This window comes from Muscardinus avellanarius, assembly GCF_963383645.1.
Source record: "Muscardinus avellanarius genome assembly, chromosome: 1".
NCBI classification, from domain to species: Eukaryota; Metazoa; Chordata; class Mammalia; order Rodentia; family Gliridae; genus Muscardinus; species Muscardinus avellanarius.
Genome location: NC_137786.1, coordinates 121109173 through 121251600, shown reverse-complemented (window position 1 = coordinate 121251600; position 142428 = coordinate 121109173). Strand labels below are relative to the sequence as shown.

The window sequence follows — 142428 nt, the reverse complement described above, 5'->3', positions numbered from 1 at the left end:
GGGGCACACACGGGATGGGGGGGCACACACGGGATGGGGGGGCACACACGGGATGGGGGAGCAGTACGCCCAGCTGCACGGTCCCATCCCCACATAACAGACACCCCCTGGGCACATCTTTACCACATTCACACACTGGACTCCTTACACATCCTCCACACAGGCACACAAACACCCTGGTGCACACACACTCTGAACCACCCACAAGCATGGTGGCCCCACACCTACCCCTACACCTCATCGCTATTGAGATCCCAGGACCCCTCACCCCAGCACCCTCACAGTCCAGACCTTTCCAAGCCAAGGAGCAGGCGCCTGATCAAAGCAGACTAAGTAAAGCCTCAAGAGAAAGTGACACATTAAGGTCCTAGATTGCCCTCTCCTGTTAACCCACCCACCACTTCCACCACCAGGCGGGGCTTCGGGAGTCTCCCTGTTCCACAGCTCCCTTCCCCCACCCTCAAGGCATAGACATAGCTCTTGTTCCAGTGGGTGACCTTGGGGCTCAGCCTGGGTGGCTCTTTGCACTTGAGAAGAGACCCCTGCAGTTTCCCCAGCAAACTCTTACTGAGCAGTTAGCTTCTCTGCACAGGGCGAGCAGGAAGCAGGGCTGAACAAGATTCTTGCACCACCCTGACATTGCTCTCAGCTCAGCAGCAGGGAAGGGACATAGCCTGTGCCTCTCCCTCCAAGCAAAAATGTGCCCCAGGGTCCAGACCAGGAGGCACCACTGAGGCAGGCTTCCTGGAGGAGGTGGCCCATGAGAGGCCTGGACCAGTGGGCAGCAATTTTCCTGGGTAGGTCAGGGGGAAGGAGAAGTATTCAGCCTCACTCCCACCCCACAGAACTCCCTAGGGCATCACCCTGTTCCCTGTTTTATTGTATTCACGCATATCCAAACTTCTCCTGTGTATTTGGGTATCTGTTTTGATCTGTCTCCACCCCTACGGGGTAAGCTAAATGGGAGAAAGGCCTTGTGTGCCTTGTCTGCTGCAGTTAGTGTCTGTCCCCCCCCTCCTAGAACAGGGTCCAGGGTTCGTTAGGTGGTAGGAGGGAGAAAACCTCAGGTACTGGGGCGTGGGAGCATAGAGGTCAGCCTTGACAGTCAGGCAGGGGAGGGGCACTGGGCAGAGGGGAGCCCCGGTGGAGAGGCCCCTGGCCTCACCAGTAAGCGCACAAGGCCACCTTGACCATGCGACACCTGGGTCTCAGATGAAGCCACCTGGGTCTCAGATGAAGCCGGCTGATGTGGATAGTACAAACACGATGCTTGACTTTCAGCACTGAAGGTGCTTACATGAGCGTTGTGGTTTACAGTCTGGGGTAAGAGTCGATAAAACAAATGATGAGATAGACAGGAAAAGTTCAGCCAGGTGTGGTGGCACGTGTCTGTAATACTGGGACTGGGGAGGCTGAGACAGGAGAATCACAGGTTCAAGGCCAGCCTCAAGCAACACAGGAGGACCCTTAGCAACTTAGCAAAACCCTGTTTTGAAATAAAAAATAAAAAGGGGAGGGATGTATCTTGAAAGTTCAGTGGCCCTGGGTTTAATCCCCAGGGCCAATCTTTTCCCCTTAACTCCACCCTTAGACCAGCCACTGGGAAGCAGTCCTTGATGGAATCAAGCTACGATGCAAAAGGACATTCATTGCCTTAAAGTGCTTGTGGGGAATAAGGGTTCAACATAGAAAGGGGCATGGCCTAACCACTCAGCCCTTCCCAGGGGCCCTGCACCCCTGCAGAGCACGGCCAGGCCCAGCTCACCTCTCACCCAGAGAATAGTGCACTTGGTTTTAGGGCTGAAGAGCTGGTGAGCTTAGCAAGTGGCAGGGGCAGGGAAGCGCTAAACCAGAAAGCTTCTGTGAGTTACCTGCTCAAGGCTGGCAGGACGAATGCTAAGGTTTCCTTTAAAACTCTCTCTGAAGGAAGAAGAGCTTTTTTTTTTCTTCTTTTTAATCTCTCTTTTTTTTTTTTTTTTTTTTAACTAGGGATTCAACCCAGTGGCATTCTGCCTCTGAGTTATATAACCTCAGCCCTTTTTATGCTTTTATTTTGAAACAGGGTCTCACTAAGTTGCTGAGGGCCTTGCTAAGTTTTGAGGCTGGCCTCCAACTTGCAATCCTCCTGTCTCAGCTTCCGAAGTACTGGGAATAGCAAACACCATCGGCCAATGGGAAAGGCCAAGAGGAGCTGGTCTGTAGTTGTAGGGACTTTCGTTGGGGTTTCTAGCAGGATCCTCCTGTGTTCTGAACTTGCCATCTCTGCTGGAGCCCTTTGAAGACTGGCTACTCCTTCAGCCCCCGGGCCTAGAGCCCAAAGGGTCTATGGGGAGGCTGCCCTGTCTGCAGAGCCCTGGCTCTGGGCTGGGAGGAGGGATCCTGGGCCCTGTCTTGATCCACAGACATACATCTGGCAGGGTGTCTGGTATCTCTATGGGCACCATGTGGAGTGGGACACCCCAGGAAGAGAAGAGGCAGTGCAGGAGAGGGACCACTTGGAGAGAGTTTTGATACATGTGAAGATAGGCCCTGGACTCCAAGCCCCTGCCCAACTCTGCCACTGGACAGCTCTGCCACCTCGGGCAGCTCCGTGCCACCTCTGCACCACAATTTTCTCTTCTGGAACATGGAGAAATCACGGCCATGCAGCTTGCTTCAGAAATGATCTGGAAGATGGAAGAAGGATGCCATAGACATGGGGACATCCAGGCTGTTCCCTCCTCCTTGTGGCACACAGTGTGGCAGCAGGAGGGCCTGGAAAGGCCCTGTGCTCAGAAGTGTGTGTGTGTGTGTGTGTGTGTGTGTGTGTGTGTTACTGGGGATTGAACCCAGGGGCATTCTACCATGAAGCCACACCCCCAGCCCTATTGTTTAATTTTAATTTTGAAACAGGGTCTTGCTAGGTTGGTGAGAGTCACTACTTACTGGGGCTGTCCTCGAACCTGTGATCCTCCTGTCTCAGCCTCCCAAGTACTAGGATTACAGGCCTGTGCCACCACACCTGGCCCTGTACTCAGAATGAATGAAAAGGTTCTTGCTCTTGATAACAGCCCACTGTTCACCATCAGGGGACCATGAACCAGGCATGTCAGCTCTCAGAGCCTCAGTTTCCCTTGGCTTTGAACTGGGAGGTGAGGGAATTGGTGATCAGTGATGGCTAAGGTGGACTAACACCTGCTACCCGGAGCTCCCCCATCCTCAGACTCCAGGGTTCTGAATCTTGCTTCTGTCCCACACTTACTCCCAGCCACTGGGAGTGGGCACTGGGAGGAGGAACCGGCTCCCAGTGCTGAATATGCTGCTGGCTGGCAGCTGAGGCTGGCTGCAGGTGGAAACAGAGGCTGGGACTGAGCAAATGCCAGGGACAGCAAAGCTCCAAATCGCTCTTAAGGGCTCCCCTCACGAATGGGCAAGAGCCAGAGCCAGTGGGCCCACGGGGCTGCTCCAGGCCCCTGAGCTGCAGGTCCCCGTTCACTCATCTGGAAGAGCCACTGCTGCAAACCAGGCAGGTAGAGAATACAGATGTGTGTGTGCTCACAGCCTCGTGGGAGAGGGTAAGTGAATAGACGGTCCCCACGCAGCACGAGCCGTGCTGGTGCTCTGCCGCAGGTGCGAAGCAAGGCCTGTGCCCAGCCAGGTGGCACTGCCCTCCCCTCGGCCCTCACAGCCAGCTTGCTGAACGATGGGACACAGAAACCGCTCGGTGCCCCACAGCTTAGGGGATGGTAAGAACAAAACACCCGCGAGAATGGCTGCTGGGGGGATAATTAATGTTTTCCTGGGGGGAGGAAAATATTAGTGTGTGTCGCTCAGCATGCAAATACCTCAACTAACAAAACGGCTCAGAGAAAACAAGCGGCACCTCGGGACTTTCTCACAGAGATTAAAAGAGAGAGAGAGAAGAGAAAAAGACGGCGATCACAAACTTGACTCCTCCAACGGCTGGCTGGATAACATCCCCACCAGGTGAGGACCCCAAGGCCTGACTCAGGAGAGTGTCTTTCTGACCCAGGATCACAGGATGGAGAACAGATCCAGGCACAGACTGCTCCTGCCATTCTGGCTTTGTGGCAAAAGAGGAAAAGGATTCTGTACACACTGATCAAGCATTTTATTTTATTTTATTTTATTTTATTATTTTTGTGTGTGTGTGTGTGTGGTACTGGGGGTGGAACCCAGAGTCTTTCTACCTCCAGGCTATACTCCCAGACCTATTTTATATTTTATTTGGAAACAGGGTCTCACTAATTTGCTGAAAGCCTCACTAAGTAGCTGAGGCTGGCTTCAAACCTGCGTGATCCTCCTATCTCAGCCTCCCAAGCCCGGGGATTACAAGCATGCGCCACCACGCCTGGCTTCTGATCAAGCGTTTTAAAGGACAAAGATTTTTTTCTTTTGTTTTTGTTGTGCTGGTGATAGAACCCAGGGCCTTGTGCATGCTAGGAATGTACTAACCAATGAGACACATCCTCAGCCCTGGGATAAGACATTCCTAATTGTCTGGGGCACCTTCAGCAGGTGTTGCTTCTAGACATCTGCCTCCTCCCCCAGTCTCCATGTCATGACCCGGTAGAAGGGCCAGTGTAATTGGTGAGAAAAAAAAGTTGGTTTTCTATTTTTTATAGTACTAGAGATTAAGCCCAGGGGTCCTCCAAGCTATACCCTCAGCCCTTAAAAAAATAAAAAAATAAAAAAACAGGGTCTCACTAGGTTGCAGAGAGTCTTGCTAAGTTGCTGAGACTGGTCTTAAACCTGTGAACCTCTTGTCTCAGCCTCCCAAATACTGGGATTATAGGCATGTGCTACCACACCCAGCTAGTTATTTTGAACCAGTGGTCCATGCCTGTAATCTCAGTACTTGGGAAGCTGAGATAGGAGGATCACAGGTTTGAGATCAGACTCAGCAATTGAGTAGGACACTGTTTCAAAACAAAAACATATAAAGTGCTTAGGGTATAGCTCAAAAATTGAGCAACCTGAGTTCAGGCCCCAGTACCATCTTTAAAAAAAAAGCTATTTTTTTCTATGTATATGAACAGTAAATATGTGTTCAGAATCCCCAAGTGATAGGCCAAACCTGCAAAAGTGATTTTTTGAATTGCATTACCCACGTGGTGCAGACCAGCAACATGTCTCCAACCTGCCGCTCTTCCTCCGCTGCCCCTGGGCCGGAGGACAGGGCGCAGCAGGGTCCCCTCTAGACCTGGGTGCATCAGGGATGGAATTAGCTTGGGGCCTCCAGAGATGACACCTCTGCAAGAGTTCTCCTCTCATCACTGTCCCAGAGTGCTGAGGCTGAGGCCTGAGGGAGAAGCTGTGTGACTGTGGTGGTAGCTGCAGGCCTTGAACTCGCCCTGACTAAGATCAGCCCCAGAGGCCAGGCAGGAGCCAGTCCCCCACTGTGTGTTTGTGAACAGGTCTGGATCAGTCCCAGCTTCACCAGACACTATGTGATCATTTGAGTTGTTTGTCTTGGCAGCACTGGGGATGGAACACAGATATTGGGCAAGGTAAACCCTTTTTATTTCAAAAGTTTACGTTAGTTTCCTGAGTCCCTGGGATTATAGGGGACTACAGGCATGTGTGCCACTACACTTGGCCTACTGTGCGATCTTTACAACTGCTTTGAATTTTCCCTAGCCAAAAAAAAAAAGTTAAGCCGGGTGTGGTGGCGCAAGCTTGTGATCTCAGCATTTGGGAGGCTGAGACCAGAGGATCGTGGTTCAAGGACAGCCTCAGTTACTCAGTGAGGCCCTCTGCAACTCAGTGAGACCTGGTTTCAAAATAAAGAATAAAAAATAGGGCAGGGGGTGTAGCTCGGAGATCGAATACCCCTGGGTTCCATCCCCAGACCTGCAAAAAAAAAAAAAAAGTTTATTTCACAGATTTGTGTTATTAAATGACACCATCTTTAAAACAAACAGCAGGGTATGGCGATGCACAGTTGTAATAATCCTCGTACTTGGGAGCCTGAGACAGGAGGATCTCAGGTTCATGGTTAGCCTCAGCTATTTAGGCCCTTCCCAACTTAGTGAAACCTTGTTTCAAAATAAAGAATAAAAAATAGGGCTGCAGGCGTAGCTCAGATAGTTGTAGAATGCTCCTGATGAAGAGGTAGAAGAGAAGTAGGCAGGTAGGAAAGAGGCCCCAGTAGAAAAGCTTAATTTCCTGAGGGGCAACGAATACTAATTAACTTCCAAGGCTCCTAAAAGAGACCAGCTCTTCCAAGGTTCAGGGATAAGAATGACCAAAACTTCACAAAACCATCTGTTTACTAATCAACAAACCCAGGAGACATCACTGGAGTAAGTCTGACACCTCTACTGAAAGGAGACCCCTCAAAGGACATGCAAATACCCTATGCAAATTTTAAGAACTGCTTCCCAGACTCCAAGTAATAGAAGACATGCAGAGATATATAAACCCCTAGACCAGTCACCAGGATGGTTACCCACTCTGGGAACCCCTCCCCTTTGGGGAGGTTCTCTCCCTCTCTCTCTCTCTCTCTCTCTTGCAGGTCGCATTAGCCTTGAGAGAAGGTGGAGTGCAATTGAAGGCACTTGGCCCGGGCTACACTCGGGTAGTGACCTGAAGGCCTCTGCTGGACATCAAGGCTGACCAGGGCCCCTAGGGTTGACCTGCACTTCCTTTCTGGCAGATTGTATGGACTTTGGTAGAAAGCATCTTGCAACTGAAGGCATTTGGCTTGGGCTACCCTCAAGAATTGTCCTGAAGGCAGCTGCTGAACATCAGAGTTCCGACAGCCCTTAGAGGTGTTTGGCCACATCTCCCTATTCCCAGCTGCTTCCAATAAACCTTTTACTCCCTTCCTGCCATCTGTGGATGTCCCAGACAAGAATCCGGTAAGGAAACACCGAGTTTCTTAAGAAACCCTGTTTCACTGAGTTCAATCCCCAGTATGGCAAAAAAGTAAAAATAAATACAAAGCAGCCTGTGGGGGTTTGTGCCAGTCTCCATCTGTCCCAGGTCAGGCTCTTAGAAAACAGACTTGAAGAGATTTGCGTGCATTTCTTGGGGTGCTCTTGGGGTGAACCCCCACATGGGGAGTGAGGAGCAGGCTTGGGCTGGGGAGATGCTAGACTGCTGTGTAGTTGCAAACAAGGCCTGGGCCCATGGGGAGTTCTGGGGGCCTTTGTCTTCATGTTAGCTCATCAGGATGCAAGCTGTCTCCTCCTAGGAGGGGTAGCTGCCCACCACACCCTGCTATATCTATCTACATAGCTGGGCTGAGCGCCTTCATCCTAAGGCAAGCACCAGATACCCACTGCAGCCTTCCCTCTCCCTCCCTTCACCCCAAACCCAACACCAGTTGCTGAGGAATGAGCTCAACTTCCTGCAGCAGACTGGGATCAAGAAGGCTGATGCTAGTGGGGCGTGGTGGCTCATGCTTGTAATCCCAGCATTCAGGAGGCTGAAACCGGAGGATCGCAGTTTGTGGACAGCCTCAACTACTTAGTGAGGCCCTCCACAACTTAGTGAGACCCTGTTTCAAACTAAAGAATAAAAATAGGGCAGGGGGTGTGGCTCGGAGGTCAAATGCCCCTGGGTTCCATCCTCATACCTGCAAAAAAAAAAAAAAAAAAAAAAGAAGAAGAAGGCTGATGCTCCTGTTTGGGCCCAAACTCTTCCCAGAAGTGTGGGTTTGAACAAGTCTTTGCATTTCTTCTACCTCAGCTTTCTCATTTTTAGATAGGATCTAGTAACTTCTCTGCCATCCTTGATGGGTTGTGGGGAGAGTTTGATGCCTTTAAGCAGATTGTGAGGTGCGGGGAAACCTGTGGCATTATCACAGCTTAGCATTGTGCATGGCAGGGTATCCTAGGTCCTTTCTGTCAGACTGTGTTCATGTATCAGGTGAAGAAGGTCACCCAGCTGGAGTATTCTGCCCGAGGTCTGGGGAGGAAGCTCCAGTGTGCAGAAGGGAGGTGGGTTGGGGTGCACTGGCAGCAGGGGCCTGAGTGGGGGACACTGACCTTTGAAGAAGGGGAGCTATAACTCACAGCTGGCTTTTATTGTTGCTGTTGTTTGGTACTGGGGTTTGAACCCAGGGTCATTCTACCTTTGAGCCACACCCCCAGCCTGATTTTATTTTTTGTTTTGAAACAGGGTCTTACTAAGTTGTTGATGTTGACCTCAAATCTGCAATTTTCCTATCTCATCCTCCCAAGTGCTGGTGAAACGGGGGTTTCTTCTGAGTCCCCCCAGATGAAACGGGGGGTTTCCTGAGAAGAAACCTGGAGTTTCATCATAGACGAAACGGAGTTTCTTGAGAAGAAACTCAGCATCTCCATACAGGGTTCTTGTCTACCATACAGGGTTCTGGTCTATGGTGAGTGAAGAATGACACCCGCAGACCTCAGGAAGGGGAGTAAAAGGTTTATTGGAAGCAGCAGGAAATGAGGAAAGATGGCTGAACACCCCAACGGGGTGGTCGGAACTCTTGGGGTCCAGCAGCTGCCTTCAGGCCAACTGAATTGCCTTCAGTTGCAGACTGCTTTCTTCCAGAGTCCATGCAATCTGCCAGAAGGGAATAGGGAAAAGTGGCCAAACACCCCAAAGCAGCTGTCAGGGCTCTGGCGTCCAGTAGCTGCCTTTAGGTCACTACCCGAGTGTTGCCATCAGTTGCAAACTACTTTCTCCCAGGGTCCATGCAATCAGCCAGAAAAGAGGAGCAGGTCACCCCGAGGGGCCCTAGTCAGCCTTGATGTCCAGCAGAGGCCTTCAGGTCACTAGCTGAGAGCAGCCCAGGCCATGTGCCATCAGTTGCACTCTGCCTTCTCTCAGGGCTAACACAACCTGCGAGAGAGAGAGAACAGCTCCCCAAAAGGGGAGGGGGTCCCGAGAGGGAAAAGCCCCATTTTCTTGCCGACTAGGGGCCTTTGCCCGACCATTTGCGAGTCCTCTTTTGGTTAGGGTGACTTTAGGAATTCTGGGAAGCAGCTCTCAGGATTTGCATAGGGTATTTGCATGTCCTTGACGAATCTCCTTTCAGGAGTGTCAGACTTGAGCTCTGGTGATGGGTCCTGAGTTTGTTGATTAGTAAACAGATGGCTTTTGTGAAGCTCTGGTCCTTCTTATCTCTGAGCCTTTGGAATTTCAGATATTCGTCGCCCCTCAGGAAATTCAGGAAAATCAGAAAATTAACTTTTTCTACCCAGGCCTTTTCCCTATCTGCCTATTTCCTTTCCATCTCCTCACTGGGATCACAGTTGAGAGCCTGTGATGATGGCTCAGACCTGGCTTTTAAAGGAGGTGAAGGGCATTGGGTGCCAGGCTAGGGGCAGATGGGTGCCTGAGTTATTGGTTCACCCTGTCCTGGGGGGAAGCAGGTGGCTTTCCTGGCCTCCCTCCTACCTCACCCCTGCTCCTGCCCTTAGGAAATCTCAGCCGCCTCATGCATCTACTACCATCGCCCCCTTCCCAGGGTGAGGGAAGCCAGAGCATCCTTTAAATGATAGGACTGCTGCTGCCTGCACATGTGTATCTTTTGCCCTCCACAGAGACAAGTGATGTTTTTCTCCACAAGCCCAGCATTCTGGGCGTTATTTCCAGGTGTTTTTTTTTTTTTTTTTTTTTTTTTTTTCCTGCTTTGTTGTATTTTGTACTGACTACTGAACCCAGGGGCGTTCTACCTCCAATCTACACCCACAGCCCTTTTTATATTTTATTTTGAAACAAGGTCTTGCTGAGTTGCTGAGGCTAGCCTCAAGTCAGTGATACTCCAATCTCAGCCTTGTAAGTACTGGGATTACAGGTGTGTGCTACCTTGCCTGGTATGTTCCTGTATGTCTGAGACCTGGTTTTATTACCTTTTCTTTCCATTGATTGTGTCAGACTCTTGTCACATGCACCAGGGAGCAAAGCCCCCAAGTTGATTCCTAGACCACTGCATGCAAATTAATTTCTGCATTCCCCCTCTCCCTCTCCTTCTCTATTCTTTTTGGAGTGAGAGGAGCCCTCAAGGATCCCATGGCAAAGGTTCCCAGACACAACTGTGCACAGGAACCCCATAGGCAGCTTTTTAACCCTACAGATGATCATGCCCCCAACTCATGCTTGCCCAAGGTCTGCCCAGCAGCTCTCCCTGGAGTGATGACCTGGAGGGTCCCAGCTGGCTTGGAAGTCTATGTAGCAGCACGTGAGGTCGGCCTGGGCCAGTGCTTTGCCAGCCTGATAGAGGCGTGTGGGGACAGGATTCTGCTGCGCTCACTCTAAGGCAATGGTTCTCTGAGGCCTACACCCAGCGAGCATCCCAAGGCCTGGGAACTCACCCAGAATCTAGATTCCCAAGCTCTCCTTCTGATCAATCTGCTGAAACAGGGCTCTGGTGGCAGGACCCAGCCATGTGTCACTAAGTCCTCTAATGCACACCAGGCTCCAAGGCTGGCAGGGAGCCACAGGACTTCCCCAGGACCCTCACCTCCTCCACTCACAGCTTCAAGAGATCATGGTCAAGGCTGGGCATGTGGCTCACGCTTGTAATCCTGCACTTGGGAGTCTGAGACAGGAGGATCGCACAGGTTCGAAGCCAGCCTCAGCTACTTAGTTAGTGATGTTCTCAGCAGCTTAGTGAGACTCTGTTTCCAAATAAAATATAAAATAGGTCTGGGAATATAGCCTGGAGGTAGAATGCCCCTGGGTTCTGTCACCAGTACCCCCCCCACACACAAAAGAGATCATGGTCAGCCTTGACCCTTTCTCAGAATGGCCAGAAAGCAAAGTCAGGTGGCCTCCGGGCATGTGTCCAAGGTTCCAGGCATGACCCTGGGGGAAGGTTCTAGAATGCAGCCTGCTCAGGGTTCACAGGGGCTGAGAGACCCAAAGCAAAGAAGCCTTGCCTCTGCTGTATGCAGCACCCTCTGACCAGGGCTCAGCCTCCAACAGCTGCTTCCTTTCCCAGGAAACACACCCAAGGCCCCAGGGAAGTTAGTGCCTTCCCCAAGGTCACTCAGCAATTTGAGACTGACCCCAGACTCCAGCCAAAGGGAGCCGATCTGAAAGAAAACTTCAGCCTGGGCTGGAAGGTCATTTAGTCACTCAACAAATAGCACCTATAGACTGCCAGGCACAGTCTGTGCTTTGGACTTGGGTTTGCACACTGAGCTTGGGTGATAGGGACATCTTTCCAGTTTTCCACAGAAGAAAAACAGGCTTCCAAAGGCACTGCTACTCTGCAAAGTCCCCACGCCAGGGCCCAGGTTTGACCCCAGCTGACCACTCCCAGGAGGCCTAACAAAGCCCCATGGCCAAAATCAACAGCACCAGCCGGGCGTGGTGGCGCATGCTTGTAATCCCCGCAATTGGGAGGCTGAGACAGGAGGATCGCACAGGTTCGAAGCCAGCCTCAGCTACTTAGTGAGGCTCTCAGCAACTTAGTGAGACCCTGTCTCCAAATAAAAAATATAAAATGGGTCTGGGAGTACAGCCCAGAGGTAGAAAGCCTTTGGGTTCCACCCCCAGTGCCACCCAAAAAAAAAAAAAAAAAATCAACAGCACCTTTTATTCCCAGAAAAGCTCAGGACAGCCCCGTAGTAATCCCCAACTATTCACCCAAAGGCACAAGCCTGTCTGTAGACTGTACAAAGGAGTCCTAAAGGGAGGGCTTGTGGTACCCTGGGGCCTGGCTGGGAATACACACACACACACACACACACACACACACACCCCAGGCCCTGACTCCCTCCACCCCAGCTCAGCACAGCCTTGGGTAGGGAGGGCCTACCATTACTTCCAGACACCAGGCCTCCTCTATTTATGGTTTTATATTTTATTTATTTATTTATTTATTTATTTATTTATTTATTTATTTATTTTGCTTCTATGTTTCTCCCTGGATGAATGCCCCCTTTCCCTGGATTTACAGCATCCTCCTGTGGGGTTGATGTCACTTTAATGAGAGTTGCAGCTGCCTTCCACTGTGACTGCATTCCGATTTGCTGCAGGGCCTCCAGGAGCCTCAGGGCTTCTCCCCAGCAGGCAGGGAGGAGGGCTGCCTCCCTGGCCTGGGATCCACAGAGGCTGGGGAGCTGCAGCTCCTTCTCTGCTTCCTGAGATGCCCTGCCCCCAGCTCTGAACTGGGGCTCCTAGGTGGATCCCCAGCAACAGGGGGGCACAGGGAAGGGGACTTTGTGCACAATTAACTCTGCAAGCTTGAGAAAAGAGAGCTCGGCATCTCCCTGCCCCCACCCCAGTCCACGCCTGTGAGAATCAAAGTTCTGAAGTGGAGGACCAGCGCAGAGGAAGGTGGGGGCACTCACAGAAAGCCCGTTGTTCCCCAGTTGAATCCAGATGTGGCAGCGGGAGGGGGAGCTGGGAGAGCACTGGAGACAGCCTGGGGCAGGGGAAGGGGAGGAGGGAGTCGAGGAAAACAGAGCTCTCTGCTGGAGCTGGCGCAAACACCCTGGAAAGCTTTCTGCGGTTCAGTGCCCTCTCCTTGGGATCCCCTAGTGTTACCCCACATCGGCTTCCATGGTCTCGAGTTAATAGATCCCAGGCAATATTGCCAATAGATCGGGCAGGCTCCTAGGAAAAGCTGCTGCCCTCTGTACAGCACTTACCAGAGCCCTCCAGCTGCCCAGCCAAGCCTGTGGCCAGAGGACTTTTCTCTCTGCTACAGGCCCAATTATGGAAGCCACTGTCTGTCTCTGGGCAAAAGATAGAGGTGTAGGGTGGAGAGAACAAGGCTCTGAACACAGCATTTTATTTAAATCTCATAATGACCCGTTGGGATAGGAATAATGACAGCCATTTTACCAACAAAAAATGGAAGCTTCAAGTCTTAGAGGTTATAAGCTAGGAGGCATACCCAAGGCAGTGCGGCTGGAGAGCAGCAGCCACCGCTCAGCCCCACCTGGGGGGCGCCACAGCCCTCTGGAGGCAGTGCACTGGCCTGGCTTTAAGCCAGGCAGAGTTGGGAGGAGGCTGGCTGACCCATCAGTGACCGAGGCCAACTAGTTTCTAGAAATCTCAAGTTTGAGCCAGATGTGGTAGAACACGCCTGTAATCCTAGACAGAAGGACTGTAGGTTCAAAGCCATGCTCAGCAACTTAGTGAGACTGCCAGCAACCTAGAGAGACCCTGTTTCAAACTAAAAGGCTGGAGATGTAGTTCAGAGGTAGAACACCCCTGGGTTCAATCCTCAGTACCACAAAGGAAAAAAAAAAAAAAAAAAAACCTGAAGTTTGCTTAAAGTGGCCCACATTCCTGCTGAAAACAGGCCCTCGGGGGCAAGACCTCCATCTTGTGTTTGTAATGTCATAGACAGCTTCAATCTGTTCCCTGGTGGAGGTGAGAGGAGTCCAGGGTAAAGGAGACCAGCCGGGCCCAGGAAGGTGCAGGGGCAGGTTCTCCCAGCCCTCCTGGGAGCAGTGAGGCAGGATGAAACCCATCACCTGGATTCTTCATGTGGACATGGGGAGGGGAAGGGCCCGTGCCTGCCCTGTTCCACCTCCCCATCGCCTTGCCCTCCCCTGGAACAAGACATCCATGATCAGGTCCAAAGGATTCCAAACTCAGCAGTGTGAGGACTCTGCTGGACCCAACCTGCACACAAACATCTGGCCCTGGGCAAGAGGCTGAGGCCAGGGAGGGCTGCGTGGCTACAGCAGGCCCCGGGACTGGAGCTGGACTCTGGAGTCAGGTGGCCTAGGCGTGGCTCCTTCCGCTCTGTTCAAGCGGGACGGGACATTGGCCTCAAGCCTGGGCCTTACTTTCCTCCTCTGTAAAGGGTGGGAAATGGTAGTCCCCTCCACTGGAGTGAGGTGGGAATCAAGTGTGAGCCTGTATTAAAGCAATCAGTCCAGGCATGGTGGCACACACTTGTAATCTCAGTACTTGGGAGGCTGAGACAAGAGGATGGCCGGTTTGATGACGGTTTCAGCAAGTAGTGAGACTCTCAACAACCTAGTGAGATCCTGTTTCAAAATAAAAATAAGCCAGGCACGGTGATACACAACTATAATCCCAGTACTTGGGAGGCTGAGACGTGAGTATCATAGGTTCAAGGACAGTCTTAGCAAGTAGTGAGACTCTCACCAACCTGGGGAGACCCCATTTCAAAATAAAACCAAAATAGGGCTGGGTGTGTAGTTCAGAGGTAGATGCCCCTAGGTTAAATTCCCAGTACTACAAAAATACATAAATAAAATAAATAAACAAATAAATAAAATAGGGGTTGGGATATAGTTCAGAGGTAGAATAACCCTGGGTTCAATCCCATTCACACACACACACACACACACACACACACACACACACACACACACACTTTTGTGGCCAGTATCTGCTACAGAGAAAATACACAAGAAATGTTAGCAATTGTCCAGCACCCCGCTCCCCACCACCACTGATTCCAGGCCTCAGTCTCTTGTTTACTCTGGTTAGCAAGATCCTTTTAGATGAAACCACTTGGTTTCCCCAGATCTACCCAGCCCTCTCATTCTAGGGACCCAAGGGACCACAGAGGTATTAATTAGCAGAGCCTCAAGACAGGCCCAGGCCGAGAGGGAGCCTCGTTAACGTTAATTGGTACCATCAGCTCTCTGCCCAGTCAGAATGGAGCAATGCATGCTGGGACAGCCTCCCTGCCCTTGGGGTTCACAATCTGCACCCAGAGCAGCTGTGGTGGAGTGGACTGGCAAGCAGGGGCTTCCCTCCCGCACCCCCCAGGAGCAGGGGAGAGGGAAGGACAGGGTTGCCTTCTCCAATGAAAGGCCATACTCTTGGACTGTGTGCCCATGCCAAGGCTGCCCTGGGAGGAGGTGCCAGTCTAGCAACAGCTCCCAAGCCTCTTTAATGAGCCTGGAAGCCTGTTTAAAATGCACGGTCACCAGAGATGCTCTCTGTGGTGGAGGTCCAGGAACCTGTTTGGTTTGGTTTGGTTTGGTATGGCACTGGAGATTGAACCAGGACCTAGCATGGGCTATGCAAGCCCTCTGCCACTGAGCTACACCCCAGTCCTCCAGCCACACTTCAACACAGGAACAATATCTGTATGTCCAGTATTACTTAGAGCAAAACCATGTGCATTGTGGTTCACAGCAAATGCTGACTTACGGAATGCATGCGGTAAAGAAGTTGAATAATGCGGAATCTTTGTGTGTGGGGATGTACCGGGGATTGAACCCAGGGACACTCCACTTCTAAGCTATACCCCAACACTTTTTATTTTTTACTGTGAAACTAGGTCTTGCTCATTTGCTGAGAATCTCGCTACTTGCTGAGGCTGTCCTCGAACCTGGGACCTTGTCCTTGGATCTCAGCCTCCTGAGTACTGGGACTACAGGTGTGTGCCTCCATGCCTGGCTTGGTGAGCACCAGACCTTCCTCTCTCCAGGACTGACCCTCAAGGAGAAGGTGGGCCCTCCATCTCTCATTCTTTCACCTTTTGAGATTGAGATTAGATTTCACCACTGAAGTTGCAAGTTGCTGTCTAATTTGTAAGGGAAGTTCAAGTCCATGCAGAGAAACCTCCCACAGTCACTCTCCCCTTCACATTTATGTGAGAGGTCAATGGTGCCTGAGGATTCTTTTCTTTGGGGGGGAGGTGTGTACTTGGGATTGAACTCAGAGGCATTCTACCTTTGAACCACTTACCTGTGAGCCAGACCATTTTATTTTTTACTTTGAAACAAGGTTGCTAATATGTTAAAGTTCTCACTAAATTACTGAGACTGGCATCCAACCTGTCATCCTCCTTTCTCAGCCTCACAAGTAGGAGGATTACAGGCTTTTGTAGCCCCTGCGGCCGGTATAAGGATTCCATTTATAGAAAAATCCAAATAATCCAAATACACACAAAGGTCTGCCTATAATTCCAGAGTTCTGGGCCCTGAAGCTCTCCTTGACTTGGGATACCTGGAGGGCCATCCTCTGATCTGTGAGTCACTGTTATTAGGGAGCAGGGCAAAGATGAGGGAAGCCCAGAGGGTACTGTGTGAGCAGCTAAAGGCTGCCCCAGCCCTGCCCCTGAGGGAAGGAAGCCAAGGTTTGCCTCACCCAAGCTCTGGGGTTTGAGAGCTTCTTCGGTCCTCTCTAACCTGCTCAAGGGAGACAACTGTAAGTACAGAATGGAACTGTAAGGCCCTCAACTTACAGGAGGAAACAGATATTTTTGTTTTGTTTTGTTTTAATTAAAAAACTAAGCCAGGCATGGTGGCGCACGCTTGTAATCCCAGCATTTGGGAGGCTGAGACCGGAGGATCGCAGTTCGTGGACAGCCTCAGCTACTTAGTGAGGCCCTCTGCAACTTAATGAGACCTTGTTTCAAAATAAAGAATATGAAATAGGGCAGGGAGTGTAGCTAGGAGGTCGAATGCCCCTGGTTTCATCCCCAGACCCACAAAAAATAAAAAATAAAAAATTAGTAAGGTATGGTGGTACATGCCTATAATCCCAGTACTTGGGAGGCTGAAATGGGAAGATCAAAGGTTTAAGGCCAGACTCAAAACTTAGCAAGACCCGGTTTCAAAGTTAAAATATATATGGGCATGTTGGTGCATGCCTGTCATCATAGTACTTGGGAGGCTGAGACAGGAAGATCACAGGAACTAAGCAAGGCTCTCAGCAACTTAGTGAAGCCCTGTTTCAAAATAAAAATAAAATAGGGCTGGGAGTATAGCTCAGAAGCAGAATACCCCTGGACTGAATCTCAAGTATCACACACATACAAAAAAGGGGGGGGGGGGCTAGGAGTATAGTTTGAAGTTAGAATGCCCCTGGGTCTTGGATTCAATCCTAGTCACACACACACACACACACACACACACACACACACACACACACACACACACACACACATTTTAAACTAATCTCTGTATAGATGAGGCAGATACTGGGACATTTGTGGAGCAGGGGGAGCAGCAAGACTTAGGTTAAAGTCTGATGACTTTTCAGTATGACCTTAGACAAGTAGGTTCACTTGTCTAAATTTCAATTTCCTCACCTATCAAATGAGTAGTAATACCTGCCTCCCAGAGACATAAAAATCAAGTAAGAAAATGAATCTAAAGTTTCTAGCTTACAACAAGCCATTGATAATAGTCCAGTAGCCAGGTGTGGTGGCCCCATACTTGAGTGGCTGAGACAGGAATATCACAGGTTTAAGGTCAGCATCAGCAACTTAGTGAGACTTTTAGCAAACGGTTTCAAAACAAATAAATAAAAAAAGGGCTGGAGTGTAGCTTGGAGGTAGAATGTACCTTGGTTCAATTCCCAGCACCATGTACTAACACAAAAGTAACAATGAAGCCAGGTGTGGTAGTGCACACGCTTATAATACCAGCATTTGGGAGACTGAGGCAGGAGGATCACTGCTTGTGGCTAGCCTCAGCTACTTAGTGAGGCCCTCTGCAACTCAGTGAGACCCTGTTTCAAAATAAAGAATAAAAAATAGGCAGGGGGTACCTCTCAGAGGTAGGATGCCCCTGGGTTCCACCCCCAGTATTTATTTATTTATTTATTTATTTATTTATTTATTTATTTATTTTTGGTGGTTCTGGGGTTCCTGGAAGCCCTTCTACCTCCGGGTTGCACTCCCAGACCTATTTTTATATTTTTTATTTGGAAACAGGGTCTCTTAAGCCAGAGAGACTGGCTTTGAACCTGCGCGATCCTCCTGTCTCACCTCCCAAGCGCAGGGATTACAAGAGTGAGCCACCACGCCCGGCCCACACCCAGTATTTAAAAAAAAAGTAACAATGAAAACCAGGCTTGGTTGCTCATGCCTGTAATCTCAGTATTTGGGAGGCTGAGACAGGAGCATCCCAGGTTCATGGCCAGCCTCAACAATTTAGTGAGGACTTTAGAAACTTGTAAGACCCTGTTTCAAAAAAATAAATAAATAGGGCCGGGAATGTAGCTCAGAGATAAAATGTCCCTGGGTTCCATCCCTAGTACCAAAAACAAAACAAAACAAAACAAAAGTAAGAAGATATTTAGGGGAAGTAATTTGATATTCTAAATAAGAGACATATGATGTGATAATCTATTTGATTGATTGATTAATTGATTGATACCAGGGTTTGAACCCAGGAACATTCTACCTCTGAACTATACCCTCAGCTCTATTTTTTTTTTTTTTTTATTGTGATTAGGGTCTCACTAGGTTGATGAGAATCTCACTACTCGCTGAGGCTGTTCTCAAACCTTCAATCCTCCTGTCTCAGCCTCCCACACACATGTGCCACCATGTCTGGTCTTTTTTTTTTTTTTTTTAACAGAGTCTCATTAAATTGCAGAAGGCCTAAGTTCTGAGGTTGGCCATGAACCTACAATCCTCTTGTCTCAGCCTTCTAAGTGTTGGGATTACAAGAATGTACTACCATTCCAGGCTTATAAATAATTTTTAAAAGCTGGACCTGACTGAACCATCTTTTCTCATTTGTAAATTGGAAATTATGGGCCAGGCTTGATGGCCCATGCCTGTAATCCCAGCTACTCAGGAAACTGAGGTAGGAGGATCCCGAGTTCGAGGCCAGATTAAGCACTTTAGGGAGGCTCTCAGAAACTTAGGAAGAATCTCTTTCAGAATAAAATGGTTTAGAGGTATAAGCCAGTGGCAGAATGCCCCTGGTTCAATTGCCAGTTCACCCTTAATACATACACACACACACACACGCACACAGAAAAAAAGAGAGAAGAAAAAAGAAAAGAGATATGTATGTAAACTATATCAATACATCGAAGTACATGTATGAAATAATATAATAATACTGAAAAAGCAGAATGAGAAATATAGAGCATCCAGTGATCATTTCTTAAAAGCCACAAAACTCAGATGATAACTTTGAAATAAATATTGTTTGGTTCTTCTTTTTTCTCAAGTGGCCCACACCCATTATATGCATTTTTTAAAACAATAAATAGGTAGAACATGAGATTTTTATGATAATAAACCAATCTATGTGATACTACAGTGATGTATTTGCCAAAACCCACAGACTGTACACTAAGAGTAGACCCTCATGTACACGGCAAACTCTAAGTGATAAAGATGTGTCAACACAGGTTCATCAACAACAGCAAATGCACTTCTCATGGGGGCTGTTAATGGTGGGGGGTCCATAGATATGGCTGAAGACTCCACATGAAAACTCTGCACTTTTGACTCAATTTTGCTTTGAAGCTAAAGCTACTCTAAAAACGAAATCAATTCCATTAAAAAAAACAACAACAACAACAACTTTCAGTCTAGGCACTGTGGCCCATGCCAATAATCCTAGTACTTTGGAGGTTGAGACAGAAGGGTTGCAGGTTGGAGATCAGTCTCAGTAACTTAGGGAGGCCCTCAGCAACTTAAGGAGACCCTATTTTCAAATAAAAATTATGAAGAACTAGAGATGTAGCTCAGAGGTAGAATGCCCCTGGATTCAAGCCCCAGTACCAAAAAAGAAAAAGTTATTTTGAGATGTTTATTGGAAATGTTCTAAATGCATGTCTATCTTTTTAGCATATTTTTTCCCACCAAGAAACATGACATATTTTTCTACTTATTCAGAAAAATAAAATAAGATAAATCTTTTTTTTTTTTAAAGCAAAGATAGCAGCAGTGGTCATGAGATCCCCAGATGGGGAAAAGAGGGGAGTCTTTTTCTCAATAATGAGGAAGTGAGCCTGGCCCTCCCTCTGGGTAAGGCCAGGCCCTTTCTATGTTCTCTGGTCTCTGCCCTGATGATACATCAGCCAGATAAGAGCCAGAAATTCAGAGATGGGACAGGGACCCACAGCAACTGTGACAGAAGCGGGAGACAAGCTGAGAGTTCTGGCCAACAATGCTCCAACTTGGCCCTCGGGTGAAAGGGTGGGACATCTTGTCCCAAGCTATAGCATGCACATTCGTTTTGCAAGAGCAGTAAAAAAGTGGGCTAAGAAGCCAACTGCTTTTCTTTTTAAGTAATAAATTTCCTCAGGGCTTTACAGAGAGACTGTATTTACCTGCTAAAATCCTTAGCAACACAGGCACAGAGATCTGCCAGGTGTGCCCCTCAGACCTGCGGGTGGCCTAATTTGTGCTGGGGCTGAGGCCAGCCGCTCTGCAGAGCAGCTGACAAGGTCTCTCAGTGCAGTCTCTGAGCATGCGCCCTGGCTTTGAGGGCCGATGTTGGGCACGAGAGATGTTCTCAGAGCAGACACCTGTGTCTCCCAACTCTATACACATTCTGTGTTTCCTAGGGGGCACAGGAACACCAGAATCAGAAAAGAGCCTGAGGTCTTCTTTTCCGTTAGGTGGCCTGCCTGGTGTGGGAGCGCCCTCTTCTCTGGGGCCACATGACCAGACAGATTTTCCACGCAGATACTGTCCCTTAGATCCTGTCCCCTACAGCATAGTGCCAGGCCCACAGGCTGTGGACGGCATCATTCCTGAGCACCCTCTGTTACAGGTCACTATGTTGGCCAGAGCCAGAAGAGCCAGCAACTCCAAGAAAAGAAACGGAGGCCCTGGATGGTGCTGAAGGAGGAGAGGCCCAGCTTCAGAGGCCCCTGATCTCAGGCGCCCCTAGCAGCTGGCCTCTGTTATTTTCTACCCTCAGGTTTCCAACACAAGTGCTACAAAATCATAATAAGAGTGGGAAGTGATCACAGGACTTCTTCCCAGGCTCCCAGCTCTCCACTAACAGTGTCCCAGCCTCCCCAGCAAGAACCAGGAGTCCTCTGTCCCTCCCTCCTATGTGCCCCCAATCCAAACTTCCAATCCTGCTTCCAGATCCTCCTTCCAAAGCCGAAGCCCAAAGCCTCTCTACAGCCTGCTGCCCCCTCCATGGCCCAGTCCAGCAACACCTCCCCGTGTGGAGGGCAGCTGTCCATTTCCAAGCGGTCCCTGATCGTACCACTGCTTAACACCCATCAAAGACTGCCACCGCACTCAGGAAAACCGAACCAAACCCCATGCTGCCATCTCCTCCCAGGCCCTGGGTTTCTTGGCCCCTGCCAAATTCTCCTGAATGATTTCAAATAACTGACCTGCCTCCGCACGTGGTGAAGTTTCTGCCGAGCCTGCCAGGCTCAGGTCCTGCACACAGGTGTCCCCTTTGCCTGGGTGCCTTCCGCTGATAAATTCTGGTTCTTTTCTTTTCTTTCTTTCTTTCTTTTTTTTTTTTCTTGGCAGTACTGGGGATTGAGGCATTTTAATACTGAGTCACATTCCTCAGCTCTTTTAATTAATTTTTTGAGACAGGGTCTCCCTACATTGCCCAGGATGGAGTCAAACTTGTGATCCTCCTGCTTCAGCCTCCTAAGTAGCCTTTTGAGTTGAGGCTGTACCCAGCAAAGTCTTCAAGGAAGGCTACCTGATCTAGGCTTCAGTCTCCTCTTACTCTCCAGCTGTAATGATTTTTGCAGAGGCACTCTACCTCTGAGCTACACCCCCAGTCCTATTTTTTATTCTTTATTTTGAAAGAGGGCCTCACTGAGTTGCAAAGGGCCTCACTAAGTAGCTGAAGCTGGCTGTGAACCCGGATCCTCCTGTCTCAGCCTCCCAAATGCTGGGATTACAAGCGTGTGCCTGGTTTATTTTATTTACTTATTTATCTATGTAGTGATACTGGGATTGAACCCAAAGGCATTCTACCTCCGAGCTATACTCCCAGTCCTATTTTTTTTTAATTTTTATTTTGAAACAGGATCTTGCTAGGTTGATGAAAGTCTCACTACTTGCTGAGGTTGTCCTTGAACCCGTGATCCTCCTGTCCTGGCCTCCCAAGTACTGGGGTTACAGACATGTGTCACCATGCCCAGATAAACTTTAATTTTTGCCATGACTTTTTTTGGTGGTATTGGGGGTGAAACCCAGGGGCCTTTTTACCTCTGGGATATACTTCCAGACCTATTTTATACTTTATTTGGAAACAGGGTCTCACTAAGTTGCTGAAAGCCTCACTAAGTAGCTGAGGCTGGCTTCGAACCCGTGCAATCCTCCTGTCTCAGCCTCCCAAGAGCGGGGATTACAAGCGTGTGCCACCACGCCCGGCCTTTGCCATTACTTTTAAAAAATATATACTGGTGATTGAAGTCAGGATCATCTACCATTGACTCCCTACCTGTACCCCCAGCCTCTTTTAATTTTCTATTTTGAAGCAGAATCTTACCAGGTTGCTGAGGTTCTGACTTATTTGCTGAGGCGGCCTCCAACCTGTCATCCTGTCTGCCTCTCAAATACATGGTGTGCCACTGTGCCTACCTCAGACACAATGTATGAATGAAGCCAGGTGTGGTGGTGGTACACACCTGTAATCCCAGGACTTGGGAGGCTGAGACAGGGGATCTCAGATTTGAGTATAATCTCAATAATTTAGCAAGACTTTCAGCAATTTATCAGGACCCTGTTTCAAAACAGAAAATTAAAAGGGCTGAAGGTGTAGCTTAGAGATAGACTATCCTGGGTTTAATTCCTAGTACCATAAAAGAATAAAATAAAATGGCTGGGGGGTTAGCTTGAAAGTAGAATGCTTCTGAGTTAATCTCAGTACCAACACACACACACACACACACACACACACACACACACACAAAAACTATTTTTTTCATCCCCTGGATGAAACCCAGGGACAGTCTACCTCTGAGCTATATCTCCAGCCCAATTTTTTTATTCTTGTGTGTGTGTGTGTGTGTGTGTGTGTGTGTGTGTTTGTGGGGTTTTTGTTTTGTTTTGTTTGGTTTGGTTTAGTTTGGTTTCGGCAGTACTGGGTGTGGAACCCAGGGGCATTCTACCTCCAAGCTAAATCTCCAGCCCTATTTATTCTTTATTTTGAAACAGGGTCTCACTGAGTTGCAGAGGGTCTCACTAAGTAGCTGAGTCTGACCACGAACCGCAGTCCTCCTGTCTCAGCCTCCCAAATGCTGGGATTACAAGTGTGTACCACCACTACTGGACAAAATAAGTTCCTGACCGAGTGTGTCTGTGCAGATGTGGAGGTATGCATGAGTAGTCAAACAGGAATTTGGTATTTGATACAATGGGAAACAGTAAATAGTATCAAACAATGATAACTATCATTTAGTGTTCCCATAATTGACACATTGTAAAGCGTTTGAAAACATTTGAAAAAATACATTGTATTTTTCAAACAAGCCCAGTGAGATGAGTGTATTATATGCCCATTTTACAGATGAAGACTGAGGCTCTGGGCTGCTCTCCAGAACTCGGATCCTGACATTCTTGCTTGCTCTGAACCATACCAGAAACTGCTTTCCTGAGGGTGAGAAAGGAAAGGAAATTGGTTTGTGGTGCAGCAGAGGGCTTGAGATTAGCTATAAAGAACTCTCTGACAATGAGGGCTGTTTGGTTGTAGTCAGGGTAATTAGGCTTGTTAGAGCTTCCCCTCCGAGGGCCTTTACACTGAAGATGAATGGATGCCTGTATGCCTGGGTGGTTTATGGGAAGCCTCTGTTCCCAGCACGGGCTGGCCTGTTTGAACTAACAGTCTTACTAGGAATACAAGATTGCCACACAAGAGACCGTTAGATAATAGGAAAAGATGGCACAGGATGTTCACCCAGATGGGCCTGGGAGAAAGCAAGGGTTAAAGCCGGGCAGCTGGGACTATGATTAAAAGCAAGGGCTCTGTGGTCAGCCTGACTTACGTGTGAATCTGTGCTGGCTTCACTGCCTTCGTGACCTTGGTTAAAGAGGTTCCTTCACCTCTCTAAGCTTTGGTTTCTTAGTCAGTAAAAAGAGGCTAAGAATAGAACCTACTTTGGAGGGTTGCCATAAAAATTAAACAAGATGATCCATGTAAAATATTTGGCAAAAAACCTAGACATAAGACTAGAATGAGCAGTAGCTGCTGTGATCATAATTATTGTTGTTGGGGTCCAGAGAAAAGAAACAGTGAGGTATTATGGAGCTAGAGGTCAGTACGTCGCTGAACTGAAGAAGTTTTACTGTGAGTTTTGTCCTGGAACTTAAGTACTTGGTTAAGTCAAAAGGAAGGAATAGCCGGGCATGGTGGTATAGGCTTGTAATCCCAGTACTTGAGAGTCTGAGACAGGAGAATTGCAGATTCAAGAACAGCTTCATCAAGTCGTGAGACTCTTACCAACCTAGTGAGACCCTGTTTAAAAACAAAAAGTAGCACTGGAGCTTAGAGGTAGGATGCCTAGTACCTCAAAAATAAATAAGTAAATACAAATAAAAAAGGAAGGAATAGCCGGGCGTGGTGGCGCACGCTTGTAATCCCTGCGCTTGGGAGGCGGAGACAGGAGGATCGCACAGTTTCGAAGCCAGCCGCGCTGGCGTAAGAGACCCTGTTTCAAAAATATAAAATAGGTCTGGGAGTGTAGCCCGGAGGTAGAAGGGCTTCCAAGAACCCCAATACTACCAAAAAAAAAAAAAAAAGAAAGAAAGGAATAGTAACGAAGGCAAATAAGGCTCATGGAATGTAATTTTCATCATTTGCTATCATTTGTTTATTTATTTATTTATTGGCACTGGAGATTGAACCCAGGAGTGCTCTACCACTGAGCCACGCCAGCCCTTTTAAGTTTTTATTTTGAGACAGGGTCTTGATAAGTTAGTTGCTCAGGCCAGCTCAAACTTGCCATCCTCCTGCCTCAGCCTCCTGAGTCACTAGGATTACTGGCACCCAGCCCTCATTCACTAACATTTTAAAAGAAAAATCTGGGTTGATCTGTAGTTGAAGTAGAGAAGCAAGAGGTTGGAGAAGAGCTAAGGTCTTCCATCCTTGTTTCTAAACTCAAAGTTTAAATAGAGACAAAGCCTCAGAGGTCTAAAAAGAAACCAGACATCCAGGGCTCCTTGTTCTGTTCTTCAGTTTTCTTGGTGTGTGTGTGTGTGTGTGTGTGTGTGTGTGTGTGTGTGTGTGTGTGTGTTCTTGGTGTAGGGGTGAGCATCCAGGGTGTAGGGCCTGGGAATATGGCTGGGAGCAGATCTAGTGATGATGGATGATGGGTTTCAGATCCTGAAACAGGGGAAGTTAGGAAATGTGGGTGAGGCATAATGACTGTAGCTGACTCATGGGAAGACCCAGAGCTAAGGCCATAGTGACCTCCAGCATCCCTTCAGGGAGGGGGCCAGTTCTGAACCCTGGCATCTCTGCTTTTCAGTCCTGTTAGCTCAGGGTGGGGACCTCTAGTTATCCTCTGCCATCCTGCCTTATTTTCCCAAGGGGAAGATAAAGTTCTATGGGCCAGGTAGTCCCCCAGGAAAGATACCAGTGTGCACTTTAGATGTGTGTGTGTGTGTGTGTGTGTGTGTGTGTGTGTGTATGTGTGTGTTTACTGGAGATTGAATCCAGGGACATTCTACCTCTGAGCTACACCCCCAGCTCTATTTTATTTCTTATTTTTAATCAGGTTTTGCTAACTTGCTAAATTGCTGAGGCTCACCACAAATCTGCAATCCTCCTATCTCAGCCTCCCAAGTTCCAGGATTACTCTCAGCAGCCCAGAAACACCCTGCTTTAAATTAAAAAGTTAGAAAGGGCTGAGGGTCTAGCTCTGAGGTGGAATGTCCTTGAGTTCAATACACACACACACACACACACACACACACACACACACACACTGTCGAACCTTTGCCATCAAGATCTCAGAGAGAACAGGGAACCCAGAACAGAGGGAACTGAAAATGGACAACAGAGAATAATAGGTTTGAACATCCCCCTGGGGCTTTCTCTTGCAGGGGACTAGCAGAACCACAGGGGAATATTTATTTATTTATTTATTTATTGGTGGTACTGGGGATGGAACCCTGGGGGTTTCTACCTCTGGGCTATACTCCCAGACCTATTATATATATATATATATATATATATATATATATATATATATATATATATATATTTTTTTTTTTTTTTGGAAACAGGGTCTCACTAAGTTGCTGAGAGCCTCACTAAGTAGCTGAGGCTAGCTTCGAACCTGTGCAATCCTCCTGTCTCAGCCTCCCAAGCGCGGGGATTACAGGCTTGTGCCACCACGCCTGGCTTCACAGGGGAATATTTATGCATAAAGAATTTTAAAAAGTACCCAAATGGCAGAGATAATTAGAGGCGGTGGGAATCCAGACCTCCTGGTCTACAGCCAGTTCACTGTTAGGGTGCGGGCAGGGCAGGCTTGTGGCTTGTGGGAAAGTACCAGATGTGGGGCATGGTGTCCCAGGTCCCAAGTGGCTTAGACTCTAACACATCCCTGGAGGTACTCAATCTGTCACCTGGAAGGAGCCTGGCTCTGGGGAGGTGGGCTGGACCCAGAGGCCACCAATCAGGGAGGTGAGGGAGACTGGATCGAAAAAGGAAGGCTGCACAGGGGCGTCTACACCAGGGGCCTGACTTAGCAAGATCTCACACTTGATGGGTCTCCAGGCTGGGCAAGACCCCAGCAGCTCCCCTCTCCGGCGAAGGGCAGCGAGGTGGGGTCTGATTGTGCAGACGCTTTTGAGAAAATTCGCTGTGTCAGAGAAACTAAAAGACCAAACAAAACCCCTAAAAATCCAAGCCCGATTATTTCATCCACGTGGCACAAGAACTGGCCAAAAAGGGGGCGGGGGAAGTCACCCGTCCCGCCCCTGCTGGGAGGAAGGGATTTGCCGGGAGGGCAAACTCTTGACACTGCCCGGGCCGCGGCGGGAGGCAGGGACGCGGAGAAAGCCCTTTACCACAAAGGCGCGGGGCCGCGGTGCCCTCTCCCCGCCCCCTCCGCGGCCGCCGCGGGCCCTTTAAGGGCCGAGAGGTGCGCGGTCTCTTTAAGGCAGGTCCTGGTGGTTTCTGTTTTCTGAAGGAAGTGACGGGGGGGGGGGGGGATTGAATGAAAAGTGCCAAACAGCGTCGGGCCGAGTCGGGGGCGCGGGCGGGGGGCGGCCGGGACGCGGTCGGCCGAGCGCAGCCCACGTGCGTCCGCGCCACGTCGCGGGCCCTGGCCGGAGCCGGGCAGCGGCCCCCGCTCGGCCCGGGATGCGCCCCCGCGACGCCCCCTCGGCGCGGCCCGCGCTGCTGCTGCTGCTGCTGCTGCCGCTGCTGGCGGCCGAGCTGCGGGTCCGCGTGCGGCTGCCCGACGGCCAGGTGACCGAGGAGAGCCTGCAGGCGGACAGCGGCGCCGACAGCGTGGGCCTGGAGCTGCGCAAGCCCGACGGCACCCTGGTCTCCTTCACCGCCGACTTCAGGAAGGTGAGCCCCCCCCCACCCCGACGGCGGACCCCGGCCCGCTCCCCAGGTCGCGCCCACGCCCAGCGCCCGGACCCTCGGACCGCTCGCCCATGCCCTCCTGGGCTGCCTCCTCCAGCCTCTCCCGCCTGCCTCCTCCTCGGCCCCTCTCACCACCGGCCAGCTCTGTCCTGGTCTCCTCCAGCCCCCCCCCCCCACTGACCCTCTTTCCAGAGTTCACGGTGACAACCGCCTGGCTTGTTGGGGGTAATTACCCGGTCCCTAGCGGTGGAAATCCCCGGCCAGGCATCAGGCAGCCGTCCTGGGCTCCCCCTGGGTGACTCCTGTGGTCTAGAGAAACGCTCGTTTGTCTCTGGTCCTGTTTCTCACTCTGAACAGGGAAGTGAGGTGGCTTTGAATCCTCCCAGCCCTGACACTTTAGGGTCCCTGGGCCCCCTCTCCCTGCCTGACTTTCCTGTCCCTCCCAAGCCAAGGAGAAGCTCTCTTCTTTGGCCCTGAAAACGGGAAGCCCACAGCAGGAGGCCCTGGGGAGGGACCCCCAGCTGAGGCCCCCTCCTCCTGGAAGAGCCTGGCCAGCCCCACATTTTGGCCCAGATTGAAGGCAGTATCTGCATGCCTTGTAGGGGAGACCAGAAGGAAGACAGAGGAGGAGCTGGATGTTGATGGGGAATTGGGCCTGGAAGGGCTGTGGTGACTAACAGTGACCCAGCAGTAGGAAACCTGGAGGAAATGGGGGTGGGTGCATTTTAGGTATCCAAAGGGAGTCTGATGATCTCCTATCCAGCCTCTCCCCTGGTTTAAAAGAAAAGAAAAAGAAAAAAAAGGCAGCCCTGGGAAGCCAAGACCAGGGAGGGACCAACCACCCTTCTCTCCTCCCGCTTAGAGTGTGGGAGCTGGCCTCCGACCTTGGGAGAGGAAAGCAGAGTTTGGGAAGTCACTGACAGCAGGGGTCAGGGAGACCTGGAGTGGAGCTAGACTGCCAAGGTGTCACAGTCACGGGCATTAGCTGCTGGGTGGGCAGTCACAGTCGAGGACTTGGTGGCCATTTCCTCCTCTGTGGCCCAAGTTAGGTTTTCAGATGGAGGTAGGGGCTAACGAGTTTGTGTGTGGATGAAGGGAGTTGAGAAGACCACCACATCCCATGTTATCTAGGTCTTTTGTGCCAGAAAAACCCAAATTAGTGGATGGATCCATCAGGCGTCAGGGACCCAATATCCCCTCCAAGCCCTTTGACCTTGAAGGTGAGCCTCAGGTCCCCCCTCCTGCGGTTCACTGCCCATGTGCAGAGGTGGCCCTGGAACTCTGGGGAGAGGCTAGCAGCTGGGCCTCGGGCAGGGCTCTGAAAGACAGTGGGCGGGGCTGAGCTTTTATAGCCTCTAGCTACAGCTGGAAGGTTTTTTTTTATTGCCCTGCCCCAAGGAAGAGGAGGGAGAACCCAGGTGACTGGCCTTGGGGTGGGTGACTGCGAGCTGAGACTGAGCATTTGGGGGACATCTGAGTGCCTAGTTAGCGGGATCGGAGCTGAGGCAAGCACCCCGTTTTCATATCCAGAGAGCCTCTGACCCAGGAGCCACTGGCACTTCACACCCACCCTGACATTTCTGGTTTCATTAGCAAGAGAGGGGCTTGGGAGTGGGAGTCCAGGAAGGGAAGCAGCTTGGGGCCTCCAGCTCCAGGCTTCTCAGCTGGCCTGGCAGCGTGGCTTGGGGTACAGGGGCTAGGGAGGAATGGTCTTTCCCCATCTCCGTCCCCTGCCCCATGGGTGCAGCAGCTCCCGTGCCCCTGCCCTTCCAGTGAGTCCCTTCTCTTGTTGCCCACTCCCGTCTCAAGACCTCCCAGTCTTTGGCAGATTTCCACCAGAAAATTCTGTCTAAAAGTAATGAGTTTTCCTGTAAGAAAAAGGCCTGAAGGTTGTGTTTTTGTGTGTGTGTGTGTTTTCTGTACTAAACCTATTTTGGGGTAGTTTGGAGATAAGTCCTGAGTCCACTTAGGGTCAGTAATGTTTGCTGTTGAACCACCTTTGTGTGAGCCAGAGCAGCTAGGGGGGAGTAAATGAGATAGGCTGGTGACTACCCTCACTGCTGACCCTGGCCTGGCTCTGTGATCTCTCCATTTCTTCATCTGTAAAATGGGGCAAATCATAGTACCTGTCCAATACCTATTGGGAGCGCTGTGATATACTCACTCTGCATCTTGATACTGTGTTGGGTGCTCAGGGGATAGAGACGCCCATAGCTTTGACCGCTGCAGCTCACACAGCCGCTCAGCCAGCACCCTGCCTGCTAAGCTTGGACTCCAGGAGGCTGAAAGAATGTCAGCACTGATCCTGGTGGAGTCTAGAGTCCCTCATATAACCTTCTCCTTGGAGCTGCAAAAATCACTAGCCAGTCCCTCATAGAGCGACCATCCTTGTCGTTACAGCACTCAGGGCTACATCCTTGTCCTTACAACACTCAGGGCTACAGCGAATTGCCCTGTGCTGATACCAGCCCCCAGCCAGCCCCTTCTCTCTGGCTCCTCCTACCTCCCAGGTAGGCTTCCAGCACCATCTGACTGTTCCCCACCATGCCACCCTGGACCTGGGGCCATCAGGTGCTCAGTCATCAATCCACTGAAGCCCGGGTGTGGCTTTCAGACCCTAGGAGCAGCATGGCACTTCAAGTGGCCATTGTGCGTCCCTGTGAGCCCTGGCTTAGTTCACTGAGCCGCAGCTCCAAAAGACCCTGGGGCTCAGTGGCTCTGAATCGACCTCTACTATTTGTTTGATTCTCCCGGGAGCTTTGAACACTGTATGTGTGCCCCATCCCCACTGACTCAGAATGTCCGAAGGTGAGAGCCAGGCAGCAGTGGTTTTTAAAGAATTCCAGGTGATTGCAGGAGGCAGCAAAGTCTGGAAACCTCTGGTATATCTGTTCTGGGGAAGCAGAAGGGACCTGGAGGAGGAAAGGGGGTAGACTGTTAAGTGAATGTAGTGTCCACACTGGGCATGATGGTAAACATTTGTTCTCCCAGTACTTGGGAGGCTGAGACAGGAGGATTGAAGGTTGAAAGCCAGCCTCAGCAGCTCAGCAAGACCTTCCACAACTTAATGAGACCCTATTTCAAAAATATAAAATAAAAAGGGCTGGGGGTATAGCTCAGAGGCAGAAGAGCCCAGGGTTCAATCCCCAGCACGCACACACACACAAACACACACACAAACACATGGTAGTGCCCAAACTTAACCACATATTAGAAACCTGTGTGTGGTTTTGATTTTAGTGCTTGGACTGAACCTAGGGCATATGTGTGCTAAGCATGTGCCCTACCACTTGGCCATACCCCCAAGCCCGTGAGTTTTAGCAGTATATATACCTCAGGCCTAATTCTATATGCCATCAGTACAGGAACTCATTCCTAATACACACTCAGCAGGCAATATTCCTCGTTATAACCCAGATCCTATATACGTACTAGATCTGTAAGTTCATAAGCACTGAGCATGTCTAATCACCGGCATACCATTATCCCCAGTCTCTTGCCCTCTTGGTCCCCCTCCCCAAGCTGGAATCCCTTTCACCAAGTTCTCTTTAGCCTCTGTCCCCAGTCTGAGTCCTGAGGCTGGGAAAGGATGAGTCATGTCTCAGGCAGCCTGGTTTGGGGCTGGCCGGATGGGGAGGGTGGGGCAGAAAGATATGAAGAAAGTCCCATGACAGCTATGGGGGGGGCAGTGGGAGGGGAAGAGGGGACACAGTCCAAAAGTGAAGGTGGGGACTATGGGCTGGAGCCGTGAAAGGGACAACCAAGATCAGGGAGCCACACACACTGCCAGGCTGCTCGGGTCACTCGGAAGGGACAAGGACCCAGGGAGATTGGAAACTTGTACCACGCTCTAGGTACCAATGGGTGAGCAGGAGCCAGAAGAAGGAACTGTCCCTGCCCCGTGGGTTGGAGCAACCCAGGAAGCCAGTGAGATGTAGTCAGTGAAGATGCGTCAGGTGCTCATGGCCAGAGCACTGCCTAAGCGTATTTGCCCCAAGGCGATGTCACATCATACAGCTGTGGGGCAGGAGAATGTAGGGGGCCCAGTGACCCCATACCCTGTCTGTGTGAGGGCCCTACAGCTTGGCATGGGAGCCTGTGATGGATATGAAATCTTATTGGGGATCAGAGGGCAGTGGAAAGTAGAAAGGAAGCCTGAAATTTTCTGGAGCACAGGGCATTTTCATTTATGAGACATCACTGGATAAAGACCAGGCTGGTGTATGTGGGGAGCTCGGGTCTGACTGTTCCTCCTCTGTGTCTGAAGACTTCTTCCTTGACTCGGGGATGATGCTCCCTGGGCCTTAGCCAGCATCTCCCTCCCCTGAATGCATTGTCTCTGTAGGGTCCTGGGGAAAGCCCTGGGGCCAGCTGTGAAGAATGCCCCCTGGAGGCCTGCTAAAGAGATGGCAAGGAGAGGAAGAGGTGGCATTCTTTGATCTCCCAGGCTGCAGACAGGTGGTAGTGGGTGATCTGGGACAGACTCCTATTTTCCCAGGCAGGCAAGCAGGCAGGCAGGGACCCGGTCTGGAGACCAGGGTGGCAGGGTGTTTGGTATCAGCACTGAGCGGTCCCTCAGGTCAGCTTTTACCACCTCACCATGAGACGCAGAGCTCCTCCAGTTCCCAGACGTGCAAACCCAGCTCTGAAGTCACTGGCAGGATCAAACAGCCAGTGATCTTGGATTAGGACTGAGACTCGCCTTTCACTATAGCCTGACTTCTGGGCTACCATGGCCTTGTGTGGCCCTTCCAGAAGGCTGTAGGAGCCTGGGGAAAGAGGAAACTTTTAAACCTTTGGTACAAAGGAACAAGTTCCAGATCCTCCTCCACACTTGGGGTGGGCCGCTCCTCAAGTTCATAACTTTCAGTGAATCCAGTATTGATTGTCTGGCAGTGCCCAGGACTCTTCCTTTGCTCTGTGGGCTCTGGTGAAAGAAGATGGGGCTGAATTTTAAAACTATGTCAGAGCCAGACATGATGGCCCATACCTATACTCCCAGTATTTGAGAGGCTTTGATAGGGGGATGAAAGTTCAAGGCTAGCCTCAGCAACTTGGTGAGGCCCTCAGCAATTTAGTGAGAACTGATTTTAAAATAAAAAACAAAAGCCCGGCATGGTGGCAATCACTTATAATTCCTGTATTTGGGAGACTGAGAAAGGAGGATCACAGATTCAAAGCCAGCCTTGACAGCTTAGCAAAGCTCTTAGCAACCTAATGAGACCCTGTTTCCAAATAAATAAAATCAGGCTGGGGCTATAGCTTGGAGGATTCCATCCCCAGTACCAAAAATTAATTAATGAAAAATGAAATAGGGCTGGAGTATAGATCAGAAGTAGCATGCCCCTGGGTTCCATCCTAGTACCCCTCCACAATATCACAGATACTGTCCGTCAGTCATTGTGTATGTACATCTTCTAGCCATCTGCTGTCGGTGTGACTTCACACATTGACTAACCTCTCTGAACCCCAGGCTTTGTGCCCTTAGCCAGACACTGCGGTTTGACGCTCAGGACTTGCTGTGAAGTGTGGCTGAGAGGCCTGGGCCGAGCAGAGGCCTGCATAGGCAAGGGAGGAGTGGGGTGCAGGTCTCTTGGCCCACTTTCCTCCGGCACCCTGCTCAGCACGCCAACAGTCCTACTCTAGGGACCAAAGTCTCATTCAGAGCTTCTGTTCTTCAAGTTGGCAAGTGCAGAAGCGCCCACTGTTGGGTATTCCACTAAAGGGCAGAGGACAAGAGAAGCCAGTCTGGGGTCTAAGTGGGAGGGAACAGAGAGCCCCATCTCAGGAGCCCTGACTCAGCAGACAGCAGGCACGGTTGATCCACATAAAGCCTCATATTGTCCCCGGGGCACTCGGGACAGTGGTGACCTTTGGGATTTGGCTGACAGAGCATGAGGGGCCTTCAGGGAGGGCTGGTGCCTGGTGGAGGGGGGCACTGGTCCTGCTAATGGTCTATAACAAGAAGTGTCTGTCCAGGGCCTAGCCCTGGGGGTGTGCAGCCTGTCACAATGGGGGCGACTAAGTCCCTGGGTACTGGCCTGACTTTGGGTTGAGCTCATCTGCCCAAGTTTGAGAGAGGCTAGGCAGGGCAGCCAGGTACTCCTGGGTCTGCATGGGGCGGCCAGCATGGGGCTGGGGAGGCGGGAGGCGCTTGTTCCTGGTTCTCCCATACTCCCCAGCCTAGTGAAACCGTCCCCTCTAGCCATAAAGCAGCCCCAGTCAGGAGCAAAGGGATAAATATTTAGATTGGCTCAGGCTGGACCCAGAATCAGACGCTCTGATGACGGGAAGAAGACCAGGATGGCCAGAGACCCTCCCGGGAGATAGCAAATGCCAGCTGTCCAGGAGCAGGGAACTGAGGGGCCCTTCCTGGTGCTGTCTGGGCTGGCACAACATGGACAGTGACGGGCTGGGAGGGGGCCACCTGGGGCCTTAGTTTCCCACTGCTCTGGTGGAGGGTGGACTGGGAGCAGAGTCTGAGGCTAGGAGCCTCACCCCCTCCTGTCCAGAAGGCAGCGTACTGGGAGAGTTCTGGAAGCTCAGGGGATGGGGGGGGGCAGCTGTGTGTTGGGAGGGTGGCGGGAAGGCCAGATAGGGCAGGAGAAGGCCTAGGGTTGGAGCTGAGCAATGGCGTGTTCCTGAGAGCGTGTGTGCGCGCACACGCACACATATGCCCATGTACACACGCAGCAAGTATGTAAGTGGGGCAGCAGGGCTGTGGGTAGGCCAGAGATGCTTGGGATATCGGGGATTCAGAGCAGGCGGGAGGTGTGGGAGAGACTGTGGCTGGGGAAAGGGAAGAGATGCTGGTTTGAGAGAGAGACTGAGGGAGGACTGGAGCTCAGGGGTGCCTACATGAGGGCCAGCTGGAGCCACGGGGGACCAGGGGACAACTGTGCAAGAGAGATGGTTTGAGCAAGTGTGAGTGGCTGGTGAGCGGCAGCGCAGGTGCAAGCCTTTGTGGAGTCTTGGCTGTGCGTGACAGGAGGCTGCATGGCACAGTGGCCAAACCAAGAAAGGGTGTTTACCTTTTTTGGGGACTGACATTCTACCTCTGAGCCAGTCCCCTAGCCCTTTTAATTTTTGTTTTGCAACAGGGTCATGCGAAGTTGGGAAGGCCCTCACTAAGTTGCTAAGGCTGGCCTCAAACCTGTGATCCTCTGTCCTCAGCCTCCAAAAGCACTGGGATTACAGGCATGCACCACCATTTCTGCTCTTCCCAGTCCTTATCTAAGTCTGGAGGACAGCAGTGGAGGATGGGTGTGCAGCTCCCCATTGGGGGCTGGGGCTCCCTCTATGGTACTACTTCCTGCACAGGGAGGCAGTGTGGAGGACCTGGCTCAGTGTCTGCAGTCTTGGGTGCTTTTCCAGGCAACTCTCTGAAACTGTGTGTTATGTGCGGAGCCAGAGCAGGCTTCTCTTTGAGAGACCCCGTGGGCTTCGAGGAGAAGGCATGGCAGGGAGAGGGTGGAGAGAGACCGAGTGTCTGGACAGGGCTGAACAGGGATCTTAGAAGGGGGTGAAGGTCCCCAGACTGAAAGTCGAAAGGTCTGGGCTTCTGGCCCTGAGGCTACATGATTTAGGACTTGTGAAGGTCACTTTCCCAGCTGGAATCTCACTGGATGATCCCCTAAAGCTTCTAGAAGCCAAAATAGCACTGTAGGGCTACCAGCCGAAGGGAGCCCAGCTAAATGCCAGGCCTAAAAGAAACGGGCCTCCACACTTGATGGGAGGCCCTAGAGAATCCATGCACTCTCCCAGCCACCAAGCTGGGAGTCCAGCTCCATGCCAGACCCTGGGATACTGGAGCTGGTGCTCCTGAGTCAGCTGCAGGTCACCACGGCCTGGGTAGAAGCTGTGGAGCGAGGACAGCGGCTCTCCCTGGGCATTTAGACCCAGTGTACACTTGCCTGGACACAGCCTCAGATCGAATCTGACTCAACTCACAGCCACAGATCCATTCTTATCTGCCCCAAACCCACTGATGATTTCCAGCAACCCATAAGATAGAGCTCAGACTCCTTAGCTATGCCCTAGGCTCTGTCCTGCTCCCCTTGCTAGCGGCCTCTTCAGCCACGCTAGCATCCCTCCCCTGCCTCACCCAGCCCTGGTAAATTTCCATTACTTTTTTTCAGACTGCTTCCATGCTTTTGTGTGTTCTTTTGTTAATTCATGATCAGACTTTTATTGAGCACCTGCTAAGTTCTAAGGGGGTGGGGCTGCTCTGCAAATAAAATCCTATTCCAGCCTCCAGGAGCTTGAGTCTGGGACATTCAGGATGCTGATTGGGGACAGGGAGGGCTTTGGCACTGGGATTGGTGATGCAGGGCAGGAGAGTGGTGGTGGTGGTACCCTAGCAGGTGGTATATGCAACCCAGGCCTGAAGGAGGGTGGACAGAAGGGCACTGGACCTCCCAGCAGAGGAGATGCTTCATGGAAAGGCTTGAGGGGTAACATGGCAATTCTGGGAATTGCAAACCCTTAGCTTCAGTGTATGGGAACTGCAGGGCCTGGATGCCACCCTCTGGGGGTACTTTATGGTGAGGCCAAAGGGAGCCCTTGAATGACATTAGGCAGCTCAGATGGAGGGCTCTTCTGTTAATGCCCATCTCTGTACTAGAGAATATTCCATCTTCTGTCAAGGATCACTGGAAAGCCCTTACTCTGAGAGGTCTCTCACTCTCCCTTTGCCCCAGCCTCACCCTCTGTCTCCACAGCACTTAGCATAAACATCAACCTAGGCCTCATCCTGCCGCACAGCTTTGGTTTTCAGAAGCCAGCCTCCCCTGGGAGCCTCTTAAAGACGGTGTGGGGGGACCTCTTAGCCTTGGCCCTTTCTCTATCCATCCTGGTGCTTGTGAAAGCCCTGCCCCAGGCAATGTGAATCAATTCCTTGGCCGATGTGCAGATTATACCAGAGGAGTAATCTGACCTGTCTGGGCCTCAGGTGCATCTGTAGGAGGAAAATGTTTACTAGTTTTCAGGCCTGAAGTAGACTACAGTGCAGGACGGGGCAGGCACTGTGGAGGGATCGCAGCAGCACAGAGAACGTGAGAGCCCAGCCCACTGCCCTCTTCCCTCTGCCCTCTGCCTGTTGAGACCTTTCACTCTCTTCTTCCTCACAGCAATCCCGCAAGGTGGGTTACTGCCGTTTCACTCTTTTTGCAGTTATAGAAACTAAGGTACAGGAAGCCTAAGGTACAGTAACTCCCCTAAGGTTACATGGCTAGTGGTGGTAAGCGGGGATCTGGTGGCAGGGTAGTCCAGGCTCTGGCACCTTTGTTCTGAACTACAGTGCTGTCCTGGAGCCCCTTATTACAACTGTAGACAAGGACCTCGGGGCACGCCTGCCATGCCCTCTGCATGGTTCCCTGGCTGCTCTTGCTCCTGTTCTTCCTGGTGGTCAGAGGGTCCTGGGAGCTCACAGGAGAAGGAACCTTCCGGAGCCCCCCCCCCAATCTTGAGAGTTCCAGCCGGAGCCTGAGGCTGCCCTCTGTGGGTTCTGGTACAGTTTTGCGGTTATACAGTTATGCTATCTCCCTTGAGCTACAGGACACTTTCAGGTGGCTCATCTCAGAGGACTCTGGAGGAGCCAGGTTTCCCTCTAGCCAGATGTTCCCAAAGCTGGGGGCCTGCCCTTCTGTCTGCTGAAGGAAGGAGGGCCCTGGGGCTTTGCTGGTGAGCCAAGTGTAGGGAGTAGGTGGAAGGGATGTGGGTCAGGGTGGTGGAGTCCTGTTGCACAAGAGCCAAATCTAGAGACCAGGGCTGCTCCCAGCCTCCCTGAGGCCAGTGAGGAGAATGTGGTTTTCAGGAGAAACAAGACTAAGAAGACTGGGGTGGGGGTTGGGGTGCCAGGAGGTCTTGGGCAGGGCAGGCGGGCGGGTCAGTCTGCGCCACTCCTCTCATTGGCAGTCACACACAGAGCAGGAGCTGCGGCATCATGGTGGTGATGGGAGGAGGGAACTATGTTCTAACCCTGCCTCTGCTGTTCTCTGCCTCTGCAGGCCTGAGCCTCTGCTTCTTCAACTGGACATCAGAGCAATTGGCCTCCTTGATCTAGGAGGCAGATGGGGTTCTCTAATTGTGCCTCCGAGGAGGCAGTTGTGCATTTTGGTTAGGGCTTTGGAGCCCAGGTAGACCGCCTGGCTGGAATCCTGGCTACCTTTCCTCTGAGCCAATGATCCTGGCAAGTTACCCAGTCCGCACTTAGTCATAGAGTCCTGCCTTCTGCTGTTGCGCGGGTTCTAATTAGGAAAAGTTCTGTTTGACCCATAATAACTATCACTTCTCCCTTCTGGTTATAAACTTCAGTAACTCTTTGTTCTTCACCAACAGACACAGAGGAAATCTATCTCACTGAGAAGTCCTCACGCCCTCTCTCCACCCCAGTCAGCTCCCCACTTTGGTAGCGTTGTTCTGTCATTACTATTACCATTTACTATAGGTTCGGGAAAAGTACACACCATTTTCTTCTGCCCTCTGATCTAAGAAGTTCAGATAAGTTCTGCTAGTGGTAGGCAGGTGATGTCACCAAGCAAGGAGACCCCTCAGAGCACAGGGTGTGCCCCATGCAATGGAGAAGACCAAGATAGGGTTCTTTTTAAAATTTTTATTATTTATTTATTTATATATTTATGTGGTATTGGGGATTGAACCCAGGGGCATCCTATCTTCAAGCTATGCCCCCAGCGCTATTTTATTTCGAAACGAGGTCTTGCCAAGTTGCTGAGTCTGGCCTAGAACCTGTGACTTCCCTCTCAGCCTCCCAAGTGAGATAGTTTTTTTTTAAAGGGTCAGAGCTGAAAATGCCAGGAAGGTAGATTTTGGTTCGCGCCTGGACATCCGCCTGACGCAAGCTGAGAGGGGAAGTCTCGTATCCAGTCTCACCTGGTAGGAATGGAGCCCGGAGTGGAATAGGCACCACTGCCCCTCTTCCCCTGTCCCTCTGGCTGACCTGAGTGAGTAGGAGATCAGATGACCCGGCCTGGCAAGACAAGGAGATGCCAGCCTTGTGACCCGAGAAGGGATTTCCTGTTAAGAGGAAGTGGGGGCCAGGCGTGGTGGCACACATTGTAATTCTAGTACTTGAGAGGCTGAGACAAGAGGATTGCAGGTTCACAGCCAGCCTCAGTGACTTAGTGGGGTCCCCCGCAACTTTATGAGACCCTGTTTCAAAATAAAATAATAAAATAGTGCTAGGGGAATAGCTTGAGATACAATGCCTCTGGGCTCAATACACACACACACACACACACACACACACACACACACACACACACACACAAAGGAAGTAGGGGCTCTGATTCAGCTTCCTCGCGGGTTTCTGGAATCATAAGAACGTGATGGAGCTTTCTCACCAACTGGGCCTCAGTCTCCCTTTCTGGAAGATTAGTGTGTGCGCTCCTACCCCTCATCATTTCAGGAACCATTCAAAGTCAAAGGAAGTAAGAGGAGCCCTTGTTGAGCTTACAGGATGGTGGAGATACAGGACCAAGAGGACAGGCACATGGGCTCAGGTCACTCCAGTGGTGCTGGTGACCAGCTGGCACCTGCTAAGCACGCATCCCAGGAGCCTGCTTAGTCCTGACCATGACCCCCAGCCGGGCACTTTCCCCACTTCACCAGAAAGGCGTGGAGACCTTGGGGAAAGCCCGGGGCACCAGCTCATGTGTTCCAGCCCCTCACGCCCAGAGGGTATGCAGACTCTGTCCTAAAGTGCATGGGCTCCCACAGAGCTCCCTCCCACTCCTGCAGGGAGCTCTGCCTGGCAGTCCCTCCCCAGTGCTACTGCCCAGACAGGCTCCAAGCCAACAGTCCCTGAGGCCAGGGTGCCTTGGTGGACTGCTTCTGCCTGGGACCTGCCGACTTCTCACTGGGAATAAAGTCTGCCGAGGCACAAAGATGGGCCAGGACTTGGCGGGTGTGAGAGTGAGGGTGCAGATGGGCAGAGCAGAGGCTTCCAGCAGCAGCCGGATTCCCACCCTCTGGCTCCGCTCCTGGGCCCTGCACTCCTGCACTCAGTGAATCAGTAACAGGAGGAGCTCTGGGTCTGCTGGCCACGCCATTAGTGCCCCTGGGGGGAGGGGGAGTGGACAGGGAAAGGTGGGCCAGCGCAGCTCCCAGGCCAAAAGGTAGCCACAGCTGTAACCCTTGCCCCTGGGCTGGCTGCTGCCCCAGCCCAGTGCCCCTACAAGGCAGTGGGCGGCCAAGAGCTGGTGATCAGAAGCACCAGGGCTAAAGGAGGCCTCTCCTCACACCTACTGAGTAAGAAGGCCAGCAAGAAGCTCTGGAATCTGTACATGTAAAAAGTACAGCCCTAAACCCAGCAAGTAGCCCATGCCTGTAGTCCTAGTACTTGGGAGGCTGAGACAGGAGGGTCACAGGTTGGAGGGCATTCCTAGCAACTTAGCAAGATCCACAGCAACTTAGCAAGACCCTGTTTCAAAATTAAAAAAAATTTTTTAAAGGGCTGGGTTATGTCTTGGAGGTAGAATGCCCTGGATTCAATCAATAGTACCAAACCAAACCAAACAAAAGCAGGTGTAGTTCCTTTCCCATGATATCTGGTCAGGTGGCCACAGGGTTCCTGACCACCCTGATCAGGATGACACTGTGAGGGGCTCCTTTGGGCCCCTCAAGGGGACATCTCAGCTGTGAACAAACCAACTGTCAAGAGAGGTGCAGTCTTTAAGATCCATCAAAGAGCCGGGCGTGGTGGCGCATGCTTGTAATCCCAGCAGTTGGGAGGCTGAGACTGGAGGATGGCAGTTCGTGGACAGCCTCAGCTACTTAGTGAGGCCCTTCGCAACTCAGACCCTGTTTCAAAATAAAGAATAAAAAATTGGGGCAGGGGGTGTAGCTCGGAGGTCAAATGCCTCTGGTTTCCATCCCCAGACCCGCAAAAAAAAAAATAAATAAATAAATCAAAGGCTTTTTGGTGTGTGTGTGTGGTACTGGGAATTGAACTCAGGGGTGTTCTACCTCCAAGCTAGCCCTATTTTATTTTTTATTTTGAAACAATATCTGACTAGGTTGATAAGAACCTCACTACTTGATGAGACTCTCCTCAAACCTGCAGTCCTCCTGTCTCAGCCTCCAAGTACTGGGATTATAGGTGTGTACCACCATCCCCGGCTCAAAGGGCTTTTTAAAACCCTCCCATAGTAGTTCACATTGTTAGTTTCCAAAAAGCTTTGGGACATTTGGGTGTGATCTTTAAGTCATGCGTTAAACAGAAAAGATAAACAGTCCTTAAGCCGAGGAGGGAGGTGTCCATTGTGGGACAATGTCCAGGCGTCTGTGCTCCCAGGGGCCTGAGCGTCAGGGTGGAGGCAGCTGGCACAAAGCCCCTGCCCCCAGCTGGCCCCTCACTGTCCCACCCTACCCCTGTAGGATGTGAAGATCTTCCGTGCTCTGATCCTGGGAGAGCTGGAAAAGGGGCAGAGTCAGTTCCAGGCCCTCTGCTTTGTCACCCGGCTGCACCACAATGAGATCATCCCCAGTGAGGCCATGGCCAAGCTCCGGCAGGTGAGTGCCTGCCCTGACCCCAGCCCTCGTCCAGTACCCCGCTTGCCCTAGCACCCTGAACCCCTGATTTTCTCCTAGACATGACTGACCCCAGAGCTCCAGATCTTTAATCTGCACTGAACCCCAGCTCCCAGGTTACCCCAACCCCCTGGCCCAGGCCTTCCCAAGTTAGGAGAGAGGTTATGGGGATGTGATGGGCTCTGAAGTCAGTTTAGGCACTGGGTCTCCCTCACGCCTCGTGAGCTGTTCGCCGGTGACATTGGACATGATGCCTCGCCTTCAAGCCTCCATTTTCTTATGAAGAAAATGGGTGTAAAAGAGAATTCAGGGAAGAAACGCTGTCGAGTACTCAGTTGCCCCTTCCCTACCCCGTCCTTCTGCCTGCCTTTCCCGGAGAGGCTCAGCCTCCGTGTGAGGGGAAGCACATGACCAGTGCCCAGAGCTGGAGCCCTGGCTTAGGGGCTTAGCACTTACCTACCATGTGTGAGGTCTGGGTTCCATCCCCAGAAAGTGTGTGCTGGGTGTACAGTGGCACACACCAGTAATCCCAGCACTTGGAAGGTTGAGACAGGAGGATCACAGGTTCAAGGCCAGCCTCAGCAACAGAATCAGACCCTTAGCAACTTAAAGAGGCCCTATTTATTTAGTTTATTTATTTACTTATTTATTTATTTATTTTTGGTGGTACTGGAGGTGGAACCCAGAAGCTTTCTACTTCCGGGCTACACTCCCAGACCTATTTTATACTTTATTTGGAAACAGGGTCTCACTAAGTTGCTGAGAGCCTCACTAAGTAGCTGAGGATGGCTTCAAACCTGCGCGATCCTCCTGTCTCAGCCTCCCAAGTGCAGGGATTACAAGCGTGTGCCACCATGCCCGGCTAAAGAGACCCTATTTAAAAAATAAACAGAAAGGGCTGGTGGTACAACTCGGAGGTAGAACATCTCTGGTTTCAAACCCCAGTACTGGGGAAAAATTAAAAAGTGCGTGATCCAAGGGGCCTTTTGCCCTGTAACCCCTGCCTGGCCAGCTCTCCTCTGCTTTTCAGCTGCAGCTCAGAATTGCCCAGCAGGCCCCACATGTGCACTTGAGGACAGCCTGTTGTGGGAGCCAGCTGCAGGGAGTGGGGCTGGGCCCAGAGGACCAGGGGAAGGATAGACAGGGAGCACTCTGAGGCCACACAGGAGTGACTTCATCCTGCACATGCAGAAAAACCCCCGGGCAGTGCGGCAGGCTGAGGAGGTGCGGGGCCCTGAGCAGCTGCACATGGACATCGCGGTCAACTTCAGCCAAGGGGGCCTGCTGAGCCCCCACCTCCGCAATGTGTGCTCCGAGGCCGCGGATGCCATCTACACCCGCCGGGAGGATGTCCAGTTCTGGCTGGAGCGAGGTGAGCCGGCCACTCAGGGCAGGGTGGAGGGCGCTGTGTTGTCTCCTTCATTGTTCAGATGTTTACTGACCACCAGCAGGGATGGGTCACCTGGGTAGGCACCCTGTTCCTGCTCCCAGGAGCCTCCTGGGGAGTAGATGCACAAGGCTCTAAGTGTGGCAGAGAGCAGCCAGGCGTGGCGGCGCACACTTATAATCCCAGGATCTGGGAGGCTGAGACAGGAGGATCCAGTTTTGCGGACAGCCTCAGCTACTACTTAGTGAGGCCCTTTGCAACTCAGTGAGACCCTGTTTTAAAATAAAGAATAAAAAGTAGGGCTGGGGTGTAGCTCAGAGGTAGAATGCCTCTGGGTTCCATCCCCAGTACCTAAAAAAAAAAAAAGGTGAGACCCCCAAACCAGGCCACTATTGGTCAGAGAAGGCTGCCTGGAGGAAGTGGCACAAGTGTATCTCATCAGTAAGGGAGTCACTCAGGTGAAACGCACCCATTCCAGGAGGGACACAGATTCTACCAGGCCCTGTGGGGCGGAGTCCCCAACATTCCCTTGTATGGCCGCCCTCAGGACACAGCTGGGCCTTTAGTCCTGGGAGGGTGCACAGAAGCGCCTTCCCCTGCCTGCCTCTGCTTTCCCTGGGGCCGGCATCCTTTGGATCCCTTCCCAGCCATGTGATCCCCTTGCAGCTTTGACACTGGCTCAGCTTGTGATGCTTTTCCCAGGACAGGGAAATGTCAGCACTGCAGCCCCAGGCCCTGTCCTTCTACCCAACAGCACTGGAGAAGAGCCCACTGTTCCTGGATGGGGCTGGACTTAGAAACACCCCTTGGAGCTGTGATCCTTTCCTCCACTCACCAGTCCCCAGTCACTGTACCCCAAACTAAGTCACAGGCTGGACAGTAGCATCCCCCAAAAGCTGTTCCTTCCCATGGTTTCCACATGGATCCTAGGCTGGGCCAGTGCTGCCCCCCAGCACACTCATGTGAAGGCTCTCCCGTCCCCCGCCCTTGCAGCACTGTGTGCTATCCCTTCCCTGCTTGGCCCTGCTCAGATTCCCTCAAAGAAGTCCATGTAGCTTGTCAGGTGTGGTGGTACATGGCTGTAATCCCGGTACTTGGGAGGCTGAAACAGGTGGGTCACAGGTTGGAGGTCAGCCTCAGTGACTTAGCAAGATCCTGTTTCAAAGTTAAAAATTAAAAAGGGCTAGAGTTATAGCTCAGAGGTAGAACGCCCATGGGTTCAATCCCCAACATGAAAGAAAGAAAGAAAGAAAGAAAGAAAAAAAGAAAGAAAGAAAGAAAGGAGGAAAGAAAGAAAAGAGGAGCCTAGTGTGGTGGAAGGAGACAGGAGGACCACAGGTTTGAAGACATCCTCAGCAAGTAGTGAGACTTCATCAACCTAGGAAGACCACTTTTCAGAATATAAAAATTTTTAAAAAAGGGCTGTGGGTATAGCTCAGAGGTAGAATCTCCCTGGGTTCAATCCCCAGTTCTACCAAAAAAAAAAAAAAAAAAAAAAAAAAAAGCAAGCAAGCAAGCCAGCCAGCCTCCTGCTTTGGGCTTGGTCTCCCCCCTCCTCCGCTGCAGCACACCAGTACAGCCATGGTCTGGCCTTGGTGGCAGTGTAGCCAAGCATGGGCCTTGAAGTCAGGCAGACAGACCAGGCTCCTATCCTGACTCCCCTCCTACTATATGACCTTGGCCACATTATTAAACTCTGGGCCAGTTTCCTGATCTGTAAAATGGGTGAGAGTGCTCCAGAGGTGAAGGAAAGAGGCTGTGCGCAGAGTCCCTGGCACATGGACTCAGTAGATGAGGCCATTGCTATTTCACCTTTTTCTCCCACAGACCTAGCCTGGTGCCCGGGTCTCACCTCTGCAACACAGGCTGGCTTGGGGAGAGGAGATGCAGCTCCTGGCTAAGGATGCTCCCTCCTTCCTCTCTCATCCTGCCTCTCTCCCCAGGTGTGGACAGCTCTGTCTTCCAGGCCCTGCCCAAGCCCCCCGAGCAGGCGGAGCTGCCTCGCTGCGGGCAGGCGGGGGACCGCGGGAAGCCCTGCACCTGCCGCTACAGCCTGAGCCTGGCCTGGTACCCCTGCATGCTCAAGTACTGCCACAGCCGCGAGCGGCCCGCGCCCTACAAGTGCGGCATCCGTAGCTGCCAGAAGAACTACAGCTTCTACTTCGACGTGCCCGAGCGGCAGCTGTGTCTCTGGGATGAGGACCCTTAGCTGGGCAGCACCAGCAGGACCTGAGGACAGCTGCTCCAGTCCCGCCATCCCTGCCACCTGAGGCTGTTTTCTTTCCCAGGCCTGGCCAGCCCCCTCTTGCCTGACTGTAAAAGTGACCTACAGAACAGGGGTGGCTCCTGAAGGCAGCCCCCTTTACCCCGTGCCTTTTGGGGGACAGACAGGGACAAAAGTGTTTGACAGACTTGCCCCCATCTTTCCTGAAGGATTCACTTTCAAGCAACCCAAATGTGATGGCCTAGAATTCAACTTTTCAAGGGTTTAGACCCTAAAAGGGGTCTCTGCCTGTTCTGCTCACCTCCCTGCAGGCCTACCCACCAGTGAGCCAACTGTTACCCCAAAGTGGGGGCTGTTGGGGACCCAGGCCTCAGCCAGGCCACACGCGCTCTTCCCTCCAGCCCAGGGAAGGCAGCGTGGCCCAGCAGCCCTTTCCACCAACGTGCCTTTCCCCAGCGGGGACTTCGCCTTCCCAGAGGGCCCCAGCTCCTCCCTCTAAGCAGAAATATTTTTGTAAAGTTCTGGAACAGAGAGGGAGCATGAAGTACAAGGAAAACTTGAATTCCAGATTTTTAATACAAAGTATTTATCATTTGTACCAGAAATAAAAGTTCTAAGTTTTTACTTGGTAGCACTAGACCCAGAGTTCTGGGAGAACTTTTGTCCAATGCTGCCACCTGGTGTCTGAAGTGCCCTACCTGATCGCTGGTGAAAGCAGCTTCCGAAACACCTATTGGATGCTCCGGCTGGGTCATTTGGGGAAAAGGAATAGGTGGGGAGGGTGTTTCTACAGGATAAAATATAACAGGCACTCAAGACCAGGGGCTGGGGGTGTGACCCAGTAACAGGATAAAATATAACAGGCACTCAAGACCAGGGGCTGGGGGTGTGACCCAGTAGCAGGTGTTCACCTAGCACATATGAGGAGACCTTGGGTTCTATCTCCACACTGCGTGTACTCACGTACACACACACACACACACACACACACACACACACACACACACACACACACAGTTGAAACTATAGCAAGCCAGAGGTAAGATGGACTGGAACCAAACATCCAGTGTTCAAATCCAGTGCAGTCTTGGGTTGAGGCTCTGGACCTCTATTTTAACATGAGCTTAAGTCAAAAGATTGAAGTGAGTTCATGCATGTCAAGGGCCTGTCACATCGCAGGTGCCCGCCATTGTTATTAATCTGGCTACTCTTAGTCAAGAACTTCATCTATAAACCTGCAACCACCAAGGCAGACAACCGGAAGACTCCTCATTTCCAGAGCATCTTCAGTAGGAAGAGGATTTGCAGGGCAGGACACGGGTAGCTGGGGAAGTAGGGCTGTGGGCTGCATTTACTGGGAAGGCTTCCTGGAAGAGGCGGGTGCGGGTGGAAGCTGAAGGATGATAATGGCTTGGTGAGGTAGAGGCAGGGGCAGAAAGGTCTGCGGGCTTTTGAGAAGAGGCCGGGTGCTCCATCCTTCCTCCAAGGCCCTGAGGGGACCCTTTGACCAGCCTCCCACATTCCTAGAACAGGCTGCACTGCTGGCCAGAGGCCTGGGCAGTGGCCAGGCATGCTAGGCCATGGTCAAGTGGAGAGTCAGCAGGAGGTGGCCTCCTCGGGTGTGTGTACCTGCTTGTAAGCCTGTATCCAAGGGTCTGCTCCAGTGTTGCCAGGCAATGAGGTGGGGAGCAGCAGGCTGCCTTTTGCTCCTTCACCTTCCCACCTAATTCAGGGCCTTGATACCATGCTCCAGGGAGAGGAGGGGAAACCTAGGGAGGCCCATTTGGGTGGAATCTGCAACCCATGGGCCTCTCTACTGAATTTCCACAGACTTTACTTACTGGGGTAAGATGGACTAGGGGCTTCATTACACTCTGAGGCATTTTACCTCCAAACTACACCCCGAGCCCATTTTATTTATTTGAAACAGGGTCTTACTAGGTTCCTGCATCTCTCGCTAAGATGCTGGGGCCAGCTTCAAGTCTTCAACCTTACTGTCTCAGCCTTCCTAGTACTGGGATTACAGGTGTGCACCACCATGCCCCACCAGTTTTTTAAAAATGTTTTCAAGGCCTGGAGTGTGTTATTCTGAGCTTCCTGGATGAACACCTCCTAGCCTACCTGTGGCCTGCATTGAGGGGGCTCTGGACACCAGCACTGTGGACACCTCGCCCTGGACCCTTCCTGGTCTTCCGGGATGGGGATGAGAATTAAAATTCCCCAAGACTTTGAGGCTGGCCTGACGCTCCACAGAGTAGATACCTCCCAGGGGGTCACATTCCAGGGGCAGCAACAGCCCCAACATTGCAAAACTCCCTCCTAGCCCATCCCCACTCTGTCCTGTGACTGCAATTCCATTTGGCAGGGCTCTCCTGGGATTCTCACATGCTCTCGCACATCTTGTTATGAGAACTGGGAACTTGTTAAACCAGGTGTAGGTGGCCAGCCATTTGGGGCACGGGGAGCTATGGCTTTGCTAACCCTTGGGAGGCCTCTGTGGCCCCGAGAAAAGGCCCGAGAGAGGCAACATAATCCATTGTCAGTTTTCTGTGGCTCTTCAGGGTTTGTAAACCCTAAACTTTGTAAAACGTCTTCGTGTACATTGGCCCATTGGTTCCTTGTGGAAATTCTGTATCATTTTCCAGCTGTGGCTCACCTATAAGATTGTGTTATTTAACCAGGCATGGAGGTGCACCTGTGTAATCCCAGTCCTTGGGAGAATAAGACGGGAGGATTACAGGTTTGAGGCCAGCCTCAGCAACATATTCAGATCCTTGGCGATTTAAAACTGTTTCAAAACTAAAAATAAGATAGGGCAGCCAGGGATGGTGGTGCAGTTTTGTAATCACAGCATTTGGGAGGTTGAGACAGAAGGATTTGGGTTCGTGACCAGCCTCGGCTACTAGTGAGGCCCTTTGCGACTCAGTGAGACCCTGTTTCAAAATAAAAAAAATAGGGCTGGGGGTTTAGCTCAGAGGTAGAATGTCGCTGGGTACCATCCCCAGTACCGCAAAAATGTTTTAAAATTTAAAAAATGAGTAAATAAAATTAAGTAGGGCTGGGAGTGTAGTTCAGTGGTAGAGCACCCCTGGGTTCACTCCCCAGTACCAAATAAGTAAACAAAATGGTTGCCATTTAGCCAGTGAGAAACAGTGTGGCGTGGCATTCTAGAGTTTATTCTGAATATCACCTGTGGCTAGGTGAGTTGGGCTGGTTGTTCCCCTGTGCCCCTTGCCTGCTGTGGGCAGCAGGAGGCTGGCCCCTGGATCCTCACCTCTGACTTCAGCCAATTGGAGGAGCTGGCAGCCAAGGAGGCAGAAGGAGAGTGGAGTCTGGGCCTTAAGTGCCCCTCTCTGCTGCTCCCATAACACGAGGGTGGCCTTGGTTCCATTCTTCCCAGGCTCTAGTCTCCTTGGGCTCCCACACTGCTTTCCTCCTCTCACGCCTTCAGCCCTAGCTCCTCCCTAGGAGAACCAGCTCCCCTAAGTCTGCTGTACCCCTGAAAATAAGCCACCTGATCATTAGAGGTATATTAAGTTGATTCTCTTTCATGCAGAGACCCTGCTGATAACATCAGTGGGCCCAGCTGGGGACCTGGAAGGACGGAGGAGGAGGGGGAGAGGACAGAGGTGAAGAGGGCAGAGAGTGAGAGGGCAGAGGTGGAGTGGGGAACAGTCTGTGGACAGGTCTGAGCCTCAGGGCTTCTGCTTCAGCAAAGGAGAGATGGTTAGAACACCTTCTGCACCCCAGTCCGCAAAGCAGGCCTGTGGCGTGGGCCCGTCAGGGGATATCTGTGTGCCTTTGGATGCTAAGCTATGAGCAGGTTCTGGTTCTTAAGCAGGCAGAGGTGGGAGGATGTGACACCCCACCCTTGGCTCCTTCTCCATCACAAAGCAGAACCCAAGACTGCTGGTGCTTGTGACCCCAGTACTTGGGAGGCTGAGACAGGAGATGGTTGAATCCTGGAAGCAGGTGCACCACATCTCCCTGACCTGCATCCACTCCCACCTGTGGGCATCCCTCCTGTAATGGGAGAGGTGCTCCCCAGAGGCTCTAAATCCCACCTCTTCCCCTTCCTCAAGGACCCTCCCCTCTGGGAAAATTGTCCCTTTTCTTCCTCCATCTCTTCTGCTTCTTCCTCATCCACCCTGGGAGCATTCAAGTCTTCCCCACTTAATAATGACCTTAAAAGGCCGCACCCACACCTCCCTGCTCCCTGACACGGGCTCCTCAGAGCATCCTGGCCCAGAATTTCTGGGCCCTGCGCACTCAAGCCTGTGCCACAATGGCTGTGATGCCACCAGGTATCTGGTAGTGAAGCCAGCAGACCAGGCCCAGTGTCCAGGTGGGGGCAGACCCGCTGTACTGCAGGCGGCCTCACCCCACACGTTCATTCAGGCTTTCCCACCTCTTGTTCTTTGCCCCCCGCAAAAAAAACTGCCTGGGGCTCCCTGGCCTTCCACGTGTTCTCCTGGCATACGCCGCCTTTTGTTGTCTTTGCTGGTATCACTCCCAATCCTCTTAGCTGGGACCTCAGCCCTTCCTCGAAGAGGATCTTCCTGATACCTGCCACCAGGGGTACGGGATGCTCTGCTGCAGGACCCCACAGCACCTCTCTTTTTCTGTTAAAGCACACGCACGTGATTTGGGACTTGCTTGCTCACTGGTCCACAAGCATCAACACACTGTGAAAGTCCTGAGGGCAGGGACAGTGTCCAATATGGTCCCAGCTCCCAACCCTGTGCACGGGTCCTGTGGGTACTCCGTATGGCTTTGGATGGATGGATGATCTCCTCTGTGCCTGTGCAGGGCAAGATGCAGCTCAACAGCTCCAGAGGCAGCAGGGAGGTAGGACGTGTTAACCAGCAGAGCTGTCCAGCAACAGGCTGGACGGTTTGGCAAGACTGGGAGCTCTAATCACTGTGTAGTTTAAGCCAAACCAGGCTGGCTGCTGGGGTTCTGTGGTGAGGGACAGCCTTTGAGGGGCAGCAGGACTAGAAGACAAGGCGGAAATATGAAGATAGAAGGCCATATGTCCAGCTTGTCTGAACCTGGCTGTGATTTCCCAACCATAGACTGGCCTTCCTGAAAGGCCTCTCCAGTTTTACAGGTAGAGGAACAAAAGTCAGGGTCATGTGCCCTGAATACCACAAGAGGGCGCGCTGGGCCTAGCCTTGCCCTGAGTGCAGGTGGGTGGGAAGGTAACCTGGTCTGAGGCAGGCAGGAAAGCCAGAAAAAGGGGAACTGGGGATTGAAACCAAGTATATTCTATCTCTGAGATAGACCACCAGCCCTATTTTTTATTTCTTTTCTTTTCTTTTTTGAAACAAGGTCTCACTAAGTTGTATAGGGCCTCACTAAGTAGCTGAGGCTGTCTGCAAAGCTGCATTCCTCCTCTTAGCCTCCCAAGTACTGGAATTACAAGTGTGCCCCATCAGGTTCGGCTGAAAAGGGCTCTGTTGAAGGTCCAGTTCAGACCCAATGCTGGCCTCAAGGTCAAAAAGGTTGGCTGGAAGACAGATTTGTTAAAACGATGCCTTTTTGTGAAATATACATTATTTCCTATTGTTACCTATTATTATTCTATGGGCAACATGGGCAATGAATTTGTGCATAGATGGGGAGGCCTAGGGGAGTCTGGAGAGGGAATTGTTGCTCTGCAGCCTGACTCCCCAAGGCAGTTGCTTCCTCCTGATTCCCAGAGCACCGCCGCCCTCCCCTGCGGCATGGCCTGGCAGTAGTGCTGTCTGCTTTCCTCCAAAGTGTGATTCAAAACAGACCTCTGCCCTTCTTCCGTGTGCTCTCTGGGGAAGCCTGAGCCTGGATTCACTTGCTTGGCTCCCCCAAGGCAGGGAGCGACCCCCGCCCTGCACCCCTACTCTCTGGGCCCCAGGCCTGTCTGGCAGACAGAAGGAGCTAGAAGGGACTTGTTGCTTGGTGGCCTTCCAGGAGCCTCTGTCTCCGCCCTTCTCCCAGCCCTGACAACTCAATTCAGCTGACAGGACAGGAAATGGAGTAGTTGGCCTGCAGCCAAGATGACCACTCTTCTCCTATGTGGGTCATGGGGAGAGGGCGGGGGCCACCTCCATACCCAACACCCTCTCCAGGGCTTTTCTCCATGTGTTGTGAAGAGGAGGCCTGACTCCTAGACTCCTCTGTCCCTGAAGCCAGAGAAGCGGGTGTTATGCTCAAGTAAGTGGATCCTGAGCCAGTTGGCAGCCCAGGGGTCAGATGTCATGTCAGTAGGACCCAGGGAGCCTGGATCACCATTTCAGAGCCACAAAGACCTGGAGTAAGGTTTTGGCTACTCTGAAAAAGTCCTTCAGCTGTTGAAAGAGGGTGGGGTTAGAGAGGAAGAGGTAATTTGCATTATATTTGCATTATATTTGCATATCAGTCTTTTGATGTCCAAAGGCACTGAAATTTCCTGTCCTCGCTTCTTTTTCGATTTCTTCCCTGTGTTTCTTTTTAACTTCCAGGCGGCCTCCAATCTTTCCATTCCCCATAGCTTTTCCCCAGCACTAAGGGACCCATGGTGTTATTAGGTCTGGGGGGAAACTTCCTCTCCAGCCCAGACCTCAAAAAGCTGGTTTCATGGAGACTGTGAGTGCTGGAAACCAGGGGGATAAAGGGGTCTTTTGCATTTTCAATCTGATTCATCTAACTGAATAATTATCAAGCAAATAAGAAGAGGAGGGAGTAGAATTGCCTATCCCTTCCCCTGGCCTCATCCACACATGCTCACCGCCGGGGCTTTAAGACCTGGGGAAGCAGGGGCAGGGAAGAGCAGAAGGTCTCTGCTCAGCCGCCACCAGCTCTGATCTGGGCAAGTCTCTCTTGCTGGGGACCTCGGATTCCACATATGAGGGGCTCAGAATGATATGTCGGTCTCTAGTTATCAAGAACAGACAGAGGGGAGGGAGGAGGAGAACAGAATGGGAGCACTAGTTTTCATGTTCGGCAGTTCTGCTAAATCCCAGCCCTGCAGTCTACGACGGCAACCTTCCCAGACCTCAGTCCCCTCATCTATAAAAGGGGGCTGACGATCGTACTTTCATTCTGAAGTTGTGCCAACTAAAAAAGATGGCATGTGTTTAGCCTGGGACATAGTTCTTGGCATCTAGGAAGCACCTACTCATTGAGTAAAGAGTAACGAGTACTGGATAATCAATACTCATTGAATGACAGTGTGAACGTGCGGTAATACTGCCTCCACAGTTGCCCGCCCTCCCATCTTCCCACCACCCAGCCCATGTCTGGAACCCAATGCTTTGCTCCCCACTGTGAACTCCCACGGTCTGATCTGTTTCTCAGGGTCCTCTTCCCCCAGACTTCATCTCCTCCTACCTGCACCCCCAGAATCTTAGGATGCTGGTGCCCAAAGGCCCTTGGACACCACCAGATACCAGCTTCTCCAGCTTTGGGAAAACTAAGCCCAGAGGGGAAACAATGTGTCTTTGCAACATAGAAAAGTGCAACAAGTCCCAGACACAGTGATCAGAAACCAGACCCTGGGTGCTCATAGCCATGCAAATGAGTATGCAAATCGAGATATGGAAATTTCAAGTACACAGGAGTATATAAACGTCATGCAAGCATTTTTCTAGCATGATGGCAGATGAGTCCCATTGTAGATAAGAAATAGAGCTCAGAAAGGACCAAGCGAGAAGAGGGAAGGGACAGAGGCCAAGGGTATCCTGATGAGAACTTTGGATCAACTGCACGTCTAAGAAGCCTGCCTGTGCTGATCTCTTCCCTGAACCAGGAGGGGAAGGAACTAAAAGAAAATGCCCTCCCTTCTTGCCAAGGGAGAGGTTGTTTGCATGGCCCCCAAAAAGCACTTAGGCATCTCCTTCTGCAGGACCATGGCAGCACCCACTGAACACCTCTCTGTCTGTTGGGTCCCTAGTGCTACTGCTTTAGGCACTGGGGCAGTAATAGAAAGCAGCCAATCAGTGAACAACCAGGAAGTCACAAAGGGCCACACAATTCACCACTGAGGTTACAATTTGCAGGTTGTTATGTGCAGGAAAGGTGGCTTGAAAGTATTGGTCAGCATCATGTCAGGCACACAGTAAAAGTGAATGAGTGTTGGGTATTATAGTGGGAATTACTGGGGTGGGCATTGCAGGTAGAAAAGATGTTGTAATCAAGGCCTGGAGGCAGTAAAGCCCAGGACCTGTTCTGGGAGCAGGAAACAGGCCTTGGCACTAGGCTGAGAGGGCGTCTTGTCTGGAATGGAAGGTGAGGCCAGGGTCTGCACCCAGCTTTCTGGACTTCTGAGCAGGTGGTCCCTCGTCCTTGGAATCACTTCCTGGCACCTGAAAAGAAAGATAAAGGGGGATATGCGGGATCTTTGAAAATGAGTCTACAATGGGTGCGGCAAAGAGCCCTGGAACGGGAGTCCAGCCAGGTTGTCTGTCACTGGGAAATCCTGTCCCTTGGACAAGTCACTCTCCAATTCTGGAAGGTGGCTGCCACCAATCCCCTGGCACTGGCAAATCTCAACATCCATCTCTCAGAGCAACCTGGGGCGGGGGCAAAGGATGGTAGGCAAGAAACAGTGGTCTTCACCTGGAAAATGTGATAACAAGCTGGGAGCATCCAGGTCCCATGAGATCTAGAGGAAGCCATGGGGCTTGGACACCTGCTTACCCCAGGTCCATGCCAGCCTTGAGCACCACCTGCCCTGCTCCACAGATGAGGACGAGGAGCCCAGGGAGGTGACGAAGCCCCACCGGTGCTAGGCAGCTGTGAACCTCAACTCTAAGTGGTTCAGAGGTAGGATTCCAAGACCAGATTCTTTGCAGCACGCCCTCCTGGCTTCCAGGTTCCTAGCAGCCTTCCTCTCTGAGAGCTTGTCCAGACTTAAGCTCAGGCCGCCCAATACCTAGCCAGGGTTCCTAAAAAGGGCCAGGTGGACCTGGAGTGTGGGCAGCTGCGGGCGTGGTGGGGAGGGGCCGCCAGGCCGGCCGACAGGTGTTCTGCAGGGTGGGAGCCTCCTGGGCTGCACCGGACCCCCTCCTCTGGCCCCCTGCTCTCCGTATGCAAATCGCTGCTTTGCATGGGCCCGGGGCCAGGCGCGGGGGCCCTGCCAGGGGCGTGGCCAGCGGCCCCCGCCCCGCGCCGCGTGCTCACCTGGGGAGTGTGGCAATCCTGGCCCGCCGACTGCTGCCGGCCGGGAGCAGCGGAGCGCGAGACAGCGGCGGCGACGGCTCCAGCGGCTCCCGCGGCCGGGCGCGGAAGGGAGACCCTGGCTTCCCCGGGGGCCCGGCTGGGGCAGACGCGAGGGACCTGGGGGAGCGCTGGCTTTGGCCCCAGCTGGGGCAGGATGGTGAATCTGGAGCCCATGCACACAGGTGAGGGGCGTAGAGCGTAGTTCTGACAGTTGTCAATGTGCGGGACAGGGCTGAGGGCGCGGGACGTCGCGGGGTGGCGGGGCTGGGGGCTCATTCCCCAGAGGCCAGGAGAGGGCGGTGTGGATAGCGGGTCGTCCTGGGGCGGGAGCGGGCGGTGTCTGAGGAACTACCGGGAGGGAGTCTGGGACAAGGAACCCTGGAAAGGAGCGGGCGGGGGGCCGGGCTCCTGAAGCCCCAGACGCAGCCCCCGCGGTCCTGGGTGTGTGGAACTGCCTAGTCCCATGAGGTGGCAGGAGGTGGGCGGTTCGCTCCCTCGCCGGGGGCGTGGACCTGGGAGTGCATGTGTGGGGAAAGTACGTGTATCCACACGCTGCGTGTTCAGCGCCCCGGTGCCCATTAGAAATGAAGGCAAAGTGGGCATCTGTGGGGGGGCTGAGGAACAGTGGGGGCACTCAGAGGCACACCTGGGGCAGGTGCCGCGCCCACGTGTACTGATTAGGGCGAGTGTGTCCCTGTGTGTCTGAAGATGTCTCACCCATCTCCCTGTGTGTTGGGGACTGAAGCTACCTGCCCAGCAGTCCAGGTGTGTCTGTACCTGTGGGAGGTGTGCCCACTCACGCTCCGTGGACTTCCCGGTGCTCTAGGCTCAGTGTGTGGTGGGCCTGTGTCCCAGAGGGGGCAGTGACATCACATCATCCGGGTCCATGTCTGTCACCTTTCTTGAGGGCCGGAAGGCGGGAGCGCATGGCCTGAAGCCATGTCTTCTGACAGAATAACCCAGGGACCCTCATCCAGCCCGTCCCTCCTCCCACAGGGGGCTTCTCGGCCACCAGCTGGGCTTGGCGGTGAGGATGAGGTGGGCTGCTTGAGGGCCGGAGCAGAGACCTGACTTGGCCACTTCAAGCCCAGCACCTTGCCTCTCAAAGTGGGCAGGACTGAGTGAGCTTGACTTAGTGTTCCAGAGTTGCTGAGGGAATTAGGTTGCTTGTTCTCCTTCCTGGAAGAGTAGTGGGAGGAGGTGGTGGTGGGGCCAATTCTCCTGGTCCCCCTATGAAATAGCCAGCTGGAGGCTCAGGCCATTCTGGTTTGCCAACCCTGGACTCAAGCAGCAGTGGGTACCCAGGAGACCTGTGGTGTTCTTCCTTAAACATGGAGTGTGCTCCTTAAACATGGCTGGCAGAGAGGTGCTGACACTGAGCGGCTGCTGGGATGTGCCAGGAAGGGCTAGGGGAGGCCGGGGAGGCATCGCGTGGGTGCCCTCCAGTGTCTGGAAAAGTCGGCTTCCAGACTGTGGCACCAACATGGCACTAGGGAACGCAGCCCCTGGACAGGTAGGTGCCCCATTCCTTCACTCCTGTCCAAAAGGTCTGTTCCAATGGGAGCAAGAGGAGGTAGGGAGTTCTTTAAGACCAAGATCAGGGACTTCCTGGGCTTTCTACCTCCATCTGCAGGAAGCTCTAGGGAAGTGGGAATTGTGGGACCGCAGGAACCTGGCAGGGAAGCCACCTGGGCTGAGGGGTCTTGTAGACAGGAGAGGAGGTGAAGTTGGGAAGGGAAAGCCAAGCTCTGTGGCTTCCTCTGGAACCCACTCTGCTCTGAGCTGAAGCTTCTCAGACAAGGTCTTCACCCACACCCGCAGTGGGCAGGGAGGCCAGACACCAAGGGCCTTAGGGCTTGGTAGATACCCAGTTCACCTCTCCGTGTTTACCTGTTGCCTGTTTCTTTTGTGATACTAAGGATTTAACATAGGGACATTCTACCTCTGAGCTACACTCCCAGCCCAATTTTATGTTTTATTTTGAAACATGGTCCTGCTAAGCTGTTGAAGGCCTCACTGAATTGCTGAGGTCTCTAACCTGCAATCCTCCTGTTCCAGCCTCCTAAATACCAGGTTACAACTGGGTGTCTGCCACACCCAGTTAAAAACTTTTTGGTACTGGAAATTAAACCCAGAGACGTTCTACCCCCATACTATACCTCCAGGTCTTTTAAATCTTCTCTCTCTCTCCTCTTTTCTTATACTACTGGGAATTGAACTCAGGGGCATTCTACCTCCAAATTATACCCCCAGCCTTATTTTTATTCTTTTTTTTTTTTTTTTTGGTGTGTGTGGTGCTGGGGCATTCTACCTTTGAGCTATACCTCCAGCCTGATTTTTTATTTATTTATTTAATTTATTATTATTATTATTATTATTATTATTATTATTATTATTATTTTGCGGGTCTCGGGATGGAACCCAGGGTCATTCAACCTCCGAGCTACACTCCCTGCCCTATTTTTTATTCTTTATTTTTTGAAACAGGGTCTCACTTTGTTGTGGAGGGCCTAGTTAGTGAACTAGCTGAGACTGTCCACGAACCGCGATCCTCCGGTCTCAGCCTCCTAAATGCTGTGCCACCACACCTGGCATTTTATTCTTTATTTTGAAACAGCGTCTCACTAAGTTGTGAAGTGCCTCACTTAAGTAGCTGAGGCTGGCCACAAACCCAGATCCTCCTGGCTCAGCGTCCCATGTACTGGGATTATAAACATGCACCACCATGCCTGGCTCTTATTCTTTATTTTGAAACAGAATCTTACTAAGTTGCTGAGGCTGGTCTTGAACCTGCAACCCTTCTGTCTCAGCCTCCAAGTTCTGGGATTGCAGGTGCATGCCACTGAACCTGGCTTCACTGTTTCTTCGGTCACTCTCCCTTCAACTGGGGTTTCTCAGCCGTGGCCCGCTGTGTTGTCATCCCCCTTCAGTGGTACCTCCAAGGGGTCTCTCAGTTCGGAGGCTGTCTTACTGGGTCCTCTCTGTGAGCTCTCCAGCTCAAGGTCTTATTCATAGGGCCTGTCAGGGTGGGCCCTGCTGTGGGAGAGCACCCCTCTTAACCTGGGTGTGGTTTCATATTATGGGCGCCTCTTGGGTCCCTTGCTTTAGGATCCTCTTTGTGGGAACTTGAGAGACCACACAGTAATCCCATATCCTGTTGCTCCTTAACAACCAGTCCCAGGCCACTGAAGATGCCTCATTTGATTTCCTGGGATAATTTGGATGGAGGGAAGGAGGCAAAATAGGAGACACAAAGTAGGGCAGAGTCTTGCTCCCGAGTCCCCTGTGCAGACGGCCTCCTAGCTCTGCGGCCCTGAGTCAGTACCATCTTCCTGTGCTGATACAAGCTGTGAGTCAGGTCCGCCCTGAGCCTCGGCGCTTTGTACTCTGCAGTGTCTCTCACATGGAAGCAAGGCGGCCTGAGCAGGCAGGAGGCTGCCAGACACAGGGAGGGCCCAGATAGCCAGCCAAGGAGGGGCCCCTGCTCTCAGACCAGACACAGGCAGAGGGGACAACACAGTCAGCCAGCTAGCCATGGAAGGGGGAAAGGCCGGGAAACTTGGTACAGCCAGCCAGGGGAAGGACACCTGATTGGCCTCGGGGCACCTCATTCTCTGTACCCTCATATAAGCTGTTCCCCACCTGGGTTGGGAAAGAGGGGGTGGCGTGTCCCATGCCAGTGAAAGCTCAGGACTAGCATTTGGGTTGGAAGGCCTGATTGTGGGAGGGAAAAGAAGAGACAGAGAAGTTTCCCCCAAGGAAGAGCTGGAACCTTGCCTAGCTCAGAAGAGGGTCTGGCAGGTCCCTGATGTTCGGCTGGTAAAAGTGCACCAACATAGAGGGGGGACCTAGGAAGGAAGTCCAGTCCCCTCCAAAACTATGAAGATGGACACTAGAAGAGAAGGAGTGGGACCCGGCTTTCCCTGAGTGGCACAGACCCATAAGGTCCCAGGCACCTCAGCCCCCAGCCCAGGGGAAATGCTACCCCTGCGGCCCTTTCCTCCTGTGTTCACACCTGTTCAAGGAGGGGCTGCTCCTGGGTCCTGCCAAGGCCCTGGGAGGACACAGAAGCCTTGGGCACCATGGTGCCCGTGAGGCAAGGCAGGTAAGGGTCTACACCTGGTATCTGGGCTCTTGGAAGCACAGCTGAGCCTCCCCAGGGAAGGGAGGGATGGCAGGGAGCCTACTCAGTAGGGATGAGATAAGAACACAGAGAAGCCCAGCCCCACCCCACACCTCCATCACTCATGCTGGCAAGTGCTGTTTGACAGGTGAAGGGTTAAGTGTCCAGGCGAGTTTCGGTGTTGGCCCATTTTTAGGCTGAGACCCAAGCGCTCGTCCCACCCATCAGCCTCAGCCTCCTACCTAGCAGGAACAGGTTCTGGGCATCTTAGCATCCCGCAGGACTGAAGATTTCACAGGTCTTCTCGCCCTTTCCCTCCATGCAAGCTCAATATCCCTGTCTCACCTGAAGGGGCATGCTCGGTGTTGCAAGGTTGGACAGTGTGGGGGGTCTTTGATGCCTTTGAAAGTGACCTTTAGCCATAATTAAGAAAAATGGCATGCTAATTGAAAGGATGAAGGAGATGGATTCCAGGCATACTTAAAGGTGATGCAGGGCTGGGTGTTGGAACAAAGTTTGGATGGCAGGCATAAAATTATGGCTTTGCTCAAAGAATTACCCATGTGGTGTGTGTGTGTGTGTGTGTGTGTGTGCTGGGGATTGAACCCAGGGGCACTCTACTTCCAAACTACACCACAGCCCTATTTTATTTTTTATCCTATGAAACAGGGTCTCACTAAGTTGCTGAGGCTGGCTTTGAACCTAGGATCCTCCTATCTCAGCCTTCCAAGTACTGGGAGTTACAGGCATGTACCACCACATCTGGTTTGAGGAATTCTCTTTTTAAACATCAGGAGAGCCGGCAGTGGTGATGCACATATTTGTAATCCCAGTAAGACTGAGACAGGAGGATCCCAGGTTCACAGCCAGCCTCAGCTACTTACTGAGGCCCTCTGCAACTTAGTCAGACCCTGTTTCAAAATAAAGAGTAAAGCCAAGCATGGTGGCTCACACTTGCAATCCCAGCATTTGGGAGGCTGAGAGGATGATCAGGGTTTGTGGACAGCCTCGGTTATTTAGTGAGGCCTTTTGCAACTAAGTGAGATACTGTTTCAAAATAAAAAGAATTTTTAAAAAATCAGGCTAGGGGTATAGCTTGGAGGTAGAATGCCCCTGGGTTCCATCCCCACTACCACAAAATAATAAATAAATAAATAAATAAATAAATAAATAAATAAATAAATAGAGCTGGATGTGTAGCTCAGAGGTAGAATGCCCCTGGGTTCAATCCCCAGTACTATAAAAATAAATAAATTAAATAAACAAACATCAGGAGCTTGAAATTGATTGATTCTGGTCCTCATCCCAGCTTCACAGGACCTTTTCCTGTTCCCATGAGCACTTTTCCTATGAAGGCAGAATCTGGGGAATGCTAATGGATTTCTGTATACAGGAAAAATTGCTATGGGGCTAAGATGGGAAAACAAAGCTGTCCATGGTACTGGGGGTGGGGCAGGGGCTTGGCAAGGAGGCCAAAGGGAGGGTCTAATCTATGCCTGTGTCTAATTGGTTCATTTACTAGTTTTTTTTTTTACTTAGTTCTCATTCATTATTTCATTTAATTCTAACAGCAACCCTGGGAGGATATTTTCATTATTCCCCCTTTTTATCCTTATGCATTTTTGTGGTACTAGGGATTGAACCTTGGACATTCTACCTCTGAGCTACACCTGCAGCCCTTTTTACATTTTATTTTGAAATGAGGTCTTACTAAGTTGCTGAAAGTCTCACTAAGTGTTGAGTCTGGCTTCGAACCTGCAACCTTACTCAGCCTCCCAAGAACTGGGATCACAGGCATGGGCCTCTTTTCTTTTGTTTAGGTGAGAAATGTCATGTTCATGTACGTGGCTAGGGTCTACCAGTCAGTTAGTGATGACACTGGGATTAAACCCAGATTTGTCTAATGCCAACACCTATGTTCTGAATTCTCCTCAGCTCTATTGAAGCAGGTTAAAACCAGCACAGGGAAGAACTTCTGCCCTGTGCCTCCCTACAAGTCTGTGGGGCTTCTCTCAGTATGTTTGAAGAATACCTGGGGTGCAGTATGAGCCAACCACAGGTCTATTAGGTGATGCTGAGCTCCCAGTGTAACTGTTCCTAAGTGGGACTCAGTGAGTCCCATTTCCCTGTCAGAGCAGAAATTGAAGTTGGGCTCAAGAAAAGCCCTGATACAGTGCCCAGGAGGGATGGGTTGTATAGTTGCAGGGAGATTCCTAGAACTTGCACCGTGCACTGGAGAATGGTGGTTCCATAGAGCTCCAGGTGTCTACCAAAGAATCTCCATTTGATCGGCAGTACTCATAAAACTCCTCAAGCCACTGTGACTCCTAGAGTCACATCGCTCCCTCCCCTGCTTCCTGGGCATTCTAAGGGCTCCGAGTTTCTGGGCTCCCCATCTCTCTCCTGCTTGACACCACAATGACAATACCCAGGAGGTGTAAATCCCTGCCAGAGCCATGCACATCAGTGCCCTTAAGGGACGGAGCTTTCTCCCCTCCTTTCCGGGGGCTGAGGCCACTCTTCCCTCATCTTCTTCATCTCCAGACCTCAGGCATCCATGGGGCCAACTGCCTGATTATCTGATGCAAATTGAGGCTGCATCCTTGATTGGGATTGGCTGGGGAACACAGTATGCAAATTGCTCACCAAGAGTTTACCTGGTTTAAAAGAGTTAAAGTGCTGGCCCAGAGAAGAGGATGGGGTGAAGGGGGCAGCCAACATGATTTGAATAAAATATTCTTCTGTCTTTAACAGGTTCAGTATTGGGTGGTTTAATAAGGAGAGAACTGAGGGAGTTGGTTCAACTTGCCTTTCTCCTTCCCTCTGCTGACCCGGGAGGAGACTTAGGGGCCTCGTAGGGGGTACCACCTGTCTGTTATGGGTAAATGTTTAATTTATTGAAAGGAAGCAGGGCAGAGAGTCCAGACCAGCCAGCATGCTGGGGGCTGCCCTGGGGTCCTGTGTGGGGATGCTTTTCACCCTTTTTTCACTGAGCACGTGGAAAGAGTAGGAGAGAAGGTAAGGATTCCCCAAGGAGAGGGTTTCCTGGGAGAGCTACACAGGTTTGCTCCCAGACAGTGCACTGTCCTCTGAGAACCAGAAAGAGAACGGAGGCAGGAACTGGAGAGGAAAGGAGAAAAGGGCCAAGAGAGGGAGGGGAGGAGAGATATTCCTGATGCTACCTTAAAGAAATAAAGCCTCCAAATCCCAGAGCAATCTGAGGCTGGCGATGGGAAGGGCTCCCCCCTCCCCAGCGCCCCACTCCTTGTTAAATGTTTACCATGGAGTCTAGGTGACAGGAGGAAGGAACAATGAATGAGGCAGAAGGTGAGGGACCCTGCAGTAGCAGTGGAGAAAAGGAAAGAAAGCCAGAGAGATGAGGCAGGCCGGGGGAGGGGATCTGGGCCCCCAGGCTTATGAATATTCTAATGGTCGTATGTTCGGGAATCAGGAATTTGAAAGTCTGATGGTTGTTGTAATTACACATTCATCTCTGCTGTTGAGTTAAAGCCACATATGTCACAGGAGGAAAAATTGTGACCTGTTATTAACATCGTGTTTTCCCTGCAGATATCAAGATGAATGGGGATGTGGCAGATCCCACACCCACAGAGGCTCGGGGCACCCTCAGCCAGGTGGAGCCAGGTAAGGGAGGTCTCTCCTCTGGGGGATGGGGATGGAGTGGGAGGACTAGGAACAAGGAGATGACTGGGAACTTCCTGGCAGTGTGGCGTCTGTTCCTGTGCAGCCTTTCCAACAGCTAGACCCAAAAGCCAGGTCTGAGGAGCTGGGAGCATTCTCCGGAAACGAGATCTGACCCTGGAGCTTTGGAATAGTAGATACTGGTCTTGAAGGAAGAAAGCTCTGGAACTGGGCCAGGAAACATTTCTAAGGACAAAAAGTTAGGGAGGTGATTCACTTTTGCAGTGCTGGGGCTCAAACTCAGGGCCTCCCCACTGAGCTACATCCTCAGCCCTGTGAATCACTGGGTACCATTTCAGTACCCCTAGAAGCAGCAGGCTATGTTACAAGCTGCTGCTGACTGACAGGAGGCAGAACCTGATTTTGGTAGCTGGGATCCAAGTCTTTGAGCTCCAGATTTCTCAGCAGTCCTTCTTAAAGAACTAACCCAAAAGGCCATGGCACAAATATTGCCCTTCCAAATCATGTGTGTGTGTGTGTGGGAGGGTGATCAGTAGGCTCAGAGAGGAAGGCTTGGTGCCTAGAGATGACTTTGCTTTGTGAAGAAGAGAAATGAGATGGAAAAGAAGGGAAAAGAAAGTTTCATAGCTCTGTCTTCTCAACTTTATAGCACAAGCCTCAGTTTGAAAACTCCATACAATTGAAAAGGACTTTAAGAAAGATAAATAAAAATTTTAACACTGAATTAATTTTTTGGCAGGGAGAACATTGGAGATTGAACCCAGGCGCATTCTACTTCTGAGCTACGCCCCTTAAAAATATTTTTCTTTTTATTTTGAGACAGGGTCTCACTAAGTTGCTGAGAGTTTTGTTAAGTTGCTAAGGCAAGCCTCAAACCTGCTATCTCTGGTCTCAACCTCCCAAGAACAGGGATGACAGGCATGTGCCACTGCACCTGGCTTACACAATTTTAATAACATCCCAACAAGACTTCAATTAGCCTTTCATCTGGATCATTAGACACATAGAAATTAAAAGCAGAAGAGAATCAATGTCCCCTAGAGCTAAAATATTTTCCATGTCTTCTGCAACACACTAGTTCCATTCTTGAGACTAAAAAGAAAGGGGGCCGAGCGTGGTGGCGCACGCTTGTAATCCCAGCATTTGAGAGGCTGAGACAGGAGGATCACGGTTTGTGGACAACCTCAGCTACTTAGTGAGGCACTCCACAACTTAATGAGACCCTGTTTCAAAATAAAGAATAAAAAATAAGGCAGGGCAGGGGGTGTATATCGGAGGTCGATTGCCCCTGGGTTCCATCCCTAGAACTGCAAAAAAAGGGCGGGGGGCCGGGGACAAGATAGTTGGGAGGCTTGGGAGTTCAGTTGTAGGATGCATTTGTCACAAACGTTTTTGCTCCCCAATTTAATATTGAAACAGTGTCTAGTGCATAGAGCCATAGTCTTTCTATTGTCTACCCATGTGGCTTTATACAGACTGTACCTATAGTCTATATTTTGAGTTTTGGAAGAACAGCTGGATTAAGGAGCGTGTTGGTCAGTTTCATCTAATTTTCAATTGGTTTATTAGCTGAGTACGTTTTATTAAGGCCTATGGAGGAAGGCACTTGTTCTCCCCAGGTGAGGAGAGAAGTGTCTTTCATTGCAAGAACCTGAGATCAGGTTGACCAGAGCATGGAGGGTAAAGTGCCCACACTCAAATTTTTCCCTAGAGAAAACAGAGACCAGGAGCCACAGTCTGGGAGAAGCTGGGTTGGCCTTTCCTGAGAGCAGGCTGGCCAGAGTCAACGCTGTGCCCGGGACACAGCTAAGTGAGGGTCTGTGTGGGGAAGGCCACACTGAATACTGGCATTGGCACGTTGTCCTCGGTTATCCTAAGCGGGCCAGGCGACAGTGCTGGGAGTGAGAATGACCACACAGAACCCCTAGAGGTGAGCCAGGAAAGGCACCCAGCAGGCAATGGGCCTATCCTGGAGGAGGTTACAAAGACTGATGGATTAGACAATCTGAGCAAGTTCCAGCCTCCTGTCTGGGACTGTGGGAGCTATGTGCCGAGCAGGTCATGGGCTGGGACCGTCAGTCATTCAGGGATGCTGCCAGTTTGCCAGCCACCTTGCTTCACTGGGATGGAGGAACAGTGACCTTTGAAGAGTATGGATATTGACTTGGGGCAAAATTAGCAACTCCACCACTTATTGGCTCCACAACCACATCATTTGTGCTCGTCTCTTCCGTAAAGAGAGAAAACTAATGTCTAGAGAGAGGGTTAAGAGTTACTTGAGATGATGTCGGAACCCTGCAGGCAGGGACTGGGGCAGGAGGCCATGGCCGTCCTCACTTCCGATGGCGTCATTAAGGTTCTGAGGATGGGCATGGCTGACCAGTGCTCATGGGCCACAGTGGCCAGGACCTCCTCTCCCTTCACCCAGAACAAGTGATCAGCCCCAGAGGTGGGTGTCACTGTTCAATCAGGTGGGTCCTTCAACTGCAGGAAGACCGCCAGGCGTAGCTCTGTGCTGTCCAGCACTTCCCCTCTTGCTCAGTTGCTGGCTCGTAGCATCAGCGCCTAGGTGATCCTCAAATTACTGCTTGCTTTTAAGGGCAAGAAAAAAGAAGTAGCTAATTAAAGTAACCAAACTTCCTGGAAAGTCATTCTGACTCATTTTTTCTTTTTTTTTAAACAGAGGGGAGCTCATTATGAGTTACAATGGTTACCAACTTGAGTTAATGGCTTCCTTTGAATTTTTAAAAGACACCTTCTCCTTCCCAGTGTGAATTAATAGGTGGTTTGTCTCTGGGTTTTAAAGAAACTATAAACAAAGATGACCTAGAAAGTCCTGGCCCAGAGAGCACCCTTGGTGTTCTGTGAAATCCCTACGGGGCAAGTGGGGTGGGAGCTAGGGAAGGTTGTAGATCCCTACTCCCCACCCCCACACACTGTCCAGAAATGCCAAGGGGCTCATTCCCAAGCCCCACGCAGACCTCCCAGTTGGTGGGGACCTGGCTGGGCAGCCTATCCTTTCATTTCCTCCAAAAGAGAAGAGAAAAAATTGGCTGGGCATGGTGGCACACGTCTATATTCCCAGTACTTGGGAGGCTATATACTAGAGGATCTCAGGTTTGAGGCCCTGTTTCAAAATAAAAGGTCAAATAGGGCCAGAAATGTACCCCAGAGGTAAGAATGCCCCTGAAACCCAAGCCAAGCTCTTTTTTAGTTACTGAACTATGAGCTTTCTGGTCCCTCCTATTTCCTACCCACCTGTAAATAGCCCTTGAGTTTGATAATATTTTTCTGTTCTCCCTTAAGTGCTTGAAAAGAATATAGCCTTGCTCACATTTCAAAAGCCCCCAGGCTGTAATTGATGGCCTCCAAACACCCAGGCAGGTGAGCCTGGGATTTTTCCTCAAACACACAGAGGAAAGCAGAAGGGAAGACCCGTCACCTGAGGGGCCTCCGCTGCATCCAGGCAGGCAGCAGGGCACACTTACAGTTTTGCTCTGAGACAGGGCATGGCATCCTCTGAGGAGGAGACCTGGGCCGAGAGTGAGGAGCGAGGACTGTGTGCAGGACCGCAGCGCCTCGCCAGGAGTCTAGCTGGGGCCACTGCGACTCCGCCAGGTTCTTGGCTCTGCCACAAGTGTCCTGGCTGTTATTTGGCAAGTGATTCCCATGTGGATCTTTCTTTTCTTTCCTATGAAGGAGGGGTTTAGACTTGGTTGCCTGTAAAGGCTGAACTTGTAAAATCCACGTGCAAGGCTCTGTTTTCAGAACTTGCTCTCTCTATTTGCAGGTGTGTGTTCATGTGTGCCTGGCCCTCCCTGTTTATTCCCTTCTTGCAGTTTCCCTCTCAGTATTCCCCCTCCAAGGCCTCCAGCTATGTTGCTCCCGTGGGTGCTGAGCCTCTTCTCTGACTTAGCTTGCAGTCCCAGAGACCTAGCTGAGGCCCTGCAGGTGACACAGGTCTTCCCCTCCTGCCTCCGGGTCTGAAGCACCACTATGCATCAGGGCTCAGAAAAGAAGAGAAAGAGTCCCCTCGATGCAGAAATCCATGGTCACGTGGATAGCTGCAAGGGTATCCTCAGACTCAGCATGCCTATGAGTCCAGGCCTTTGAGTCCAGGAGGTGAGCCCAGGGCTTTGCAGGAGTGGACACTGAGGCTGGCAAGGGGAAAGGGTGGAAGCTGCTTTTTTCCAAGTTCCCTTACCTAGCAGATGACAGACTGGAGCCTGGATCTTTCCAGTGATTTTCTACCTAAGAATGGCAGCAGGAAAGATCCAGGCCCTCTTTATTTTGAAACAGGGTCTAAATTTCTGAGGAGCTCCCTAAGTTACCAGGGCTGGCCCAAGATTCTCTTGTCTCAGCTCCCGAATACTGGGGCTAGAGGTGGCACGGCAGAGCTAGAGGGGAGCACAATGCCTCCCCACATCCCCGTAGACTGACCTAGTCCAAGAAGCACACGTCCTGTGTGGAGCAGGAGCACTTGGGGAGGAGAGGGAAAAGGCTGGCCTCGGTGCCCTCACTTTGGTGCGCTGTGAGGTCTTTTCCCTCCTCTCTCTCCTGAACCAGCTGTCAAGGTCCTGGCCCTGCCCCCATCGCAGGCCCAGGTGGCCATGGAGTAGTGCCTGTGCAGAGATCTGGGAAGAAAGGACTCCAGGAGGGCATTCCAGAAGAAAGGGGACACTGAGGCAAGGGAAGGGTCTGGATTCTGTCACTCATCTCTCCTTAGTGCCCTTTCCTGGCCTCAACTGTCCCATCTGTAAGGTAAAATGACCACCATCAGGCCCCAATCTCACCGCCTAACCTGCAGCTGAACTCCCTCCCCCAGTCAAAGGTCAGTTCATCCTGGGTCTCTATTCTTCCTAGTTCCCAAGAAAATAAACTGAGGATTGCAACCAAGAGGACATCTGTCCAGGCCTCTCTCATCTTTTAGAAACATTCCAAAACCATCCTTGAAGAGTGTGTGTGTGTGTGTGTGTGTGTGTGTGTGTGTGTGTGTTACTGTGGGTGGAACTCAGGGGCCTTCTACCTCTGGGCTACACTCCCAGACCTATTTTATGTTTTATTTGGAAACAGGTCTCACTAAGTTTCTGAGAGCCTCACTAAGCAGCAGAACCTGGCTTTGAACCTGCACAGTCCTCCTGTCTCGGCCTCTCAAGTACTGGGATTACAAGCATGTGCCACCATGCCCGGCTTTCTTTTTAGAGATTGAATTTTCCTCATTTTTCTTCCATTTTTTGTAGTCCTGCTTCAGCCTCCTGAGTTGCTGGGATTACAGGTGTATGCTGAGGGTACTTATTCTTAAAGGATGCTATTCCCCATGCCTGGAAGTCCTTTCTTATCTCTCACCTAAGACTCTCAAGTTTCAGCATAAGTCCATGCCTCTTGTTCTGGCCTGCTAAAATCAGGATGGTTTCCATCTTGCCTTGTGTCCAGTTTCTGTGGCAGGGAAATTAAAGGGCAAAGATTCACCACCCAGGCTCAGACTGTGGCTCTGTGTGTCAGAGTCTCAGGAGAGTGGGCCTCGGACCCAGGAATCATGTCTTCAGTGCTCAGAACTTTAGCTGGGTAGATACACCTGAGCCAGGACTTCCAGCCCCAGGTGCCTTCTCATGCACAGGTTCCTGGCCTGCAGGTCGATGGGAGAAGTTAATACTGTTCTGACAGGCTGTGCTGGCTGGGCTGCCTTGCTCCAAGCCATTCTCTCTTCCTCTCAAGTCTTTCTGTAAACCAGCGGTGGTGGTATACCCCGTAATCCCAATATTTGGGAGTCTGAGATAGGAGGATTGTAGGTTTGCGGCCAGCCTCATCAACTTACTGAGGCCACCTGCAACTTAGTGAGACCCTGTTTCCAAGTAAAAAATAACATATGAGCTGGGCGTGGTGGTGCACACTTGTAATCCCAGCATTCGGGAGGCTGAGACCAGAGGATCACAGTTCACAGACAGCCTCAGCTACTTAGTGAGGCCCTTTGCAACTTAGTGAGAGCCTGTTTCAAAATAAAGAATAAAAAATAGGGCAGGGGTTGTAGCTAGGAGGTTGAATGCCCTTGGTTCCATCCCCAGACCCATAGAAAAATAAAAATAAAATAAAATAAAATATGGCTGTGGCACACGCTTGTAATACCCGCACTTGGGAGGCGGAGACAGGAGGATCTCGTAGGTTCGAAGCCAGGCTTGCTGGCTTAAGAGACCCTGTTTCCAAATAAAAATAGAAAAAAATAGGTCTGGGAGTGTAGCCTGGAGGTAGAAGGGTTTCCAGGAACTTCAGTACCACCAAAATAAATAAATAAATAAATAAATAAATAAAATATGGCTGGGGGTGTAGCTCAGAGATAGAGTGTCCCTTGGTTCCAACCCCAGTAAAACACACACACACACACACACACACACGCACACACGCACGCACACACGCACGCACACACGCACGCACACACGCACGCACACACGCACGCACACACACACACTAAATAAATAAATAAGATAAATTTTAAAAAGAAGTCTCTTTTTATATGTGGTACTAGGGATCGAACCCAGGGGCATTCTGTCTCCAAGCTACACCCCCAGTCCTTCTTTATGTTTTATTTTGAAACAGAATCTCCCTAAATCACTGAGGGTCTTGCTAAGTTACTAAGGCTGGCCTTGTACACGTGGTCCTCCTTTCTCAGCCTCCGGAGTACTGAAATTCTAGGAATGCACCACAGTTCCAGGTCCTCTAGGATATCTCTTTAAAGAAATGGTGCCCACAACCCCAGCTGCCCTCTAGAAGGTGTTGGACTGCCTTTCCCTCCAACCTAAAAGGGAGCAAAAGTAAAGGAGCCATGAGGGAGTCCATGTACCATCCTTGACCACTGGGGTTTCCGTTGCTTCCTCAATGGCCATCCCTGGCTCAGTCTCAGGGAGATAACCAACTGGTTTCATTTCCCAATAATCACAGACCAGCACCCTGTCCTACTGTGTGTGATACGGAGCTCATATCCACCAGGCACTTTACGCAGCATGCAATCCAACAGGAAGACCTCCTGGTTGTGTGATTGGTGCGCCATTCTCACTCGGGTTTGTCTGTATCTGATCCTGGAGCTTAACAAGCAGTTCTTAGACCAGGCCACATTTTTGAGGGCCTGCAGGAGCTTGTCTTTGCATTTTCCTCTGACATCCCATGAACAATGGCTACCTGTGGCACTGGGCACATCTTCTGTGTCTTCTTGGCATTCCTCTCCTGCTCTAGAGATGATATGGGTATGATGGGCCCGGCAGGGAAGGGAGGTTCCAGCAGGTTCTTGGTTGGCATGGTTGAAGATGAGGCACTGAGACTGGGGCCACTGCAGCTTCCTAGGCTCAGGCCCTTCTCGAAGGCACCCCAAATTGCAGCCCCCATTGCTGCTCCAAGCAGTAAATGCTTCTGGGGCTTTGGGTCCACCTCCTCCTCAAGAAACAATTAGCTCCAGGAGCACCTGCTGTGGGGAGGTACTGAGCATGTGCACAAAGAATTTAAAGAGAGGTGAGCGACCAAGCTAGAGTAAGTCTTAGGGGCTTCAGGAGCAGCCCAAAGCCAGGAACTGAAATGCAGTTACAGTCTGTCTGCCACGCTCCAAGGGCTGAACACAGACTCACATTCCCGAAAACCCCACCTCAACCCCTGGGCTAGGGGTATACCTACAGTCTGTCTGTCTGGTGGACAGGACAGGACTCTTTCAAAGGCAGCCTTGGGTCCTCCAGAGAATGTGGAACTACAGAGGCACTGGACAGATAGAAGATGGACTTTCAGATTTCTACCCTTGCCCCATGGAAGGGCATGTCCAGGCTGCCCACTCCAGGCAATACTCAGCTCCCCTCTCATCCCTACCCCCCAGAGCCTTTGGTTTGCTGGGACAGCAGCCTGTTCAGAGCAGAGTGTTTCAAAGGTAGCTGCAGGAGCTCATGCCTTTCTTCCCAGTGAACAGCAGGGCAGAGTTGGAGCCCAGCAGAGCCCTCAAGTGGCTGGATTTCATGTTTAGGCCCCACAGCCTGCCAGCAGTTCAGAGTGTCCGCCAGCGTGCTCTGTGGACCTGGGAGCTCATTGGGGAGAGCTCCTGGGGTAGCAGGGCCCCGGGACACTGGGGTAGGGCAGGCCTGGCCTTTGTGACAAGCTCAGAGCATGGGAAATGGAGCTGCAGGCATCTCCCAAAAAGCACCGTGCTCTTGTTGACTCAAACAATCATAGGAGTTCATTTGCATGGCGTTTTCCATACAGCCTCCTTACAGTGCCTTTTATCTTCTACTGTGGGCACCACCAAGGTCCCCTAGGGTCCCCCTCTCCTGCCACCACCTCTGGGGGCTTCACTGTGCCCCCCCAGACTCCAGAACTACCCCCACTCACAGCCACCGAGCCTCTCCTTCTCTCCTTGGGTTAGCCCAGCCTGGAAAAACCAGTGGTTGGCCTTGCCTGGGTGTGCCCAGTCCAGGTTTGCTGGAGTGGTGGTGCCAGCAAGCGGCTGGCAACCTAGCAGGTCTGGCCCCAATACCCCACCTGCCTGCTGTGGATTCCAGCAAAGCCCCCAGTGGGGGGTTTGTCCACCCCCACCCCTACTCAAGCTGGAAAGAGGAATGAGAAATCTAAGCCAGGGAGCACAGAGAGGGGCCAAAAGGAGAGGAAGCGGGGTGGTTGCTATGACGATGGGGTCTCAGTGCGCCATTTGCATAGGGCGATGATTTCCATACTGCAGGGTGAATTTCCATATCCCTGCCTCAAAGCCTGTTGGGGTGGGGAGGGCTAGAGGGGAGAGGTCATTTGAAATTCAAATGAAGATGATTAAGGTTTTCTTGAGGAGGGAAGCGTGGACAAAAGGGGTTAAGCTGGCTGGCATATGTGGCCTCCAGGGCTCCAAGTTATCAAAGAGAGGTGTGCACAGGCTGGGTCCCCTGCCAGCCCATCTCCCCTGGAGATCAGAGGAGTCCAAGCTGAGACTGGCATGACTTCTGCAGGGAAAAGACCTGGGTTGCGCCCTTCCTACACCTGGGCCCAGCTTAGCCTCCCAGCATCCTGAGCATTTCTGAGCTTAGAGCCTAGGACCAGTAAGTGAGTTTGAGCTCTGGTCTCAGACCTGCCTTCCTCTAGTGATCACAGACTAGTCATCCAGGGTTTTAAATCCGTGTCAGCAGAGAAACTCTTTTTCTTCTTGTTTGACAGAAACAAAGTATGAAGACAGATGGAGTCTAGACTCATCTTACCACCAATCTGCTATCTTAGGTCACTTCCTAGTCAGCCCAAGTTTGTACAGCAGATGGAGTCTGAAGTGGAGGGTCTCTGAGACCACTTCCAACACTAACTTGCCAGGATCCTCTTCACATACCAGTACCATCTGCAAGATAATCTGAATGGTGCCAACCACTGCACCGCTGGTGTGTGTATTGGTGTGTGTGTGTGTGTGTGTGTGTGTGTGTGTGTGTGTGTGTGTAAGAGGGTGGGGGGAAGAGGTACTGAGGATTAAACCCAGGTGCAGTCTACCTCTGAGCTATACCCCCAGGCCTTTTTATTTTGAAACAGGGTCTCACTATGTTGCTGAGTCTCACTATGTTACTGACACTGTCCTTGAACCTGTGATCCTCCTGTCAGCCTCCCAAGTACTAAGATTACAGGTGTGTGATAACATGCCTGGCTCTAAGCTTCTTTACTGAGATAGGAAGAGCTCCCTGTTCTCCCAGTCTGCTCTGACCTTGAGGTAGTTCTTTGAAGGCTCACAGCTCAGTTCTTCATCTATCAAATAATGGTTTCCATCTCACAAGGCTGGCACGAGGATCAGATGAGATGTTTGCGGAGTGCTTAGTACAGGGCCTGCCAAGCAGTAATACTCTTTGTCATTATTTGTCTCTGGAGGACAAGTGTCCCCATGGAGGACGCAGTGACCCAACAGCAAATGCTGGGTGTTCCCATTGGACATACGGATGTCTGCTGAGCAGGCTGGCCTGAGAATTCACTCTTGTTCAGCAGCTGTTGTGTCCACCCCTGTTCAGAGCTCCAGAGTGACGGGCTCTACCACAGCAAAGTATCACCCATAGGGAGCCTTCCCAGAAAGATGCATCTGTCACATCAGCCCCTGTGGGCTCCCATACTGATCCCAGCTTAAGTTTGTCTTTACTTTTTTTCTTTCTTTTTTATTTTCTGTTTTTATTTATTTACTTATATATTTATTTATTTATTTTGCAATGCTTGGAATTGAACCCAAGACCTTGTGCATGCTAGGCAAGTGCTCTAGCCATTGAGCTGCATCCCCAGCACTTTCAAATTTAAAAAAAAATTAAAAATTAAAAAATTAATTAAAAATTAATTTTAAAGAGTTGTTAAAAAAAAAAGCTAGGCATGGTGGTGCACACTTGTAATCCCATCATTTGGGAAGTTGAGACAGGAGGATTATGGTTCACAGACAGCCTCAGCTACTTAGTGAGGTCCTTAGCAACTCAGTGAGACCCTGTTTCAAAATAAAGAATAAAATATAGAGCTGCGAGTGTAGCTCAGTTATAGAATGCCCCCGGGTTTCATCCCCAGTACTGAAAAAAAAAAAAAAAAGAAAAAAGAAAAAAATTGTAGTTAGTACTGAGGATTAAACCCATGGGGTCTTTATTACAGAGCTTAATCCCCCCATCATATTTATTTATTTATTTATTTATTTATTTATTTATTTATTTAGTGGGTCTGGGGATGAAATCCAGGAGTATTCAACCTCTGAGCTACACCCACTGCCCTATTTTTCTTATTTTTTAAATTTTGAAATAGGGTCTCACTAAAGTGCAGAGGGCTTCACTAAGTAGCTGAGGCTGTCTGCGAATCACAATCCTCCTATCTCAGCCACCCGAAAGCTGGGATTACAAGATTGCTTGTGCCTCCATGCCTGCTCCCCATCCTTTTTTAAATAGGGTCTCATTAAATTGCCATGGCTAGCCTTGTACTTAAGAGGTGCTTCTACCTCAGCCTCCTGAGATTCTGGGATGGTAGGCATGCCACTATACCTGCTCCCTACCCCTTTTTAAATTTTTAAGACTGGGACTCGAACTTGTTCATCCTGCCTCAGCCTCCCAGTAGTTGGGAATATAGGACTGTGGCACTGTGCCTGGCTGTCTATAGGCAGGAAGAAGAGGAGAAGCTCGTGGAAAGGCCCCTCCTAGGATCCAGCACAGAGAAATGAGTCAGAGTCAACAAGACTAGGTGAAACTGATAATTCTAGAGAATCTAAAGGTCCTTTTTCCATCTTGCATTTCTACAGCAACTCCCTATGAGGTTTTGCTTAGAGATAACACGGTGTAGTGTGGACATTTGCTTCTCTGGCCACCTGCCTTTCTGGGACTAGGTATCCTCACCTGTAAATGCAGGTCCAGGGCTAGGTGTATCTTTTTTTGGGGGGGACTGAAGATGGAACCCAGGGGCATTCTACCTCCGAACTCCACCCAAAACCCTATTTTTATTCTTTATTTTGAGTTGCAAAGGGCCTCAACTAGTAAGTAGCCGAGGCTGTCTGCAAACAACAATCCTGGCTAGGAGTATCTTGGTTCCATCAGTATAAAAAGCTCTGAAAGAAAAATAACAATGGGGTTCCTCCCAGGGATATGCATGTCAGGTGTGGCCAGAACAGAGCTCTTACATAACAGAGCCTATTTAATGTCTTTGAAATTGGATTTTATTGTTTTCCCAGAGCCAAGGGACCAGGAGTGGAGATTTTGATAGGAAACTTGGGTCTTTGGACCCTACTCCTTGTGACACTGGTCTGAGTCCCCAGACTCCTGAGACGTGGCCATCTGCTCCTCCCACACAGTCCCCAACCCCACTGCCACTTAGGGCTCCTTGCGGACAACTGGACATCAATATGTGGCTCACAGGAGATGCAGGGTGGCACGCATGAGCCCCAGAGAGCCCCATCTCAGCTTAAACAAAGAAAGAACATAAATTCTAGGTCCTAATGAATTAGAAGACCTCTGTGAGGGGTCTTTCTTTTATTGAAGAAGGACGTGAACAACTGCAGTGGAAGCAGGGGGTAGAGGGTTGCTGGGCTTCTTCTTAGCGAAGGCGTGCGACAGTACTTCTCTGCAGCCCACGGTGTGGCCCCAGCTCCTGTTTGATCTCAGGAGTATACATGAGGAGACAACCACAAGGATACTCAATAGGCCATGTCATGAGGAAGCCCCACAGAGGATCCTGTGGACTCTGCTGTTTGCTCCCTTGGGCTAGAGAAGTAGAAGATTAAATCACAGCCCCCCAAATCTATAGACAGTCATAGGCTGGAGGGAAGTGGGGTAGTGAGTACCTTCAGGAGAGCTGATTCTGATCCTTGGTGGTCACATGGCCATTGCATTAATGGAAAGAAAAGGGTGCTGAGAGCTGCCCCGGGCACAGGTTGCACATGCGCAAAGTATGAGACTTTGCATCTACTACCCATACCTGGCTTGACCAGGAATTCTCGCCTAGTTTGGAACTGAAACTCAGACCTTCAACTCCCTAACCAGTGTTCTTCTTACAGCCCATATCCCCCTACCCTACACTGTGGAACTAGGATCCCAGAGCATTCCACACTCTTAGCCCTTTTTCAAATTTTATTTCGAGATAGGGTCTCACTAAGGCTGCCCTTGAACTTGCATTTCTCTTGCCTCTTAGCTGGAGCTACAGGCCTGTGCCAACAGGTTCTGCTCCCGGTCTGTCTTGAGTCCTCCTGTACCAGTATTACAGTCCAAACTGTAACACTCCTGCAGTGTCAAGGGCTCCTCAGGTCCCCCCTGGACATTCCCTTGCTCCTAAGAAAGAAGCAGCAGGAATGGGGCAGAAGTAGGGTGTGTGTGTGTGTGTGTGTGTGTGTGTGTGTGTGTGTGTGTGTTACTGGGGATGAAACCCAGGAGCCTTCTACCTCTAGGCTACACCCCCAGACCTATTTTACTTTTTATTTGGAAAGAAAGTCTCAGTAAGTAGCTGAGGCTGGCCACAAATCTGTGATCCTCCTGTCTCTGCCTCCCAAGTACTGGGATTACAAGCATGCTCCACTACACCTGGCGGGACAGAACCTTTTTGTTTTAATATTTAAGGGAAATTGAAGGCTATAGAGACCAAGCCACTTGCTCTAAGTAGAGCATAAAAAAGCCTTAAAAGTGACCCTAGAGCCTTACTTAACTATGTTTTCTGGACAGAATTCTGATCATTAGACCATACTTGCCACTGCCTTGGAAGAATCTTAAGTACCCCCAAAAAGGTAGACATCCATTATGTCTGTAGTGTGTGTGTGTGTGTGTGTGTGTGTGTGTGTGTGTGTGTGTGTGTGTTTGTGTTTTCCTGGGAAGAACTGCTTTTGACTGGATTAAATGACCACAGGGAGGCTCTGGGTTTTCTCTGATGGCTGGTTGCTCACGATGTTTCCAGGGTCCTGGCACCTTAATAACTGTCCCCCCAGAAGTGACAGCAGGCTGCCAAGAGAGTCGCAAGCGTCACCGGAAGCCTCCTGGGCTAGACTAGAGAGAAGGGCTGTGAGAAGAAACCCGACCAGAAGGGAGAGGTGGAGCCTTGCGGCAGCACTGTTTACCAGGCCAAGTGAAAAATCCTGCTCGCACAGTTCTGGGTTCCACCTCCCTCGCCCAGAGAATTGCTCCCCAGGCAAGCTCACATCCCAGGGCTGCCAAACATATGCAAATCAGCCACTGTGAGGCTGGGCTGTTGGCTCCGCAGAGGTGGGAGAGCGGGCTGCCTTTCTAGGGGCCCACACCTTAGGGAGTCACCCCAGGCAGTACGGGTCACTGCTGATCCAATGTCCACCAGGTGCCAGAGGAGAGATGGCAGCTGCTGTTGATACTGAGCACCTTCTGTATCTTCGATCCTTGGCTTTCTTCTCACTCCATTGGGTATTTGAACCATCCTGGCCTAGGGGTCTACCTAGAATCCTGGGGCTCCCCAAGGACTCGGTATGCCTTTTCTCCTCTTATAAGCACTTACTCTCAAGCTTTGCATGCTGGGAGATTGTCTTCATATTTAACCTAAGTCCCTTCAACAGCAACCATGGCCTCTTTGTTAGGAGCTGGTTGGTAGAGATGAGGAATCCTGGGTACCACGAGGGAACAGGAAGATGCTAAGCTGAGCCTTGGATGAGTTCTCAGACACACTCCAAGTTCAAGAGCTGCTCACAGTGGATTGGAAGTCACACTCCACTGGGGTTGGACGAGTGAGTTCTTTTGTCTTCCCTTGAGGACCATCCCCAACACATGCTACAACTTTTAAAGTATGTGCCACTGTGCACACCTGTAATCCATGTACTTAGAAGCCTGAGACAGGAGGGCCACAGATTTGCTACCAGCCTCAGCAATATAGTAAGGCCCTCAGCAACTTGGTGAGACTCTTTAAAACAAAAAAAGGGCTGGGGGTGTAACTCAGTGATAGAACATACACTTAGGCTCTGGACTCAATCCCCAGTACTAAAAAACAAAACAAAAAACCTAGACGCTAATACAACAAGCCCCATGTACTCGTGGGCTGTTCACCATTACCTCTCTGCCATTCTTGTTGCTGGAATATTTTCCTGGCTTGGAACCTGCTCCTGGCTTCCTACTGTCTCCGCCTCCCAAGCGCGGGGATTACAAGCGTGTGCCACCACGCCCGACGCACCTGAATTTTTAATTGCTATATGTATCAGCTGTGACTCTGTTTTCGGTTTCAGTTTGAAGTTGGTCATTGATATTGCTGAATAAAATCTATCAGCTTTACATTGTACAACGGATGGTCTTAAAAGTAGGGCAATTTTTGTGCCATTTTACTGTAAATCCTTGTGCAATTTTACTATTTTAGCTGTTGATCTGTTATGAATTAGGAAAGCAAAATTCCAGGTTACATTATTCATTAAAATAGAATTCTCTGATAAAAATAAATCTCTGGTTGACCTTTAAACCATTTTATATTGTGGTCAAATATGCATGGTATGAGCTGGATGTCATGGCACACACTTGTAATCCCAGTACTTGGGAGGCTGAGACAGGAGGACCACAGGTTTGAAGCCAGCCTCAGAACTTCAGGAGGCTCTCAGCAACTTAATGAGACTTTGTTTCAAAATAAAAAATAAAGATAGGTCTGGGGATGTAGCTCAGACGTAGAATGCCTCTGGGTTCAATCCTTAGTACCACAGGCACACACAAAAAGTATAGAATGAAATTTACCGACTTCACCATTTCTTGTGTATACAGTTCAGCCTGTTTGATTTAAATGGTTGGTGTTTAACTATAAAAAAAATGCATGCAGAGCTTTCTGTTCATTCCTATTACATTTTATCTGATTGGCTTCGGCCTTCTAGTAGAGCCTACTGAAATATTTTCTAATCCCAATTCTGTCATCCACTTTTTTGTATCACTTTCTGCTTATTGCTTTGATTCATTTCTAAATCCAGTCAGCATCTATCCTGTTTATTTGCCCAAGCTGTTGATCGAAGTCTCAGGCTCTGTTTTTTTATGTCATGGAGGCTGCAGTGGCTTTATGAGAAAAATTGAGTCCAGTTGTTGAAAAATCTGAACTCTTGTCCAGGTTGTGGTTCTCTGGGGCTGTGTGAGCTGATGTTTTCTCTCCTGAGGTTGGACCTCGGTGTAAACTCCGAAAAGAATGCTCCTTGGTCACAAGGATTTGTCTTTTGTTTTTGTTTTTGCTTGTTTACTTGCTTGCTTTTTTTGTCTCTCCCCTTCTCAAGTGGCAGAAGAGACTCCCAAAGAAGGAGCCAGGGCTTGGAAAATAGAATGAGTTGAAGTTTCTGCAGATATGGTGATAGCTGGTTAGATAGCTGGTTAGATAGGTGGATAGATAGGTGGGTTGGTGGGTTGGTTGATTAGTTTTGGTCTTAATAGAAGGTTAATTTCTGCAGCAATTTCTGAATAATTTAGATCAATTAAACACATGGTCACCCAGCACCTACTAGGTGCAAGGCGCTGTGTTAGGCACTCAGGGTACAAAGATGAATAAGATCCTAATAGCCCTGGCCCCTGGGAGATCGCAGCCTCATGAAGGAAGCCAACACGCAGACCACTGACCAAAAAATAGGTTCCGTACTACGAGAGACAAAGATGCAAGACAAGGACACACAGATGAAGACCTCCTCTGTTTGCTTTGGGAAAGCTTCCAGCTACATTTGAGTAGGGTCTTGAAAGATAAGTAGGTATTTTCTGAGTAGAGAAGGGCATTCCACTCAGGGAATAGAATGAGCCAAACCTCTTACAGAACAGGGGCCACCAGGGGCGTGGCCAGCCGTCTGAAGTCAGGGCTTCCCAGCTGACAAAGCACTGTCCTTAGCTTTCTGTCACTGGAGCATCACCGTGTATTGAAAATGGCAGGGCAGAAACATGATCTTTTTTTTTACCTTTGAAAAACCTGAGGATTCAGGAGGTCCCTGTTTTGACCCAGGTCACACAGCTTCAGGTGATGAAGTTTAGGCTTGAACCATCAAGTCCAGAACTCTTTCCAAATATGCCCTGCTGTTCCTCCATACCTTAAAGGGGTGGAAAGAATCTTAAGCGGTAGAAAGAAGGTTTTTGGTTAACTCATCATGACCATTGCCTTCCTTCATTTTTTTTAAATTGGTGCATTATAATTATACAAAATAAACTGAGCATGATGGTGCACACCTGTAATCCCAATACTTGGGAGGCTGAGACAGTAGAATCACAAGTTCAAGGAGAGCCTCAGCAAGACTGTTAGCAATTCAGCAAGACTCTGTGTCAAAATAAAATGACTTTTTAAAAAAGGCAGGCAGCCGGGTGTGGTGGCGCACGCTTGTAATCCCAGCAGCGCTTAGGAGGCTGAGACAGGAGGCTCGCACAGGTTCGAAGCCAGCCTCAGCTACTTAGTGAGGCTCTCAGCAACTTAGTGAGACCCTGTTTCCAAATAAAGTATAAAATAGGTCTGGGAGTGTAGCCTGGAGGTAGAAGGCCCCTAGGTTCCATCCCTAGTACCACAAGAATAAATAAATAAATAAATAAATAAATAAATAAATAAATTTTTAAAAGGCAGGCAGAGCTGGGTGTGTAATCCCAGTACTTGGAAGGCTGAAATAGGAGGATCACAAGTTCACAGTTAGCCTTAGCAATTGTGTGAGGTCTTCCATAACTCAGTAAGATTCTGTTTCAAAATAAAACATAAAGAGGGATGGGGGTGTAGCTTGGAGGCAGAATGCCCCTGAGTTTAATCCCCAGTACTACTCCCACAGATTATATATATATAAAATTTCCACACACAAAATAGTAGGGTTCCTTGGGATATATTTGTATGTGCACATAACCTAATTTGGTCAATATATAGCCCGATGCCCCCCCCCACACACACACATACTTTATCTAGGAGACAGCAGCACCCTCCTCAGTGTTCAGGGAATGGCTTGTGGTCACTTTAACCTGAAGCTTTGGGGCAGCAGCTGAGTCCTATTAGCCAGGTCATGGTCCACAGCTCCAAGGACCACCTCCCAGGCTTTCTTGAGGCTGATGGAGAGAGAGGCCAGGAAGAACTGGTCCAGTGGGCTATGGAGAGAAGCAGGACCCGCACAGCAGTGGAGAGACAATTGATAATCTCATCAGATACATGTTTAAGGCCTCAGGTGTCCCCGATAGACCTCCCCCACACCTGCCACCCCCTCGTGGTTGCTGCTTATGGGTAAGGAGTCACTGGAAGTCTTATCTCCCAAGAACATACTTATCTGCTTGGTAGAAGAATTAGAATAGGATCAGGAAGGGCTTTGGGCAAAGGAGCTCTTATTAACTGCCAGAAGGTTGGGCAGTGCCTGCTGTCCACTCTTTGGAGCATCTAGGACCGGTCTTCTGGGAGGCCCTGGCCGGCCTGGTACCTCCATCCCAGCCCATTCACTTAGCCCTGGAAGCAAAGCAGACAGTTCGCAGCACAGTGAGAATGAATTTGATGAGGAGGAGAAACTCCATCATCAGGCTTAGAGCACTGCAGCTGCATCTTCACAGTGAGGCTCTTTTTTTGGGGGGGTGGCATTGAGCCCAGGGGCATTCTACCACCTCGAGCCCCATCCTCAGCCCTATTTTTCTATTCTTTATCTTGAAACAGTGTCTCACAAAGTTGTGGTGGGCCTCACTAAGTGCTGAGGCTGACTGTGAACCTGCAATCCTATCTATCTCAGCCTCCCAAGAACTGGATTACAAGCATGCACCCCCACACCCAGCATCTGAGCAGCCTCTTGAGATTGGCCTTGGGAAGCTTTTATGTGAGAGAGAGTGTTGACTTTGTTAGCTGGTGGGTTTTTTAAGTGATTTCTGAATTCAGCTTGCTCATTTTTTTTTTCCATTTTGTTGTTTAGATGTCACGAACACCATTCTAACAGCAGTCACAGAAACCAAAAGTAAAGACAGTGGGCATGGTGGTGCACATCCATAATCCCAGTACTTGGGAGGCTGAGATAGGAGGATTGTAGGTTTGAGGACAGCCTCAGCAATTTAGCAAGGTTCAGTTTCAAAAAATAAGAGCTGGGCATAGTGGTGCACACTTGTAATCCCAATACTTGGGAGGTTGAGACAGGAGGATTGCAGGTTCGTGGCCAGCCTCAACTATTTAGTGAGGCCCTCTGCAACTTAGCCCCTGTTTCAAAATAAAGAATAAAAAGTAGGGCTAGGCGTGTAGCTCAGAGGTAGAATACTCCTGGGTTCAGTCCCTAGCACCACAAAATTAGTAATAATAATAAAAATAATAATGGCTAAGGGTATAGCTTGTTAGTAGAGGGCAAGTGTGGCGGCATTCTAGAAGGTGAGAGATGTTTCCAGGAGGGAGTATGCATATACCCAGGATTAAATCTGGAGAGTGAGAAAAATGCCAGGGGGTAAAGAAACAGGTTGGCTTAGAGGAGGAGGCCATCGGGTTTGTGGACGCTTAAAAGTGCCTTCCTTTTTTTTTTTTCTTTTCTTTCTGTACTGGGCATGGAACACTTGGGGCCTCGCCTCTTCCTCCCTCTCAGGGCCCCCTGGCCCTTCCTCCTCCGTTCCCACCTAGCGGGCCCCATGCTCTGAGACGCCCTCCAAGCCCGGGACAAGGCTCTGCTTGCTCCCTGTCATCATCTGAAGCAGAGCAGAGGGCAAGGAGCTTCAGTTAAAGCTCCAGAGGATCTTCCCATGTCTCGTTCCTTCTGAGCCTGTGTTAGGAGCCACGGGCGGCCACTGTGTGGCCACTGAAGACACAGAAGTAGATGTCACTGTCTGGCTTTCAAGGAACTCACAAGCTGGTAGGAGAGAAAAACACGTACAAATGGGACGTTACACAATGAGTACCTCATGGCCAGTGGCGGGAGGACTGAGCCTGTGGGAGGGGACAGGATGGGGCGTGGTTCAGTGGCTGGAGTTTGGGTGCTGGGGAGGGGTAAGAAAGATCAAGAGCAGCTGGAGACAAGGCAGGAAGACAGGCCAAAGACAGGACAATTGTAGCTTAGGCTGAGGAAGCTGGACTTTATTTCAGAGCTGCCACGACAGTTCTGAATGTGTTCACCTGTTCATTTATCGTCATTCTCCCAACATGTGTGTGTGTGTGTGGAGGGGGGGGGGTTCTGGTAATTGAACCCAGGGACATTCTACCTCTGAGCTACACTCCCAGCCCTTTTATTTATTTATTTATTTATTTATTTATTTATTTATTTATTTATTTTTGTGGTACTGGGGATGGAACCCAGGGGCATTCTACCTCCGAGCTACACCCTCAATCCTAGTTTTTATTCTTTATCTTGAAACAGGGTATCAGAGTTGTAAAGGGTAAGTAGCCGAGGATGTCCACGAACCGTGATCCTCCTGTCTCAGCCTCCCAAATGCTGGGATTACAAGCATGTGCCACCATGCCCATTTTCCTATTTTATTTTTATTTTGAAACAGAGTCTTGCTAGGTTGACAAGAGTCTCATTACTTGCTGAGGCTGTCCTGGAACCTGCAATTTTTTCAGTCTCAGCCTCCTGAGTACTGAGATTACAAGCATGCACCGCCATACCTGGCCTCCCAATGTATTTTGAACACCCACTATATTCTGAGCACAGTGCTGGGCCCTTTGTGTACAATATTTTATAAACAGTCATGTTCTTTGTCAGGACCAATAATCCTTTTCCCAAAGGAAAGTTTTATGGTAGCTCCTACCCTAGAGAACTATATAAATAGAAAACTTTATTATTGGAAAGAATGAAAACAATTCCTCTAACAATAGGTTTATGTTTAAACGGATCATAGTATATCCATATAATAGAATATTATATAGCCATAAAAATAAGGCTTATGAGCATAGGAGACATATTTAAGTTCCTTAATAGCATAAATGAAATGTTTATGCTATTCTAATTGGAAATGCAGGGTAAAAGTCTACATGGAATAGTGTACACCCAGGAAGAAAAACAAGCATAAAAAGACTATTAATGTACAACAATAATAGCTATGCCTGCCTGTTAGCAGAGTGACTATTCTACTACTTTAGACCTTTTCTATATTAAGAAATGTCTCTATTCAGTACATATTTACTTTTTCAGTGTAGTTTTTTTTTTTTTTTTTTTGTAAAAGAAAACAGAAGAACAAAACAAGAAACATAAAGTGTGAGGTGGGGAATAGGACAGATGCCTATCTGACAAAGGTTAGGCCTCGTGGGAGAGCTTGTGGCCTTGGGGGAATTCCTTTAGGCTCCATGGCTGGCCTCTTCCTGCTCATCCTTAGAGGGATGCAATAGCTCCCCACACAAGGGTGGGGAGTACCACAAGAGACGCGAGTGTGGGGCAAGCTCTGCTCCTGAAGGACTCTGACTTGCTATGTGACCTTGTTCAGGCCACCTCCCTCCAGGGCCACTCTTTCCCTAGCTGTCTACCTCCCTGGAGGAGACTTTCCCAAGAGGTTTCCAGAAACCAGAATGAGCAGGAGGAGGATCCTGGCCATTGGGGAGGCAGGTTCTCCTTTGCAAAATAAAGACATGCTCTCTTCAATCCTCTTTCCCCTCTACTCAGCCCCCTTTTTCCAATCCTGCTGGCAGCTGATATACATATATATATTTTTATCTCTTCCAGGAAATGATCGAAATGGCCTAGATTTCAACAGACAGGTAAGAACTTGGGTCAGAAGAAAATGTGTGTATTTTAAATTTGGGGAGTGTCAGGTGTAGGGAATACAAAAAAGACTGAGTCCAGTCTGGGGGTGATTACTCAAAGACACGTAGCTTCCAGGATTAAAGAACCCTGTGATCCAGCATTGCGGTATCTTCCTCAGACCCCTCCAGAGAGTTCTGACAAATGGAGCAGCCTTTGAGGATGAACAGCGTGCCACACATAGTCCAGAAATCTAGGACAACGACTAGGGCTGAGCCCGATTGCATCTTAGCGAGTTGGTTGCGTAGGTTGCATAGAGAGGAATTTACGGTGCCACAAAGGACGGAGAGTCTGGCTCTCCTCAGGGAACTTCTGATTGGAAGAAAGGTGAGAGGGACTATGGTGGGGACACTGAAGGAGCCCAGAAAGAAGCAGGTAATGAGTCGAGGGCTACAAAATATACACAAACATGGTGCTTTAGTGGGCAGCTGAGGCCTGTGAGCACAGACCTAGGAAGGGTTTGGAGCCCAGGCAGAGCCCAGGTGGGTGGCAGTGGATGGGTAAGGGAAGAGGGGAAACCATCGGGATATCCCCACCAAGCTTCCAATGCTGGGAAGCCTCGGGGTGGCAGGTAGAACAGGCTGTGATATCAGAACAGAGTAGAAATGGGAGTTTTTGCTCAGAGGGGAAAATCTAAGCTGCAGAGAAACAAGAAGTGATCCTAGAAGGTTCTAAAGTGGGGCCGAGAGCTGAGAATCAGATGCAAAGTCAGAAACGCGGATTTTTGGTCTCGTTTCTGCCCCTAGGTAGCCTTATAATCTTGGCTTAATATTTTAAACTTGAATTTTCTCAGCTAAAAAATTAACTTATTCCATCATTCTGGCAGGGGGAAGGGCTACACTGTGCCGCGTATGAGACTTCAGAGAAAACTAAGACATGATCTCTAGCCAGGCACAGTGGCACACATAGTTCTAGCACTTGGGAGGAAATCAAATCCCCATTTGACTACTCATACGTCTCTCCACACCTGCACAGACACATATTCAGAAACTTTATTTTGGCCAGGCATGGTGGCATACACTTTTAATCACAGCATTCAGGAGGTTGAGACAGGAGGATCAAGGTTCACACCATCCTTAGCTACTTAGTGAGGCCCTCCACAACTTAATGAGACTCTGTTTCAAATTAAAAAGAATAATAAATCAAGCTGGGGATGTAGCTAAGAAGTAGAATGCCCCTGGTTTCCATCCTCAGTACCACAAAAAGAGGCAGGAGCTGGGAATATAGCTCAGAGGTAGAATTCCCCTAGGTTTAATGCTTTGCACCCCCCACTCCAAAGACATAGTCTCTCTGCTAAAGAAGCCCAAAGTCTAGTACAAAGAGACAGTGAGGTACATATGGGTGAGTGTCTGAGAGACTCTATTTCCTAAGTTATAAATTCATTAAATTTTTATTTAATATTTTAATTTATTATTATTTTTTGCGGTACTAAGGATTGAACCCAAGGGCATTCTACCTACAAGCTACACCTCCAGCCCTATTTTTTTATTCTTGATTTTGAAACAGAGTCTCACTAAGTTGCGGAAGGCCTCACTAAGTAGCTGAGGCTGGCCACAAACCTGTGATCCTCCTGTCTCAGCCTCCCAAGTGCTGGGATTATAAGCATGTGCCACCATGCCTGGCTATTTAATATTTTTAAAATTTTAATTATTAGTATATTAATTGTATAGGTTAATGGGATTCATGATAGTGTCCTCATACCCACCGGTCACACCCACATGACAGCTGAGCCTGGACCTGTCCATCCATCCCTCTCCCTTCTCCTCTCTCCCCTGCCCTGGTCCCTTTTGCACTTCGTCATGGTCCTCTTCTCTGTTCAGGTCATTTCAGGTTTTCATATATGAGAAAAATCATGGAATACATTCCTTTCTGTGTCTGGCTTATTTCTCTTAACGTTCTGTCCTCTAGTTCCATCCATTTTCCTTTAAATGACAGGATTTCATTCTTTTTTACAATCGAATAGTACTCCATTGTGAGAGACTCTTAGTGAATATTGGCACCAGCGTTCTTGCTTTACTAGAGTGTGTAAAAATCATGGTGCCGCACAGGACCAGAAACAGTTTGTTCTTCCCGTGGGCCCAGGTGTGCATTGTTGAGGAGGAGGTATCTGTGTGTTGTTCTGAAGAGAGTCAGGAATGTCAAGCAGAGATGAGAGGCACGGGGAGAGGAGAGCGAGATGTGAGGAAGACAGTCCCCGTGAGGGCACATTGGAGAGCACAGAGCACTTCACCTACATCCTGATATCCCGAGTCCAGAAGTCCGAAATGGACCAGGTAATCAAAGGCTGACTTATGTTACACACATTCTCTCCCTTCTCTATCTGTAGACTGATCTGAAGTCCCTACTGACATTTCTTAAAAAGCTGTTAACTCACTGAGCGTGGAGCCCATGCCTGTGATCCCTGAACTTGGGAAGCTGAGACAGGAGAATCGGAGGTTCAAGGACAGCCTCAGCAAGTACTGAGACTCATCAACCTGTTTCAAAAAAATAAAATAGGGCTGGGGGTGCAGCTCCAGCCAGTACAATTTACAAACCCTAGAACAATAGCCAAGGGACGGAGCAGTAGAATCGGCCTCTGCTCAAGGTCTCTATGGCAGACAGATTCCTATCTAAGAGATCTGGCCTGGTTGGCCTCGAGGCTCAGGGTGGAGGTTTCCAGGCATGCCGTCATCCTGAAGGCAGTGCTCAGCAAGTTGGGATTGGCCGGCCCTGTGCATTCTGCCCTGAGGACCGGGCCCCAACCCAGGGCCCACCTGCTATTGCCCTAGGCCTCAGAGAAGCCTAGGGAGGACGAGGCGATCCCAGTGGAGGCTGCCTGTGTGATCTAGCTGAAGCTTGAGAAGCCCCTGTGCAGGGGACGAGGCCGGGCAGCCCCTCTGTCCCTGGGCAGGCTGCAGGGGCCCTGGGCCTTGAAGTCTGTGGGGGTGGTTTCCCCAGTGGCTGGCTCTAGAGCAGACTTGCTTGAGTTTCCTTCCCTTGGACAACCCAGTGGGGCAGGTTGTCTGCTGGCCTGGGAGGGGTGTGGGGTTCTCATCACCTACTGGAACAGGGGATTTGAGGGAAGGACCCTCGGCCTTGTCCTGCTCTGCATCCTTCACTGGAGTCAGCCCTACGCCAAGTGCTTCCGCCACCTCCCTGGGCTCCTCCTGGCTCCCTCTGAAGGGAATCTGCCATCAGACACCCATGCCCACAGGTCACCTCCACACCCGCTCACGTGTAGGCTTGCAGATGGGCACCCAGGCCTCTGCTCGGCCGTCCTCCCCCTCACAGCAAGGAAGTTCACAGACCATCAGCTCTGGGCAAGGTGCGCTGAGCACTTACACCTCACTCATTTCTCACTATCAACCAGGAAGGGAACTATCCCTATTGCAGGTAAGCAGATTTGTCTCCCAGGTAGATCTGTGGTTTGTTTTCTTTCTTTCTTTCTTTCTTTCTTTCTTTCTTTCTTTCTTTCTTTCTTTCTTTCTTTCTTTCCTCTACTTTCTTTCTTACTTTCTTTTGTTCTAGAGATTGAACCTGGGGCATTTCACCTTCTAGCTACCCTCCCAGACCTATTTTATTTTTTATTTTGAAACAGGGTCTCACTAAGTTGCCAAGGGTCTTGCTAAGTTGCTGAGGCTGGTCTAGAACCTGTGATCCTCCTGTCTTCAGCCTTCCAAATACAGGGGGGTGCCACCATACCCAGCAGCCCCATGGTTTTCAGCAAAGATTTGAGATTAACTTGTGGAAGTTCACACTGGCTGGGCCAGGCTTTGAACCCATATCTCTCTGACTACAGAGCTCATTTTCCCCATGATGCCTTGCTTCCTCCTCCTCTGCAGTCTCTCAGCTTTTCTCTCCATATATACACAGCATCCCTAGGGAGAGGCCTAGGAGCCAGAGACTGTGACCTCATCGTGACTAAGGAGGAGGAAATGGTAGAAGGACTGGGGAGGGGAAGAAAGTGTGGTTGTAGAGAAACAGCCTCTGTCAGGCACAGACAAGGGTTTGGCAGATAAGGAAGCCAGGAAGGACCAGTGCCCTTGGTGAGGCTCCTGCCGGGAGCCCCAAGCAAGTTGGTGCAATCAGGAGTTGCAGCCAGGGGCTGGGTGAGCTACAGTCCCAAGGTTGCATGAGCAAGGAATATTGGCTCATCCAACATTCACGCAATATTTCCATGCTGAGCCTGTTAACTTCCCAGTCCCAGAAAGAAAGCCTGAGCTCCTCCTGGGGATAACTGTGGGAAGACCAAAGGATCCAGACACAGAGTTACCTCTCAGGCCCCAGGGCAGATAAGACAAAGGTGAGAGGCTACAGAGAAAAGCCAGACCCGGGGCGGACTCCAGGGCCTGGATCCCAGGGTTTTCTGCTCCTTGCCAGTTACTGCCCTATGCAAGCCTCTTCTCTCTGGGCCTCAGTTTCCTCATGAATAAAATGAAGACGTTTAGGAGAGATGATGCTAAGGCCCTTGACAGTCTGTGTGCCCTGGTGCACCATTTTTCTCATGCTATGTCTGATTAGTTGGGGCCTGACTTCCACTCTCTTTTGATTTTTTCCTTCTTTCCTTCCTCCCTCCTTCCCTCCCTTCCTTACGTCACTCCTTCCTTCCTTTTTTTCTTCCGTACTTTTGTTCATTCTTTCTTTCTCTCTTCCTTTTCTTTTTTTTGGGACTAGGGATTGAACACAGAGACATTCTATATCTGAGCTACACACCCAAGCCCTATTTTTTCTTTGGAAATAAGGTCTTGCTAAGTGGCTGAGGCTTGTTTTGAACCTTTGATCCTCCTGTCTCAGCCTCCCACATACTGTGATTACAGGCGTGCACTATGCCTGACTTTTTTCCTGCCCCCGGAAGAGAAATGGGGTAGAAGATCACCCTGAGCTGTGGAAAGTGAGGGAAACCCAGTCCAAGGCAACCTTTCCACACTTTTTGATCTTGTGCAGTTCAGTGGAAAGAATCATTTGGAGTATGGGGACAGAGAGAGGAGGACTGAGCAGGCCACATCTGGGGCCATCCCTTTATCCATTTGAGTATTTATCTATTCTTAAATGTCAGAGAAAAAGCCGGGCGTGGTGGCGCACGCTTGTAATCCCAGCATTTGGGAGGATGAGACCGGAGGATCGCGGTTCGCGGACAGCCTCAGCTACTTAGCGAGGCCCTCTGCAACTCAGTGAGACCCGGTTTCAAAATAAAGAATAAAAAATTGGGCAGGGGGTGTAGCTCGGAGGTCAAATGCCTCTGGGTTCCATCCCCAGACCCGCAAAAAAAAAAAAAAAAAAAAAAAAAAAAGTCAGAGAAAGAGTTACTTGTAAGAAGAGAAATTGCAATATACACAGTGAATTCTTTAAGAGTCACCAAACACTGATATTGCCTAAGGATATCATAAGAGATGGGGTTGGAAGGCAGGTTGCAAAGGAAGGAGGGCTTTGATGGACAGAGGGGCAGAGAGAATGTTCCAGGTATGCTGGGCTTGGTGGCGCAGGCCTGCTATTGCAGTACTTGGAAGACTGAGATTGGAGGATCGCGGGTTTAAGGCTGGCCTTAGCAACTTAGTGAGGTCCTCAGCAACTAAGCAAAACCCTGTTTCAATATAAAAATAAAAAGGGCTGGGAGTGTAACTTGGAGATAGAATGCCCCTGGAGATAGAATAAACAGGCAAACAAACAAAAAAGAACGTTCTAAGCATAGAAGGCAATGTGAGGGCTTGCTGTTGAAAAGGGCACAGGTTTGGGGAACCGTGAAGGGATCGGCAGAGAATGAGCTGGAAGGTGAACCTGGAGCTGTGGGTCAGGCCAGATTAGGAAGAGCTCTGGTAAGGAAGTCTAGAGTTTACCTTGTGAGCTGCAGGTAGCCACAAGGCTTTTTTTTTTTTTTTTTTTTTCAGTACTGGGGATGGATCCCAGGGACATTCTACCTCCAATCTATAACCCAGCCCTATTTTTTTATTCTTTATTTTTAAACAAGGTCTCACTGAGTTTCAAAGGGCCTCACTATATAGTAGCTGAGGCTGTTCAGGAACCACAATCCTCCTGTCTCAGCCTCCCAAATGCAGGGATTAGGAGCATGCGCCACCACACCCGGCTTGCCACAAGGCATTTTTAGACACTAAGAGCGCTGCAGGGTGTGGGTAAGATGAGCTGGGAGGGCAACATGGAGGGCTGGCACTGGAAACACCATGGGAGGGGCAGAGGCCGGTGGTGCTGCCCCTCCCATGGGGACTCTAGCACCAGGGACTCTAGCAAAGGCATTAAGCTCACACACAGAGCCAATAGTCCTGGCTTTGCGCTACCTGCCTGTGTGGCTGGGCCAAGTTCCTCCACCTCTGTGTGCCTCAGGGTGGTCTTGAGGGTGAAAGGTTGTGAGTATAAGCGGAGAACACGTACAGTTACTGCTGGATCTGTGGCGTGGAGAGACCCAGATTTGAGAGCGCTTCCTGAGCGAAGAGAATTCTGGCAACAGGTTGGACGTGGATGGCGGAGGAGAGGGACTGTTCTCATGCGGCTTTGCAATTTCTGGTGAGATGCAGAGTGTTTATGGGACCACAGGTCAGAGATCAAGAGGACAGGAGGTGGAGCAAATTTGTCCAGATGGTACAAGGAGGAAGAGGGGCATAATGAGCTGCAGGTGCCCAGTACATGGTGAGAAACTTGGATCCGGAGCCCAGGAGACAGGTCAGGACTTGGGATTTGCCGCTGACTGGTGCTGCGTGGAGAAATGGAAGAGAGGAAGGTCACCCAGGGAGGGTGTCCAGAGTAGGAGATGACCCAGGACAGGCCCGGGTGGGGAGGACTTCTTGAGGGAGTAGGCTGAGTTGGGGGCGCCTGTAGATGAGATGAAGACGCTGGTGAGAGGGACAGGCAGAGAAACCTTCCCAAGGCAGGAGAGCCCGTGTTGGAGCGTGCAGAGATGGCAGAGACCTCAGGATTGAAGAGGGGCTCACAGGCTGGGCAGAGGCGCCTGTGGCTGCGGCTGAGGAATGCACAGGAGGTAAGAAGATGCTGGGGACTTGGATTACAAACTCCCCTTTCAAGGATGATGGAGGCGTTGGCCTAAAAGCAGGCAGCGTGAAGGGAAGGCTTACAGGACTCACAGAGACTTGGGAGGGAGAGAGAAGAGAGACGGCATGAGAAAGATTAGGGACATGGCACGCGCACGAGCACGCGCGCGCGCGTGCACACACACACACACACAGAAGAGAGGAAAAGAAAAGAAAAAGAAAATAAGAGCATTGGAGGAAGAATTGGCTTCAAGAAACTTGGGAATCCCGAAGTGACAGCGCCCACCAGGAAGCCTCGTGTCCACTCTGCTCTGGTGGCAGCGATCCCTCATCGCCCAGAGCCATGGTTTCCACAGGACAGGTCAGAGCAGAAGTCCATGTACGTTGTTGAGTGCTGCTTGCTGGAAGTCCTCACAAGACTCTGCAGAAGTTGATAGGTGTCCTCGTCCCGGCTTCCCACTCTCAGATCTGAGGATCAGTGGCCTGGGGTTTTCTCAGTCCCAGGCCCGAGAGCATCCTGGATTCAACTGTACCCAGTCCAGGCCCCAGCTGGAGTATCTGGAGCAGTAGCCTGGTGTACCTTCTGTAGCATTTAGTTTAAGTTGATTGGGCTTGTCTTTCTTGTTCTCTTAAACATGATGAGTAATAACCGTGGTTGTTAGGGTTAGTGAGACCCTGTTTCAAAATAAAGAATAAAAAATAGGGCTAGGGGTATAGCTCAGAAGTAGAATGTCCCTGGGCTCAATTCCCAGTATGGCAAAAACCAAAAACAAAAACGAGATGATGGTCCGCAAACCACATTTTGTCAACCCTAACTGCTGCTGAGTTTTGGAGTATCAGTACAGGTCATCCCCACCTGCCACCTCCAATATATCAAAGCAATTGAAAAATAGATATAGAAACCTGGCATAGAAAGCCATATTGGAATAGGGTTTTGATGCCTGGCCACAGTGGGCAGTCGAAGATCTCACTGCAGAATTAAATGCATCCACCAGGTACAAAGGAAGCCAGCAGAGAAAAGACCTGAAAGTTCTTCCTACTGGCCAGGCAGATGTGAAAAGAAGACCCAGAAGAAACCCAGGCACACTCCTCCCTTCTCTACATAACTTCCTTTTAAACCCGTTCTTTCTCATCAGATCCAATGTCCTTTGTAACAGGATCCCAAAGAACCCCTTTAATATGCTAAAATGAAATGGATAGAAAATAGAAATAAAAATCAATACGATGCTTCAATTTGAACAAAAGGGAGAAAGCAAGGTAATTTATAATTTAAAAGGTGTATTTCAGCAGATAAGTTCTTGGAGCTGGACATGATGGTGCACACCTATAATTCCAATACTTGGGAGGCTGAGACAAATAGCAGGTTCAAGAACAGCCTCAGCAAGTAGTGAAACCCTCATCAACCTAATGATACCTTGTTTCAAAATAAAATAGAGCTGGGGGTGTAGCTTGGAGGTAGAATAGGTCCCATCCCCAGTACCACGCACACACAAAATAATAAAACAAATCCATGGACACAGTCTCCCTAGAACAATTCATGGGATTTTGAAATGCTTTTGCTTCTAGAAATGTGACAGACACAGAACACACTGGTCCTCTTCTTATGCCTTACTGGCAACTCAAAAGCCATTGTTTAGAGCTGGGAAGGTAGCTCAGTGGTAGCATGGAGCTAAGTGACCTAAGTTCAAGTTTAGCAAGTACAAGGCCCTCAGTTCTATCCCCAGCACCACACACACACAGAACAAGGCATGATTTTCCAAATGTTAAACAACTCTTGGTAAAGCTCTAAACAAGTCAGGCAGGTGGCACCTGCCTGTGATCACAGTAACCTGGGATGCTGAGACAAGAGGATCACAAGTTTGAGGTCAGCCTAGGTAATTTAGATGGACCTAGTCTCAAAATAGAATACAAAGTATTGGGAATGTAGCTCAGTGGTAGAGGGCTTCCCGAGCATGTGCAAGATCCTGGGTTCTCGCCGGGCGTGGTGGCGCACGCTTGTAGTCCCTGCGCTTGGGAGGCAGAGACAGGAGGATCGCGCAGGTTCAAAGCCAGCCGCGCGCGCTGGCTTAGGAGACCCTGTTTCCAAATAAAAAATATAAAAATAGGTCTGGGAGTGTAGCCCGGAAGTAGAAGGGCTTCCAGGAACCCCAGTACCACAAAAAAAAAAAAAAAAAAGATCCTGGGTTCAACTTTCAGTACCACAAAACAAAACAAAAGGTCCAAACAAAATAAAATTATGTAAAAATGTACTTTGTGTTTGTTTAAAAAAATGGAATTGGTTTGTAGGCTTATCTGATTAAACACAGGCTAGTCAAAAACACAAATGTCCTGAATGGGCCTTGGAAAATTGTATAAAAGTTTTTTAAGACCCAAACAAGTGTCTCTCTCATTTGGCAGTGTCTTTTTTTTTTTTTTTTTTTTTTTTTTTTTTGCGGTACTAGGGATGGAACCCAGGGACATTCTATCAACGAACTACACCCCCGGCCCCATTTTTTATTCTTTATTTTGAAACAGGGTCTCACTGAGTTGCAAAGGGCCTCACTAAGTAACTGAGGCTGGCCATGAACTTCGATCCTCCTGTCTTAGCCTCCCAAATGTTGGTATTACAAACATGTGCCACCACACCAAGCTGGAACTGTCTTCTGAGGTGCTAGATGTCTAGAGTATGCACCCTCTGCTCAGTAGATTTAAACTGAGCCTCCTAGCTGGGTGTGGTGGCCCACGGCTTGTAATCCCTGCGCTTGGGAGGCTGAGACAGGAGGATCACACAGATTCGAAACCAGCCTCAGCTACTTAGTGAGGCTCTCAGCAACTTAGTGAGACCCTGTTTCCAAATAAAATATGAAAGAGATTTGGGAGAATAGCCCGGGGGTAGAAAACCTCTGGGTTCCACCCCCAGTACCACCTAAAATGAATAAATAAACAAACAAACAAATAAATAAATAAATAAACTGAGCCTCCTAATGATTAGGTCAGCCAGAAAGGCCACTGCTACATTTCAGGAAACACGTCCCAGGGTAGCTGTCCCTTACACTGGGAATAGCTAACCTTGACCACGAGGTTATGTCTCTTGTCCTGCCGGGAGCTGACAGTCAAATGTGACTCTGGCTACAGACCTTCCACACAGGGATATTCAGGGCAGTGGGAGGCTCCCCCAGCACAGGGAAAAGACACCCTAAAAGAACACACGCAGCGTCTACCTCTGAGAGCTCAGTCAGCTACTTCATGAGGGATACAAGCCTGAAAAGTCCCTAGAATGTCCGAGTGAGGTGTGTGTAACCAGGCCAGCTCCTCAGGGGCTCAGCTGGCCCGACAGGGTGACTAAGTAGGTGTGGAGCAGAGTCTGCAGGCAGGAGATGATCAGTGAGATTAAATAACTCTTCTCCTAAGTAATTTCCCTATTGCGGTCATAATATGTATGAGAATAGATCTGTGAGACTATAATATATATGGACCTCTGTGTGGCGGGCATGGGGCGCAAGATGTTTTCTGTACATTCTTTAATACTTGCAGCACTGTGTGACGTTGTTGGTGTCACCCCTGTTCTGTAGGTGACACTGAGGCATGAGAGGTCAAGGGACTGTTCCTCAAGGACACTGTTCATTAATGGAGCCATCTGGATCTGCGGTGGCTCTGCCCACCCCGTGGCTCTGCTAGACCTGGAAGAGCCGGGGTGATGTGGTGGAGCCAGGTCCTCCCTTCTGGTCAACCCCTAGTGCCTCTGCTTCCTTACCGGAGGTGGGAATGGCAAGGTATCTATTTGCTAGGAGGTTGTAAGAATTAATATAGTCTTTGTTTTGGTCTGTGGTACTGGGGATTGAACCCAGGGCATTCTACCTCCAAGCTATACCCCCAGCCCTTTCTGCTTTTTTTTTTTTTTAATTTTGAAATGGAGTTTTGCTAAATTACCGAGTATTACGGTTGCAGGCATATGCCACCATACCCAGCAAGAACTAATATGCTTAAGATTTTTGTTAGAATAGTCTGGAAAGCAGGGCCTATAATCTGAAGCATGCCTGTAATTCTAATAGTTGGGAAGCTGAGACAGGAGGATCATAGGTTCAAGGACAGCCTCAGCAAGTAGTGAGACTCATCCACCTAAAAAAATAGGGCTGGGGTTTAGCTCAGAGGAAGAATGCCCCTGAGTTTAATCCCAGGTAACACACACACACACACACACACACACACACACACGTCTCTGGCACATGATCATCCACTAAGAAGCATCGCGCTTACTATTTTCTGATGAATGAAAAGCCAGTACTTTCCCCTTTTCTCCTCTCCCCGTGTGTCTTCTTAGTTGGGTTCGTACCAGGTTTGAGGGGCTGCAGGTGTTTCTGGAAAGGTCTTTTCTGGGATCCATCATCTTCTGATTTAAACCCCATAACCTCCCCAGGCCTGGGCAGGAAGAGTGATGAAGGCATTTTCCTTGGGAGAGGTGGAAGTCTGTCTCCTTTTGCCATGGTCCTCAGTGCTTCCCCCAGAGGCTCGGGCCTTCTCGTCTGTAGCCGAGGCAGCAGCCCAGCAGCAGGTGGAGCAGGCCTCACAGAAGGCAGGGTAGTGAGCTGCACAGAGGAGCCAGAGCAGCTGTCTGGAGGCCTGACCTTAGTGCATGCCACAAAGCCACAAACACCACCAAGAAGCCCTTTTGCAGTGTGGGGTCTGTACCCCAGCCAGTTCAGACTCCAGTACAGCCATGAGCCTATAGGTATATTCTAGGTTTTATTAGGGGGGTGAAGAGTGTTCTCAAGGGCATCTCAGTTACACCCCAGCCCTTTTTTATTTTTAGTTTGAAACGGGATCTATTAAGTTGCTGAGGGTCTCACTAAGTTGCTGAGGCTGGCCTCAAACTTATGATCCTCCTGTCTCAGCCTCTCAAGGACTAGGACAGTTGTGTGCCACCATTTTTAGCTTATATTCTGGAATGTCTCTTCCAGTCTCAATGTGAGCAGTGTGGATGAAGGAGAGAGAAGATGTTCAAGTCCTTTCCTTTATTCTACAGGCAGCTGAAGTGGGCTGTCTTTGAGGTGTTAGTGAGCCGCCTTTGGTAGATACAGAGGCTGATAAGACTTGAAGCAGAGCCAGCCCTTCCTCTTCTGATGCAGGAGTCTGTTTGGAGAAGAGATCTGGAAAGGGAAGCTGAATTTGGTCCCAAACAATTTCAGGAAAAGTTAATATCATTTATCAGGCCTTTAGTTTATAACAAGCATAGGGCCGGACACTTGTGAGCAGTGGCTCAACCTTACAGCAACCCAGAGAAGTAGATTTATAATTTTTTTTTTTTTTTGGTACTGGGGATGGAACCCAGGAGCATTCTACCTCTGATCTATACCCACAGCACTATTTTTATTCTTTCTTTTGAAACAGGGTCTCATTAAAGTTGCAGAGGGCCTCACTAACTAGCTGAGGCTGGCCGTGAACCTGCATTCTTCCGGTCTCAGCCTCCCAAGTACTGGGATTATAAGCATGGGCCAGCACACCTGGCTATATTTTATAATTTTCATTTTATAGATGAGGAAACTGAGGCTGGCAGAGTCCAGGTGACATGTGTAGAGCCAGGATTCAAACCAAGGTTAATGTGATATGCCGGGAACTTTACAAAAGTTATGTGTTATTTGATGTTACTTAATCCTTACAACAGCCGGGTGAGGTCAGCATTATGATTCTCATTGTATAGCTGGAGAAACTGTAGCTCAGAGAGGTTAAGTAACTTGCCCAAGGAGGAGCTCAGATGTCTGTCCTGCCTGTCTGACTTTCTATCATACCAGAATGCTTTTGAGAAGGGGTTTGGGGAAAGGAGGCTGCCCAAATGAAACGTGGCCTAATGTAGCCCAGAGCCCCTGTCCTGACATATCCGGTACTTTTCCATGGTCCCAGAGCACTCTTGCTCATACCAAGTCCTGCAGACCTCTCATGGTTGGCGCTTGCCAGCTGGGAGGGCAGAGATGGTATCTGTAGGCTCGGGGAGGGTTGCCAGGCAAAGGGTGGGGTGGAGAAGGGTTCCCACCCAAAGAGGGTTCCCCTGGCCTTGCACACAGCCGCCTCCCTGGGCCTGTGCGTGAGAAGGGTGCAGGGAGGAGAGCGTGTTTGCACGTGTGTGTGCCTGCAGGGCAGGGGCGGGACCCTGCTTTCTCTCTGCCCCCGAGTCAGAGAGGGCTGTCCAGGCAGCTCTAGTAACTGGCAGGATCTACTTCTCTAAGAATCACAGCTTCCGCTGAAAAGAAACTTTTCCACCTCAGACTCGCCCCAGGTCTGCCCGTGAGGGGCTTGAAGGCCATCCTGTGGGCTCCGGTGTGGTTTCCAGGTATCTGCTCAGCTACCTGCCCAATTCCAGGTCACCTCCCATTCTATGTCTCTTTGCTTGACAGTCAACACAGCATTTCTTTGAGTCAATAGTTTATCCTTCTCACAAGACTATGTGAAGTGAAGATTCTGTTCTCATTTGACAAATAAGGGAGCTGAGGCTCCAAATGGCAAAATGACTTGGATTTAAGTGCAGGGTTGGAGTTTATTCAGTGTCTGCCGATCACAGGCCCTGTGGTGGTGGTCTCTAACTAGCATGTTCTAATCGCTGCCGCCTGCCCTCATCCCAGCATCATCCTGGCCTCCCAATGCCTGAGGATCCTTAGTTCCTACCCCCTTTGCCTCCCTTTGTTGGTAGCCCTTCCAGGACTGGCATCATCTGATGTCTCCTCGCATGGGACTGGATCTCAGTAGGGCATCCCTGGCTCAGCCTGCACAGGACCATGTGGCGGTCACAGGTCCAGCTGCCTCCCAGCTCTCCCAACAGGAGCTGTGCAATCTGGTAACTCACCCTCTCCAAGCCTCCATCCCCCTCTATAAAATGAGAGGGAATGACCTCAAACTGATTGATGCTGATAGGAGAAGAATTAAGTGGGATCTTGAGTATAAAGTGTCCGGGACACAGTAAATGCTTAATGAATGAATATGTTATTGTTACTATTCCAATACTTCTGCAGCAAATTGGTTCTAGATGCTCCATTTCACACTGGCCTGCCTCCAGTGTGCCCCTGCTTCTCAGCCTCACCCTTAGAGGCTCTGGAGACCAGACACAGTCACTGGCCTGCCTGCCTCTGGGCGTTCTCACCTGTGTCTTGAGCTGGACTCAGCACAGCATGAGAGCAGTAACCAGAGATATGGCCACACTCTGTGCCAGCTAAACATGCTGGATCTAAGAAGGTTTTTGGAATATTGCACATAAATTTTTTTGTAGGGGAACTCTTATTTTTCCTCAGCAAGAGAGCCCATATTTGAAAGAATATTAGTATAAATCTTTTCAGATAGTAAAGAATGCCTCTTATGGTCAGTTGGACCCAGACAGCATCTATTAAGCTTGCTTAAAGTGATTTATGGCTGGGCATGATGGTGCACACTTATAATCCTAGTACTTGGGAGGCTGAGACGGGAGGATCACACAGGTTTGAAGCCAGCCTCAGCAACTTAGCGAGGCTCTCAGCAACTTAGAGAGACCCTGTTTCCTAATAAAATATAAAAATAGGTCTGGGAGTATAGCCTGGAGGTAGGAAGCCCCTGGGTTCCATCCCTGGTACCACAAAAATAATAAATTAAATAAATAAATAAATAAATAAATAAATAAATAAATAAATAAATAGAGTTATGTGTTGTTGGGCCTGGTGGCACACACTTGTAATCACAGTACTTTGGAGGCTAAGACAGGAGGATCACAAGTTTAAGGACAGCCTCAGCAAGTAGTGAGTCACTCATTAACCTAGTGAGACTCTGTTTCAAAACAAAAATTAAAAACAGGGTTGGGGGGTATAGCTCAGAGGTAGAATGTCCCCAGGTTCAACTTCTAGTACTGCACACACACAAACACACACACACACACACACACACACACACACACTCACAAAAATGCGTTAATCTAGGCCATTGCTGTGAGTGGGCTCATCTGAAGGCTTGGAAGTGGGTTTTTGCAGGCTACTTATGTTGGTGATAAACTGAGGCCTAAAAGGATTTGAATCCCCACTCCTGAGGCAGGTAAATATTGATCGTTACAGAAGGCAGTGGTAGAGGACCCCTGTGCTCCTAGCTCTGGGCTGGCCCCTTGGCACTGGGAAGAGTCAGCGAGCTCTAATACAAGAGATGCCAGATCAGAAAGGGCTAACACCCTCCTTCCTGGGGCTGAGGTGGGGGGCTGCAGGCTGGGGAGGCCAGGAGGCCCTCACTAGGACTCTGACAAGAGGCAGAACCCGCTTCCTTTCTGAGGTGCCCTGCTGGCCCAACATTAGCCAGCCTCCTGGCCAGCAGGGCACTGCCCGGAGCCCATCCCTGCCCACATGCACACATAGAGCAAGATGAGGGGCAGAGGGCCTGGGGTTTGTGACTCTGCCCAGGACGTAGCAACTCAGCAAGGGCCCAGTGTCCATGGTGAGCTCCCCCCACCTGCCTCCTGCGCAGGAGGTCTCTGAGGGAGAAGGATCCTGGGAGCCCAACTTCATATGGCTGTTTCCTCAGCTCTCAGGTCTTCCAAGCACTGCCCAGGTCTTTGTTAGAAGCAAGGAGCATCCTCTTTTAGGAATCTGCAGGCAGAGGAGAGCAGGGAAGTGGACCCTCGATCTGCTCTGCCTGTGTCCTGGCTGCCCCTGCCCCACGTGGTGCCACTCAGGCCCCGTGCACCTTTTCCATGTGGCTCAGCAGCACCCTCCACCTTCTGTTCCTCACTGGGCTTCTGCTCTGTGTGCCTGTCTTCCCTGCATGCAGTAGAATATTTAAGGAAGGGTCTGCCTGTACTGGATTTATTATAGTAGAACAGGGCCTGGCACACAGAAGACAGTCAGTGTGTGTTTCCTAAGTAAGCGCATGGTCAGTTGGAATGGCCCTGCCCACCCTCCCTCCATGCTGGGGGCCTTGGATTCCCTCCCTTCTGAGGGCATGTTGCTCTGCTCCCTCAACCATCGAGCTATAAAAACTCACCCCTTTTCCAGGGAAGGGGAGCTTGCTGGATTTATGTGACTAGGGAATGGAGAGGGCTCCTTCCAGTAGGCTCTGGTAAGCATTTCTCCGCTCTAGCACCTGCTGGCTGGGCAGCATGTCTGCAGAGGTGTCTTAGCTGGGTGTTGGGTGCTGGGTGCTCTGACTCAGCCTCCAGGGACCAGGGGCCTGTGCATAGGAGTCTGGCCAACCCAAAATGAGCTTGGTAGTGTAGATAAGAATCTCAGGCCCTTTAAGAAGAAACAGGGTTCCGCGGGGACCCCTCTCCTGGCTGCTGTACTGGAAACACTGTGGTTGGGGCATCCAGGACAACTGTCCTCACATATTTTACTTTTCTTAAACCATGGAAACAGGTTTGGGTTGATCCGAGCTCTGGGATGTAGAGAAACAGACTCTGAGAGCCCAGTGTCCTGGAGGCTGGTCCCAGCACTCCTACTCAGCTGGGGGCTTGCCTCTTCCTCTCTGCATCCTGTGCTGTGACATTATATTGGGAATATAATGTCTTATGACTCCATTTATTGGAAATTTTTATAAAGCTAGATATATCCCATTCTTACAAATCAAGATGTAGGATTTGGGGGGGTGTTAAAATATTTATTTTATGTAATGGAACAGTGGTTGGTGAGAGTAGATGGTACTAGCTACTTTAATATTTGTGCGTGTGCTTGTAACCCCAGCATTCGGGAGGCTGAGACCGTAGGATCAGCTACTTAGTGAGGCCCTCCGCAACTTAGTGAGACCCCATTTCAAAATAAAGAATAAAAAATAGGGCGAGGGTATAGCTCAGGGGTCATATGCCCCTGGGTTCCATCCCCAGACTTGCAAAAAATAAAAAATAAAAAAATTCATGTGTGTGTGTGTGTGTGTGTGTGTGTGTGTGTGTGTGTGTTTTACTGGGAATGGAACCCAGAGACATTCTAACTTCAAGCTACACCCCCAGACTAATTGTATTTCTTATTTGGAAACGGGATCTTCACTAGGTTGATGAGAGTCTCTCTACTTGCTGAGACTGGACTCGAACCTGCAATCCTCCTGTCTCAGTCTCCCACGTCCCTGGATTACAAGCATGTGCCACCATATCTGGCTTGCTACTTTCATATTCTTATTTGGCAAAATAAAAAGGCTCTCTCAAGAAGAAAAGAAAAAAAGAATATTTGCTAATTATGAGCCTCAAATCTCAGGACCCACTGGCTCTGTCCAGCAAGCACTAGTGCACAAATTCTACTACTGACACCCTGATCTCAGGGCCTATGGCTTCTGGTCCTGCCAAAGCTCTTCAGGGATTTTAGATCCATTACTTGGAAGGCAGCCTGCCCCAGGCTCCCACTGGGCACTCCTATTAGACACCATCCTTTCCCCTGGGTGTTCCTGCCTGCCTCGCCTCCAGGCCTGGGTCCATCCCCTTTACATGGTACCCCTCAAGGTTTAAGAAAAGGCATTACCTCTCATAGCTTCCCCTTTCTATGGAAGCATCTTGAATACCATAAACAAGTCATGTCTTGCTTCTGATCACCTCCCTTAAAACAATTAGATATATAAACATTAGTACTTTTGTTATAAAAATTTTAATAATAAAGATAAAAAGACTTTATCCCTGTCTAGTCTCAGTCCTCATCCCAGAAGTAATTTCTATTACCAATGTATCATATGTAAGTATTGAAATTTTTTCCTCTGGATATGGTACAAAGGGAAATACATAAATTTTTGTGGCATTTAAAATATATCCACACACATATCTGTTTATGGCATATATTCCTTGTATCCTTTTGTAATTTTCTTTTTTTAATTTTAAAAATAAAGCTGTGAAGCCGAGCATGGTAGCGCACGCTTGTAATCCGTGTGCTTGGGAGGCTGAGACAGGAGGATCGCGCAGGTTCAAAGCCAGCCTCAGCTACTTAGTGAGGCTCTCAGCAACTTAGTGAGACCCTGTTTCCAAATAAAATATAAAATAGGACTGGGAGTATAGTCCAGAAGTAGAAAGCCTCTGGGTTCCACCCCAAGTACCACCAAAATAAATAAATAAATAAATAAATAAATAAATAAATAAAGCTGTGAGTGGTGGCACATGCCTGTGATCCCAGTACTTGGGAAACAGAGACAGGAGGATCATAGGTTTCAAGATAGCCTTGACAATGTAGTGAGGCTCAGAAATCTAGTGAGACCCCTTTTTTTTTTTTTTTTTGGTGGTACTAGGGGTGGAATGCAGGGGCATTCTACTTCCGAGCTATACCCCCAGCCCTATTTTTTATTCTTTATTTTTGAAATGAGGTCTCACTGAGTTGCAGAGGGCCTCACTAAGTAGCTGTGGCTGGCTGCAAACCACGATCCTTCTGTCTCAGCCTCCCAAATGCTGGGATTACAAGTGTGCGCCACCACGCCCGGCTTGAGACCCTGCTTTAAAAGGGCTGGGGTTGTGGCTCATAGGTGAAAAGCTCCTGGGCTCAGTACCCACCCCCACACACACACACACAAAATTAAAATAAGATTGCTTCATGGAAGTAGATATGAGTTATGATTTTTGCTAGTGACCATATATAATAGTCTATTGTTTTAATGTACTTTTCCATTCTCCTATTTATGGATGTTAGGTTATTTAAAAAAATGTTGATTTTGGTCTATAATTCTCATTTGTACCCCTTGACTCATTTGTTAGTTTTATCTGTACACACTTCCGTTTGCCAGCACCCTCTTATTTTCTTAAGTGGTGTTGGGATTGAACCCAAGGGTGCTCTACCACTGAGCTGTATCCCCAGCCTTTTTAATTTTTTTACTTTGAGGCAGGGTCTTGGTAAGTTGCCCAGGCTGGCATCAAACTTGTGATCCTCCTGCCTCAGCCTCCTGAGTAGCTATACCACTGTGCACAGCTCAGTTGCTCTCTTGAAATATACATTCCCAAATGTGTAACGCTCAGCACAGATGGGACCTGGCTAGGCTGGAGCCAGCGCTGTCATTTGTTCATTCTTCCATCCATTGACTCATTCAGCATGTTTTTACTGAATGTGGGTTCTGTTTCTTTTCTGGGCCCCAATTTCCATTTGTGCCAGCTTCCAAGAAGGCAGTTAGGGGGCCTGGCTTCATGAAATGAATATGCTCTAAAAGGAAACCTCCCTCAGTCTGGACACTCTGCTTCTGCTAGACAGCCTAACCCTCAGACTCTTAAAAGATAACTGTGTCATCTGGGTGTGGTGGTGCATGCCTGTAATCCCAGTACTTGGGAGGCTGAGACAGGAGGATCACAGGTTCCTGGCCAGCCTCAGCTACTTAGTGAGGCTTCCACAACTTAGACTCTGTTTCAAAATAAAGAATAAAACATAGAACCAGGCATAGTGGAGCGCTGTTGTAATCCCAGTACTTGAGAGAATAAAATAGGAGGATGGCAATTTGTAGACAACTACAGCTACTTAGTGAGGCCCTTTGTGGCACTGGAGATGGAACCCAGGGGCTTTCTACCTCCGGGCTATACTTCCAGACCTATTTTATACTTTATTTGGAGACAGGGTCTCACTAAGTTGCTGAGCCTCGCTAAGTAGCTGAGGCTGGCTTTAAACCTATGTGAGCCTCCTGTCTCAGCCTCCCAAGCGCTGGGATTACAAGCGTGTGCCACCATGCCCAGCTAGTGAGGCCCTTTGTAACTCAGTGAGACCCTGTTTCAAAATAAAGAATAAAAAATAGGGATTAGGGGTGTAGTTAAGAGGTAGAATACCCCTAGGTTCAATTCCCAGTTTTGCAAAATAAAGAAAAGAAAAAGAAAAGCCCTCCTTGAAATAGATTTTATAGATACTTATTCCTAACTCTAAGACATGGGGAAATACTAGAGATTTTTCCCCCTTTGATAAGTAGGGAAACTGAGAGACAGGCTGATTATTCCTAATCCAAAATCCAAAATCCAAACTGTTTTGAGAGCCAACATGATATGGCAAATAAAAAAGTCCACACTTGTTCTTGTGTAACGAGTTGCAGTCAAAATGCAGGTGCAAGCCAGGCGTGGTGGTGCACACCTGTAATCCCAGTACTTGGGAGGCTGAGACAGGAGGATCGCAGATTCGAAGACAGCCTCGGCAACAGAGCAAGGCTTTCAACGACCTGGCAAATCCGTTTCAAAACAAAACCAAAAATGGCTGGGGGTTGTGGCTTTTAGGTACAATGCTTCTGTGTTCAAGCCCCAGTAAACACACACACACACACACACACACACACACACACACACACACACACACACACACACGTTCAGAAGGTGTGGCAGTACAGACCTGTAATCTGGTACTTGGGAGCTGAGATAGGAGGATCACAGGTTTGAGGCCAACCTCAGCAACTTATCTAGATCTTTAGCAACTTAGGGAGACGCCATTTCAAAATAAAAACAAAAGCTAGGCATGGTGCTGGATGGCTGTAATCCCAGTACTTAGGAAGCTGAGACAGGAGGCTCACGGGTTCAAGACCAGCTTCATCAAGCTAGCAAAACTTTCAGCAACCTAGTAAGACCCTCTTTCAAAACAAAAAATAAAAAGGGCTAGGGGTGAAGCTCCAAGGTAGAATGCCTCTGGCTTCAACCCTCAGCACCACCAAATAAAGAAGTAAATAGGATTAGAGGTGTAGCTGGGAGGTAGAATGTCCCTGGGTTTAATTCCTAGTACCAAAACCAAACAAACTAATGCAGGTGCAATAAAATGCATCCAATTACCTTCAAGCTATGTGTTTAAGGTGTATCTGAAACAGAAATGAATCGCCTGTTGAGACTTGGGCTTCATCCCCAAGAGAGCTCATTACATATATGTAAATATCCCAAAATCAAGAAAAAAAAATCTGAAACATTTCTGGTCCCAAGCACTTGGGATAAAGGATACTCAAACTGTATGCCCTGAAGAGAGTTCATGGGCTCAAGTTCACTCAGCTTTTGGCAACAAATTTGGGAGCTGCTTCTCAGCCTGAGGGAATTTAGCTTAAAATGCCAATTGCCTGGGTTTAAACAACCATTGTATCTACAGGCCTGTCTGGGTTAATAAGGGTAACAGGCTAGACGTGTACTCAGGTCAAACGAAGCCAGTGGGCTAGCCTGGTGTCCAGGTGGCACACCCAGGCGCTGCATTCCTGATCTCACCCAGGAACTGGCAGCCTGACTTGTTCAGAACCCAGTGGGAGAGGAGGGGAAGGCCAAACGAAGCCCACCTAGGCCCTTTCTCAGAGACCCAAACTTTTATTTTAGAAGCAATCTTAATAATTCTGGTTTTTTAACTAAATTTCTGGGTTTTCAGCCCTCAGCAAATAAAAGCTGCAAAGTCAAGCTGAAATGGGGACTGCTGGAAGGAAACATACCAACAGCAGCAAAACCTAGTTGTGCCAAAGAAGGCAAAAATGTTGGAACAAACAGATCTCAGTAGTGGAGGAGAGAGAGAGAAGGAAGAGGAGGAGGAGGAGGAGGAGGAGGAGGAGGAGGAGGAGGAGGGGGAGGAGGAGGAAGAGGAGGAGGAGGAGGAGGAGGAAGAGGAGGAGGAGGAGGAGGAAAGGAAGGGAGGGAGGGAGGGAAGGAAAGAAAGAAAGAGAAAAGGCAGTCTAAGGGCATATAGTGCATTGATCAACAGAAGCTCAAGACCTGAGTATCCCTGGGGGCATGATTGCTTTCAAAGGACTTTGAAATTATGACTCTGACTCATTGGCTAAATTAGCTTTTAGGTACTCTTTAAGCAAAAATAGCATTGTATATAATACCCTTTAGCAAGATCTCTATTTTAAAAAACCAATAAGCCAGACATGGTGGCACATACCTGTCATCTTAGTACTTGGGAGGCCAAGACAGGAGAATTGCAGGTTCAAGGCCAGCCCCCAGCAGTTCAGTGAGACATTGTTACAAAATTTTAAAATAATAAAATTGGGCTGCAGGTGTAGTTCAGAGATAGAATGCCCCTGGGTTCAATTCCTAGTACTACCAAGAAAAAAAGGATGGAAAAGCCGGGCATAGTGTCGCACGCTTGTAATCCCCGCACTTGGGAGGCAGAGACAGGAGGATCACGCAGGTTCGAAGCATGTGTGCTGGCTTAGGAGACCCTGTTTCCAAATTTTAAAAAATGTAAAAATAGGTCTGGGAGTGTAGCCCGGAGTTAGAAGGGCTTCCAGGAACCCCAGTACCACCAAAAAAAAAAAAAAAAAGATGGGAAAAAAACCCAATAAATATCTAGCCAGAGCTGAAATACAAGGCTTTGAGCTTTAAAGGACAGATTTCAGTGACTGAACTTTTACTTATTTAGGAGTCTTTCCAGAGAAAATGCTAGAAGTGCTGGGCATGTTGACCATCAGTGAGGTGACATGGACTCCAGTCAGAGACTTGCTGGCCTGCCGTGTGCCTGGGACAAAACTCTTGCTTTTCATGAACCTTGTTTTCCTTGAGCAAAGAGCAAGAATAATGTGGATCACACCTGTAATCACAGTACTTAGAAAGCTAAGACAGGAGAATCATAGGTTCAAGGCCAGCCTCAGCAATTAGCAAGACCTTGTTTCAAAAAAAAAAAAAAGGGGGGGGTGTGTGTGTGGGATGAGAATAGTGCTTGGAGGTAGAACGCCCCTGAATTCAATCCTTAGTACCAAGAAAAGAAATAATAATTTTTAAATTAAACATTGGTAGTTGTGAAACGGGGCTTCTTGAGAAGAAACATGGCATTTCCTTTAAGATGAAAGGGAGTTTCTTGAGAAGAAACTCGGCGTTTCCTTACCGGATTCTTGTCTGTGGTGAGTGAAGAATGACACCTGCAGACTGCAGGAAGGGAGTAAAAGGTTTATTGGAAGCAGCAGGGAATAGGGGAAAGTGGCCGAACACCCTTAAGGGCTGTCGGAACTCTGAAGTCCAGCAGCTGCCTTCAGGTCACTACCTGAGTGTATCCCGGGCCAAGTGCCTTCAGTTGCAAGCTGCTTTCTCCCAGAGTCCACGCGATCTGCCTGAAAAGAAGTGCAGGTCACCCCTAGGGGCCCTGGTCGGCCTTGATGTCCAGCAGAGTGTATCCCGGGCCAAGTGCCTTCAATTGCACTCCACCTTCTCTCAAAGCTAACATGACCTGGGGGAGAGAGAGAAGCTCCCCAACAGGGAGGGATTCCCAGAGTGGGTAACCGTCCTGGTGACTGGTCTAGGGGTTTATATATCTCTGTAAATCCTCTGTTGGTTGGAGTCTGGGAAGCAGTTCTTAAAATGTGCATAGGGTATTTGCATGTTCTTTGAGGGGTCTCCTTTCAGTAGTAGTGTCAGACTTGCTCCAGTGATGTCTCCTGGGTTTGTTGATTAGTAAACAGATGGTTTTGTGAAGCTTTGGTCATTCTCATCTCTGAACCTTGGAAGAGCTGGTCTCTTTTAGGAGCCTTGGAAGTTAATTAGTATTTGTAGCCCCTCAGGAAATTAAGTTTTTCTACCGAGGCCTCTTCCCTATCTGCCTACTTCCTTTCTACTTCCTCAGTTGGGGGTGTAGCTCAGTGGTGGAGCACTGGCCTGGCATGGGTGAGGCCCTGAGTGCCATTCCCCAGCACTGCACAGAATAAGTAAACAAATAAAAAATTAAACATTGCAAAAGATATGATATAGGAAGTAAATACCAGCCGGGCGTGGTAACATTGTAATACCAGTCCTTGGGAGGCTGAGACAGGAGGATTGTGGGTTTGAGGACAGCCTCAGCAAGTAATGCGACTCTCATTAATCTAGGGATATAAAAATAAAATAGAGCTGGGGGTGTAGCTCAGAGGTAAAATAATAACCCTGGGTTCAATCCCAGTAACACACACATACACACACACACACACACACACACACACACACACACACACACACAAGAGAAGTAAACACCTTCTAGAGCTCTACATACTTTTCCATTCTATCTAAGAAGTTTTGTTTGGGGGCCCTCAGACTTTATATTAGTTCTTTCAGTCCTATGGGTATTCAACAAGAGAATCCCTGTAATAATCAGCCTCCTCTTATAAAAGGTAAATCTGTAAGTGTAGAAGTATGTTCTACATCCTAAAGCACCTGTTCTGTCTTCCGTCCCATGCCTGCTGTGTCGGTCTTACGCACGCACATCCTCGTCGAGTCTTATCTAGACTGTTGCCAAACTTGTTCTCTGCCTAGCTGTTCTGCTTGCTGTGGTCCACGTGTGCTCTTTTCAAATCCATGTCACCATTGGAGAGCTGAACTAAGGCTGCAGTCCCACCATATCATCCCTGAGCTCCAGTCCAGCATGCTCGGGAAGCACCAGTTGTCCATTCTGAGCCACTGCCTGCGTGTGGGCCTCTCCCCACCAGAGATGGGGTGACTCTCACCCTCTGTGACTTCCCAGGATGCCCTTCTTTACCTTCTCCGCTTGGCAAATTCCTCTTCATTCTTCAGGGCCGCTCAGAAGGACTTTCCTTCTGGGAGCTTCCCCTTCCTCCTCCCTCTTCTCTAGCTTGCCTCCTTTTTGACACAGCCTTTTCCACGCTGCCTGGTACCTATTTCTGATCACTAGAATGTGACTTCATTAGAAGATATGGGAAGGCCAGGCGTGGTAGCGCTCGCTTGTAATCCCCGCGCTTGGGAGGTGGAGACAGGAGGATCACGCAGGTTCGAAGCCAGCCACGCTGGCTTAAGAGACCCTGTTTCCAAATTTAAAAATATATTAAAAAATAGGTCTGGGGCCGGGCGTGGTGGCGCACGCTTGTAATCCCCACGCTTGGGAGGCAGAGACAGGAGGATCGCGCAGGTTCGAAGCCAGCCATGCGCGCTGACTTAGGAGATCCTGTTTCCAAATAAAAATGTACAAATAGGTCTGGGAGTGTAGCCCGGAGGTAGAAGGGCTTCCAGGAACCCCAGTACCACCAAAAAAAAAAAAATGAAGATATGGAAGATGACCTTTTGACTTGAGAGGTCTCCTAATTAAGCAGGGAGCTCTCAATCCATCTTTGTGTCTCTGCTGCCTCTTGGTATACAGTAGGGACTTCATAAATATTTGTTGGATTAAAGTACATAGGGAAGAGGACCTTTATGGAGCAGAAAGCCTTTATTTAGCACATGATACCTGGAAAAAATACCCCACCTATCTGTGGCCATAAGAGTAGACCCAGTAGTATCTCCCTTTATTTCAGTGGCAAAAGAATACAAGGAACAAGGACCTCAACTTTGCAGGAACACGGTTCTAAAAGATGCAAATTAATGAGGAAAATCATTTTTTACTTATCCAATACTCAGACTTTGAGGGACAAGCTTCCAAGTCTCATTCTCACTGGGAAATGCTAAGGAGAACCCCATTCAGGCTTGTCGTAACCTCACTTTGGATAGCTATTTCGGCCACATTGGTGTGTAAAAGTCCCGGGCCACACTTGTGCAAGCGTTTGCCTAACTAGCACCACGTATAAAAACCATATACAACGTATACAAAAGAGGCCGGAGTCAGCACTCATGTCTCAGGAGCTTTCGGGGATCTAGACATAAGGCTGGGAAACCTCCTGGAGTTTGCTCACGGTCTAGTGCAGGCAGGAGGGCGAGGAGGGTGGGTGTGGAGGCCAGAGACACAAGTTGAAAGTCAGGCTCCGCTCTTCCCAGCTGTGTGTCACTGAGCTTGTTGCTTAAGTTCTCTGAGCCCTGGTTCCCAGGCCTGTAGAATGTATTCGGTAACTTGCCGAGCATGTGTTAGGCCTTGACTGGATCCCCAACACTGAAAAAGCAAAAAACAAAAAATCGTTTGGTAAGGCTACTCACTGAAATGTCTTGAAGGAGAAATGGTGCTGACATTGGAAAGTCCTTTTAAAGCACTTGGAAGCATAGTTTTCTGTCTTTCTTGAACTGATGCTTATGGAGCCAATCCGTGTAGTGCCTCACAACTGCAGGTTAGTGTTGCACACACGGGTGTCCTGGACAGACAAGGCACCTGCATTTCTTTCTAGAAGTTTCACTTAGAATTCCATAGTGTAAACTACACATCAGGATGGAGACCCCACTGCAGGCCTGGGCCTTCTCTTTCTCCTCTTCGACTCTCTTCCCCATTATGAGGTCGTGAAAAAGCACCTATCAGATTTCTAGTGTTACACTCTGCACGTGAGCATCAAGAAGGTACAGAAGGCTGGTTTCAAGGCCAAGGACATTACAGGACAGACAGGGCAGGATGGAGCAGAGGCACTTCATCTGTGTCTGAACCTTCCTGTACAGGTGGAGAACTCTGAGTGGAAACCTTTCTTTCCTTTTATTTTATTTTTTATTTTCTTTCTTTCTTTCCTTCCTTCCTTCCTTCCTTCCTTTCTTTCTTTCTTTTTTTTATTTTTGCGGGTCTGGGGATGGAACCCAGGGGCATTCTACCTCTGAGCTATACCTCCTGCCCTATTTTTTATTCTTTATTTTGAAACAGGGTCTCACTAAGTTGCAGAGGGCCTCACTAAGTAGCTGAGGCTGTCCGCGAACCATGATCCTCCTGTCTCAGCCTCCCAAATGCTGGGATTACAAGCGTGCGCCACCACGCCCAGCTTGCTTGCTTGCTTGCTTGCTTGCTTGCTTTCTTTCCTTTCCTTTTCTTTCCTTTCCTTTCCTTTCTTTCTTTCTTTTGTAGTACTGGAGATTGAACCCAGGGGCATTCTACTTCCAAGATACACCTCTAGTCCTGTTTTTTAATTCTTTATTTTGGAACAGGGCCTTTACTAAGTAGCTGAGGCTAGCCACAAACCTGAAATCCTCCTATCTCAGCCTCCCAAAGACTTGGGTTACAAGTGTGTACCACCATGCCCGTCTGGAACCTTTCTTTTGATTGAGACTAAATCTGGTTAGGGCAACGGGATTAGGGCTACTACTCAGGTATTATAGGAATAGTACAGGAGCCAGAACAGGCAACAGTGCAATAGAAAGAACCAGACACTGGATGGGAGGTAGAAACCTCCCATCTCATCAGCCCCAGCCTTGTTGCAACTCTGTGTTTCCCTGAGCAAGTCACGTCTGCCTCTGGTCTTTATAACTCATGTCTGAAAACAAACAAATTTAATGGGAAAGGAAGGCAACTGGCACTTTTTTGGATTTTTGAAGGGGGTTCTTAGAATGAGACTCAGGTTCACACATATTACTTAAGCGCTGTACCACTGACCTACCCTCCAGCCCCAAACAACATGTTTTCAACATCTGCCGCGCACCTGGTATAGCCTGTACCAAGTGACCTTTAAAAGCATATAGTTCAATAGCCGGGCGTGGTGGCGCACATTTGTAATCCCAACATTTGGGAGGCTGAGAGAGAAGGATCAGGGTTCGCCGACAGCCTCAGCTACTTAGTGAGGTCCTCCACAACTTAGTGAGACACTGTTTCCAAATAAAATAAAAATAAAATAAAATATAGGGCTGAGGGTGTAGCTTGGAGGTAGAATGCTCCCGGGCTCAATCTCTAGTTACTAAAAAAACAAAAACCACACACACAAAAACATAGAGTTTAATGATCCTATCACACATAGTGAGACTCAGGACTATGAAAAAGGGCTGTGGAATCAGACAGACTTGGATTGAAATCTCAGCTCTATTATTTCCCAGCAATGTGACATTCAGCAGTTTTCTTAATATTGCTAAGCCTCAGTCTTTCCATATATAAAATGGATCTAATAAGCATACTTATAAGCTTATACATCTAATCCTACTTTCTCTTTTACACATTATAAGTTTATGTTTATTTGTGTTGTTTTGTAGTCCTGGGGATTGAACCCAGGGGCATTCTGCCTCTAAGTTACACCCCTAGCTGTATTTTATTTATTATATAAAAGCAGTCTTGCTAAGTTGCTGAGAGCCTTTTGCTAAATTGCTGAGGCTGGCATCAAACCTTCCGTCCTCCGGTCTCAGCCTCCCAAGTACTGGGATTATAGGCATGCACTACCATGCCCAGCTTACACATTATAATTTTTTAAAAAACAGATTAAATCTAGTCTATCTCACTCCTTTTGTGGAGGATGAATGAAATAATTATTCGATAGTGTAACTAGTTAAAGGCAGGTCCCCTGGTTGATTCTCAACCTTGTGCCTACTTCCTGTATGCTTTTTTTTTTTTTTTAAATCATTATATCTCTGAAAGGAACAGCAAAGTCCTATAAACAGCCCACATATATGTGAAAGATCCGGTGATGAGCTGCATTCACACACCAGACGTCAAGGAGAGACATGAGGTCCAGAGACAGTTTTTGGAGTATGGTGCCCAGCACCTCACCCTACCCCATCCCTACCTCCTGCCATTCACTTATGTGGGAGGCCACGTGGCCCTCTTGTGGTCCAACCAAAAGTCCTACGTGGTACTCCTCTCCAGCCCAGCTCAGACTCTGGCTTCTTCCTAACCATGAGCCGTCCCGGCCTCTGTGGGACTCAGTTTTCTCCGTGGCAGGACGCAGGTGTGGTGTTCTCCCCCCAACCCCGTGTGTTTGGCAGTCTTGGCTAGTCCAGGCTGCTGTGGTGTTCCTGACTGAGCAGATATAGCAGAACACAAGGAGCTCTGGCTGCACAGAGTCCAGCAAGGAGGCTCCTACAGACACCATCTTCACAACTCCTTCTGCACCTGACACCCTCTGGAGACTTGGGAGCAAAGACGAGGGGGAAAGAGAGACCAAGTAGAGCTGTGGGGACAGAGAGTGACTTTCTGAAAACTCAAAGGCGGGGCATGTGGAGGGGTCTCCAGGGAGCCTCCACCCCATGCCCCTTAGCTCTGTCCATCATGCCAGGCACCTCCAGCTAAGGCGCGCTGGTGAGGGGGTTCTGTACCCCCAGGTTAAGATTTTCCACCCCAGATTCTATAGGAATATTTGTTCATAGGTTTTGAAAAACTAGATGCAGATGATAAACAACTTATTTCAAAGCAATCACCATCCCAGCAGCCTTAAGAGGCGGGGCACACCTGTAATCTCAGTTCTTAGGAGGCTGAGACAGGAGGATGGCAGGTTCAAGGCCAGTCCCTGCAACTTAGCCAGACCCTCGGCAACTTAGTGAGACCCTGTTTCTAAATGAAATGTAGAGAGGACTGGGGGTGCGGCTCAGAGATAGAATGCCTCCGGGTTCAATCTCCAGTATCCCCAGAAAAGGTACCGCTCTGCGTGGAGGCTTGCCCTAGAGGAAGCCCCTTTGGCCAGCCTCCCATCTTCCTCTCCCCTCTCTGTCCCCTCCTGTCCCGGGGCCACTCTAGCCCAGGGGTTTGGGGAGGCAGGATAGAGTAGCGTGCTGCTTACAATCATTCAACCCCTGGGTACCAGAAAAGATGTGCCAGTGTGAGTCCTCCAGGAGGGCACAACCCTCTTCCTAGAGTTTTAAAGCCTGAATTCTGGGACGTATATCCAGAGGGGGGAGATCACTTCTTTGGGCTTGAATTGATGGGGGTTTTCACACATGTGTCAGCGTCAGCATTGCTATTTTCTAAGTACTAGGGCCAAAACATAAAACAAGTCATGTTACATTTCCAGATGTGGCCCAAGCTGGAGACACAAGGATGTGGCGCTAGGGAGCTGCCTTTCAGGGGGAGCAACTCTCCATGGCTCCAGGTGCCGAAGGGACACTCCCCCGTTCCCTTTGGTACTGGGGATTAAACCCAGGGGCACTCTACCTCTGAGCTATACCACAGCCCCATGTTTTATTTTGAAATAGGGTCTCACTAAATTGCTAAAAGTCTTGTGACATTGCTGACGCTAGCCTCGATCCTGCAATACTCCTGTCTCAGCCTCCCACATACTGGTATGACTGCTATGTCCAATAAGAGAACTGTTTTTTCTTTTTCCTTTTTTGTGGTACTAGGAATTGAACCCAGGGACATTCTATCTCTAAGATACACCCCCAGACCTATTTTTGTTATATTTTTCTTAATTTTAGAACAGGGTCTCTTGCCAGACATGGTGGCACATGCTTGTAATTCCAGTACTTGGGAGACAGAAGGATCCGGGTTAGTGACCAGCCTCAGCTATTTAGTGAGGCCCTCCAAGCTTAGTGAGAGCCTGTTTCAAAATAAAGAATAAAATCAGGTTGGGGATATAGCTCAGAGGTAATATTCCCCTGGGTTCAATCTTCAGTACCGCAAAAAACTAAAATTAAAAAATAAATAAAACAGGGCCTCACTAGGTTGATAAGTCTCCCTACTTGCTGAGGCTGTCCTTGAACCTGAGATCCTCCTGTCTCAGCCTCCCAAGCACTCAGATTACAGGTGAGCACCACCATGCCCAGAAGGAGCACTTGTTTATTAAAGGGACCCATGTCTTCTCTCTCCCATCTCTCTGTTGTGTAGGACTTTGCTGTTCTCAGCGAGATGATTCCAGTTTGCACGGGCAAAGGAACATCCCTTTGGAACCAACCAAAGGGCTGGTTAATCACAGGTATACAAGAGACCAGGGACTGAGTAGATGAAGCCATCTCCCCAGGCACTTGCTGGAGGATCCTGGGGAGGGAAGTCTCCAAGAGCCATGAAGGGAAGGAAGCAAAAAGCATAAAGGCAGCTTGGCGGGGATGAGGCGCAGTGGTCGAGCCCTTGCAAAGCATGCACGAGGCCCTGGGTTCCATCCCCAGCCTTGCAAGAGAAAGAAAGAAAAAGAGAAAAGAAAACACCAAACCCACAGCCAACAGTCCCCCGAATGGGCCCTTGCAGCCTGTTCACCTGTGATGAGTTACCTGCCTGCCCCTTTCACCACTTGGAATATATTTTTAGACTGTTTTCATGAGAACACACTTGCCAGCTCTTTAGGGATCAGTTACAAAACAGAAACTCTTCCTCGCTGCTAGGGAAAAGTGTGGAAGGGGGAGAAAGAAAAAAAAAATGTTGCCTGTAATTGAAGGCAGGTTGGGAGATGTTCATGCTTTGAAATGCTCCTTCTTGTGAAATGTTTATGAAACACTTTCCACAAACGAGTTACGCAACTAGGACAACAGCTTTGATCGTTTTCCTCACCGGTGATATATTCATTAGTGTTGGGCTGTGTTTAGTGAGGGCATGTGAAACTGTCCTGGGGAGAGGCTAAAGAAAAGAACCCCAGCCCGTCACGCGCCACCTCCTGACCCCCAAACAGGTGGTCGGTGGGAAGGCCACGTGTATGTCTGAGCCAGAACGCGGCTTTCTCCTTCCTGTGATGGCTGTACTACTGTAGGGTGGCAGGAGTGCCGGGGAGCATCAGGAGACTGGTCTTGTCGGAGCTTTGTCAGGATCTTGCTGCCCGCCTTTTACCTGTCCCTGAAGGTGGAGGGTGGGAAGGTAAGCCCTTGCCCTCTCCCTGAGCTGGGCGGCGCAGCCCAGTAAGAAGTGTGTAAGGGCTTCTACCTCCTCAGAAGGGTCTCCCTTCTTTTAGGGATGAGCTGACTGCTTTCTAAAGTACGCAAAGTCAGGGAGTTCACTGGGATTAGAGAAGATAATCACTCACGATACCTTTTTACCTCCCTGGTCACTGCCCAAAAGTCAGTGTAACACCTCTGCAAAGCGCAGTGGGCGGAGAAGATCCTAAACTAACAAGCCTTGTCTGATAGATGGCTGGGGTGCTTCAGGTCTGGGGCAAGGCAGAGCGCTCCATGCTGCCCCTGTCCCCAGGGATTAGCCATCCCGAGCAGGGTCTGGAGAAATATTACACCCTTGGAAGAAAAACTGCCAACCAGAGCCTGGAGGGGCTCCCAGTGTTCCGGGCAGGCTGTGGGTTTGGTTGGGTTTGCACAGGTATGGGGGAAATTGGGTTTTCGTCCAACTCGCCTGCGGTTCTTACCTTAGAAGTCAATGGGCTCCAACAGAAGCCTTTCTATCTCATCTTCTAGATCCACAGCCAACACCCAGTTGCCTGGAAAGGTTCCAGCCTTCCCCCCTTGACAGCTGTGGAAAGGGATTTGTGGATTAGAATTAAGTTAGCTCTACATTTCTTGGCTTCTTGGCCTCTAAGAGCATCTGAGAGGAGGACTAGAGGCAGTAGGAGGGTCAGTGTGCCCTGTCCCCTTTTTATACCAACTCCAGACTCTTGGGGCCCCATTGACCAAAGGTGTGATTTGATTTATTCACTTACTTATTTACTAATGGTGCTGAGGATGGAACCCAGGGCCTCTTGCCCTACCCCCCTGACTCTATCCCCAGCCCCAGCAGGGCTGAAATCTTAGAATTTGACAACCAGAAAGAGGTTTGCTTGTCTTTCAATTGGTCTGCTTAGGATTGGGGTTACTCTCAGCACCCCACATTGAAGGAGTGATAAACTAGGAAAAACAAAGGCCAAAAACAAACAAAAAATCAGAAAACAAATACACAGAGTTGTCAGAAAGCCCCCAGACCACACAAGAAGGACTCTGCTACTATCCAGACACCTCCTTTTTTAGAACTGGGTGGGGAAGGGGTCAAGAATATCCCCCCAAAAAAGTGTAGAAGGCAATCGATCCAGGAAGCAGATGAAAGGGTGAGTTCTCTTTTATGATGCGCTGGTTTCTGAAGTTAAGTGTTGCAGGAAGACCTGGCAGGGATTCTAACAGATAGCGCCCAGGTTGGAGGCAGAGCACATGCTTGTGAGCTCTGTCACCCTGCCCTCCTTATCTCTCCACGGTGGGGCGCATAATGAGTCTGTAGAGGAACCACCACTTGCCTCTGAGCTGGAGCTTCGCCAAACAGCCGGGGGTGGTTCCACCCGCACAAGTTCAGCTCCAGATTTCCACGCTGTCCCTTGTCCCCTGGCCTCCACCCTGCCTCCCCAAGCCCCTGAGCTAGAGTGGCCCTGGGACAGGAGGGGACAGAGAGGGGAGAGGAAGATGGGAGGCTGGCCAAAGGGACTTCCTCTAGGGCAAGCCTCCACGCAGAGCGGTACCTTTTCTGGGGATACTGGAGATTGAACCCGGAGGCATTCTATCTCTGAGCCGCACCCCCAGTCCTCTCTACATTTTATTTAGAAACAGGGTCTCGCTAAGTTGCCGAGGATCTGGCTAAGTTGCAGGGACTGGCCTTGAACCTGCCATCCTCCTGTCTCAGCCTCCTAAGAACTGAGATTACAGGTGTGCCCCGCCTCTTAAGGCTGCTGGGATGGTGATTGCTTTGAAAAAAGTTGTTTATCATCTGCATCTAGTTTTTCAAAACCTATGAACAAATATTCCTATAGAATCTGGGGTGGAAAATCTTAACCTGGGGGTACAGAACCCCCTCACCAGCGCGCCTTAGCTGGAGGTGCCTAGCATGATGGACAGAGCTAAGGGGCATGGGGTGGAGGCTCCCTGGAGACCCCTCCACATGCCCCGCCTTTGAGTTTTCAGAAAGTCACTCTCTGTCCCCACAGCACTACTTGGTCTCTCTTTCCCCCTCGTCTTTGCTCCCAAGTCTCCAGAGGGTGTCAGGTGCAGAAGGAGTTGTGAAGATGGTGTCTGTAGGAGCCTCCTTGCTGGACTCTGTGCAGCCAGAGCTCCTTGTGTTCTGCTATATCTGCTCAGTCAAGAACACCACAGCAGCCTGGACTAGCCAAGACTGCCAAACGCACGGGGTTGGGGGGGGAGAACATCACACCTGCGTCCTGCCACGGAGGGAACTGAGTCCCACAGAGGCCGGGACGGCTCATGGTTAGGAAGAAGCCAGAGTCTGAGCTGGCTGGAGAACCCAGACTTGCTCCCTGTGGTGTTCATGTCCCTGAGCCTCCTTGGAGGCCCAGAGCGGGCTTTCATTTCTTGGCTTCTCACTCCATACAAAGCACTTCTCAGTCTCCAGGGTCACTCCAGTGGGATCTTTGCCATTTCCTTAGTGATCCAAAACACTGTTTTCCACAGGGACTGTGCTACTTGTTTCTACTTTTAACGTGGGTTAAATTAATATCAACAGGATGTGGAGGGGGAAATGCCAAGTAGTGTGTGCATGCATGGATGATTGACTTTGGATCTATGAGGTAGAATTATGATGCACCAATAAAAGTACATATACATATATGTGTGTATATATGTGAATACCAACAAGAGAGAGCAGGATGCCAGTGCTATTCCCAGCATAGACCTGGGGTTTAGCTAGGGTCTTTGTGGCCAAGGATTTTCCATCTGGGCGGGGAATTACCAGATGTCTCATTCTGAGATCCTCGCCCGTGTCTTTTATAAGGTGTGGTATAAGGTGTATAAGATGCTGTACTCTTTCCATAGCTTATGACATAATTCAGAGGGGCCTGGCTTTCCTCCCAGTCAACTTCCTGAAAAGCTGCAAGAGGGTAGTTGTCTTGGGGTAGGGGGAGAGCGAACCCAAGTGGCACGTTCTGCCCTGCTTGAGACACCTGGGAAGCCCACAGGTGGGTGGTTTGTGTGTCATTGAAGAGTGCTAGAGACAGACTGCAGGGAGTTGGAAACCCCCACGGGCCCTTCAGGTCACAGCTGCATGAGCAGCTGGGAAGGAGACTTGTCCCGGCCTGTAGGGAAGTAGGCAAAGATTGTCACCAGAGCCATGCAGGCCAAGAGGGCCACTAGAGGGGAGAGAACAGAGAGACAGAGTTCTGTAGATCCGTAGTTCCCAGAGTAGGGGTTTCATGGATGGAAGGCCATGTCTAAAAATAAAAAAACAACAACAGACTTTTCAAGACATGATGGCACATACCTGGAACCCCAGTACTTGAGAGGCTGAGACAGGAGGGTCTCAGGTTTGAGACCGGCCTCAGCAATGTGGCGAGACTCTCCGCAACATGGCGAGACCCTGTTTCAAAATAAAAAGTACACCTGGTGTGGTGATACACGCTCGTAATCCCAGAATTTGGGAGGCGAAGACTGGAGGATCGCAGTTCGCAGCCTCAGCTACTTAGAAAAACCCTTCGCAACTCAGTGAGACCCCGTTTCAAAAATAAAAAGACTAAAAAATAGGGCTGGGGGTGTAGCTCAGAGGTATATAGTGTCCCTGGGTTCCATCTCAGGTACTAAAAAAAAAGTACAAAAGGCTGGAGGTATAGCTTGGAGGTAATTCCTGGGTTCAATCCCCTGTATCACATAAATCAAACAAATAAATAACAGACATTGAGGGAGATCAATAGGGCTTGCCAACTTTTTACTCTTTGCGGTAGAGTATTTTTAATGCCATTTAGGATCACCATCATATCATAGAAGAAATTCTAACATCTTTTCCCTCTAAAAATTATCTCAAAAATTTACCAGAATTTAATATATTAAGTGTTATTTTAAAAGTCACCACAACATCCAGATTTGCTTTATTTGAGTGCAGGAGGGCACCAGTCGCACTCAGCGCCCATACCGCCCACAGCATGGGGTCAGGGAATGGCAGCCTCAAATGGGTCCCCCAGCTTGCAGACCGGTTCTCCAGAGTCCACATGGTACATATATGGCCCTGACCTCCCCCAAGGCACCCACTGACAGGGACAGCAAGCTGCAGCCCCGTGGGCTGGCTCTCTCCTCATCTGCCTTGGTCTTGTCCACATTTCCATTTCTGTCTGTCCAGGAAGTCTCATAACTATCATGCTCCTTCTGCCATCACTTGCAGATAAAAACAGAGGACCTCAGTGACTCTCTGCAGCAGACTCTCTCCCATCGGCCATGTCACCTGAGCCAAGGACCTGCCATGATGTCTGGAAACCAAATGTCTGGGGTAAGTGCCAGCCCATGCCAGGGAATCCTGGGAGTCTCCACTGGCTACGTGTATTTAGTTCCTCTGCAAAATGCTACAACTCCACACTTGGCACCCTGTGAATCCAGATCGGTCTAAAGGACTCCATTCAGGCAATAGGAAAGAGTCAAGCCTGAGGGGTTCCCCAAATAGTCTGTATAAAAGTAAAGCATGGAGCCGGGCGTGGTGGCGCACGCTTGTAATCCCAGCATTCGGGAGGCTGAGACCTGGAGGATCGCGGTTCACGGCCAGCCTCAGCTACTTAGTGAGGCCCTCTGCAACTCAGTGAGACCTGGTTTCAAATAAATAATAAAAAATAGGGAAGGGGGTGTAGCTCGGAGGTCAAATGCCCCTGGGTTCCACCCCCAGACCCGCAAAAAAATAAAATAAAATAATAAAAAATAATAAAAATAAAAGTAAAGCATGGCTCGGGGTGCAGAGAAGTAGGTCTCTAGTTCTGTGGGACAAAATGGAGCCAGTTTTGTTGAAACAAAGGACCAGCAACTTTGCTACTGGTACCTGCTGGGCCACATCTGGGGCATCCTGTGATGACAGCTACCATTACAGGTTTCCGTCTCCAGTGGGCCCACTCTGTCACTTCCTTGGTTGTCTGTCAAAGCCAAGCTAGGATAGGATGCTGGCGTGGGAAGAGAAAGGGCCTGAGACCGTAGCAGCACAAGTGTCTGGGGTGCAGCCACTTCTCCACCAGCAAGGCTTTGCAAGTCTCTGTGCACAGGACTACACTCAGCCGCCTGGGGCACAAGGCCCTGGGCCTGCCTGGATCACAGAGGATTCCCGGAAACCTGGGTTATCTGTTTCCAGAGTCCTGAGCTGGTGAGAGAAACCCCAGACAAATGGACTTTCTGGTGCACTGAATTGGTTTTATTAAGAACTATAGCTTACCCCAACTCCCACTTCAAGCTCCAGAAACACTCAAGTGCAGGAAATGGCCAGAATGTGGCTTTTAGCATAATCAAGTGACATGAACTGAGAGGAGAAAGAGGAGAGAGAGAGAGAGAGAGAGAGAGAGAGAGAGAGAGAGAGAGAGGAAGAAGAAGAAGAAGAAGAAGAAGAAGAAGAAGAAGAAGAAGAAGAAGAAGAAGAGGAGGAGGAGGAGGAGGAGGAGGAGGAGGAGGAGGAGGAGGAGGAGGAGGAGGAGGAAGGAGGAAGGAGGAAGGAGGAGGAGGAAGAGGAGAAGAGAAAGAAAGAAAGAAGGAGAAAAGGAGGAAGGGAGGGAGGAAGGAAGGAAGGAAGGAAGGAGGAGGGGAGACTGGTACAAGCCTCCAATCCTGGCAATTTGGGAGGCTGAGACAGGAGGATAACAAGTTTGAGGCTAGCCTCGGTAACTTACCAAGACCTATTTTAAAAAGGGGGGCTGGAGCCGGGCGTGGTGGCGCACGCTTGTAATCCCCGCGCTTGGGAGGCGGAGACAGGAGGATCGCGCAGGTTCAAAGCTAGCCGCGCTGGCGTAAGAGACCCTGTTTCAAAAATATAAAATAGGTCTGGGAGTGTAGCTTCCAGGAACCCCAGTACCACCAAAAAAAATAAATAAATAAATAAAAAGGGGGGCTGGGGTTGTAGCTCAGTGATAGAGACAAATTTAATCACTGCTACAGTATATAAATAAATAAGCAAATAATTGGTAATTACCATTTCATGGTGAACCTCTCGTATGTGTTGGGGGTGGGGTGGTACTAGGGACTGAAACCAGGGGCATTGTGTCTCTGAGCTATAACCTCTGCCCTATTTTATTTATTTTTTTTATTTTATTTTGAAACAGGGTCTTGCTAGGTTGCTGAGAGTCTTGCTAAGTTGTTGAGGCTAGTCTCAAACCTGCAATCCTCCTATCTCAGCCTCCTAAGTACTGGGATTACAAGCATGTGCTACTACAGCTGGCTTTAGGATAAGCCTTTGAGACACAGGTAATACCTAGTCTTGGCCCTCGGGGCATCTGACATACAAGGAAATTAAATCAAGAGGTCAGAGTTAAGTAACAGTCTGTTTGGCCATATGCAGACACTGCATTAACACCAGTATCGGTGGAGTAGCTACTGTGTGCCGCACGCTGAGGGCACAGCCTGAATAGCAGAAGGCAAGTTCCCCACCTGCTTGTCCATTCTGTGACATATGCGTCTGTCTCTATGTGCAGGACATGGCTTCTCTCCATCCGCTCCAGCAGCTCGTGCTGGTTCCCAGCCACCTACAGTCTGTTTCCCAGTTCCTGCTTTCTCAGACCCAGCCCGGGCAGCAAGGTAAGGACGGGGTTCGCTCATAGCCCAGGTCCAGTCGATGCAGCTGCTGCTGCCTGCTGGGAGTCACTTACCCTTCTGGTAAGATCAGCTAGTCCGCCTGGTGGGCTGAGGACCAGACAGTGACTATGCCCCTCCCGCCTCCCTGCCCAGCCTCCCTGGTTTCACGGAGAGTTGAGACTGGAGGTACAAGAGTGGTGGGGGCCGGGGGAGTCCAGGAAAGAAAGAAGCTCCCTAGGAAAAGTAGTATAGATCTGTCCCAATTCCTGGGTAACGTTTCCTGGAAGTAGAGTCAGATTTTTTTTTCCTCCGGAAAGCCTGGCTGTGCTTTGTCTGATAGAGCAACAGTGCCTCCCGCTGGTGGTAGAAAGGATTTTTCAGATTGTCTTTGGCAGGAAAGTGATTCCCAGGGAGCTTCTTTCTCCTTCCCTGGCCAAGAGCAAACAGATTAAACTATTAATAACAATAGCTAGCATTTCCTGAGCATGATGTGCCAGGGGCTCTGATGAGTAATTTTCCTGATTTATTCCTCAAAAAAAAGAGAAAGAAAACCTGTGAGGTAGGCAATATATTATGCCTCTCGTGACCTACTAGGAAGTTTCAGAACAATCCAACTGAGACCCAGGCTCTTGGCCATCACATGCCACTGCCTTCCCATTCCCATCTCCACGGAGTAGAGCTAAAAACAGAGGAAGTATAAACCCTCATCATTTATACCAGTCCCAGGTAGAGGCTTTGGAAACCCAGAATCCAAACAAAATGTAAACTGTCTTCCATCTCCAGCACATGCCCCACTGACAGCCCCTGTCATTCGTTTTCAAGGAATACTCGAATATAACAGGATGAGAGAAATATATCTGAACCTTTAATTTAGGTAATCAGTATCCATTGTACTCCTCATCATAGATAATTCAATGTTTTCAGAAGACCGAAGACTGAAAATGGCCCAGGCACATAGTCAGTGAGCTCTGTATATAATACAAGAAGACAAATTAAAAACAAAAAACACTAGCTTAAGATCTGAAGTCAGAAAAACTCATCGGTTTAAAACAAATCACTTCCTAGTTGTGTGTCCTTGGGAAGATCCCCTAACATCTCTGATAGCCATCTCCTCTGCCATCAAAATGAAATAATAGTCAGCTCTACCTCAGCGGTGTCACTAAGGCTTACTTGAAATAACACACATGAAAAGACTGTGTATACTTCAAAATGCAATATAAGTGTCAGGATTGCAATAAGTACTTGAGCCTCCAGACTCCTGAGCCAGACTTCTTTTTAAAAGTTTCTAAATAGGGAGCTCTTACGCTCTGACTGTTTGAGACTGGGTCAACGTCAGGGACGTCACACCTCAATGACCCAGAACAGCCCAGAGACGAGAGACCCCCAATGTGCTTCTCTGCCAAGTGGATGGAGTGACCTGCCCCCATGTCTTCGCTGATGCTTCAATAGTTCCCCTTTTGCTGTGAGAATGAGATGTCCTGGGTGTGGCCCTCCCAAGAGGGAGGCCACCTGTCATGGCTGCCAGACAGGGAGAGCCTTCCTGGGCAGAGATGGAAGGAGTAGGGAGTACAGAAGCAATACAGCAAGTCTCTGCCATCCAAGGAAGTTTCCAGACCCTCAGCCTCTTTTCTCTTGGCAGTTCCTCCCAAGTACACAGTGTCCTGGTCATCCAGGAGCCTCTGACCAGTGGCCCACACTCTTTAGAGTGCCTGCTTGGTGTGCCCTTCCTCAGATCCAGCCTTGCCTCTGCAGCCAATCTAGCTTCAGGAAACCCTGAAATGCTCAACCCCGCCCCACCCCTCAGCCCTGTGAGTCAGGTCCCTGTGTAGACTGCCCTGACCCTCCTCAGCCTGTGCCTCTCCAGGCCAGCAGGCAGGCAGAAAGACTGGTTTGGGGACTACTGTTTACACTGTTGTTTATCCCTGTCTGGTCGTCCCCACCTGTGTGTGGCAACGCCTGGCAGTGCCCATGGGGCCTCTCCACAGAGCTCTAGATGGGTTGCCAGACCTGATTAGGTGGCAGAGGGTGGGGACAGTTCTCTAGCTGGTCGCTCAGATAGCCTGATTTCATTGGTCTCTCCCTCTGTCCCTCCGTTTTCCCTCAGGTTTGCAGCCGAACCTTCTCCCCTTCCCACAACAGCAGAGCAGCCTTCTCCTCCCACAGACAGGGCCTGGCCTCGCCTCCCAGGTAAACACTACTCCCCAGTCCCCATCTCCTCCAGCTCGGCCCACTGGGGCTCCTCCTCCCTTTTAGCAGAGCATTTGCTCCTCTGGGAACTGTCCCTGTTGGCATGTGGAAAGCTGGGTTCCAGACAGGGAAGACGATTTGCCCAATACCTCTAGTGGGGCTGTTAGGAGAACCCAGAGGTTTTGCCTCCCAGGCCAGCCTACTGCATGCTCCAGGTGCTCAACTCTAGCCCCAAACAAGCCCTACCTAGCATCACTCCACTGATGAACAGGATCAGCTAACTTCCCAGGGGTGCCTGGGAGATGCCCAGCTCAAGCCCCAAGAAAGCAGAACACCATAGACTGATGTCCTGGACCACAGGACATCTGCTCCAGGCTGTGTCCTGTGGCGGGCATGTGTGTGGGCCAGGGCCAATGGGGTCTGAGAGACAGGTCCTTTGTAGAACTTCCCTGGTTCCAGACAGCACCTGTTTGCTGCTTAGGAAAAGGTACGCCTTAGCTGGGCTCGATGACGCACACCTGTAATCCTAATACTTTGAGAAGCTGATATAGGAGGTTTACAAGTTCGAGGCCAGCCTCAGCAACTTAGCGAGACCCTCAACAACTTAGCATGATCCTGTCTCAAAATAAATAAATAAGTAATTGGATATGGGTACAACTCAGAAGTAGAATGTCCCTGGGTTCAATCTCCAGTACCGATAAAAAACAAAAAGATAGTATACTTCTTCCTCTGGCCAGGTGGGGCTTGGCAAAGGCAGCAGGGCTTCATCTTACCTGCTATTCCTTCCTTGTGTGGTGCCCCTGTGACAAGGGATATAATATGCACAGCTGCATGTCTCTGCTCTGCAGAGAGGAGGCATGGGATGGTTTTAAGTGATCACAGAGATCTCCAGTGTCCCCTGTCTTTGCTAATCCCCATGGCTCAGTTAAGGACCAGCTTTCCAGAGGGATCTGGTCCACTGAAGACGCCGCCTAGTGGTTAGAATAAATGGGGCTCCCAAGTGAGGAGCTGAGCTGCGCCTCCTCCAAACTGCTCCCAGTATCTCATAGCAGACCAAGAAAGAATTCAAGATCAATTTTCTGAGCTTCTATTTCTTGAGCATGAAGAGACTGGTAGCAGAGAGACCATTTAGAAGGTTACTGAGATCACCTTAGTCCAGGCACTGCCACACATGTGTAGTCCCAGCTGCTTGGGAAACTGAGGTAGGAGGACCACTTGAGCCTAGAAGTTCAAAGCCAATATGGTGAGACCCTTAAAAATCATTCTAGGAGAAGTAACAGAGATTGGCTTAGAGTCATAGTAATAAAAATAGAATGGAGGAAACCCAATGAGATGTTTGATGAAGTCAAATCAATACAATTTGGCAAATGATTAGATGTGAAGGGGGAGGGAGATCTAGATAAAAACTCATGAGTGTTTGTCAAATGAAAGAACAAATGAATTAATAAAAAAGAAGGTTCAGAGAAGACTGAGACTTCGCCCTGAGGGTCTGGTGTATGCCACCTCCACCCTGTACACCTCTCCCTGCAAAACATTTGCTCCATGGTAGTTTCAAAATATTCTGTTCTAAACCACACATGGTGATGCCTGCCTATGATCCCACTACTTGCGAGGTTGAGATAGGAGGATGGTAGTTTCCAGGCCAGTCTCAGCAACTTAGTGAGATCCTGTTTCCGAATAAAAAAAACATAAAAAAAAGGCTGGGGGTATAGCTTGGAGGATAATACCCCTGGGTTTCATCCATCCCTAGTTTAAATTTTTTGTTTGTTTGTTTCAAATGACTGTTCTGGGGAAAGAGTCCCTAACTTGTCTCTGGTCCTTTAGCCTCTTCATTATAAGGCTACCTACTTGAATGGTAAACCAGGAATATCTTGGGATAGAGAAGGGGTATAGCTCTGTTTAGAAAAGAGCAAACTAGGAAGCAGGAGGAAAGGTGGATTGAGCACATTTGTCTACACAGGCAGTAGCCTCCGAGCCGGCACAGCACCTGCACTCTGGGCCTGGGTTGCACTCTGTCTTTGTGGAATAACAGATGTTTCAAGCCTGAATCCATTCCTAACCCCAAAAGGGCACAACATGGTTCTTGGTGTAAATGTACACTTTTCTATGTAAATAGACTAAGAATAGAATATCTCCTAACTACCACAAATGAAATCAAGATGTATTTAGATAGCACTTATTAAAATACCTTTGCTTAAAACCAAAACACTCTCCTGAAAGAAAATGTTGGTGTAGAATGGGAAGGGGTGCCACAAGCCTCCGCTTAGTAGAACTTCTGATAATGCGCCTTGTGTTCTCGGGCGTCCTCTTTTACCTTCACTTGGTATCTATTCGGTACCCCAGTTACCTTGCTGATGGAAAAAACAGGCGAGGCACACAACCTTTTCCTTGACCTGTTCTGAGACTTGATTTTGGAATCTCCGTAAACAACCCAGCCAGCTCCTTTTATGGTGGAAAACTGAAAGGAGGAAGTAACCTGCTCAGAGTCAAACAGTGAGTCATAGATTAAAACCCAGGGAGCCACCTCCCTATCCTGAGCTGCTGCCCCAGATATCCCAGTGATGTGCTGTATTATCATAGAAACTTAAATTTCCACTTCGATATCACTGCAAATACAGGACGAAATGTGCCCATGGATCTTCCGTCCTTCAAGTGGGTCCATGAGTAACAAAAACCAGGAATGCTCTTTAGCCTGTTGAATCTTTGTGGATCTGCTTGGCCGTGTTCCCTATCAGGCAGTTGGACGCCCTGGGCTTCCAGGATCCTCTTTAGAACCCCATCTGGATGCCCCACATCTCCCAGTGCCCAAGCATCTACCCAGCTCTGGAGGGACAGATGAGCCCAGTGACCTGGAGGAGCTGGAGAAGTTCGCCAAGACCTTTAAGCAGAGGCGCATTAAGCTGGGCTTCACACAGGTTTGATTTGGGGGAGAGATGGAAGAAACTGAGTGAATAGAAGTTGGGCTTCACAGGCACAGGCTCATGAGCAACCCATGGCTCCATGTGATGGCTCAAGCTCATCACATCCCTGAGCTCCCTGTGAATAGGGCAGTTGCCAGTGGTAGTTGCCAGTGGTAGGGAAACTGAGGACATTGCTGATGGATGGGAGAGAGTGAATGTCAGGCAAGGGCACAGCCCACTCGAGTTCAGAGAGGGAAGCACACCAATTCTCCATCCAAGAGGGGGAGGGCTTGGAAAGGAGCCGAGGCGATGGGCAGTCCCTGAGGCTTTGGTTGGGTGTGGGATGAGGAAGAGGATAGTGGGAAATTAGGCAAGGAGGAAAAGCTCATCCTTCATGCTCCTCTCTCTGGATCCCCTGCACAGGGAGACGTGGGGTTGGCGATGGGGAAGCTGTACGGCAACGACTTCAGCCAGACCACCATCTCACGATTTGAGGCCCTCAATCTGAGCTTCAAGAACATGTGCAAGCTCAAGCCACTGCTGGAGAAATGGCTGAACGATGCAGGTAGGTTTGGGGGCAAGGGCACAGCAGGCCCAGAGCATGCACAGGGATAATCCTGGGGGCATGCGTGGCACGGGGAGCATGGAGGATGCACAGGGCTAATCCCAGTGACGTGTGGGTGGGCGCCTTAGAGGTAGAGCCCTTTCTCCTCCTCCCAAGTCTAAAATGGCTTGAGAAATAAGACATAGAAAGTAGGCAAGTAGAGATGAAGGTCAACTTTTGTTTGTTTTTTGGTAATGGATATTGAACCCAGAGTGACTCTACCTTTAAGCTAAATCCTCAGCCCAATTTTATTTTTTATTTGGAGACAGAGTTTTACTAGGTTGCTGAGAACCTCATTAAATTTCTGGATAGCTTTTGAACTTATGATCTTCCTGTTTCAGCCTTCCAACTACTATGATTACAAGCATGTGCCACCATGCCTGATAACTTTTTTTTTTGTACTTAGAATGGGACCCAGGGGCATCCCACCTCCAAGCTACACCACCGGTTTGGTTTTTGCTTGTTTGTTTTGTTTATTTTTTACTTTGAAACAGAGTCTCACTAAGTTGCTGAGGCTGGCCTCAAACCTGTGTGACCCTCCTGTCTCAGCCTCCCAAGTACTGGGATTACAGGCATGTGCCACCACGCCTGGATAATGGTCAACTTTATCCCTGAGAAAGTCCTTTGTGGGATGTGGACTTAGGTCTGTGGCCACAAAGACTTGTTTCTAGTTTGTTCCCCTAAGACAGCTCCCTAGAGACAAAGCTGGAGTCTGTAGACAGGCACACTCACCCAGATTACCCTCTGGAATAGGTCCAGGCAGTGGGGCAGCGGGCCCTCTAGGAACTCATGGACCAAGAGGCTGAAGGTATAGCACAAGGGCTTTAACTGGCTAGTTCTGGGCCAGGGTTCAGGGACAAGCAGTAACTGCCATTTAGACCTGCCAGGAAAGCCTTGCCACAGGAGATGGATTTGCAAGACTATCAGGAGCTAGTCCTCCCGAGAGGCTGAGGCATAAGCCCAGGGGCCAGGTATGTGGGACGAGGAATGAGGACCAGGAGAGTTTGATGTCAGGGGAGAGAGCACAGGATGGGGTTTCTCAATCTGGCATTGTTCCATTCAACATTCTTGGAGCTGTAATACAAAAAGAGTGACCATGTAACTTAGAGGAAGGAAGATTTATTTTCTTATGGTTTCGGGTTCAGTCCACGTAAGTCCGGGGACCTCAGATCTCAGGGCATGGTGATGGGAGGTGGAACGCACATGGGCTATGCTACATCATGGAGGTTGGAAGCAAGAGGGGGGGGGAGAGTAGGGGAGGAGGAACCAAGTATAACCCAAGGCCACTTTCTCAGGGACCAACCTTCCGCCATACTCTACCAGCCTACAGGGCACCACCCGGCTAACTCCATTACAATAGATTATCCACTGCTGGGATTACAACCCTGAAGACTCAATTATGTCAGCTTCAAACACCAATTTGTGAGCTCTTCAAGGGGCCATTCTATATCTAACCATAACAGGTATTATGAACTTTCAAGGCCAGATACTTTGTTGTTGGGGGGCTGGCCTTACACTGTAGGACAGTTAGCAGCATCCTGGTCTCTAGCCAGTAGTTGACCGCCTTCCCAATTGAGATACCCCAAAATGTCTCAGGCATTGGCAAGTGTCCTCAGGGGAGGGGTGTTGGTGCAGCGCCCCGGCTGGGCTCTGTTCATTGGATTTGTGGTCACTGTGGAGAGGGCAGGAAAGGCAGGGTGGCACCCAGGGGCAGAACCTCCTGGAAGTCTCTCCACACAGAAGCATAGGAGTGAGCAAGTCAGCCTTCCTGACATCCCATCCCCAACACATTCTACTGAGGCACCGAAGTAAAAGAAATAATCAGAGGTCCCATGATGTTTGGGAAGGACCTTGCAGATCATTTCTAGCATGGTGCCACCCGATGCTGACTCCTTTCTAGGCAGCTCCTTCCTGCCCCAACAGCCTTAGCTCCATCATTCGTGCTGGTGAGCAAACGCTGTCGGCACCAGCGTCCTGCCACCAAGCGCCAGTGCTCTGGGCTCAGAGTTCCCATTTCACTCAGTATCCATGTCCAGGCATGCCTGTAAATCACACTGGTGGGTGTGGCCAGGAGCTGTGGTCATGCCCGTCACACCCATACACACAGATCATGTCTGGACGCCCTCAACCATGGCCACAAACCTTAGGGATTGCTGTGGGAGACACGGAGGCCCTGTGGCCAGAGCCACAAGGAGAAGTGAGGACTTGGGCCTGTCTGGGTCCCCTGCTGGGGAAGGGGTCGTCCTGAAAGTGCCACACAAAACTCACCAGGAAGGGCTGTTGGGCCTCACGTCCACCACAGAACACCTCACCTGACGTTTGTCCCCTTCCTGAGCTTCTGCCGCACCTTCACCCCTTCCAGAGTCCTCGCCATCAGACCCCTCGGTGAGCACGGCCAGCTCCTACCCCACCCTCAGCGAAGTGTTTGGCAGGAAGAGGAAGAAACGGACGAGCATTGAGACCAACATCCGCCTGACACTGGAGAAGAGGTTTCAGGATGTGAGCAGCCACCGTGGTGGGAGCGGGCGGGTGGGCCAGCTTGGTAGTGCAAGGCCCTGGCGCTGACCCTCTCCACACAGCTGCCCGGGGAGCAACAAAATGATGGCACTCTCCCTCGCCAGGCACCCAGGGACTTGAGTGGAGGCTGCCCTTCCTCTCAGGTTCCAGAAGCTTCTTCCCTGCCACTGAGCCTCCTTGCTCTAACATTTGTTTGGTGCCCCTTGTTCCTCTCACTTGGAGATTTAAAGAATGGAATAGAAGGTTCCAGAAGAATGTATTTCTCTATCTAGCTGAAGTAAATAAAGCAAAGCCAGGGCATTATATATAAGTTCTCTATTGTCTTAGAGGTATAATTTTTAAATTAAAAATGTACTAAAATGGGCACAGTGGTTCCTGCCTATAATCCCAGCACATGAGAAGGTGAGACAGCAAGATTGCAGGTTCAAGGCCAGCCTGAGCAACTTAGTGAGATCTCAACAACTTAAAACAACAGCTTTTAAATTTAAAAAAGAAAAATACCCAGATATGGTGACTCATGCTTGTAATCCCAGCACTTGGAAGGCTGAGTCAGGAAAATTGCAGGTTCAAGGCCAGCCCGAGCAACTTAATGAGATTTTCAGCAAGACCTTGTTTTAAAATAAAAATAAAAATAAAAATAAATAGCCACATGTGGTGACAAATGTTTGTAATTCTAGTACTTGGGAGGCTGAAACAGTATCACAGATTCATAGCCAGCCTCAGCAATTTAGTGAGGCTCTCAGCAACTTAGTAAACTCTTGTTTTCAAACTAGAAATAATATAGGTCTGGGGTATAGTCTAGAGGTAGAAGGCCCCTGAGTTTTACCCCTAGTGTCATAATTAATTAATTAATTAATTAATTTTAAAAGGGATGGAATTGTAGCTTAGAAGTAGAATGGCCCTGATTTCAATCCCCAGCATTTGAAAAAGTAATAATGTAATAAATGCACATTCTAAATGACTTGGAAAATACATGGAGGGAAATACATAGAAAATACATAGAAAGAAAAAACAGTCCCCCCCATGCCATCTGAATGCATTTTCTTCTATTTTTTTCTGTGCATGTTTAAATATTTTGCTCATGTACATATGTGACCATTTTGTACATGTGTTGGGAAAAAAAAAAAACACAATCTTGGGCCCGTCTGTGGAAGCAATGAGCACCGGGGTAGGGAGGGAAGAGGGAACATCAGTGAGAGTTGGCTCTGAGCTTCCAGCCAGCACAGCCCGGCCCGGGTGTACCACAGGACGGTCGCCACTCCAGCGGAGCCCCAGAGTAGCCCAGGGACGTGATGCTGCATCCTGCTAGCAGGAGGACTGGGCGTTCCCTTCCTTTTACGTCTCTCTTTAAAGGGTACAGGGGGAGGTGGAGAAAGGGGCTCAAACCACAAACTAGGGTCAGAACAAGGGCTCAGTGACCTCACATTCTGCAGGGCGATCCTGCAGACTGGACTAGCTACGGTTTGGGCTTCCTCCCTTCCTCGGAGGTCATGACAAGGGCGAAGCATTTCAGTCATGAGGGCTGGGAGAGGAGCCTGGATTCTGGAGTTCCAGTCCCTTGCCTGCACAACTCACCCATGGACTACTTCTCAGAACTGCTCCTGAGGGAAGGAGCTTGAGAAGAGACCTGCCTTCATGGAGCCTATGTCAGGACTTTGCTGACGTTTTCTCACTAAATCCTTGCCATACTGCTACATGATAGGCAATATTCTTCTCATTCCGTAGATGATAAGATCTCTAGGCTCACAAAGGTTAAGGAAGTTTCCTAAAGGTAGGCTATAAGTGATAAAGGCAGTATTCCTTCCTCGTTCTGACTCTGCAGTCTGTTTTGTTTTGGGAATTGGACTCAGGGTATTCTACCTCCAAGCTACACCTCCAGATTTTTTATTTTGAAACAGGGTCTTTTGTTTTTTTTTTTTTTTTTTTTTGTGGTACTGGGGTTCCTGGAAGCCCTTCTATCTCTGGGCTACACTCCCAGACCTATTTTTTACTTTTTTTTTTTTTTCTATTTGGAAACAGGGTCTCTTAAGCCAGTGCAGCTGGCTTCGAACTTGCGTGATCCTCCTGTCTCCGCCTCCCAAGTGCGGGGATTACAACCGTGCGCCACCATGCCCATCCTTGAAACAGGGTCTTGCTGAGTTGGCTGAGGATCCTGCTAAGTTGCTGAGGCTGACCTCCAACCTGCGATCCTCCTATCTTAGTCTCCCAAGTACTGGGATGACAGGTTTGTGTCACCATGCTTGGAAACTCTATAACTTTTGACCCACATAATATTCAGTCCTGCATCTTTGGAATATCTGTACCTCACCCCCAATTTTTTATCCTATTCTTTCACCCTGACTGTATTCTGTCCCTTTGTCCCTGTAGAACCCCAAGCCCAGCTCAGAAGAGATCTCCATGATTGCAGAGCAGTTGTCCATGGAGAAGGAAGTGGTGAGGGTCTGGTTCTGCAACCGACGCCAAAAGGAGAAGAGGATCAACTGCCCCGTGGCCACCCCCATCAAGTCTCCCATTTACAGCTCCCGGCTGGTGAGTGGCCAGGAGCCATGCTGCCTGCCGAGCACTGTGGACTCAGTGCCTGGGCCCAGTCTCCACTCTCCTGGGACTATCCTGGGAAGATGGTGGTTGAGGGAGAGGGTGTGTACAGCACATAAATAAGCGCATAGAAGCTCTATGGAACATATAAAGAAGACTCAAGGAGGGCAAGGGAACAGGAGGTGGCAGTGGCATGTTTTTTAAGGGGAGGTCAGAGGGGACCACTCAGGTAGGACGGCATTTGAGCGGAGATCTAAGTGTGGAAAGGGAATGACATACGTGATACCTGGAGAAGCAGTGTTCCAGGTGAGGGACCAGCAAGATGAAAGATGCCACATGTTTGAGGAGCAGCAAGGAAGCCAGTGTGGCGAGGGCAGAGTGAGAAAAGCCTGAGAAGTAGGAGACGAAGCCAGAGAAGTCGCAGAGAACGAACTCTCCAGGACCTGGGAGTGGGCATAGTGGCTCACATTTGTAAGCCCAGTATTTGGGAGGTTGAGATAGGAGGATCACAGGTTTACAGCCAGCCTCCACAACTTCAGAGAGGCCCTGTTTCAAAATAAAAAGTTTTGGGGGTATAGCTTAGAGGTAGGATGCTTCTGAGTCAATCCTCAATACCACACACACACACACACACACACACACACACACACACACACACAATCATTCATGCACACACACACATACACAATTTCAGTTTGAACTGAAGTGAGAAATTGTAGAGAGCTCCCAAGCAGAGAAACCTGAGCTTCTGTGTAGACAGTGATCTATGGGGAAGCCCTAGACTGACTGGAACAATTCCGGTTGTCAGGCTGAGAAGTGGAGGCTCGGCTAGAGCTTTCAGCATGGCGGTAAGGGTGAGCCATGGTGGTTCTGGATAAACTTTAATGTAGAGCTGACAGCTCAAATATGGAATAGGAAAAAAGGAGCCAAGATGACTGTAAAGGTTTGGAAACTGAGCAGCTAGTTGAAAGGTATTATCATTTTGCAAAGACTGCAGGGAGAATGGGCTTGAGAGCCAAAAACAATAAGAATCTGGGACTCGTCATGTGAGGCTGGACATGCCTCTTGGCATCAAGAGGAAGTAGGGAGTCAAGGCTGGGACTTTGGTCTTCAAGGAGAAGCCAGGGCTGGGAATAATTTGGAGTTCTAGGCATACATGGATGTTAGGGAGGAGGGAGTATCTTCTCCATTCTGGGAGAGATGGAAGGTGGGGAGGGTCTTCTCCATCTATGAGGGTGGCGATGGTTGAAGGTTAAGAGACTGGGGACATTGATGCCCTTCAGTCTTCCAGCTCCTAGGATGGTTGAAATTCAGCCTCATCATGATGCAGCATGGCAGGTTCATAAAAATTATGCCACTGTTGATTTGTCACCAAACATCTACTGCCCATCTACAGCATTTGGTCTCTGTTCCAGGTGCTAGGGATGCAAAGATAAATACCATTTGTTCTCTGTCCCAGAGGACCTCATTGCCTAGCAGAGGACACAAAGAAACAAATAATAAACATGTATCTGGGAGAACTTAGGAGCAGCAGCTAAGGAACCTAAGGTGGTGGTTAGGAAGGCTTCCCCAAGGAGGTCATTAATACCGGAGCAATACTAAAAGGGCCAGAAGGGGTGAGAGGAGAATGGATATAAGGTGGAGCTCTCGAGAGACTGCTGATATGGCACAGGGAGGGTATCTGGCACCTGCACTGTGGTTCCTCTGCAAGTGGTGCCATAGAGAAGAATGTTGAAAGACGAGACTGGCCTAAGGAGCAGGGGCCAGGTGAAGGAGACACGCTGTGAAAGTGAAGGCTCGGGGGACCACAGAAGACCTGTAAGCAGGGTATCAGCATGACGATCAGATTTACTTCTTAGAGTGCCACTCTGACTTCAGGATAGAGGATGGCCTCACAGGCACAGGATTGGTTGCAAGAACAGATGGCTCTGACTACAGTTACCCAGTAGATAACTGTAGTTTCTCTACAATTATCCAGTAGAGAAAAATGAGGATGAAGCAAACCCATGTGGTACAAAAGAGGGGAAGGGAAAGATTCGAGAGATAACCAGGAGGTCTCAGTTAATGAACCAGAAGTTGGCTGGGGGCAGGGGGAGCAATGAAGGAAAGAGAATCCTTCAAGATGACTGAGCATTCAGGCAGGGCTGGCTGGGGAGAGAGTGGCATGTGTAAGATGCAGGCAAATTAGGAGGAGCTGCTTTGGGAATGGGAAAGTTCTGAAAGGATTGAGGATGTCCCTGGCGCTGAGAATGATGGTTCTGGAGGTCAGAGGAGAAGCTTGGATGGAGACATGGACTGGGGCTCAAGCACGTGGGAGGAACGAGGAATCCTGGGTGAAGAGATGCTCGTCAGCCAGGCATGGTGATACACACATGGGGGCTGACACAGGAAGACCACAGGTTGGAGACCAGACTTAGCAATTTAGCAAGACTCTCCATAACCTAACAAGACCCTGTTTGGAAATAAATGAACAAATAAAAAGGGCTGTGGAGTGTACCTTGGAGGTGGAATACCTCTGGGTTTATCATATAGTACAAGAGAGAGAAGAGGAAAGAGAAGGGGAGAGGGGAGGGGAGGGACAAGGAGCAAAGGGGAGAGGAGAGGAGAGAGGAGGGGAGGGGAGGGGAGGGAGAGGAGAGGAAAGGAGAGGAGAGGAGAGGAGAGGAGAGGAGAGGAGGTGAGAAGAGAGGATAGAGGGAGGCAGGTTTACCTGTGGGGTTTGTATTGCACAAACCTGAGGAAGGGCCTCACCCCAATACTGGGCAACACCAGCATTTGAGGGGTGAGCAAGGGGAGAAACTGAGAAGAAAGAGCCAGACAAGGTGAGAAACTGCTACCAAGTGGGTGTGAGAGGCGTTGAGCAGAGGGGGTGAGACCTGTAGGAATGTTGTGGGAACATAGAACAAAGGCACTTATATCTGAATGGGGCCTAGGAGATGGACCCTTTGATTTGTTTGAAAAACAAATTAGGAATTAGCAAGAAGCGCACAAGGCAGAAGTAACAGGCCATGAGGAGTCATGTAATTATAAGCCAACACAACGCTGTTGAGAGATCATATGGCTGCAGCCAAGGGTTAGAAATGAAAAATGATGAGCCAGGCGTGGTGGCGCACGCTTGTAATCCCAGCATTTGGGAGGCCGAGGCAGGAGGACTGCAGTTCGTGGACAGCCTCAGCTACCAGTTTGTGAAACCCTTTGCAACTCAATGAGAACCTATTTCAAAATAAAGAATAAGAAATTGGGCTGGGGGTATAGCTCGGAGGTAGAATGCCCCTGAGTTCCATCCCCAGTACTAAAAAAAAAAAAAAAAAAAAAAAAAAAAAAAAATAGGATGAAGAGGGCTGGAAGCTGATGGGCCAAAGATGCTACATTACTCTAAGAGCCATGAGGAACCATTGACCATTTTTATGTCTGTGTGATGCTTGAGATTGAATCCAGGGGCATTCTACCTCCAAGCTACACCCCCAGTCCTATTCTATTTTTTATTTGGAAACAGAGTATTGCTCAGTTGAAGTGAGCCTCACTGAGTTGCTGAGGTTGGCTTCAAACCTGCAGTCCTCTGTCTCAGCCTCTCAAGTGCTGGGATTACAGGCATGTACCACCATGCCCTGCTAGCCACTGGCCATTTCAAGTTAGAGACAACGTGATTGTCATTCATCATTGTCTTGTTAAACATTCACTGCATGTTTCGGGCTGGAGGTACAGTGGTGGACCACATGCATGAGATCCCTGCTCACAGAAAGCACACAATAAATAATGCTCTATGTGGTGTGCTTCAGAGAGGATGTGTTGATATTTGAGGCCCTAATCTAGTCCAGGGGTCAAAGACTTCTCTGAGGAATGATGTCTAAACCAACTTCAGAAAAACAAATGTCACCATTGACATGAATGGGGGTAGAGCATCTGAGCTGAGAGGGGGGAGGAGCGAGTGCAGGGAAGAACATTCCAGGCAGAGGAAACTGTAAGGAGGCTCAGGGGCCGGCGGGGTGGGGAGCAGAGGAAGCATAGAGGGTGGAGTAGTGGGAGCCAGGGAGTAAGGCAGAGTGTGAGTGAGGGGGCTGGAGTGATGGGTGGCGGGGGGGCCGGATCATATAGGATGTGGTTGGCCATGTCTGTCAAGGAACTTGACCGATGCCATAAGAAGTTTGGAATCTTTATTTATTTATTTATTTTGGTGGTACTGGGGTTCCTGGAAGCCCTTCTACCTCCGGGCTATACTCCCAGACCTATTTTTACAATTTTTTTTAAATTTGGAAACAGGGTCTCCTAAGCCAGCGTGATCCTCCTGTCTTTGCCTCCCAAGCGCGGGGATTACAAGCATGTGCCACCACGCCCGGCTTGAGGTTTGGAATCTTTAAAGATGGCGCTTTGGTTAGAGCAGGGAGGAGGCAGGTTCTCACACAGGTTCACTTCCTACCCAGCACACCGATTGGCACAGAAATGGAGAAGGAGCTTCATGCATCCACAGAATTTGTTCAACACGTATGTCCCAAGCACCTGCAAACTTCTAGGCACCATAGAAGGCAGAGGGGATACAGCAGGGAGCTGCACGGGCATTGTCCTGCCCTCCTGAAGTCTGGGGGAGAGGACAGAGACGTTATGTACACAGTCACTTGGATACTTGTAATGTCATGAAGGAGGCAGATAGAGAAAATTTTCTCATCCTGTCTTTTCCTCCAGGCCCAACAAAATGGGAACATTTATTTTATTTTATTTTATTTTGTTTTGTTTTATGTTATTTTGGTAGTGGGGATTGAACTCAAGGGTGTTTTACCTCTGAGCTATACCTCCAGTCCTTTTTCTTTTCTTATTTTGAAATAGGACCTCACTAAGTTACCAACACTTGAACCTGTGATCCTCCTGGCTCAGCCTTCCACATACCAGGATCAGAGACATGAGCCACATGCTCAGCTTACTTCTACTTCTACTAATATAGAATGATACTATCAGAATGTATAGTAAAATTTGGAAGATATATAATAAATGTTGACAATAAAAAAGGCAAAATGGGCTGGGCATGATGGCACATCTTGTAATTCCAGCGCTTGGGAGGCTGAAAAAGGAGGATCACACAGGTTCGAAGCCAGCCTCAGCTACTTAGTGAGGCTCTCAGCAACTTAGTGAGACCCTGTTTCCAAATAAAGTATAAAAATCTGGGAGTATAGCCCGGAGGTAGAAAAACCCCTGGGTTCCACCCTCAGTAACACACACACACACACACACACACACACACACACACACAGAATGGCCCTGAGTTCCATCCCCAGACTGCAAAAAAAGAAAAAAGAATAAAATATTTTAAAAAGGCAGAATGGGCCAGGCATGGTGGCACACACTTGTAATCCCAGTACTTGGGAGGCTGAGATAAGAGGATGGCAGGTTTGTAGCCAGCCTCAGCAACTTGTGAGGCCCTCCACAACTGAGACACTATTTCAAAAGAAGGAATAAAATAGGGTTGGAGGTATAGCTCAGAAGCCGAATGCCCATGGGTTCAATCCCCAGTACCACAGAGGGGGAAAAAAAGGCAAAATGGAGCAGATCACTGTAGAAATGGTTTTACTATTACATATATATAATAAAAAATGGGCTGGGCTCAGTGGTGCACATGTGTAATCCCCGTAATTCAGGAGATTAAGTCAGCCTGGACAACTTTATGAGACCCTGTCTCAAATTGTTAAAAAAAATAATAAAATAAAATAAAATATTAAAGCAAATTTAAAAAAAGGGCCAGAGATATAGCTTCAGAGGTCAGGCACTTGCTTAACATGTGTGAGGCCATGGGTTCAATCCCCAGCACTGCAAAAAAAAAAGATACATGTGGAGGGGAACCCTACATCTGTAGGTTTGCATATGCATAGCCTGTCTTTAGAAGGAACTGGTCACAATGATTAAAGACATTATAATTTATTTGAAAACAACACATTTCTTGGGTGTGGCAGCCAGGAGAGCAAGAGAAAGAGGAGGCGATCAGTGATTATATCTCTCACCACTGTGCCACTCCTCCCAAACCATGCCCCATGCCCGTCTCCACCCTGCACAGGCCCCCGCCTCCTGAGACAGCTCACTGTAAGAGGAAAGGTGGGTGAAAGCAGGGAGAACCATTGCTGGTTAATTAGGAAATGAGAACTGGCTACATCCTGTTAGTATGGGGCATTCCCAGCGGGGGTTCCTCACAGGTCCCCAGGCTGACTGCCCATCACTGTCCTTTGAAAGCTTGGCTTAGGGCTGCCCCTGTCAGCATGAGGAGGAGGAAAAATGACAGCAAAAAGTTTTCAGCTCAGAAGAAGAGTTCAGAAGCACTAGAGATAGATGCACGGTGGTCAATTGATTTTTTCCTTTAGGAAGGTAGGAAACTAACATGGAGCCCCTGCTGGCCATTAGGTTGGAAGCTTTATGGATATTATCTCACAAATTATAATTAAAAGAAAATATCAGGGATATGTTGCTGCTACTTTACAGATGAGAAACAAACCCAGTCTCAGTGGAGTTAGGTAACTTGCCCAAACTCACAATGATGGGGCCGGGTCTCACGCCCAGATCTGTCCATCCCTTTCATTACCTCTTGTTCTAAGTCTTCTAAGAGAGTCACAGTGAGAGAGAGGTTCCACGACAGCATGGGAGGGTAAGTCCCTTTCTAACCTCAGAGTTGATAATGCCACGAGGACTACAGAGGACAATGGAAAGCGCCAGAGACCAGTGTTGAGCTCCTCCCATATCCATCACACCTCAGGGAGGGAAGGTCTGAAGCGAGGCTGCCCAGGCTGGCACTGCTCAGCTCTGAGCACAGGCAGGGCCCTTTTAGGAAGGGAGAAATGGGGAGTGGAAATGAAGCAGGTGGCTGGCACCATCTGTCACAGCAAGGCCCAGAAGCCTGCTCCTCTCAGAGCCCAGGTACTCTGTTCAAGCAGTGCCAGAGTGTCTGGTGTTAGGACTAGGGCGCTTCTAGAGCAGACTGGCACTGGAGAACTGTCTGTGGTCCAGAGGCCTTCCCATGAAAGGGAGGATGAAGTATAGGTTGGAAGTAGGGGCTGATCACGGAGGCCAAGCTCAGGCTCTGCAGTCTAGGAAGGACCCAGGGTTGGTGAAGGAGGCCGGAAAGTGCTCACATCCTCTCTTGCGTTTCAGGTCTCTCCCTCAGGGTCTCTGGGCCCCCTCTCCATTCCTCCTGTCCATAGCACCATGCCTGGAACAGGTAAGCTTTAATATAAAGTTTCTGGATGGCTCTTAAATTTCTTCAGATAATAGTATCTTAGAACTGGAAGAGACCAACCTAAGATTCCCAAAATGCAGTTCAAAGGACATTCAATTCTGCACTGGGGAAAACAGTTCTGTGACTAAATAAGTTTGGTAAATGCTGGTTAAGTGAAGTTTAAGCATGTGCGTGTGTGTGTGTGTGTGTGTGTGTGTGTGTGTGTGTGTGTGTTGTTTTAATTGTAGCACTTCTTAAACACATAAGACATTCCAAAATGAGTGGTAGAGGAGACAGAAGGAAGGCAGAATTTTTCAAACTCATTTTCTACAGATTCTATGTTTCAAAAAGTACTTGTAGCTTTTTGGGGGGGCGGGTACTGGGGATTGAACCCAGAGAAATCTTACCTCTAAGCTACTTCCCCATCCCTATTTAATTTTTAATTTTGAAACAAGGTCTCACTACTTGCTGAGGCTGTCCTCAAACCTAAGAGATTCTTCCATCTTAGCCTCTCAAGTAGTAGGTTTACAAACATGTGCCAGCACACCCAGCTTACCTGGAGCATTTCAAAGAACCAAATAGGGTGACTATATGTCCATGTGTGGCCAGGACAGCTCCAGTGGTTGCCTCATGTCCTGATATAATTATCAACATGCTCTTTTCTATTTTTTAAAGTGTCTTAGTTTGGGATGGTATTAACGTATGTCACCCTATCCGTGGAACACAGTTTGGAAAGGCCAAACACAAGAATTCCATTTAGTCCAAATCTGCTATTTTTATGGAGAATGAAAATGAGTTTCAGGGAAATGAAGCAAGTTGGCACAGGCCACAGTGCTGCTTAATAAAGGGCCCATGACGGAGGTGAGACTCGGGTCCCCTCACTCTTGGTTCAGTGTTGTTTCCAGGACACCACATGCCTGTTCCTTGTGGGGATGGGAGAACTAGGGAGGCTGGTGATGAGTTTTCCTGCTCTCAGGCTCCCTCTCTGATAGTGCTCCTCTTTCTTTCCTCCTCTCTTCCTTTCCCTAAGCTTCTTAATCTTTTTTGCCTCCTGCCTCTTGGTCTGGGGCTGCTGATGCCCAGCCCAGGGTGTGTCCTGGAGTCGGATGATTTTGGCGTCTGCCCTCCTTGCATTTGGCAAGTCTTAGACTTGTAGAACCAGCCACGCTGCTCTGAGGACCTGGGCTGCAGACCGCATTTGCCATGAGAGCCCCTCTGGGGCCAGCACAGGCTGGCGGGTGGACATTAATGCTGATGTGGTAGGAAGTGGGCAAGCGAGTGGGGGAGGGGAGGTCCCTTTGGGGATACACCCGGAAGCCTAGTGTTGGAAGGGCTCTGTCATGAGGTTCAGGATCCAGCTGAATTGTTTTCCCGTTGTTTTTGCCTCTCATTGTCCCCAGTAACGTCATCCTGTTCCCCTGGGAACAACAGCAGGCCTTCGTCTCCTGGCTCAGGACTCCATGCCAGCAGCCCTACTGCATCTCAAAATAACTCCAAAGCAGCAATGAACTCTTCCTCCAGCTTCAACTCCTCAGGGTAAGAGGGAGGGGAGCACAGAGCCAGTTAGCAGGGCCAGCGGTGTGTGAGGGGCAGGGCCAGAGAGCTTGTCACGGGGCTGGAAAGGGGTGGCAGGGAGAGGACAGAGTGGAAAACCAGGATTTAAAACTGGATCCCTGGGGAGTGGGGATTTAAAAAAGAAGTTGCAACCAGTGAGCAGTCCTGGCAAGGGAGCCGATGTCAACAAATGCAAAATTTCCATCCTCACTTTAACAGTGGAAATTTCCAAACCATCTTGTCAGAAAGGCTCAGGTCCTCTGATGGGCCAGGAGCCTGGTTCTCAGGATGTTCTGACCTGGGTCTAGAGCTTCTACACAAAGACAACCCTGGGCTTTGAGCCTGGCTGCCTTGGGGAAAGAGATGTGGTATGGAGCCCTTTTTCCCATGGCCACCTGGACTACAGCAGGGAGGGCAGCCTCCCGGCCTTTATTCATGAGCTGAAGAATCTACTATAAAGGATGTTTTCAGAGTGAATACTTTGAGAGTCTTCTCTGATTCAGAAAAAAAAAAAAAAAACTAGAGATTTGAAGGGTAGGTGATAGGTTATAGACCCAAGCCAGTAGAAAAATATGAATCCACTTGTCCAAATCTAGTAACTCAGCAAGATAAGACTGCCAGCTTCTCTTGACCAATAGTTGGAATTCCTTTTCTATGGCAGGGGAGACACCAAATAATATATATATTAGTAGGTGTGTGTGTGTGTGTGTGTGTGTGTGTGTGTGTGTGTGTAGTACTGGAACCCAGGGATATTCTATTTCCAAGCTACACCCTCAGCCCTATTTTATGTTTATTTTGAAACAGGGTCTCACTAAGTTGTTGAGAACCTCATAGATTGCTGAAGCTGGGCTCAAACCTGTGATCCTCCGCTCTCAGCTTCCCAAGCACTGGGATTACAAGCGTGCGCCACCACGCCATCTTTTGTGTGTGTGGGGGGGTTTGGGGGATAGAACCCAGGATAGCCCTCCGAGCTATACCCCCTGCCCTATTTTTTATTCTTTATTTTGAAACAGGGTCTCACTAAGTTGCAGAGGGCCTCACTAAGTAGCTGAGGCAGTCCACGAACCGCGATCCTCTGGTCTCAGCCTCCTGAATGCTGGGATTACAAGCGTGCACCACCATGCTTGGGCCACCACGCCATGTTGACCTATTTCTTTCTTCTCCTCAGATCTTGGTACCGCTGGAATCATCCCACCTACCTCCACTGAGACCAAAACACTCCTCCTGTTCCACCTGGCCCTGTACTCACACCAGAAGGAAGGGAGTTGTGCCTTCTGTGTTTGGATGGATTTGTTTCAGCAGAGTGGAAGAAATGCAGTCCTTTGAGTGAAGCCAAACCCTTGCCTTCTTCAGGAGCAAGGGCCTCTGGGAGCCAAGCTGTGATGGAACCATGTGCTGACTTCTAATGCTCTTGAAATATGCCTCCTAGAACCTTGCCATTTCTCCATCTTTGTCCTGCCCTTATCTTCTAACTCCAAACGTTTTAGATGGCCTCCCTGTGGCAGTAGTCTTTCAGAGAAATAACTTTTTGCTATTTTTCTCCACGTATTTCTGGGCTTCTGGGGATAGCCATTTGTCTGGTGTGCCAAGCTACCAGAAGGGAAGATAATGGCATTGACTTTGAACTTAGCAACAATCCCAAACGGATCCCCAAATCCATGGAAGATTTAAATCAAAAGTTTCCACCAAAGCCTTGATGTTTTCTCTGTTCAGCAAAGTCTTCCCACTGAATCTCCATTTCACCCTTTTTTAAAGCTCCCCCTTTCCTACAACAGATCCATTTATTCTTGCGTCCTCAGGTTCCTTCCTCTGGCAGCCAGCTGAGCCTCGCCCTCTGTCCCCTGGGCTGGTGGCCCTGGCCCCTGGTGCTCTTCTGTTTGCTCATCTCTGCCCCAGAGTTTTTTTTTTCTTCTTCCTCCCTGTGACTCCTCATCCCATTCCCACCTTTCTCCTGGCTGCAGAAAGGGAAGAACCCAAGAGCAAACACACAATGACACTGGCAACATACCTGTACATAGTAGCCTCTTTCTTTAATGTGGATTTTTCCAGAAAAATGTTTAACTCAGGTGTGAATTTTGAAGATGTCTCTGTAATATTTTATCTTCTTGGAGAAAGGAAGGAAGGAAGGAAGGAAGGAAGGAAGGAAGGAAGGAAGGAAGGAAGGAAGAAAAAATACCAAAGCATGATGTGATTCCATGAAGTTCCCGCATGGGATGGGACTCTGATGACTCTAGGAACATCCTATAGAGTTTCTTTCTTTGTGGACTGGTGTGTAGAGCTATGTAACAGGAAGCCATCCCAGAAAGGGTAACTTTTTTTTTTTTAAAGACTGCATATTCAGGAAACTGTTGAGACTCAAAGACTCTCTCTGTTTCTAAATAAATTTGTATAGTGATGATATCAAGTACTCCACTGTTACTAAGTGCTCTGGATTATTCTGTGCCCTTTTGTCTAGAGGGTGGGCGGGGAGGGGTGAAGGCATGTGGTGTGTGTAATGAAATGGGATGGGGAAAATGACTCAAATTGGTACATGAAGTGTCTCACCCCCAAAATGAATGCTAAAGATGACTTATGTTAGGAGAGCCCCAAAGAATTCAAAGTTCTTCCTTTTCAGGATAGAACTACCTGGGGGCAAGAGTAGGCAGGAATTGGTTACTTTGTTTTACAAATGGGAGTATGGTAAATATAGAAGGCCAAGTCACTCAGAGACTTAAGAGGTGGAGGCTGAGGCTAATCTCTCTTTTATCAGATATCCTGAAATCAATTATTCATTATCCACAGTGGAAAGCAGAGGATAACTTCAGAATCACAAAGTTTTGCCTTTGGAATTTATTGCCAGTTTCATTGTAAAGAGTTTGAGGGGCAATATATTGCAA

At 49.5% G+C, this 142428-nt stretch overlaps 2 protein-coding genes across 3 annotated transcripts; both read left to right on the top strand.

The window, feature by feature from the left end:
- Positions 1-26924: 26924 nt before the first annotated feature.
- Positions 26925-44299, top strand: OAF (out at first homolog; the record flags this gene model as incomplete). Its single annotated transcript, XM_080708184.1, has 4 exons — positions 26925-27137; positions 40551-40685; positions 41895-42075; positions 44034-44299. 4 exons carry the CDS (start codon positions 26925-26927, stop codon positions 44297-44299), a joined length of 795 nt encoding a protein of 264 aa, XP_080564310.1.
- Positions 44300-53645: 9346 nt separating this feature from the next.
- Positions 53646-140760, top strand: POU2F3 (POU class 2 homeobox 3; the record flags this gene model as incomplete). 2 transcript variants are annotated; one of them, XM_080718820.1, is made up of 13 exons in its annotated part: positions 53646-53673; positions 61185-61259; positions 82279-82313; positions 117695-117799; positions 119967-120069; positions 122171-122253; positions 124989-125168; positions 125577-125718; positions 128120-128256; positions 130642-130803; positions 137935-138001; positions 139399-139534; positions 140721-140760. In XM_080718820.1, 13 exons carry the CDS (start codon positions 53646-53648, stop codon positions 140758-140760), a joined length of 1293 nt encoding a protein of 430 aa, XP_080574946.1. The 2 variants fall into 2 exon arrangements, with proteins under 2 accessions (XP_080574946.1, XP_080574945.1); XM_080718819.1 differs by having other exon boundaries at positions 117695-117820.
- Between the last annotated feature and the right edge of the window lie 1668 nt (positions 140761-142428).